Source organism: Eleutherodactylus coqui, chromosome 9, assembly GCF_035609145.1.
Source record: "Eleutherodactylus coqui strain aEleCoq1 chromosome 9, aEleCoq1.hap1, whole genome shotgun sequence".
In the NCBI taxonomy this organism is placed as follows: domain Eukaryota; kingdom Metazoa; phylum Chordata; class Amphibia; order Anura; family Eleutherodactylidae; genus Eleutherodactylus; species Eleutherodactylus coqui.
Window position 1 is genome coordinate 116506381 of NC_089845.1, and position 144179 is coordinate 116650559.

The 144179-nt window shown below is 44.6% G+C and overlaps 4 protein-coding genes and 1 non-coding gene across 5 annotated transcripts in view; 1 reads left to right on the forward strand and 4 right to left on the reverse strand.

Moving 5' to 3' along the window:
- Positions 1–4082: 4082 nt before the first annotated feature.
- Positions 4083–98522, forward strand: MATN2 (matrilin 2). Its single transcript, XM_066578381.1, has 17 exons — positions 4083–4313; positions 22737–22853; positions 33205–33774; positions 39091–39213; positions 41017–41139; positions 44234–44356; positions 44680–44802; positions 47432–47554; positions 65159–65281; positions 69749–69871; positions 74863–74985; positions 81253–81666; positions 85308–85460; positions 90598–90639; positions 91985–92068; positions 94743–94832; positions 97676–98522. Exons 2-17 carry the CDS (start codon positions 22739–22741, stop codon positions 97729–97731), a joined length of 2508 nt encoding a protein of 835 aa, XP_066434478.1. The 5' UTR covers positions 4083–4313; positions 22737–22738; the 3' UTR covers positions 97732–98522.
- Positions 98523–100464: 1942 nt separating this feature from the next.
- RPL30 (ribosomal protein L30) lies at positions 100465–106864 on the reverse strand. Its single transcript, XM_066578375.1, has 5 exons — positions 106773–106864; positions 106602–106646; positions 103910–104055; positions 102701–102831; positions 100465–100560 (listed from the first exon to the last, which is right to left on the reverse strand). The coding sequence occupies exons 2-5, from the start codon at positions 106620–106622 to the stop codon at positions 100508–100510; spliced, it is 351 nt and encodes a 116-aa protein (XP_066434472.1). The 5' UTR covers positions 106623–106646; positions 106773–106864; the 3' UTR covers positions 100465–100507.
- LOC136579390 (small nucleolar RNA SNORA72) lies at positions 102539–102671 on the reverse strand. The gene has a single exon (XR_010786862.1). It is a non-coding gene; the product is annotated as a small nucleolar RNA SNORA72 (small nucleolar RNA).
- A 4723-nt stretch (positions 106865–111587) lies between the features above and the next one.
- Positions 111588–124848, reverse strand: LOC136578837 (polyadenylate-binding protein 1-like). The gene is made up of 15 exons (XM_066579014.1): positions 124634–124848; positions 122783–122976; positions 122592–122707; positions 120024–120160; positions 119827–119921; positions 117207–117344; positions 117036–117131; positions 115216–115485; positions 114833–114929; positions 113757–113867; positions 113119–113273; positions 112957–112966; positions 111997–112053; positions 111784–111914; positions 111588–111680 (listed from the first exon to the last, which is right to left on the reverse strand). Exons 1-15 carry the CDS (start codon positions 124824–124826, stop codon positions 111588–111590), a joined length of 1893 nt encoding a protein of 630 aa, XP_066435111.1. The 5' UTR covers positions 124827–124848.
- A 17373-nt stretch (positions 124849–142221) lies between these two features.
- LOC136578361 (polyadenylate-binding protein 1) overlaps positions 142222–144179 on the reverse strand; it is a 20368-nt gene continuing 18410 nt past the window's right edge. Inside the window, exon 16 of the mRNA XM_066578376.1 lies at positions 142222–142636. The gene's annotated coding sequence lies outside the window, so the exon portion shown is untranslated. The remainder of the gene's footprint in view (positions 142637–144179) is intronic.

The following is a 144179-nucleotide window of genomic DNA, read 5'->3' on the forward strand; positions in this document are numbered from 1 at the left end:
TGGACCTGAGATCAAGAGATGGATTACACTTGGTAGGAATGCAATGGAAGGAATGGAAAAGATCTGAAAAACCAAGAATCTTAGCATTGCAACAAAAACCAGACTAGTCAATGCAATCGTCTTTCCCATAACGGCGTATGGTTGCCGAAGTTGGATGTTCAGGAAAACAGATAGAAGGAGAATTGATGGTGCTGTAGGAGAATGCTACGGATACCTTGGACTGCCATGACAATGAACCAGGTAGTGTTAGATCGCGTCCAACCTGAAAATATCACCTGAGGGCAAAATCACAAACAGCGGCTCTTTTTTTGGACATGTGATGCACGCTAACTCACTGAAAACAGTACTGATGCTTGGCAACGTCAGTGGAAAGAGAAGATCAGAACGCCAAAGAACAAGATGGCTAGATACAATCAAGGGCACCACCAACATGTCAATTTCCGAACTGAAAGAAGCTGTGAAAGACAGGAATGCATGGAGAACATTGATCCATAGATTGACCAAGGGTCGGATGCGACTGAACGGATAATTCTCACAGACCATAACGTAGTTGCATGTACCAGCTTTAAAAAAAAATCACTGGCTTTTTTACATGCATTTTTGAGGGTCAAAACCACAATCAAAAAAGTGTGTGAAGCCCTTATGAGTCACTTACTGGCTTTATTCCACAACTGCTGAGTCAGCATTATAATAAAGAACACCACATTGCAATGCACCAGTGAATGTGACTTCCTGATGATTTTTTTGTAAGTCTTCTCTTCCAAAGCAATGTGAATTTAAACTTTGTTCAGATGGATGTTTTCCTATAAAGTAGGAAGGTGGTAGAACATCACATGATCATACTTGACAAATCAGCAAGTGCAAATACAGAAACTGGAAATTATTTTTCTTAGCTTACAAATATTAATACCTTTGTGTTATGTAACACCAGCACAATTGCATTTGTAGTATCTACCACTAGATCGTGCTGTTGCAAGTGAAATCATTGCAGATGTATGTGACCTTCTGTAGAACATCTGAGGTGAAATTACTAGCAGATGATAAGCCATGATAAGGCCGTGTTTAGTGATGTGCTGAAACTGTCATTCTTTTGCGATGAAATCTTCTAACATCCTTTCCTGGCTCAATATTTCAGTGGTAGACTGTCCCTTTAAATGGGTTGTCCTTTTGCAGACCTTGCTTCCATAAAGGCTATTAGGCAATTCTGAGTTAATGGGAGTCCTACCTTCATGGCCCTCACCTATTAGCTAGAGCAGAGAGTGGCTACATAATACGTCTCTCGCACTGGGGGGCCGTGTGTTACAAGGATAATTCATTGATTTTAGTGGTGAAGCAGGTGGATGGTAGATGTATGGCACAACAGTGACAAGATGGAGACAGGGGCAGAACATACGTTTTTACAATATAACTTTACTTAAAGAATGTGAAATAGGGTTTTTACTCCATTGAACAGTACACAATAGTTAAATGTTGTATAATAAAATGTAAAACGTTGTATAATAGAACTTGTCTCGAAGCGGGCCTCAACGAGTCACCTGGAGAACATGTACTGGCTATTGGCCATCACTGATGCTGCTAACTCTTGCTTAGATCTACTTCCTCCCCCCGCACCGCCCCCTCCCCCTTCCGCCATAGGGGCTATGTCTCTGCTACTGAAAACCTAGACGTCACAGATGTCAATTATCTCAATTCTTGGCTTTATCGCACTTGCACAATTTGCTTACCGCCCCCGGTTACTCATTGCATCTTTACAAATAGCATTTAGTTTTTATCAACGGAATTCAAAGTGAATCAACAAAAGAGAAATCTAAATCAAATCAATATTTGGTGTCACTATTACTACTGGGGCAACTATTGGGGGTCACTATTACTACTGGGGCAACTATTGGGGGTCACTATTACTACTGGGGAAACTATCATGTGTGATACTGTCTGCTAAACTGATGTATCTAAGTCGATCCTGTGTGATACATCTGCTGAGCAGACGTATCTAAGCAAATCCTGTGTGATACGTCAGCTGAGCAGACGTATCACACAGGATCTGCTTAGATACAGCTGCTCATCTGCTGAGCTGACGTATCACACATGATCGGCTTGAAAACATCTGTTCAGCAAACGTATTCCACAGGATCTGCTTAGATACAGCAGCTTTGCAGACTTATCACAGACACACCAATATCAAACGTGTGTTTTTTATTTTAAAAAGAGCGGAAAGTGGACAAAAAAGAGTTTTTTTTAACATGCTTTTTATGTCCCTGCCGGGGACTTGAACCTGTCATTATATGATCTCTATGATAATACATTGCAGTATGCCTATACTGCAATGCATTATCACTATTGCTTGCGATCATTTACCATGGGAGATCCAGACGCTAGGCAATAGCATATGGTTGCCATGGCAACCCATCAGCCCTCTACAACAACGTGTTTGTGGCATGTACGCAGTTTACAGCAGGAGGTCAGTGTTCTCACCGATCCCCGCTGTTGCAGTGAGAGGTTGGCTGTCAGTCACAGCAGGCTCCCGCTGCAGATTGCATGGGCTCATCTTCTGAGCCGTGATTTGCATAGGACGTAAGTTTACATCCTGTTGCAGCAAGTACCCGCCACCCAGGACGTAAACTTACGTCATATAACGTTAAGCGGTTAAGGGTAATGTCACAAATCCACAAGGTTGTAAACCACTATTTAGACCATTATGGGTTAACTGTACAAAATGGCAGAACACTGGCAACATGTTTCAGAGAGCCAAGAATGTAGCCTATGTGACAGTTTTAGGCTACCTTCACACATCTGGTAAATGCTGCAGAATATCCATAGCGGAATTTGTGTTGGAATTTCTGCAGCGTTTTCGGTACAAGCCACGGAGAGATTTTAAAAATGTCTTTCACTAGCAGCAGAAAATTTCAACACTGCAGATTCTAAAACTGCAGCAAGATCGATTTATGCTGCATCTTTTAACCCTTTAAATACAAGGTTTAGGGCTCCTGTAGATGAGCGTATGCATACCGTAGATAGCACTCGCACCATGATCGAACCGGCTGGGCAGCCTAGGTAGTCCCCGATGTTATCGATTAACACCGCAAAATTGTGCATTTCAGTGTGCAATTTCGTGCGCACCCCCATAGACTCCTATGGTGCTATTCAATGTGATGGTTGTGCTTGGTTCATCAAGTGCTGCAGTGATTGGCTAAACCGTGACGCTTGAGAACTAATAAGAGCCCCCTGACCAGGCAGTGGCTGAAGACTACAATCAAGTGCCGTGAAACTGTAGGAGGAGAAGTGCGGTGGAGCGGACAGCACCCATTAGGTTTTTTTTTTTTAATGCCGCTAGGGCTTATTTTTGGGGTAGGAAAAATCCTGGCAAAAGAATGCTACAAAGTCGCGCAACTGTAGTTCCACAAAATTGCTATATTGCCGTGAGAAAATGCTGCAAACTCGCACAGAACACAGTTGCGATATCGCTGCAATTTTCTTGCGACAATATCGCTGTTGCCTGTGTGAAAGAAGCCTTAATGCGTGCGTTTTGTGCATGCATGAAAAACTAGGACCTGCTCTATCTTTCTGCATATTACGCAGCAGAGGCCCCCATGGCTTGCTGGCGGTCATGTGCAGTACAGTTTTTTGTCTCTTTGTTTGTATTTTCCGTGCGGTTGATTAGCGGTGATGCGGGTACCTGCATGCCATACGCAATGTTAATTGTGTATGGACTGCGAGTCGGAGGCCTACGCTGACTTCAATGGAGGCTGTGTGCTCGCAGAATACATAATTCGGATCTGCGAATGTGAAGGAAAAATTGACATTACATGCCTTTCAATGCCTGCATTTTGCAACGGATGCTCTGCGCGGATGGAAATCGCAGATTCCGCAATTAGAATCCATTTGTGTAGGAACCCTCTAACTCTTCTTCCTCCCTCCTCTTCATGCCACAAACAGCCACAATACTAATAATATTGTAACTAAACCTACAACAACACAAGTTACAATGTAACTCTTCCTTCTCCCTCTCCAGCAGATAGTGAGAAGGTGGAGACAATGTAGTGATCGGCTGTTCCTTCTCCTCCAGATGTTTGCTTTGACTTTCCACATCTCTGCTCCCGTCCTCACTGAGCCGCCCCCATGTATCTCCCCTCAGCCTTGGCATGCCCTGCGCGCTGTGTGCCCGGTTCCTGCCCTGGTGGAGAGGAGGGCGGGTCTTTCCATGCCTGATGTATGTTCTCCAGAGCGGCAATCTTCCTTCTTGTGGTCCTGGATGTGGACGGCTGTGTGTGTGAGCAGCCGCGGGGTGAGCTGAGCTTCCTTCTTCCGCACCGCAGGTAAGATCCGTGGATCGCTGCGCGCCGCACGTGCGGATTATGGAACGCGCAGCTGAGTTCTACACTGTGCGCCTCGCAAGATTTGCGCAGTTTGTCCTTGGAGCCATAACTTGGATTGTGTCATTGGACAAATCTCTGCAGTTTGATCAATGGGTGCAATAAACTGTGCAGATGGTACCAGAACTTATTTATTGCACAACTATTGTGTGTTACATAGAATACGTAGCAGTAGCTGGATATACTGTAGATAATGCAGGGGGGCTGCAGTTGTTACTAGTTCCACAACAGCTCCCTGCCTACCCTCATATCTCGGACTTGTAGGACTTGTCTGCTTACCCTCATGTCTGGGACTTGCAGGATCACAAGAACTACAGGCTGAAGAGAAGATGTGCCAGAAAGTTAATGGAAGAGAAGTTTTATATTGTCCCAGACCATTACAGATACAGCAGAGTTGAGTTTGTCATATGCACAGTCTACTACATATTCATTATAGTGGTTTTGCATATAGCAGTTAAACCTGCTGTATAAGAATAAAAATGTAAATTCAGCTCTGCTACATCTGTATTCCCAGATGCGATGCAGCGTTATATCACACAATACTAGTTATATCGGGCTATGCAGGTTGCAGCAAAAACATATAAAATGGCAAAAAGGGTCCTGTATAAATGGCGTTATTGGTGCAAAATGTCCTATTTCGTCTTTGAATATTGGGGCATATGCAATTTCAGTCCGAGAAAAACGGAACAATTTCATTGCATGTGTCTATATGTGTTGCTTGCATTTTTGTTGCGTATGTGTATTCTTTTTACATATGTGTGCCATCCGTGTATCATACGTCTTTTAGGGCGGCTTCAGACCGGCATATTTCAAAATACGCTCGCTTCGGCTCAACATTTTTGTGCAGAGAACAAGTGTTTTTTACACGCATGCCTGCGCAAATACTGTGCATTCACATGGGCAGGGGAATACCCCTACTCTGTTTTAAATAGCTATTTAGCGAAACGAGATGCCGCTGTGTGGGTAGGCACTGCATTTTACGAATACCTGCATGTTACATATGTGCGTATTTACACACCTCCCATAGAGCTCTATAGGCCTCTCTGCTGCACAAATACGCAAGAGATAGAGCAGGTCCTTTTTTTTTACGCCCACGAGAACACGCACTCAAAATAAAGAAAAAAAGAATAACCCCAAAAAGGTGCTAAAACACGCTCATCTGAAAGGAGTCCTAAAGCTGCCTTCACACGAGCGAGAAAAGCGCGCAAGATTTGTGCATTACAAAACACACAAATCTTGCATAAATGTGAACCACATTCTTTAGAATGGCGTCATACACATGAGCGATGTTTTCCTACCGTGATGTGAAACGGGAAACAAATAGCAGCATGTTCTATTTTTCAGCGTGCTTTTGCATCGCACCGACCATTGTTTTAAATGGGGCTGGCGACAGCAGCGCACCACGTGCGAGATGCACGCAATACAAGGTCTGCCATTGAAAACAATGGGAGAAACTCCACGATCCTCCACTGCCGCCGCGGGGAATTCACATGTTGGCGAGTGCGATATCGGGCCGTGATTCACAACCCAATATCGCACTCGCCTGTGGGAAGTTAGCCTTATGCGTTTAGATGTTTGCCCATACGCGCCTTATAATTGCATGGGTGAAGAATTGCTGCGATCGAGTCCCGATCGTAATTCACGTATTTTCAGCCATTCACAGGGGCCGCTGCTTTTTGGGCGATTTTTTTTTTTTCGCGGCAAAATACTTACGTAAATATGGTCATGTAAATAAGTCCTTACACACAAAAAAAAAAGCAAGACGGACCAATTGATGTCAATTTTTCTGTTTTCACTGTCTTCTGGCAACATGTGTAAAAAAACACAGCGCACATTCATGTAACAGCCGCGTTCGCTGCATTTTGGTTTCTTTGCGCCACCAAAGCCTTTGATGGACAATTTTGGTCTGTAAATACATAGAAAGTAGAACCGTCTGATTTCAATGGATTCATTCCCATTTCCTTTTTTTGCATGTGCATTTCTCGCTCACGCAAAAAAATAGGACCTGCTGTATTTTCCCACGTATTGGTGCACCAAGGGCCCCATAGAAGTCTGTGGGAGGTGTGCAAATGTGCAATATGTGCAAGTCCATGAAAAAACACATATGGACCTTATTAAGCTAAAAAAAACTTTTTAAATCAGGACGGGGGCATTTTGCGTGCGCATGTGACTGCAAGTTCAGTACTATGCGCCAATATACGCGCAAATCAAACTCCTTCACTGCGCAAATACGTTTACGCTGAAGCGTGTGCAATTGCACATATGCTCATCTGAAGCCGCCCTTAATGGGTCCGTGTGCTGTATGTATTTTTTGCTGAATGATTTACAGAACATGGACCCATTAAAATACGGCTATGTGAATAATGCCTTAGGCCACATTCACGTGGGCCGAAAATGCTGCATAATTTCCATAACATTTGCAGTGCAAGCCATGTGGAGAGGATTTTTAAAAAATGTCTATTTATGCTGCGGATTTCTGTTGTGGAATTTAACCCTTGAAATACAATTGTTTTGCATATCCACACCACTAGCTTGTGCTGAAATGGCCTGCATAATAGTATTGGCAGAAGCAGGTAAAGCAGGTGAAGTATATAAAACAGGGCCATGCTTACCCTTCTCAATTAAGGAGTGAGATAACATAATAAAAGTTCTACTAGAGGACGTAAGAATAGTTGTGGTCAACTCATGAGCATTTCCTATCAGGATTGCAGGAAGGGTTGAATGAGCAAACTCTGCTAACCTGTTTGCCGCTTTGTGAGATGTCTTGGCAAAGCAATCAGAACATTCCATGCATTACGCACGTTCACCCCACTCAATACTCAATGTTGCTCCCAGTGTACGACATGCAGCCTCTCAGTGCAGAGTATTTGCTTTAGCATTTCGCAGATGCCTGTGCGCCATCTTGAAGCACACATGCACCAGAGGCTTCGCTGATCGTCATCGCAACCTAAATTGAACATCAGACAGACTTCACAGCAACCAGCCTCAGCTATTACCACTCCTCCACTTCTCCACTCCTCTACTCCCCCATAGCAGGAACAATGATCCAGCACAACCAGTGGCCCAAAGACCAAGAAGACACTTGGCACAGCAGAGGTAGAAACATAGCTAGCATGATAGATGGGAGTTCTCCTTGGATGTCTCCACTGCTCACATCGCCACATCACGTTCTAGGCTACACCCCCTTGCAGTTGCAGAATAACAAGCTATGGTATAAGCAATGCACTCTAGCGATAGAACTGGAAGTACTCCAACAGCAATAAACTACTAATCGTGGATTACTACACACAGTCTGGGTATAACCAAAGAATTAGCTGTAACTAGCAGATTTGTTTTAAATTTTTAAGGCAGTAATCCCAAAAGTCTTAGACTAGTTTCCAATAAAGACTCAGTACACGTGAGTCGACTGCATACTTGAGCCATGAACTTACGAGTATCTCACAGATCAGTGTTATGTGACTAACAGGCCTGTATAGTCGCTAACAGTCACTATATGTGTGAACACATTTGGCTTTTTTTGGAGGCCAGCCTCACTTACGATATGTTGCTGAGGGAACCCTCAAATTCGCTGGTAACTCTGGATCTAAAGAACTGTTGGATGGCGCCAACTTGCTCTGTCGCAGGGCGTTGCTTCCTCTAGCAGTTTCTGTAATGGTCTCTCTAGCAGCTCCGGCTGCTGTACTGCACCCTATTGTAGATGGTAGCCCTCTGGGTCTGCAGCATGACCTCCTTCAGACTATCACTTCTAGCAGTGATTCCAGGGTCCAGCAGCAGCTCAAGAAGCAGCACCTTTGCTGTACAATGGACTCCCTGCACTCAGGGGAGTGGCTGGCTCCAATCCAGAAGCACCTGACACACAGTGTCTCTATGCTGCCCCTTCTCTTGCAGGCACCATCAGCCCCTCTGCCTGCTGAGTTCTCTCACAATCACAGTCCCTAGTAAGTTTTCAGGACCTTGCTGGTGGGAGAAACCTTCCTCTGCAGTGCCTAGTATGTTCCAGGACCTTTCTCTGCACTGTGTAGGGGGGACAGCACTACCCCCTACAAATACTGTGGATTATCTTCAACATTTATGGCCAGTGTAAAGACGGCCTTACACTTAATCATTTACAATTAAATCTGGGGTTCCAAATTATCAGACTGAGATAAGACCCCAAAATCAAATGTGATAAGTGCATTGCGATTTCATGCGATACCATGTGATGCAATTAAGGGTTCACGTGCACAGGTGTATGGAGCTGCGATTACACACATGTTTTTCTCGCCCATTGATTTACTTTAGGCCATTCAGACATGCGTTTTTTTCATGTGTGTAAAAAAAAACCAGCATGCTTTCTTTGAGTACATATTATGCACCTTATAGGCTATGGGGGGTTAAAATACGTAGTAAATATGTGTGTAATATGCAGCCCCCATACGCCCGCTGAGTGAGCCCTGGGGAGAAGAACCTTCTTTTCGAAGGTTTAAAAAATATGTCATTGCGTTGCAGTATTGCATGATATCATTGGGGATTTTTGCAATGTTTAGCCACAATGTTGCACTAGGATGTAACCTGATCGCATTAGTGACATAACAGCATTTAGTCAATGCTGGCCTTATGCATAAAGTGAAACATTTGTACAATTGGCCTCCCTTTAAATGAGACACAATTTGCCAACAAGCAGATGTACTGCATATAGATTTAGTCAAGAACAGCTCCTCCAGGCTGAGGTTACAGTTGGAAACCATTCTACATTAGCGCATAGTTTACATGCTGCACACAACTGTGTCAGATTCCTCATATATGTATTTTTTGGCTTGAGACGATCCTTGTAAGACCTACCGATATCCCCAAGTTACTTTCAGAGTCTGTGTTTCACTCCGAGCGAGTGGATAGGGGTGTATTGCGGAGGGATGGGACAAGCTTTGGCATTTCTCCACCTGAATCCGCCTACAGGAACAAAAATCTTTCCATTACTGTATAATGCGGCGAACGCTGGTTGTGCGCAGCATCGTGTAACCACAACGTCCCAGATAGGGTCATCGTGTAAGCAGTCACCACTGGAAGAATAAGTCCCCCTGGTCCGAACAATTGTTTAATTTGGACCTGCTTCTATGAAGGATTTACCATCTGGCTTGCAAGCAGAAATGATCTGGAGGTTTAGTTCACGCTCGTGTTGTAAGCGACGCTGCAGTAACGGATAGACTATATACTGAGTCCTATGGAGGATATATTCAGTCCGCTGCTCTCACACTGATTTTAGTACTAGACCAAGTTCACATCAGGTGTTTGCCTTGTTTTACCAGTGTGCCGTGTCCGGATGGAAGTAGGGATTTCTGCATTTAGAATACGCTTTGCCTTATTGAAATTGGAGCGTTCACTAGGTGCGCAGATTTTTCCCGTTGCCTTCTAAAATTTGTTTTAATGTGTGATGTAGCAAATATGTTTCTTTAGGAAAGATTTTCCAGAACTGTTTCTTACGGCCTCCAGCGCACTCCAGGTGGAGTCCGAATAAAAAGACTAGACACTGACAGCATATGGACCCATATTACCCAGTCTGGCAAAACATGCCCCAGTTCTTTCACGCCAACACAGACTGCGTAAAATAACTCATTGCTTGCACTATTGTAAAGCAGTTTTTTTCCAGTTGAGGCTCGCCCATTCAAATCTATGGGGATAGAAAAAAACGGACAGTACCCAGATGCCATCTGTCTGTCTGCCATCTTTTTCTTGCTTTCGAGAAATGCATTAAAAAAAACAGTGAGCCCGTTTGAGTTCTTTTTTGCAAATGTGAAAAACGGACACATGGACCAAATATGGAGGCCGTACAGAAATGCATATGGATGAAAAAATGTCCTGTGCATTTCAGTTGCACAAAAAAAGTGCAGCATACTCTAATTTCCTGCGGATTTTTGTACCAAAACTCCCCAGGTGTCAATGGGGATGCGCAAATGCACAAGGAGATGCATCATACACAGCATGATTGCACAGGAAAAGAAGACATCTTGAACTCATTAGACTAATTAGCTATTTCAATGGCGGGGAGCGTCTGTTGTTTTATTTTCACTTGCGCAAATGCACGTTTTGCATGTGCAAAAAAATAACTGATATGCCGATGTGTGTGCAAAAAAGGAATGTTTGTTCCACAAATACACGTACATTCATGCCTAGGGGCTCATTCACACAAGGGAATTGCGCAGCTAAGTTACACGTGCAGAAAAAGGAGACTATTAAAACCAATGGTTTCCAATGGAAACGTTCAGATAAAGGAATTTTGGCTGCGTGAATGGATGCGTGAAACACTGAACAAAACGCAGGAAAGAACACCTCTGGACCTCATAAGACTGTAATAGCCCAATAATTACACAGAAAGGGAGTGTCTTGTGTGAACTGTACCTGCATGCGCAAAAAATACTGTAACACGCGCAGAAACGTGCAAAAGAAGCTGCTTACCTGGCTCTTTAAACATTGTTCATGCGCATATACGTTCCGAAGTCGCCCTAACTCAGAAGCCACCCTTAGGCCTCGTTTACATGAGCGTTGTTTTGCAGGCACCTACATGCACACTAAACAGTGCGTCTATTAGAGCCATTGGTTCCCAATGGTGTGTTCACATGTCCGTCTTTTGCAGGCGTGCAAATTCGCGCACCTGCAAAAGATAGGACATCCACATGCTGGGAAGGTCTGTGCTGCACGTAAATATTCCCAGTGGGGAGTCCCCTCATCACTGAACACTTTGATAGCACTGTCACAGTGTTCAGTGATTAGGGGCCTGCCCGCGGGCAGTAAAGAATCCCCTGCCACAGCTGTGAGGATCACGATGTTCTCCCATTGCTTACAATGTATTTGATGAATGGCTGAGCGCTTCCTGTGATTGGCTAAGTGATCAGCCAATCAGACACAGCCCTTTCAGGAGGCGGGGAAAGAGCTTTAGTGCAGTGACAGGGAGCCAAGCTGCAAGATGCGCCGACCCCCGATAGCAGGGGAGAGATGAGTATATACAGTATTTTTTTTTTATTTTTTACACATGCTAGGGATGATTTTCAGGGAACGGCTTATATTTAAAGCCCTTCCCTGAAAATCACTGTAGTGGTTGCCTGCAGCCCATTGCTTTCAATGGGGCCACCGGCAGCAGCAGTGGCCCCATTGAAAGCAATGGGAGAACACTGCGATCCTCACAGCTGTGGCAGGGGATTCTTTAGGCTAACTTCACACAGAAGAGTGCGATATTGGGCCGTGAATTTCCCTGCGGATGTGAGGCGTTTTTATGTCAAAACCATGATTGTGGATTGTTTTCGATTGCTTTCAATGGTAAGACCTCGCACATGGTGCAATGCTGCCCCAGCACTACTGAGGACAATGGGCGGTGCGATACAAGGGCACGCCCAAAGATAGGACGTACTGCAATTTGTTGTATTAGCTTATGTGTATGACCCCATTAAAAAGAATGTTGTTCATATTTGTGTTAGATTGTCTCGGCTGTGTGAAAACAGCCTTAGGGCTCTTTCCCAGGAGCATATATCAGTTTGCCATTTCCACGGTCGGACGATATACGCTGTGATCTGAGGCATTGGATTCCAATGCATCAGATTACATGGCCGTATTCTCGCGATGTAAAAGCAGCTGGCCAGCCAATACAGCGCCAGGCATTTTTACGTTGGGCCCAAAAGATAGTCCTGGAACTATCGTTTGGGCCGGAATACGTCGGCCACTGCATGGGCTCCTATGGGAGCCAATGACAGCGGCCGGAGAAGGAAGGTGGGAGGGAGTTTAGCAGCGTAACTGCTAAACTCCCTCCCTCCCTCTCTCTCTCCTCCATTCCGGCTGATTCCAATGGGAGGGGGTGAAGCTAAGCTGTGGATTTTGCTCCAGATTTTGTTGCAGACTTGCTGCAGGTTTGCGTTTTTGCATTTCAAAGGTTGAAATCCAAAGTGAAAACCTGCAGAATTTATAGACATGCTGTGGATTTACAAAATTTTCATCTCCATGTGGACAACGCTTTTTGACATCACATCCACGTGGCTCGTACTGTAAGTGCTGTGGCAATTTTGTATTACTGTGGGAAGGCGGCTTTTAGGGTAAAAAAAAGCCCCTTGTGCAGGATTCTGTCTTTCTGCCCCCACCCAAGCACAAATGAATGCTTTTGCTGCAAAAATTCAGCAGCTTTTACTGTACAAGCCACGTAAAGAAGAATTCTAAAAATCCGCACATGGAGTAGAAATTTTGCGCAACGAATCCGTAGCATTTTAGAAAAACGTTGCAGATTCTAATTCCACATCATGCCTATTTATACTGCGGTTTTATGTTCTGGATTTCTAATACAAGGGTTAAAATCTGCAGCAGATTCGCAATGAAAATAGCAACCAAATCTGCACCATTTAGTGAAATCTATGAATTTCCAGCATATTGGCTGTGGGTTTTCTGCTTCTGATTGCCTGTAGCAGATACGCTGAGTGTGGAGCCGCCCTAAATGTGTAGCTCAAGCTAATGTCCTGATAATATTATTCAAATAAAGGAGATGGAACAATACCTCTGCAGCGCCACCTACTGGAAGGCAGCATTCCTGCAAGTCAATGTTAGACTCCTTATACAAGCCTTGTAACAATGACTGGGATGCATGTCTGATATCTGGAACTGATCTCTGTATGTGTACACATCTGTGTTCACGCCTATGTTGAAGTTCCATCACAATAAAGCAACACTGTTTTTTGTCCAGCAAAATTATAGACACCATGACAGAACCCAACAGATTACCCACTATAGGTCCGTAGGGTTCGTTGGACATTAGTTTCTATACCTTGAAAGATCCATCGTCGCTTCCATTTTCCAATTTCCTTCTCCCATGACAGAACGTCTAATGCAGATGTGAACTGCACCTAACCCCATATTTCCTGTTTATATGAACCAATTCGGGCAGTGCTCGAGGCTCATAAACCAGCAGAGGAAAACAGCCTGATAGATAAAGTCCAAGCAACCAAAATTTGTGTTATTGGCACTGTTGCTGGTATATTAGCTGCACTGTTACAGTAGCAATGTGGTTCTGCGATAGGCACTGTTATAGTCGGGACACTGGTGTGCAGAGGTGGCCATAGGCCTGAGAGGCCAGTCAGGTCATGGGCTAGTTTGGTCAAGCAGGGCTTGCGTCAGCACTTGGGCAAATGGCCGGACCAACTGCTTTCCAGTGGGCTCACTGTAGCTGAATTAGGGTTGATGCAAGATGAAGCATTTGCTACAGACCCAGAAGCGTAACTTGAAGCTGCTGGGCCCCAGTGCTAAATCTGGAACTGGGCCCCCAACTATAAAGCTTAATTCATAGTATTGGTTCGCTATATGGGGAAGAGAGACTTTATGGACCCCCTAGGGCTCCTGGGCCCAGATATAATCGCACCTCCTATACGTACACCCATGTATAGACCCCACTACTCCCGATGGCTTAAAGGGGTTGTCTCGCGGCAGCAAGTGGGGTTATGCACTTCTGTATGGCCATATTAATGCACTTTGTAATGTAGATCGTGCATTAAATATGAGCCATACAGAAGTTATTCACTTACCTGCTCCGTTGCTAGCGTCCCCGTCGCCATGGATTCGTCTAATTTTGCTTTCTTTCGGCGTTTTTAGACGCGCTTGCGCTGTGCGGTCTTCTTCCTGGTGAATGGGGCCGCTCGTGCCGGAGAGCAGGTCATCGTAGCTCCGCCCCGTCACATGTGCCGATTCCAGCCAATCAGGAGGCTGGAATCGGCAATGGACCGCACAGAGCCCACGGTGCACCATGGAAAAGGACCCGCGGTGCATCGTGGGTGAAGATCCCGGCGGCCATCTTGGTGAAGGAAGAAGTAGGAAGAAGGAAGACGTCGCAGAGCGGGGATTCGGGTAAGTAATATGTTTTGGTTTTTTTAACACATCCATTGGGGTTGTCCTGCGCCGAATGGGGGGCCTATGGAAAAAAAAAATCGTTTCGGCGCAAGACAACCCCTTTAAGGAGCAGCTGCAGAATTATTGCCTTGGGGGACCATTTATTACAGAAGGCTGTGTAGCGGGGAGGTGGTGCTTGCCCCTCTTCTTTCTTTTTGAAGCAATAAAGAACTGGTGCATTTGTGCACTGCACTGATCCAGGCCCGAGAAACAAGCAACAAACAGATGACATCTCAAAGGTCAGAACCAGCATCAATTAATACTTGTTTTGCCCCGTTCTGGGTAATTTGGACTCCACCTACAACATGAGGCTGTTAGATTTTTTTCATAAGGCCCATAGAGTTCGCAATCTACCCATGCTATTATAGGCACAATGTAAAGGCCCATTTAGATACAACGATTATCGCTCAAAATTCGCTCAAAAGCCATCTTTTGAGCGATAATTGTTGTGTCTAAATGTGCCCATCTTTCAGTTTTCTGCCAAACGATGGTTTTCAGTTCTGCTTGAAAATCATCATTCCACAGAACAGCTGATAAGCAGGACCACACACTGTGTCTGCTATCCATGATGCTGAATTCTCCTTGGGGAGCTAGAGATTACATTGTTTTCTCTTTAGCAGCTCCTGGCTGAACAATAGAGCTAATTCCAGAGCTCAGAAGCCTTGCTGAGTTCTGTAACAGCTCCCAGAAGCTCATTTGCATACAAATGAAGCTGATAAAGTACTAATAGCAATTAGTGCCTATGAGTACTGTATGTAAATGGGCCTTAAGCCCTTGACCTTTGGCCAAGACCACTCTCAGACCACCCTGCTATAACATATTTGTTTGACTTATTGACATAGTAAACACATATAATCAAACATCAACCAATCACCGCACCTTGCCTTTGCTCAGCTGAACACATGGACAGAATGCTAGTAATGACTGACGTGGGGTTCAAAAATTCTTCCTGTGATGTTTGAGTCTCATTTCTCTTCTCCAAATAGACACCCATTGAGTCAAGCTGAATTCATTTTTTATTTAGAGTGTCACTGCCCAAGAGATAAACTCTGCTGAATATGCTCATTTGGCCAGATACAGCCAAATGAGCATGTTCTGATATTTCCGATGCCACTATTCAAGTCTATTGAGAGGTATAGCACAAGCTCATCCTGGTCTCCAGATGAGAACGGAGACCAAGGGCCCATCATTCTCAGTAATGTTGGAGGTCCCAAAGGTCGGACAACACTTATCTTACTCTTATTATAACCTGCCAAAGTGATATATCGGAAAGTAAAAAAGGGGTTGTCATGGGACATGCCCTTGAAAGAGGACCTGTCAGGTACATAATGGACTGCATATCTTTACTGTCAGGTCCTTGCTGCTTCCTATGCTACTAACATATTCTTTTGATTTTAGTGATTTGGTCACTTGCAATGACTCCTATTACTTTAAGAGCTGATACTAGTCGATTGTCAAGTGGGTGCTCTCTGTCTTCATGTCCAATGTCAATCAAACATCACGTCAGCCATTTGATGATTGACTATTGTTAGACACCAAGATTAATGGAAATCATTGTAGACGAATGGGCAAGTGGAGCTAGAAGAAATGTAAAAACAGCGGCGGAATCAGTAAAGACTCATCTGTGAAAAGGTATGCAGCCGGTTCCACTTGTCAGAGGACGAGACAGGCCCTTTTGTAAAGTCAAAGTTGGCTGGGTCATAAATGGTAATACATAGCTCCAAATCAAATCTTCACTTTAGAGGGGTTGTTCAGGAGTTTTACTATTGATGACGAGGCAAGGGCAATGATTACGTCCCATTAAGACCCTAACGGTTGAGTTATAAAGACAGCTAAGTCATTGCTTCAGTTGAAGAACACATTGTCTAGGAAGGATGTATCATGGACAGCATGCCGGCTGTAATACTGTCATATATTTGTAGTGGCCCAGTACATCATCTTAGTCCCCTCCATAAATGTCATACAAGTTTGTCTTATATGGATGCACTGTGCAAAATCTGTCTTGTCATTTCCAGTGTGTATTGCACAGCTGCAGCGCTTGAGAGATTAACTTTAATAAAGCTCTCGCCTACGACCTGAAGGTTGCAAGTTCGATCCCTGCATGCGTCAGGTAGCCGGCTCAAGGTTGACTCAGCCCTCCATCCTTCCGAGGTCGGTAAAATGAGAACCCAGTTTGGTGGGGGGTAATAAGTAATAATTACCTGAAAGCGCTGCGGAATAAGTTGGCGCTATACAAATACCAAGATTTTTTTATTTTTTTTTTATAAATCCAAGTCTGCATGTGAATGTATCAAGTTTTTCATGTCATGTGGTATGAGAGAAGCTATAAATAGGAGTGATTGAGAGCGGGAAAGGAGTTCCATTTTCTAAAGTTGAGAGAATCTAAAGCACAGAGCCACATGGAGGCACCTTCAGCCTCCTTGTGGTGAAGATGGAAGCAGAGGAGAGATTTCCTGTGCTGATTGTGTTCTGGATGTGAGTGGAGTGAACCCCCAAGAGTAAGAGAGAGCAATGCATTGTAAGTAACTACTTCTTCTCAAGGCCAGAGCAGAGGTACTCTCAGATTGTCTAATTTTCCTACGCGACCGTCCAGAGCTACGACCACCGCATAGAGGTACACCTGGTAATTGTCACACCCACTGGTCTTCAAGTCGGGGAATAATTCTTACTACATTTTAAAATCCATTGCCTGTACTGTAAAGTCTCTGATTGAATTGCCTTGTATCAACTGTTTCAAGTTTACAAGTAAAAGTTTATGTCAGGCCCTAACCATTCCTAGGGACCCATAGTACTCAAAGACTGTCTTTGTCTGCATTTATTCTCCGCTGACGATCATTCCTGTGTGTTGGAACGGTGGTGTCACCTGTGACAACTACAATCCCCATTCTCCTGTTTATTGGCATTCCCTATCCCAGGGGTGTCTTTGGTGGCCTGCAGTGATACTCTGGCCTTGGCTGCGTATATACCTCTGGGAAAATGAGTTTGGTAAGTGCCGCCATGACAAGTCATCAGTTTACCCTCCCAGCCCCCTACGTATGTCAGGTGTTCGGGGTCTCTCTATGGGATGCTGCATATTTGCAGTAAGAAACTGGACGCAGAAAGATCACTTTCCAACTGGAAAAATGCTTAGCCTTGCGATCAGTTGAACGAAAGGGATCCTGAGCAATGGACCACTGTTGACTAACTATTGTTGACCTATCCTGAAAGTAGGTAAGGTTCCTAAACTAAAATTCCTAAACAACCCCTTTAAGTATTTAATCCTCAACCAAGTTTTTTTCCAGTTGGAAAATGATATTTCAGGTGTAATGTCCAGTTCTTCCTTACAAATATATGACAGCATTACATCCCGCATGCCCTCCATGATACATCCTTCCTAGACAATGTTTTCTTGGACTGAAGCAATGACTCAGCTGTCTGTGTAACTCAACCGTAAAAGTTTTAATAGGAAGTTATCATCGCCTCTGCCTGACGGAAACCTTACATCCTAACATGGGGTATATTAATTAGACATCCTCCAAATATCCAGGCCCCGCAGGTACAGAGGGTGCTGACTTGACTCTTTGAAGGCAGTCATAAATGGACATGTGTAGATCTCATTTTTCATTTATGAAACACAGAAGGAAATCGTATCCAGGTACCCGAGCCTAATGGAGAACCCAGCTGAGAAGTGAAGCGTTGTGCCAGTTTACTATATAGAAGGATTGGACGAGGCGTTGGAACTAACTTGGTGTTCATAATCCTCACAAACATCAGCCACACCTTCATCAGTGGCCTTGAAAGTTTAATGACTTCAGACACTGTACTGAAAGTGCAATTTTGTTCCCATTCCTTGTGAATTTATTGCAATGCTATGTACTTGGAAAAACGATCTTGCCAAATAATTTAGGAAAACTTCCACGTTCAAGTTAAAGTGTCCAAAATGCAGAGAACTTCTGTTTTAATGGGGCCATTAACATAGACAAATGCTGAACTCTTTATATGGCCTGTAATCTCAGAACGCTTTTACTTCAAGTCGTTCCAAGGCAAAACATTTATTTAAGTCATCAGAGTCTGGAAAGCCTTCTCGTAAATATTTTGACGTGTAAACTTAGTTAACCGTAAAATACAGGAAGATTTTTTTTATTTATACTATACCCGGGGCAAGTACTTCTGCTAACTTCTCATCATATCTTCAGTATACGGACGTCTGGTAGACTCTCCTAGAGGTAATAGCTCCAACAGCTGTTAGTACAGAGAGTCCTGTGTTGTAGAAGATTGTACAGAAGCTCCTTCTTCTGTTCTTCTTTCCACTAAGTCAGCATTCACATGTTGCAGTTTTCCTGCGAGCTATACAACAATAGTCTATTGGAGATTATGAATTCCTTTTGACACATTTGAGTCTATGCCTAGCTGCTATAGACCAATAAAGCGATCCTCAGGTCTTGGGACAAAATTTGTCCTGCCATCAGAGGAGGGAGTAATATTATCTGGCACCTTTTCTTTGTGCCATTGTCTCCTGGATATGCTGGTTCCCATGGACTCACTTCCATCTTCCAAGATGGTTGCTGGACTTCTTAGACTACCCAACACACACTGAGCTCTGGTGGTACATTGGTAGTCTAAAGCATTACATGCTACTCTGATTGGCCAACGTTGCTCACGTGAGCAGTGCTGACAAATCAAAAGGAGCATGGAGTGCACGAGTTACTGATACACAGTGTGCATCGGGTGGTGACATCAGCAGAAGAGGGGCCACTGGAACTTGGGGGACATTGGCGCAAAGGAAGAGTGCCAGGTAGTATTACTCAACCCCTCTGATCCTGAGACAATTTTTTTCCCAGGACTGGACAGTCACTTTAAGTGACTCTCTGATTTCAGGACAAATTCTGTCCTGATTCAAGATGGGGAGGGGGTTAGTTTAACTGCGATTGTTCTTCTCCACCACTCCTCCAGTCCGCTGATTCTGGGACCCATTTTTGACTTGCAGCCTTTTTCTAACTACCTAATGCACACTGTGCACTGCTATTGGCCAGTGCTGATCATATAAGTAGCAATGGTCAAATCAGAGGTCATATATATGGTAATCAAATGTTCCATTTAGACGGGACGAGAGTTGTCTAAATGACTGCACAAACACTAATGTCACCACTAAGTTCGTTAGCGCTCGTGCAGAGAATTTAGACAGGCAGAGTTCACCGCTGGATCGTGGGCTTCTCACTCAGCCTATGTGAAGCGTTGAGCAGGGAGCGTTTACATTAAGCGAAAAGCCAGCAATCCAGTGATCATTTTTATGCTGACTGAAAGGGATAACGAATAGTACACAATTTTTTGCATTTATACTGCACGATTATCGCTAATTTTCATTCGAATATATTATTTATGACCTTTTACAGTACTAGTGCTTAATGCAGATTAGGCAGCGTGAAGACTGTTTCAACCATCTTGAATGGTTGAATACGGGACACAGAACCAGTGGATCGGAGAGAGACGTCAGAAAGAACTGCAGGCAATATACAAGAATTGTGTTTCGAAACCAGAGGGTCACTTTAATAATTCCATGTTAATTAGTAAAACTTTAACCTTTGGATAAAAATTTGTTGGTGCAGCGTCCGAGGAGCAGGCCCACAGCCAAGAAGACAGCAGGGTAGAGAAAGACCTTGTCACGGGGCTCTACTATCTCCTCCCACTAAGGGTAGCTCCCGACCCAACCATGTTACTGCTGGGGGAGATAAAAGGGATAGTAACCAGGGGTTACCTGTAGTCCGACTGTCACTCGTGACGCCACCGTTCCTTCTTCAGGGATGGATCTTGCAGTTGAATAAAATAGTCCAACACCAGAAGAGTACATTTTGGAATTAAACTGGGAACAGTCGATCTTGTCCATTTACTTAAACATTTAAATAAAGTCAATAACATCTCGGCGGGGCTCACATGGTATTTGTACAATTCACAGTCCAAGTTATCTGCAGGTTCCTCAAATGCAGTCCACAAACAAGACATTGACAAGACATTGACACGAGACAGACATAGAACATTCTGGAGGGGCCCCACTAACTCTGGGCCACTACATTGGGACATGGTGAATGTCTGGATTGAAACTTAGCGCCTTTGAGATATTGTTCTACACCAAGTAAATATAAAGTTTTCAAAGGTATAGACTTTAATCTTTTATGCTAGTTGGGAACTGAAGGGGCATTCCTAACATAGACAGACCCAAAAGTAGCAGGAATTCATTTATTAAAAATCTATTTATTTGTACATTTTGAAACATCAGTCTCCTTCAGAGTTCTCTCCAGCTGAAGCAATACATTTGTCCTATTCTTTGTATCACCTCTTCAACATCAGTAAAACGTTTTCCTTTGAGGAAATTTAAAAAAACAAAAATCACACCGAGTGAGATCGGTGAGGCAAGGGTGTCATGCTAGGTTTTTTTTTAACAAAAATTGGTTGACAGTCATGCACTGTGCTGGCTGATGCGTTGTCAAGATGGAACAACCGGTCATCTGATTACCACAGCGGCTCTCTAAAGTTAGAAGCACGGTTTCTGGGGAAGGAGCCACTGGGCATTCTGATGCTGTAACTGGTAAGGCAAAATACTTCCATCTATAATTCCTTTAAAAATAGATGAAACTGCTGATAGGTATTCTTTACCTGTGCTACTTGTTTAAACAAATCCAACTCTATCTTCTGTAACGTTGAGTTTCCATTATGCTGTTTGGCATTTTATTGAGTAAAATAGCAAAGCAAGCGGCGCTATTCAGTCTGGATCTGCACTAGAGGCTACAATGCGCATGTGACACAGTCTTAAAGAGGTTCTGTCATTAAAAAAAAATCTATACTTACCTATCCCTCCCCAGACAGTCTTCTTACCGGATCTTCTCCTCACCGATCTTCTCCTGGCTCCTCCAATCCCCCAGGTTACCTCACCTCCAGCCGGCTGGATCCTCTTCTTCCTTTGACGAAGCGTACATTGCCAGGATTCTGCCTCCTGCAGGTCAGTGTACGCTATGTCACGAGTGATGTAGCGTTTACTGCCTAGCAGGGAATGCCGAATCCTCAGCAGCTTGCTTTAGCGAGCATGCACGATGATTTGCCGCAAGTGAACTGCAGCTAATGGATGCTCCAAAACAGGTAGAAGAGGATGTGGATGGCTGGAGGTGATGTGGGAGACTGGAGGCGCGAGGATAAGATCAGCGAGGTGAAGATGGAGTAAGAAGATTGCCTGGAGAGGAATAGGTAAGTATTGATTTTTTTTTTCTAATGACAAAACCCCTTTAACTCCTTGAGTGGCACGCCCGGAAAAGTTCCGTGACGAGCTCCACTGCTCATAGCAACATAGCCCGGAAGATTTCCGGGCTATGTATCACTATGGGAGCTGCAGAGCACAATGCCACAAGCTGTGACAGTGTGCTCTGCCTGCACAGACCCACACAGAGCAGTGCAAGGGCTTTGAAAAACCAGCAGAAGATATTGCCGACATGTCGGCAATGTCCTGCTTTGTTTACAGGTTGCCATAGAGACCATCGGCTTGTCAGAAGCAAGCCGATGGTCTCTGTGGCAGGGAGAGCTGGTTGTTAGCTGTCAGAGGACAGCTAGGTACTAGCTCTTACAGCAGAGATCAGAGAAAACCTCCGATCTCTGCTGTGTTAACCCTTTACATGCTGCAGTCTATGTGACTGCAGCATGTAAAGGGCTGTGACTGCAGCATGTAAAGGGCTGTCACCATCGGACCCCTGGAATGTGATCAGGGGTCCTGATGGGTCCCTGTGGAAGTCCCCTAAAGGGACAAAAAAAAATAAAAAATTTTTAAAAAATTTAAAAAAAAAAGTAAAAAAATTATTAAAAAAATAAAAAAAACACTTGTCTCCCTTTACTTTGTAAAAAATCAAAAATACAATCACACATGTGGTATCCATGTGCGTCGTAATGACCCAGAGAAGGAAGTTAATACATTATTTAACCCCTTAATGACATGGCCCCTTTTTTCTTTTTTCCCCATTTCTTTTTTTCCTCCCCCCTGTTTAAAAAATCACAACTTGTCCCGCAAAAAACAAGCCCTCATACGGCCATGTCATGGGAAAAATGAAAAAGTTATGGCTCTTGAGACGCAACTGCAAAACTAGTTGAAATTCAATGATTAGACCATTTTAAAAAACCTGCCCTGGTGGGCACGACAGGGTGGTAGGAAACCTGCCACTCAAGGGGTTAAGTGATATCCCACAATGCAGAAGGATACTGTAGTTAGTGTTTCCTGCTTCTCATTATTGCATCGGGTCTAGTGTAAAGACAAAAACTAAATCACAGGAACAAACTGTGTTTAGAACAGAGCCATAATGTAGCATGAGCTCTTGGGAGCTGATCATGATCATCCCACGCTGCAGCCCTTACATGGACGGATTCCATCCATACTGTATCTGGCGATGGTATAATAACATTTCTGGACATTGTGGTGTTTATATATTGCTGGAAATACTTTTTACTTTGTATCTGTTTTAGATATGGGCCTCCCAGGAGTATGCATCGTGCTCTCACTACTCTTCCTGGCTGCCGAAGCCATACAAAAACGACAGTCAAGCGGACAAACCGAAGCGGAAAGTTACGCTAACATGTTAAGTAAGTAATTGCATGGTATCTTAGCACTTATCACAGAAACATCTCTGCTATGATATCAGTAAACAGGCCTATTTTATGCAGGTGTCTAATGTGTAAGGTTGGGATTAAAATAAAGGAATTAAGAAATATGTTTCACTGCATTTTTTCCTCGGCTTGGGGGCAGCTTACTGACTCTGAGCTTTTTTTGAGGTCGTGCTCAATGGTTGTACAGATGTAAATGACAGAGTGACCATAAATTTCATTGAAGTAAAAAAAACAGTGATTCAAAGTGGCATCAGACGACCGAATGAAAGAGCAGGGATGACAGTAAAGACACGTGGGGGTGGTGGGACACAAGTGGCACAGTGTTAGAAAAAATATTTATATATATTAGAGTCCTCTTCATATACTATTGCTGTGCTATAGAGAACAGGTTTAGACACATCTGGATGCAGCGCTTTATTTTTCCGTTTTTGCAGGTCATCCTGTAGCTTCTATTGGAACCATTTGGGAGTTCATATAACGTTTTTATCACTTTTAGTAAAAAACATTTTGGGAGACAGAGTGACTAAAAAAGGCATAATTCCTGGCATTGTTTTTTTTAATGATGACGTTCACTATGGGGCATAAATAATGTATTACTTTGATAGATGGGTCTTTTATGGAGGCAGTGATATTAAATATGTATTTGGTTGTGATCGTTTAATGCCTCATACAGTAAAATGCAATAACATAGTATTGCATTTTACCATGTTCTGACAGGCAGGTCTTAATAGGCAATCAGTCACGGTAGCTCTGGGGACCTTCAGAATACTCCAGGTTGCCATGGCAACCAAACAACACTAGGACAGGTGTGTATGCATGCTACTCAGGTGGCTAGACACAGAAGCAGACAGAACCAAGGGGTAATGATCAGAGCTGAGTACTCTGAAACCCTCCGACAAGACCGGCCTCAAAGCGGAGCTACCGTCCCGAAAGGGACCTCCTCACTACTCGCACGAAGCCAGGTCCAGAGTCAGAGGAGAACCAGAGTACAGAAACCAAGGACAAACAGTAACTGACAACGAATTAAAGACAAGAATAACCAGAATACAAAACAAACAGGAACATAGGGAACTAACCAGAAGACAGAAGCCAGACAACAGACAGGTTAACTTGACCAAAAATACTGAAATATAACTGACTCTTCCAGCCAGAAAGAGCTGGATTATATAGGGAAATGGGAGGAGCTGATTGGCTGACAGAGCTGTCAATCACCAGCCACTACCTCAGCTAACAGCAGCGGGACTATTTAGCATTAAAGGGGTTGTCCCGCGGCAGCAAGTGGGTCTATACACTTCTGTATGGCCATATTAATGCACTTTGTAATGTACATTGTGCATTAATTATGAGCCATACAGAAGTTATAAAAAGTTTTATACTTACCTGCTCCGTTGCTGGCGTCCTCGTCTCCATGGTGCCGACTAATTTTCGCCCTCCGATGGCCAAATTAGCCGCGCTTGCGCAGTCCGGGTCTTCTGCAGTCTTCTATGGAGCCGCTCGTGCAGAATGCAGGCTCCGTGTAGCTCCGCCCCGTCACGTGCCGATTCCAGCCAATCAGGAGGCTGGAATCGGCAATGGACCGCACAGAAGAGCTGCGGTCCACGGAGACAGAGGATCCCGACGGCCATCTTCAGCGGTAAGTATTGAAGTCACCGGAGCGCGGGGATTAAGGTAAGCGCTCCGGTAAGCTTTCTTTACCTCCCTGCATCGGGGTTGTCTCGCGCCGACCGGGGGGGGGGGTTGAAAAAAAAAAAAACCCGTTTCGGCGCGGGACAACCCCTTTAACATATAATGGCCCATTTACACGGAACGATGATCGCTCCAAATTCGCTCAAACAATAGTTTGAGTGACAGTTTTGAGCGATCATCTTTGCATAACTCTAAGCAGCTAATTAGCTACTTATGCAGGCGGAGTCGGATACTGCTGCGATAGCTGAGAGAACAATGCAGCTGTTTTGTATATGCAAACAGCTGCTTCGCTCTTGTGGTGTCCCGCTGAGCTGCTAGCTCTGAGAAAGAGCAAGAGTGCTGACAGCTCCTTTGTTCTCGGAGCTTTCAGCTGGTATCCCGCTGGGAAGTCCCAGCTGGATACTAGCTGAAAGAATGCTATCAGTGCCGCTTGCTGAGAAAATCAGCCTGCGGCACTGATTAGGCTCATTGCTCATTTCTAGCTTGCTAGAAATGAGCAATGAAGAAATAGTGCACGGACAGTGCATGATGGCAGCGCATTTAGACAGAACGATTATCGCTCAAAAGATGGCTTTTGAGCAAATTTTGAGTGATAACCATTGTGTCTAAATGGGCCTTAACACAACATTAACTTTATCTGGTTAGTAGGTAATATTTAACCCGGTTTGGCTTGAAGGTTTTCAGGGGCTCAGGCTGATTGTGAGTCAAACTGTTTGAATAGCAACAACAAAAGGAGAGAAGCTCCTTAAAAACACTTCTTTATTCTTCAATTACCAAAAAATCATAAAATGATAAATGATGGGTACCGCGTGATACCATGTCAATGCACAGACGCGTTTCGAAAGCCACTGCTTTTTTATCACATCTAGGAGCGCGTCTGTGCGGTGACATGGCATCTTGCGGTACACATCATTTATAATTTTATGATTTATTATTAAAGAAGAATAAAGAAGTGTTTTTAAGGAGTAGGCTTTTCTCCTTTTGTAATAACCCTTAACTAGTTAGGACAGGCGATATTAACCCTAGCTAGTCAGGATGGACCCAATTGCAGTAAAGGTGTGCTGGCAGTGACGTGACAGTGCCCGAAAAGTCCTAGTGAGCTCCTTTGCCGGCTGAGCACCTGTGCACTCTGCTGCTTGTGCATATGGCATATCCAGTCCTGCTGGATATCTAGGAATATTTTTTTCTTGAATTGAACCCCCAAAGTTTATCTTCATATCTTTATAGGGGTTGGAATTCCAAATTCACTACATAAATGCAAAAGATAGTATACTGGCTGCCTGCTGTTACCACTAGAGGGAGGTCAGTGTATAACAATAGGCAGTAAGCTCCAGAGCTCCCTCTAGTGGTGATCGGAGGCTGACATCATGTTATGTTTATAAGGCCCAATGTACGCAGGCTGATCTTTGCTGTGGAATCGGGAGCGGGCGTCCGCCTCCGGATTCCGCACGATAACCCTCCATAAGCATGCAATGTAAAAGTGGGTTTTCATGCCCACAAGTGTAAATCAATTGCGATTTTCCACTCGTGGGGGGGAAATCGCAGCATGCTCTATTTTGAGCCGGTTTCCGTGTGGATGGCTTCCATTGAAGTCAATGGAAGCCATCCGACCAGCGGCCATTCCGCCATCATCATTGCAGAAAGGCCACGGGATCTGCATCATCGCCTAGCGACGGCGCAGCATTATCTGTACTGCGCATGTGCGCCGGCACAAATCCGGACAGGTACACAGGGGGCACCGGGTTGGATTTAGCCTAAATCTATGCCGAGGATTTCCAGCTTTGTTTCAGACAAATGGAGCTCGGATCCCCATAATGATATATGAAGAAATTAATTTGCATAGTATTCCAGGCTGGACGATTCACTTTAAGCTTCCCAAGTCATGTTACCTTGAGAAGATGCAGAGATCTTGTGCAGCTTTGGCAACTTGTTATGGATTCTTTCTGCAATACAAAACTTTTTCAGAAAAGAGAGATAAGGTTTATATGTCACATTCGTGAGGGATTACATGCGGGCCTGGAACAATTATCTTGCGGAAGTGTCTGTCCTGGATCAAGGCCTTTCCTTTCTTCTTGCTGAGGGATGACCACGTTCCAGCAATTCAATGAGAAAGGAAACGCACTGGACACATTGTGATAAGCAGCCCTGTACGATTCCAAAGGACTTGGCTGACGGTGAGCCCTTGTATCATTGTATCACTGAAACCTAAATACTGGGTTCTTTATTGGATCATGCAGCGGGCTAATTGCACATGTACTTTCCAAGAAAGGCTTGTTAAAAGACATCCCACAAATATGTACATTTTACTCTCAGAGAACTGCTAAGGGGCTTAGAATAATAGTGCGTTAGACTCACCGCCAATATATACCAAATAAAATGTAGCAAAACTGGCACAAAGGAAAAGTGGAGTAGTTAGGCATGAAAATCAGTGCTGTCATTAGGTCAGATGGCACCCTGTATGGATTTTTTTTGTGGCGATTCCCCCATCATCAGGAAAAAAATATATATATATATATGAGTATTTTCCTGATTGGCAGTCTGCCTGCATTCTGATTGTTCAGTAAGCAGCAAGATAGCAGCACAGCCACCTCAGAACAGCTTGGTGAATAAATATGGTACCAGAACCAAGCTTATTACGTAAATATGGTACCAGAACCAAGCTTGTAACACAAATATGGTACCAGAAGCAAGCTTGTAACATAATATGGTACCAGAACCCAGCTCATAACATAAATACAGCACCAAAATCAAACTCCTAGCAAAAACACAGCACAAACCAACCTCAGTACACAGATTCAATACCAGAACCAAGCTCATAACTAAACTTGAGCCCCAAGAACAAGCTTATAACATAAATGCAGTCACAGAACTAAGCAATCATGTTGCATGGGCGCTGATGGTCTGACAGCAGCGCCTCAAAACATCAGAAGGGATGAGACAGAATCTGGAGGAGGATAATTCATCTAGATCCATAAGATGCTGCTGCATGGAGCAGGATGATCATCTAGCCTGGTGGACTTAAAAGGGGCCTACATTCACCTAGTGCCCCTTCTACAGGGTGGCAGCCAGCGCCCTATACGACTGTGCAGGCTGCATGTAGTTAAGGCTGGCCATCATGGAAACCAATCAGGTTTCAAGCTGTCTCTGAAAAATGTTATGAGCAACTACCGTACCTTCTCCATTACCGTGCACTAGTTTTGCTAAATCTTCCCAATATCTTCACAGTTCAAACCCGCACCACCACCACATGGGCAGTTCATTATAGTGATGCCGTGTCTGAACATGTGACCATGGAAAATAATCATTGGCCACAGTGGAGACTCGTTGACCTCACTGACCACACTAATAGGGCTAGTAATTGGCTGATGTGGCTACACATCATGAAATATGTCATCATTGTAACAGAGTAATGCTATGGCGTACATTTATTACCTTTTTAGTTACTTTCTGTGTCTCGCTCATCAAGTGGGTGTGGTTTCAGAAGACTGCGTTATTCCATGCAAAGTTATCTAGTATGAAAAGGTATACCGTGCGGGAAACATATTCTGCAGTGGCATCTGCTAAATGCGTACAGTATCCATCAGAGATCACCAAACAGAAATCTCAGACACACAATACAGACACATTAGGCAAATGACATGCTTTAGCGCAATGTCTTTGCACTATGAACGAAGTTAATTTGTGCGCATATTGGCACATTTAAATGTACTTTTTACACATGCAGGGCATGTTCATTTACACACTGCGATAAACACACCCCGGTTTAACTCTTTCCAATCCACTGTCTGACCTCTGAAGACATTATGATTTAAGGCTGTACAGCTCCGATGTTGGAAGACATCCGTCAGGGTTCTCTTTCTGTATATTGCCAGCCTCTCTGCTGTCGAAGCCTATCCAACGTGTCACCTCATGCAGTACTGGCTTTAGCCATCAGATAGTGCTGTTGTATAACGGCAAAAAAAGAGTAAGCCCCCTAGGAAAACCAGGATACAAATTGGATTGGAAAGGGTTAAATGGCTACTTAGCCTAATGAGTTATAGGTGTGTTTTTTTTGTCATGGAATTACACTTCCGTTATGGGAGCAGGAAAATGGAACCCCCTGGATGAACGGATGCGTCTCATAACTGAACCAAACTGTGCCCAACGGACCCCATTGACTATAATGCGGTCCGTTCGGTTCCTGCACCTATCTGACTAAAAAGTGCTACATGCACAACTTTTTCATCCAGCATTTAATGCCGGATCTACGCCGAAGGCTCTGAATGGAGCCTCTGATGTAAATGTGAATAGAGAGCCTTATGCCGGTATATGTGTGCTTACATAGACAATAGGACGACCAGAGGTGAGTTTTGAAGCTCCTGAGCTCTAATGCAAAATTTGTAACAAGGGCGTGCGCCATTTATAACACTAGTGTCTTCCTATATGGTAGAGGAGCCATTAGAACCACTCAATACACCACCGCCCGAATGTGATAGCTGCCTCTACATCACCCACAGCCATGCCCCTGAGGACGGCACCTCTGCATTACCTCTAGATTCAGAAGCATAACCTGAAGCTCCTGGGCAACAGTTCAGAATTTGTAACACCCCACCACCACTATGTGCCATTTATAATACCATTCTCATGCCCTTGCTTCCATTACTGCATTGATACGGACCGTCCATGTAGCTTTGTTTTGATTACTATTCTGTTACTATGACATTTGGCTGATTTTATTTGCTGGCCCCTAGAATTTGGACTCGAGTCTTGTAAGCAACAACAGAGAGTTCACCCTTATATGATTTACTGTGTTGAGAAGCAGAGAGGGGCGTTGAGAGGTTGGATAAACTGAGCTGACTTGAAGAAGCCAAGAGAAGCCTCATCTATTTCCTGGCGATTCGGCGTACAGTTTCAATATTCTAAAAAACACTAATGATCTGCGTTTTACAGGAGGTTCTTATTACCCCGGTCGTCATAATAGTATTCCTTTTGCAGTGTCTAAATGCTCTGTTGTGACTTTCTATGGAGATATACAATATTAAAACTGCACAAATCCATGCAGAAAAGTTCTGCAGCCTACAACTTGTTGGGCTACTACAACTCCTAGCATGACCCGACAGCCTGGACACACACATATACTACGCAGGTGGCCTGGCTTTTGTGCAGCGCATTCATGTCTCTGTATAGCTCAGTCTTTTTCCCACAAGAACTTTTCATTTTATTTTACCCCAGAGACTCTGCTCCATAAAAGAAGCAAAATCTCCAGCCAAGCCTCCTTACAACTGGCGCCCACAATCCTTTAGAATTGGTCGTAATCACTTGTATACAAACAAATCATTTCTTTTAGAACTTATTAATGGCTAAATAGAAAGACTATCGTTTTGGGCAGGAGCGATCAGTCACAGCACAGCTTTCATTGCTTATATTGTCCTTCAGAAATGAAAGCTGCGCTGCCATTGCATGCTATGGGTCAAGCATTCACTTGTAGGGGGTTGAGCTGTAATAGAAGATTGGGGGCCACTGGATGAGAGTAGCGCTGGTTAGGAAAATATAAAGTCTAGTTTTTCCAATTTCACACAGTCCGTTCAAATGAGCTTGCATAGAACTCACATCACTGCATGACAAAACTCAGAATTGTGATTTCCCTCACTCAAAAAAGGGGCATGTAGTCAGACACCAGTTCTACACAGTGATAGTGATTACAGTACAGTTGTCTCCAGTGATCACAGTTAATGCCTTCTCTGGTGTCATCAGTTTTCATTTTTGTACTCAATCTGGTCCCAGACCGCCATGAATATTTCCTTCAGGCACAACTTGTCTCTGCACACTCTCCCCATCTTAAACCCTCTCAGTGCCACACTTTCATAGTACTAGTGCCCTCTCTGTGGCCTTTCAAAGTAATAGTGCAATCTCTGTGTCCTCACAAAATAATAGTGCACCTTCTGTGCCCCTACAAACTAATAGTGGCCCCAGTTAGTAATAATAGCCCCTCTGTTGCTCCAATTAGTAATAGTGCTGCCAATTAGTAATACTGCCCCGCTATATGCCCTAATTAGTAAAAGAACCCTCTAATCTACTTAGCAATAGTGCCCCCTCTTTTTCCTAATTAGTAATAGTGCCCTCTGAGCTCCATATAGTAATAGTGCCCTCTGTGTCACATAGAGGGCACTATTACTATAGAATGAAGAAAATGTCCATCTAGTAAAGCGTGTTTCAAGCTCCCACCTTGTTGGTCGAGAGGAAAGACAAAAAAGAAAACAACGAGCCAATTTAGCTCATTTGGAGGAAAAAAATTCCTTCTCAACTCCATATGGCAGTCAGATATTCACTGGATCTACCTAACTCCATGACGCGGATCAACAACCCCACTGGTCACCTAATGTCTATATCCTGTAATATGATAGCACTCTAAAAAAAAATGTAGTCTTCTCTTAAACTCTTCTATTGATTTTGCCATCGCCACGTCCTCAGGCATAGAGTTTCACAGTCTCACTGCTCTTACAGTAAAGAACCCCTTCTGTGTTGGTGATGAAATCTCCTTTCCTCTAGACGTAACGGATTCCATTTTGTTACCGTCACAGTCCTGGGTATAAACAAATCATGGGAGAGATCCTTGTATTGTCCCCTGATGTATTTATACGTAGTTATGTGGTCACCCCATAAACATCTTTTTTCCAGGGTGAATAATCCCAGTTTTGATAGCCTCTCTGGGTATTCCAGTCCCTTCATTCCATGTATTAGTTTAGTTGCCCTTCTTTGAACCCCCTCAAGAACTGTAACATCTTTCCTGAGCACCGGTGTCCAGAACTGTGCGCAGTATTCTATGTGAGGCCTGACAAGTGCCTTATATAGTGGGAGGATAATGTTCTCGTCCCTCGCCCCTATACCTCTTTTAATGCACCTCAACACTTTATTTGCTTGTGCAGCAGCTGATTGGCATTGATTGCCATTTAGTGTTTATTGGTGACATCCGTTTCTCCTACTCATGTGCATAACCCTATATGTATCAATATTCAACTTCATTTGCCATTTTTCTACCCAAGCCCCCAGCTTGTCCAGGTCCATTTGCTACAGTACATTATCTTCCTTTGTATTAATTATCTTGTATAATTTTGTATTGTCTGCAAATATTGATATTTTACTGTGCAGTCCCTCTATCAGGTCATTGATAAATATATTGAACAGAATGGGGCCCAATACTGAACCCTGTGGCACCCCACTAGCAACGGTGGCCCAACCAGAGTACAAACCATTGATCACCGGCCTCTTCTTTCTATCTCTGAGCCAGTTCCTTACCCAGATACACGTTTTCGCCCAGACCGAGCTGTCTCATTTTATATATCAGCCTATTATGCAGCACTGTGTCAAATGCTTTAGAGAATTCCAGATACACAAGATCAATAGACTCTCCCAGGTCCACCCTAGAACTTACTTCATTGTAGAAGCTGATCAAATTGGTCTGACATGATCACCCCCTCATGAACCCGTGCTGATGAGAAGTTATGCTTTGTTTTCGTTGAGGTATTCTAGGATGGTGTTTCTCAGAAACCCCTTGAATATTTTTCCAATTATTGAAGTGAGACTTACCAGCCTGTAGTTACCAGGCTCTCTTCTTGAAACCTTTTTGTATATTCGAACCTCATTGGCAATACGCCAATCCATTGGTATAACCCCGGTCTCAATATTGTCCACAAATATAAGAAATAATGGTCTGGCTATCATTTAACTTAGTTCCCTTAGAACCCTTGGGTGTATTCCATTTGGGGCTGGCGATTTATCGATTTTAATCCTCTTTAACTAGCTCTGCACTTCCTCCTGTGTTAGGCATGCAATATTTAGCGAGAGCTTAATTTTATTCCCCTGTATCTCAACATTTCTTTTTCATTCGTGAATACACTTGAAAAAAAACTATTTAATAGATTTGCTTTCCCCCCATCATTTTCTATGGCTTCTCCTGCATTATTTGTTAAAGAGCCAGTGCGTTCAGTGCAAATCATTTTACTGTTTATATAATTGAAGAATAGTTTAGGGTTATTTTAGCTCTCTTTGGCAATCAGTCTCTTTGCCTCCTCCTTATCAATGTGGCACCAAGAAGTAATATTGCCCCCTCTATGCCTTAATTACTAATAGTGCTCTCTGTGCCCTGGTTAATAATAGTGCTCCCTCTACGCCCTAATTAGTAAAAGTGCCCTCTGAGCTCTATTTTGTAATTGTGCCCCCTATGTGATCACATTTAGTAATAGTGCCACCTATGCTTCTTCTGTGGCCCCTAAACCCTGACCAGCAATAATTACTAACTCTTGCTGTTTGACATTGTGCTTCTTGTACAACTTAACAGCTATCCTTGGCTTCTGCTCTCATAATACATTGTGCAGGAGCTGGGGTAGGGGGTGTCAGGTTGTACACAGAGTGTGACATCAGACAACAGGAGTGAGTAATTATGATTCTCCTGCTGTCCAGGGTGCGTGAGCCAGGTCTGGCGACTGCGGTCATGATGGCGCCCCTGCCACCTAGTCCACCTTCAAAAATATATAACCAAAACTGAAAATCCCAGCCTTCTTGTGTCTCCGGTATAACTATTAAGCAAGTAGTTGTATTGAATAAATGTTCCTTATACCTGGATTATAACATCTTATTGTATTCCATTTATTTTGCTCTACAGGAGAAGCCTGCCACAACAAGCCACTGGATCTCGTCTTCATCATTGACAGTTCCAGAAGTGTTCGTCCATATGATTTTGAAAAAGTAAAAGAATTTCTCATCCATATGTTAAAATTTCTTGACATTGGCCAAGATACAACTAGGGTGGGCTTACTACAATATGGCAGCACAGTAAAGAACGAATTTTCTCTGAAAACATACAAGAAAAAGTCTGACATTGAACGCGCCGTTAAAAGAATAATGCACCTTTCCACGGGCACTATGACTGGGTTGGCGATTCAGTATGCCATGAACATTGCATTTTCTGAGTCTGAAGGTGCACGTCCTGCACACATGTATGTGCCAAGGATTGCCATGATAGTGACTGATGGCAGACCTCAGGATCCTGTAGCGGAAATTTCTGCAAAGGCCAGGAATTCTGGAATTTTGATATTTGCAATTGGAGTGGGCAAAGTGGACATGCAAACCTTGAAATCTATTGGAAGTGAACCTCACGATGAACATGTCTTCTTGGTGGCCAATTTCAGTCAGATTGAAACACTGACGTCTGTGTTCCAGAATAAACTTTGCGGTAAGAATATATCATATTTTTTTATGGTACAGATAAGTGTACATGGATCTAGAAGATGACGGGGCTTGTTTATTTATCAGAAAGGAAAGAAGGCTGATTTGAGTCTCAAATCAAAGTCCTTTCCTTTTTTTGCCCCTTATGTATTATGTCTTCTTCTGCAGTGCACCATATCCACTTTCCAAGTACTTGGTGCACTGTGTCTCAGACCCATGCATCAGGTAGACTGGGTTAACACAGGGCAGAAATGCTGCAGAATTTTCATGTGGACCCTCCTGCACAGAAATTCTGCATGCATTTTTAAAACTGAGACTAAGCAGCAAAGTGGACGAGATTTGCAAAAATTTAGTTCCCACGTTGCTGACAGGCTGGTGCGGACACAACATTTACAGTAGCAGCAAGGTAGACGAGATTTACGTAATCTTGACTACATGCTGCAGAAAAACTGCTAAATCAGTGTTTAAATGTTCTAAATCAGTGTGAAAATTGACCTGCGGAACAAGATGTAAATCCTTGGCATGTCAATTATAGCTGCGGATTTTGGTGCAGAAAACTTGCAGAGTTCTATCATAGACTTCAATGGAGAGTTTAAAATGCAGATGTAGCTGTGGATTTAAAGAGCAGGTTTCTGCACCAGATTTTCCACACGGAAAATACACTGATAATCTACAGTAAAATATGCAATCGATCCGCCACAGTAGCCTTGGGGTTGGTGAGATAATTAGCATCTCCCAAACTTTCATACAACCTTCTGTAATAAGGTTTCTCCCTCCAGACATATCACAGGCTTTTATCCTCCTTTATTACTTATAACTTGGAGTGACTGTAATAAACAATTACATATAAGCTTTCCATAGACTGCACTTACTAGTGTAAGAGACTCACATGAATTTGCAAATGACTAACTTGTTGATTTCTTCCTGTTACTGCAGAAAGCCTGTGAGTGGTCATGTCTCTCAAATCCCTTGCTGTGTAAAATATCTCTCATCACAGCTGCTCCTGCTCGCTCAGGCTGTGTTTACACTTGATGTTTTTGTTGCGGTTTTAAATTGCGTTTTTCATTAAACATTTTTGCATTAAACAGGGTTTCCATACTTTTACAAAACATATATATCCGTATATCAAGCATGTTTATCAAAACATATATCTGTGTAGAAACATGTATATCCTTAACTGCTAGGAAAACATTTCCTCTATCCTTGTCAATAGAATTTAGACATTAATACTGGTATGTACTTTTCCTGCATTTTTACTTCGTATGGAGGGTAGAGGGAAAAGGAGAAAAAAAGGGGGGGGGGAATATTGGGTCACATTATGGGTCAAAAAAAAACCACAAACCTTCAACATATTTTAACATCCTAACCAACAATGGACCAAGTTGATGCCATTATTATTTTTTTTATTTCATTTATCTTCTGCATCTCTCCTCCTCTATATAATTCCGAACACGGACCCCCAGTGCACCCCCCGTGTCAGTTACACTCCACCAATTGGGGGTCTTCAGTCATAGACCTAGTCATGTACCATGCAGTCGTTCTTGAAAAACCCCTCTACCTGTGTCTACTTTTGGAAAGTGGCTTCCACCCAATCCGTACGCATAATAAAGGAGAGCTTCTCCAAGAAGAGTTTGAAGGGGGCAGGGGCCTCACGTCAATCCAATCTAAATTGCGTTTTTTTAAAAAACCACATTTATTAGTAAAAACGGCATGCGTTTTTTTGATGCAGCTTTTAATTATGGTAGAAGCACAATTACAAACCGCAACAAATACGCTATACATGAATGCAGTCTCTAGAGGAAGGGCTGAGAAGCAGCTGTCAATTGACTCTCACTGATGGATTTTGCAAATCAGTCAGTCCTCCAGTCCGCAGTGCCTTTGGAGAGAATGCAAGCATAAAAACCAAACAACCAGAAATTTTTAATGAAAACCAATTACAAAAATTCGTCCTTTCCAAAGGTACATTGATTAAAGAAAAAAAGGCGTGCTAAGGTATACATAGCCTTATTAGGTGCTTCATTTTTTATTTTTAGATGTAATGGTTTTCCTATTTGTTAACAAGGCCTCGAGACCCTCATATGGTTTCATTCATGCCAGATGACCAATAAATAGGCTTATTTGATTTTGCCTACAGCGATCTTGCTATTTTAGTTTTCTTCTTATATTAAAATGATATTTTTGATTTTAAGACCAATATCAGCGCTGTAGCCAGTATCGGTGTGTTGGAGTATTGTACAGGAATGTGTGAATGTTCTAACCACAATAACAGCTCTACTAAATGAAATTGCCAGATGATTCCAGTAAAATCTATCGTGTATAGTGTACACTTGTGACCCTGCTCATAGGAATGTAGAGTCTGCCATGCGAAATCCTGTGCCTTAAGAAATGTCACCACGTCTCTAGCTCCTAGTAAAATACTGTAAGTTCGTGAAGCCTGCTTCTGCTCTGTTGCATAATCAATGCATTATATTGGTGTTTCAATAAATATGAAGCGGAGTGTTCTTTCATCCTCATCATATTCTACAATCCAATCCAACTTGCTTGGTTCTTAGTTAGAAACATCTGCTCAACCATTTAAACTTCCTTTTGCTGGTTGATTGTTAGGAAAAAATGTCTCTTGGCCCAACTAGCAATACTCCAATTGTTTCATAATGCTTATTGTGCCTCTTCAATAGTAACGTTTCAGCTAAATGTTATGAGTCCATGACATTGACTAACCTCTAACGGAGTATGGGAGGTCTACCAGAAACCTGTGGTTCAGTACACACCCCAGGGACCATACCGTAATAAGAGACCGGTCTTTTGAAAGGCATTCATAACAGAAGAAAACCACAAGAATCCCCTTTGTGTTGCTGCAAATACAGCTGTTTAAATCAATAGATGAGAATTGGGCCCGAGGGATTTGTGGTTGATTTGCACAATGATTTACAGTGAACTCCTCTCTTGGCAATGATCCAAACACTCAAGTGAAGATATGGACATCAACAAAAATAAGCAGCAAATGTAGAAGTGCGGCTACTGTAACATACAGTGATAAACACCCTAAACACAGACATTCAGGGAACCGGCACAGTACTGAGAAGCCTTTCAAGACATTTAGCGCTTCCAAAATAATCTGAAGGTGTTTTTCTTGGTTGGATGTTTAGCGGGTGAAGCTGGCCATAGATCAGGATCATGGCTTTAGGAGGTGCAGAGGTCACAGTTGCTCCCAAATCCTGCTGTGTGAGGAGACCCAAAGTCCCTTTGCTACATAAGATGATACCAGTAGTATGAAAGGCGGATTTTGCATTGTGCTAAGGCAGCAGAAATGCAAAACTCACGAAGGTTGCAAGTTCAATCCCCACATGGTTCAGGTAGCCAGCTCAAGGTCAACTCATCCTTCTGAGGTTGGTAAAATGAGTACCCTGCTTGGTGGAGGGTAATAAATGCGGAATAAATAGGTGTGATACAAATAACAAGATTTATTTATATAAGATATTTATTGCCTGATTTTGCCAGTGTTAATAGAATCTACCTGCAGTCTGTGGTCTGCCATACAGGTAAGGGTCTTTTACATAGGTTGATTATCAGGCACAAATCAACCCATCTCAATGTGCCACTAATCACCCGGCAAATAAGCAAATATTCATCTGTTGTTTGATCGCATTAATTTTGCAGCACAAAAAATCATTGTTGCCGACAAATGTAAATGGGGTATGTGCAGCTGACAATGACGATACTCTATGGGGTCAATTGGTTGTATGAATGATCATTAATTACTTATTAGAGTCTGAATATACCCATGTAAAGTCCAGGTAGACAAGTGCCAGTTTCATTGATTGGCACTCATCATTGGTGCTACATCTTATAATGTAAAATTGTAAGAGGAGTACTGTTGTTCTGCTGTTGCCAATTATTCACTTATTTCTTGTTTTGTTAAGTTTAACAATTAGGCTGATTTGTTAATGTCTCTTGACTAGAGATGAGCGAGCGTACTCGCTAAGGCAAACTACTTGAGCGAGTAGTGCCTTATGCGAGTACCTGCCCGCTCGTCTCTAAAGACACCCGAATCTTTAGAGACGAGCGGGCAGGTAATCGCATAAGGCACTACTCGCTCGAGTAGTTTGCCTTAGCGAGTACGCTCGCTCATCTCTACTCTTGACTTAAAAGGAGGAGGGTGCACAGTAAGCTGGTCTCACAGCATGAACCAGAAATGAGGCAGAGTGTGTGTGGGCATAGAGGAGGAAGGACAGCAACGCTGTTGATCCTGGAGCAGGGGATACTTCCCAGAGCACTCCTATGTGGAAGGCTGCAGCCCTACGGGCATAGAGCTCCTACAAAAGAAAGCTAAGCCTTCAGTGATCACAGCAGAAGGCATCAAAGAAAGTACAACCGTGCAAAGACCTGTTTTGCAGTGCTCTCCTCTCTCAAGCAAGCCTATCAGATATTTACCTCAGTGGAGGAAACTGCAGTGATACCAACCGCAGAAACAGGTAGCAAGAAAAAGACTTACTAACGAATAACCCCTGGCAAACGGGATATCCACAGACTTTATGTTTACGCAACAGGCGTAAATGGGAAAGACTTTGTTCTACACGTTTCGAGACTCTAATTTTTTGCTTGATAACCCCCCCGGAAACGGGGACTGTAAAACAAACTCTTTGAGAATCTTGATATACTGGAGTTTGAAAGACATGTACTGGCCCGATTCGGTCTTCTCTGTTTATACCATTATCTGGTTAATAAATGCATACAAGCAGCAGTGATGAGTCTTCCTAGATGACTGCGGTGGGCTTGATCATCTTCAGGGGACAGGGTAATACCCCAGCCTTCACCCCAGTCCATCCCTTCAAAAGGACCCTCAGATTTTCTGCAGATCCGACCAAAAATGGCTGGATTTCCCAATAAATATTTCGTATTTATTTAAGACATTTATTAGAGCTGACTACCCTCTGGAGATCAATGTTATGCTGGTGGCACAGGCGTAACTATAGAGGATGCAGGGGATGCGGTTGCACCCAGGCCCAGGAGCCTTAGGGGGCCCATAAAGCCTCTCTTCTCCATATAGGGAGCCCAGTACTATGAATAAAGCATTATAGTTGGGGCCCTGTTGCAAGTTTTGCATTGGGGCCCAGGAGCATCAAGCTACACCTCTGGCTGGTGCCTTTATATGAACTATGCAACCATTAATATGCCAAAAGTGGGAGATCAGGGAAATTGGTAATCAATTAACATTCGAAGACAATAAACACTCAACATGATGGAAATCCTATATTACATCTGTCATTACGTGTATTACATCCATAATGCTTATAATGATATGAAGTGTATTTTTTTCTTACAGCTCCTCATCTCTGTTCTAGTGCCCCACATGGCTGTGATCACTTCTGTATCAATACCCCAGGCTCCTACTTATGTATGTGTAAGCAAGGATATGTCTTAAATCCAGATGAGAAGACCTGTAGAAGTAAGTCAGGTTTATTTAGTATATTATACATGCTATAACTTGAAAAACGCCACGCAGAATTAATACTCTAGTCTAGACCAAGGATCAGGTCATCAGCTTTGGAAGTCTTCTGCTCCACTTTCTCAGTAACTTTTTATCTACTTGGTTCAGAAGATGTCTGTGAATTCTATTTCAGTTTGGGTGGAAAAAGGTAAAAAACCCAAAACAGATCCTTGACTTCATCCATCACATTCATGAAAGTATTGAAAATTTACAAAATGATGGAAGCCCTGAGTAATATAAGGTCAAGAATCTACATCAACTTCGGCCATGACAGGGGTCTCACGACTACAGATACCGTAGCTGTGTAGGCCTGATACCTCACAATCACACTAAGACTTGCAACTGTGGGTCAGAAGTCTCAAAAATTCAACCCTAATGAATTTTTGCAATCTGTGACCGGCTGTTGTGACATTGCACTGCAAACCTATCCACCTCAATGTGGATGCAGGGTTGACCAACTTTTGGCCACAACCCCCATTGTGGCCAAAAGTTGATGGTAACCCTGGTCTAAAACGTTATCATTTATTGGATATGCTTTTTATCTTCCAGTGATACCAGTCTCTCACCCCAAACGCTGTCTTGTTTTTTGGAAGACCATTGTCATTGGTCTTGTCTAATGTATGGCCTTCTTAAAGGGAATGTCCAGGTTTTGATAGAATTCTTCTTCCGTCCCCCACCGCTGATATCCCTCTGTCTAATGGTGATTCATCCTTCATAGTGTTGCAACGTTGCATGTCTAAGCCCTGGACTGGTTGTAGGTGGAGTTTTTTTTCTTCCAAAGTACGCAGTGTATTGCAGTAGCCATTAGACAATGCAGTCACATAATATAACACACAAAGACACTGCTGCAGCATCTGAATCAAGTGTACCTGTATCTCACAGCAAAGAGCGCTAGTCAAGACTGTCAGGGAAGTAGTTTCAGCCCGTATACGAAAAGGAAGTAGAGTGTTATGGAATTGGGTTTACCGACATAAAGGAACATGACGGGCACATATACATTTATTTATACATGGAACTTTTAACCATTTATATAAAGGAAAATGTGATACTTTCTACTGGAAAAAGAAGAAATTACGGTACATGAAATAAAGATGAAGAAAAGTTACAAGATTAAATCTTGCACGGATTCTTTGCTATAAGTGGTGTCAAATTGAGTAAAAGTCACCATATGTAGCCTTAGCCTTATGAAACTTAAGGGGGTTGTCCAGTTGTAAACTGTTGGTGGCCTATGTTCAGCATAGGCCAGGGTTTGCCACCAGGAACCCCCGATGATCAGCTATTTTCCAGGCTGGTGTGCTCAAGCGTCGAGCTGATTTCTACAGAAAGTAGACAGCACTGTTTCCACTGCAGTGGCCAGGTTTGGTATTGCGGACCAAGCTCCTATTGAACATCGCCTGTAATACAAGCTTAGCCACTGCAGTGGGAATGGAGATGTCTGCTTCCTGTAGAAATCAGCTCAGTGCATGAACGCACTGGCCCGACAAACAGCTGATTGGCAGGGGTCTTTTGCTGCAGACCCTGATTATCTACTATTGATGGCTTATCCATAGGACAGACCATAAGTAGTTTACAACTGGACAACCCCTTTAATGAACTGTCTGAAACCTTTTCATTTGTAAGTGTTAATTAACCCTCTTATTTGATGTGGGAATTTGAAGAAGACAAAAAAAAATCAAAGTTTAACAATCACTTGTTTGTTGTTGTTATTGTGTTCGTCATTGAATAATGCAAATTCTAATATTATACATTTGTGTTGTGCAGCCGAGGACTTGTGTGCTACAGAGAAACATGGATGTGAACAGATCTGCGTGAATACTCTAGGATCGTACCTGTGCCAGTGCCATGATGCCTATGAGCTGGCAAGAGATGGCAAGTCTTGCACCAGTAAGTATTAGTATAAGCATCACCATTAGCAATTTAACTGGAAATTGTGTCAGACACAGAAAACGTGTTAGTGGTATAACAGTTATAGGTAAACCAACTACAATGGTTATACACAGCACTTGTTTCACATTTTTGAGCCAAATAATACATTATAGGTCATTGTGGTAATCTACCGTGTAATTGGCAATGCAATCATGTAGTGGTTCAAACGGACAATATAAGGGAAAGCTACACTGAATGACCACTGCATTAGAGACATCCATCCAGTAACACAATGGACCTCATTCGGCCCTAGAACTCCAGTAATTTGTCATCAGAGGACTTAAGGGTGTGCCAAGAAAACATACCGGACACCATTACTCCTCCACCAGCCTGAAGTAATGACACCTAACATGAAGGTTTTATTGACTCATACTGATTGTGCCAAGTTCTTACCCTTCCATCAGCACGGTGCAACAGAAATTTGAAGTCATCTGACCGGGTGATGTTTTTCCACTGCTCAGTGATCCAATTTTTAGTCTTTTTTTCACCATGGAACTTTTTCTTTTGTGTTTCTTGTAGACCACAGTAATACTTGAACTGGTCAACTGCTCTTATAGGAACGATGAGTTTTGCATTCGGATATGTTAGTTGGAGCAGCAGCATTGTATTTGGCTGTAGGTCAGAATGATTCTTGACATCCTACTCTGATCCCTTTCAATGATGAGTTGTATACATTCACAAGATCTCCATTCAGTGAATGTTTTTCCTTGATCACACCATTCTTGATATACTCTCCACATCGTTGCGTGAGAAAACCCCACAAAGTTGACATTTTTTGAAATTCTGCCCCCTAACACCGATGACCAGGCCTGCTCATATTGTTGGGTCTTCCCATTTTATGTGAATTCATACTGAAGATGATTCAAGTAAAACTTGTCACTTGAGTTTATGCTGTGCATGCACATTTAATTTCCATAGAAGGAATCTCCAATCGGTAAATTAACAGTATCTGTAATAAATTGGCCATTAAGTGTACATTCCTTGTCCTAAAAGATATCCAGAAAAATTCCCCTAAAGTCTACGTACTCAAATGAAATAATGGCTATGAAGTGTACTGGAAGGATTGAAGTAATATAACCAGATATTACATTCTGCTGCTCTAAATCCTCCCTTTTGATGATTTCCAATAATAGGATCCAAAAAATAGAGGTACCGCTTAGGGGTGTTATTCGTAAAACCAGATCTCCGTCTTTTAACATAAAACTTCATGTCCACTAGGACACCGCATTAAACTATAGTTTTGGTAATTTGACGGAACCAATTTTACCTGTTTTTAAATAGATATTCCGATTTCATCAAATAAATGTTATCCTTTATATAGTGGAGAGTTACACAATTCTCAAACACTTTAGTTTTCAAGATTTCTGTAATTCAACTCAACCAGCAGTGTTACTCACAGTGCAGATTTGTTACATTTACAGTTATCTCTCTAATGAGCTATGCACCTATATGTCCATCACATGACCAATGAAGCAGGGATCTTGAAGGTAATGATACAAAAAGGATATTGGAAAAATGTATAACTTTTCACCAAGCAAAAAAATAATATATTTGCAGAAACCGGAATATCCCTTTACAGGCTATGGACACCTTTTGGAGGGCAATTTTTTTTTTCACTTAAAGGGGTTGTCCATTTGTAACCCCAATAAGGTTTAATAAAAAAATTTTGCACCGCTTGTTTTCTGCAGCTTCTGCATATCACTGTATATAGACACTGCAGTCCCAATAGGAGATTCGTCAGTGAGGCTGGACTGACAGCTTAATTTTAAAGGGGTTGTCCCGCGAAAGCAAGTGGGGTTATACACTTCTATATGGCCATATTAATGCACTTTGTAATGTACATTGTGCATTAATTATGAGCCATACAGAAGTTATCAGAAGTTATTCACTTACCTGTTCCGTTGCTAGCGTCCTCGTCTCCATGGTGCCGTCTAATTTTCAGCGTCTAATCGCCGGATTAGACGCGCTTGCGCAGTCCTGTCTTCTTCTTTTCTGAATGGGGCCGCTCGTGCCGGAGAGCGGCTCCTTGTAGCTCCGCCCAGTCACGTGCCGATTCCAGCCAATAGGGAGGCTGGAATCGGCAATGGACCGCACAGAAGACCTGCGGTCCACCGAGGGAGAAGATCCCGGCGGCCATCTTCACCAGGTAAGTAAGAAGTCACCAGAGCGCGGGGATTCAGGTAAGCACTATCCTGTTTTCTTTTTTAACCCCTGCATCGGGTTTGTCTCGCGCCGAACGGGGGGGGCTATTGAAAAAAAAAAAAAAACGTTTCGGTGCGGGACAACCCCTTAACTTAACCCCTTAGTTAAACCCCTTAACTTTACTCTCCTGCACAAAAGTGCTATCAGCTGTTTTATGATCCCAATAGATATAAACTTTATTGTGGTCATAAATTAGCTGATAAGAATGTTTAGGAGAGGAGAGCAGACGGAAACTGAGCCATAGGTCCAGCCTCACTGACGGATCTCATACTTAGACTGCAGTGTCTATATACTGTGATATGTAGAAGCTGCAGAAGTCAAACAGTGCAAAATTTTTAATTAAATCTTATTGCAAAAATGATTATCAGCCCAAAATACATGCATTTAAGTAAAAAAAATGTGTCACCCCAAAGTGTCCATAGCCTTTAGGTGCTACATTCACAGGCTCTTATAGATCAGACACTATATTTATCTGAGTGTAACCCTGAACAGAAAGAGAATGGATGAGAGAGCAGAGACTATGCACTGCTATGATGCCTGGGTGACACTGCAGCATAATGGATTACTCACTAATTGTTAAAAATGGCTGTTAGCTACTTCTTGGACCCAGAAACAAGAAGAAGAAGAGATAAAGAGCAGAAGTAGCTGATATAGGAAAAACACTGGACACAGTGATAGTTCAGATGATAACAGACAAGAGTTTTCAGCTAAGCTAATAGACATGATGTAGTGTAGGATGACTATTAGTAGGAACCCTCTGTGATACTCACATATACTGATTAGATTGTTATCTGTTTGCCCAAATCATATATTTGCTACTAGATGCTTATTTTGTTTTATTTTCTTCTAGTTGTGGATTATTGTGCCTTGGGTACCCACGGCTGTCAGCACGAGTGTCTTAACGTTAACAGCTCCTACGTCTGTCAGTGTCGGCCTGGCTTTATTCTGAATCCTGATAAGAAAACGTGTCGGAGTAAGCAAACTCTTTGTCCTTCTTCTGTGGATATCAATGTCAAGTTAGATTAGAAGCAGAAATGACAATCACTCTGTGATTTTGCTGACTCTGCCATATTTTAATGAAAGTCACCCAGTCTCAGGCACGACTTTTGATTTGTTTGGCCAAACTTTACTCTATAAACAAGAGTATTGATAGTCGACATCAGGAACGTTTCATGAATTAGGGTTTAGAGAAATAAATGCTTCACCTGCAAGACATTTCTATTGTCCATGTCATTACTAATATGTATATCTATATATGTACAATTCACTATTGATGCTTGCTTTTTTCCCCCCTAGGGCCAGATTACTGTTCATTGTCTAATCATGGCTGTCAACATGAATGCGTTAATACTGATGATTCCTATAACTGTAAATGTCGGTCAGGATATTCACTTAATGCGGACAAAAAAACTTGCACAAGTAAGTATCTGCTATGTTTTTCCCACTTATGAACTAGCAAAACTCCAACAGGACACTGAAACAGCAGACATAACTCACGGACAGACATAGCACACTGCCTAACGCCCAAAGTACGAACAAGCATACCCGCACGCATAAACAGATTCAAGTAGATACGATGCAAGATATTGGTTCGTATTTTGGCCAAGATACTTAAGCCTGCAAGCCCACTTCACGGATCCTCGTTGTCTCGCGGGTCCCTACTTTAACAAAACAACTATCAAATGAAACCTTCCTGCATGTGGGGCGATTGGAACCTACCTAGACCTAGATGACAAACCACTGACAAGGACTGAACACAGCTCACACCAACATGCCAGGGATTTATATACAACACCGAACATGCACCCTGAACAGGACTGTCAACACCTCATGTCCGGCACCTTGCACAAAAACGCAGGAACATGACACTGTTTACACTGAACAAACAGAGGAAAGCCCAGCAGCCTCTAGCAGAGGAGCTGGTATATATGAGCAGCAGACCGGTGGCAATTGGCTAGCTGGAGAAATCCACACCCAGCCAGCTCAATCAACCCCACCTGTGGGGCTGCGCTGCTAGAAACCCATGTAGAACAACAGATCTGAGTAGCACTCCCTAACAGTATCTTTCCTGACTTCTATATGCTAGAATTGCATTTCATAGCTATGCCGCTTAGACCTACCCCTATTTGTCTGTCTCAGTTTGCTGCTTGCAGTGATGAAGCACATTGTACATAAAGAGTTTTCAATGTGTCCTCACTTCCATGCATTGCATGCATATATAAAATAGGGAGCTGTGCTCAAAAAAGGTAAAGTGGATAATGGGTTAAAAGCAAGAAACAATGAATCTTTAGACAATGTTATGTTATGTGCATAACTCACCTACATGCTCTTTAGTCATAGCCTTAATAACCTAATACCATCTAGGTCTGAACTGGATCAGCGGGCTTGCACTTGTCAAAGGCTAATTGACATTTTCCGAATTTTCTGTTATACCAGTCATTTGACTTTTATTGTGGATATACTTTAAAATTAAGACTTTTACTAATGCTGGTTTTTGATTATGCTGCTCTTCACCGTGCCACTTGGTTAGCCACCAGCCACCTCACCTGGATGAAGAGTGATTGGAGAGGTGGCAATTGAACAATTAAATCCAATGACTCATATTCTCCATCCTTCTAAGTGCAGCATACAGTAATAGTGCCCTCCTTAGTGCCCCACACAGTGATAGTGCACCACAAAGTAATATTGGTTCCTTAGTGCTCCACATAGGATTAGTGCCCCCTTTGTGTCCCCTGCAGTAATCATATCTCCGCACAATAATGGTGCCCACTGTGTGCCCCCATATAGTAATAGTGCTCCCAGTATTTACTGATATAAAACGGTCAGCAGGAAAAAAAGCTGCCATGTGTGAATTGAGCCTAATTACAGCGTGAAGCTCTAGTCTACCCTGATTTTTCTCTGAAGGATTTATGTTTCATTCACAATTGGCATTTTGTGGCATTTTCAGCACGTTTCTGAATTGTAAGAAAAACGAATGCAGCAAAAAGAAAGCGCATGCAAATTTTGGAAACAGCTTGTGTATTTTTAATACCTTTTTTTGCTGCATTTCAGAAACACTTCTAAAAAACGCACAAAAAAATGTCAAATATGAATCACTATTACTGCTTATTATGGAGTTTGACTTCTGGGATTGGACTATGACTATGGATTTGTGTGCACTGCAATACTCTGTCCTCTCTGATTAAGTGTATTAGCGCATGAACCGTTTTTTTTTTGACTATTCAAACTTTGCGCTTATGCGCGCAGGTTTGAAAAAAAATGTGGGAAGATAGGTCCTGCCCTATCTTTCTCGCACGTAGTTTTAACCCTGTGCAAGAAAGATAGGGCAAGTCCTATCTTTTCTTGCGCATACTATTAACGCACAATCGATAGTTTTGTTTTGTCCCATTATGCAGCTGTGATTTTCACATCCGCATAATGGGACTAAAACAAGCCCATTTGTTTAAGCTCCCATCAGTACATCAGAGTTGGCTATTTATGCTCACTTACGCCCATGGCCGTGTCTGCACGTTGTGCTGAAGGGACTCGGGCGCAACTCACTTCGGAGAGCATACAGACACCCGACCATGTGCTGTCCGATATAAGTGGATGAAGCACATTCTGGGGCATTGCATGTCTTATTTCTCATACACAAAACACACAGGAGTATGACACGCCACGTAGATATCCTCTTAGCCTCGTGTGGCACAGAGTGCTGAGGTAGCAGTATTGCAGTTCTAAGCTCTCGCTCATGACCTGAAGGTTGCAAGTTCTATCGTGCATGGTTAAGGTAGCCGGCTTAAAGTTGACTTCCATCCTTCCGAGGTCGGTAAAATGAGTACCCAGCTGGGTGGGGGGTAATAAATAAATTACCTGAAAGCGTTGTGGAATAAGTTGGCGCTATACAAAAAACAAGATTTATTTCTTAATTAATGGGGCCGTGTGCTGTCTGGGGAATTGCAAAGACAGGACACGGCCCGGAAATATGGCGTGTGCCTTGAGCCTCAAATCGTGTACGTTTCCTTCTCACACTTAATTTACTAGTTCTCCTTTTTTAATCCTTTTTCAGAGATTAACTACTGCTCGCAGGGCAATCATGGATGTGAACATGAATGTGTCAGCACCGAAACCTCATTTGTATGTAAATGTCATAAAGGCTTTGCTCTGAATCGCAATGGGAAAACCTGCAGAAGTAAGTTGCTATAGAGATGTCATATTTCCTGAAACAGGCAATGCGGGCCAACAAAACTGATTACTGCAATTATACAAAGCAGGAAAACACAGATGAAGTCAGTACACTTCGGCTCCAACATATATGTAAACATTGTGATACTGATATGTTGCAGCTGCCTCTGCAATGTGATAGCCGGAGGGTGAGGCACAAGCGATGGAGCACAGCGACCCTCGTAGATAATCTCTTCATTTCTACTAAATGGTTATTGCTGTTACATAAATTACTTCTCCATAAGTGAAATTGTAGCCCTATTTACTGCATGGCCAAAAATATGTGAACCCCCTTCTAATGAGTAGGTTCATTGCTAATGTACAATACAGCAAAGAAAATCATTAGCGTAGGTAGGTCATACGGGAGAGAAATGGCGCGGAAACTTTCACTTTGACCTCTGTGTTATTGCGGCGCTGACAGCACGCGCCTGCTCAGCTGATTGGTCAGGGTCACGAGCGACGGACCCCTGCCAATCAACTATTGATGACCTATCCTGAGAATAGGTCATCAATAATATTTCCCTGGAAAACCCCTTTAACCCAATTAGGGTAAGTGACCTTGAGCAGGCGACGAAGGCATCGTTGTCGGAAAACATCAAGTCATCGGGTAATTTGTGTGGTTCCTTTCCATGCATGTCATGCAGTCAGAATCACAATACTGTTCAGAAGTTGTATCTTCGTTTGTAATGGGAGTGAGATGGTAGCCCATATAGGGAGTAGATGTTGTAAAGTTGCCCATGCCTTCCGAGACATAATGGACATCATGTTCAGCATCCCTGTCATTGCTGATTGTACTACCCAAGTAGACAAACCGATCGACCTCTCACAACCGCTAATGTTGGTTGACTGTTATTGAGGCATTTATGGATATGGCGTATCCAACTCGCATGATCTATGTCTTCTGGTAGTTAATCCGTAAAGCAACCATTGTCGCTTCTTGTTCCAAAGCTGATGTTATTTCTTGGAGCTCGAGGAGAGAGCCATATCATCTGCAGCTAACCGAAGATACGGTTTGATTCTTGGTGACAATCCTAAACATAACCAGGCCTCTCATAACTTATGGCACTCAATAAAATGACGTTACCCTGGCCGTGTTTGCCTTTAGTTGTTTAATCCCCAGTCAGCTTCATGAGACCAGACATTATTCCGAGCCAACGCTGAAGAAAAATCCTAAAACCTTCTACCAAGATAAACAGATGTGGAGTTTTCTTGCAAAAAGTTCTGCACCGAGTGACAGCTGTTGGGTCTGGTGTTACGCCTCGTAGCACACTTCCCAGCAATCCTAGCACGAGACTGTACCTGCAGGCACTTAGTATTGAAGGATACGTGATTCATTGTTTAATGTGGTCCCACAACTACCGCACGATTCATATGCAAAAAGGAGAAACCTTGTTAAGAGCATTGTAAGTGAGCCAGTGCACATTTTCTACAAAGTCAGCTCTAATTGTAAGCATCTGCCAACACGACCGGGTCCCTCGTCTGCATGGATCATATTACTTTCACTATATTTAAGGGCCTTGAATGTGACAAGGACTCCAGTCCACTTTAAAATACCACTACAGTTTTTCATACCATGAGGTTTTAACCCCTTAAGGACTTGGCCTATTTTGGCCAAAAGGACAAGACAATTTTTGGGGGGGATTTTCATCTTCACTTTTCAAAAGTCATAACTTTTTGTATTTTTCCGTTGACATGGCCGTATGAGGGCTTGTTTTTTGCGTGACGAATTGTAGTTTTTATTGTATCCAATTTCTGGATGCATATAATTAGAGATGAGCGAGTATACTCGCTAAGGCACATTACTCAAGCGAGTAGTGTCTTAGCCGAGTATCTCCCCGCTTGTCTCTAAAGATTCGGGGGCCGGCGCTGGTGACAGGTGAGTTGCGGCGGGGAGCGGGGGAGAGAGAGGGAGAGAGAGATCTCCCCTCCGTTCCTCCCCACTCTCCCCCGTCGCTCCCCGCTGGCCCCCGAATCTTTAGAGACTAGCGATACTCTGCTAAGGCACTACTCGCTTGAGTAATGTGCCTTAGCGAGTATACTCGCTCATCTCTACATATAATGTATTGGAAAACTTTTATTAGTTTGTTTGGAGGGCATGGAGAAAAATGCCTTAATTGTGCCATCGTCTGTTTTTTTTCAGAGTTAAATTATGCAGCATAAATGACATGGTACATTTTTTTCTGCAGGCTGGAACAATTACGACGATGCCAAAATTGGTATTTCTTCTTTTTAGGTTTTTCCATTTTTTTAGAAATGATTAATTTTTTTTACATCGTTGCATTCAAAGTCCCATAACTTTTTTATTTTTCCATTGACAGAGGTCTGTGAGGGTTTGTTTTTTGCATGATGAACTGTAGGTTTTAGTGGTTTGGGGTACATAAGCTTTTTGATCACTTTTATTCTGTTTTTTTGGGAGGCAAAATGAACAAAATAAGCGTTTTCGCCTCTGTTTTTTAGGGATTTATTTTACAGTTTTTGCCGTGCAGGATAAATTTTGTGTTCAATTAGTTCATTAAGAATACGATGAAACCAAATATGTGTTTTGGTTTTTTTAAATATTTTTTTTATACAAATGGGAAAGCACGCAAGAAGGTTTATTCAACATTATGGTACTTTTATTTAATTCATTTTTTGCATTTTTTTGCATTTTTTATGTCCATGTAGTGGACTTGAACCATAAAAGCTCTGAGTGTTATGATAATGCATTGCAGTACTTCTGTTCTGCAATGCATTATCGCTCACAATATTGATCATAGGCCATGGCAGAACTGGACACCAGTGTTTGGCGTCCAAGCACCATGGCAACCGATCGGCCATCCGTAATTAAATCGGAGAGGGTTGATGACGTCACAGAGGGAGTGCATCCCCTCTGTGAATACTTTACATGCTGGGATGTACATTGATCGCAGCATGTAAGGTATTCAGAGCAGGAATCATTGTTCTCATCGAACCCCGCTGTTGCAGCGGGAGGCCAGCTGTAAGTCTTTTCTAAGCCCATGCCATGCACAGGACATAAGTTTACGTTCTGTTGTGTTAGCTACCGTCCTGCCAGCGTGTAACCCTATGTCATGTGGCGTTAAGGGGTTAGGGAACAAAATTCTGCTTCATTCAACCCCTTCCTGGTGCAGCCCAGATCTTTTTTGTTTTATTTTTCCTCCCCACTTGCAAAAAAATCACACCTTTTTGATTTTTCTGATGACACAACCACATGAGAGCTTGTGTTTTGTGGGTTTAGTTCTATTTTTAACTGGTACAATTTAACATACCATAAAACATATTGAAAAACTGTTTTCATTTACTTATACAATATTTTTTTTAGTCCCTGATTGCTTATACACTATAATACAATAATATAGTATTGCATTAAACTGTGTGCTCACCAGAATGTCTCGTCTTAATAGGCACTCATGAATGGTAGCAAGAGGGCCTTCAGAAGGCTCTGGGCAGCCATAACGCCTGGACTGCACCTCGCAATCTCAAGACAGAGTGGGGAGCATTTAAATGTTCACCTCTCCTGGGGCTAACAACTGTCCCTGGCATCAGCGGTGACTTCCGGATAGACGTAGTGGGCAGAAACATGTGACCGCTGCGGCAAATGAGAGGCTGCAGCATCAATGTCACACTCCCAACATAAGCTTCATATCCCGGGCGTAATGATGCCAGAAGCTTGGGGATGTGATGCTGAGGCCCCAGGAAAGGGAAGTAAAACCTTATTTATTATTTTAGGCAGGACCCAGATGGGAAACAAAACTCCTTAAATCTAAGAAACCTGCTGGGAGGTTCTGGTAGACTCTGTGGGAAGATATAAAAGAGGTCTGGTTGTGGTTCTAGAGAATTCTGTGTGCTGCTGACTTGTAGGACAAGTTGAGGTGCTGTTCTGGGACTTCTGCCCAATGCTGTGAAATAGTACCTACTCAAGGACTGCGGCTGGAAACTTTATTGCCTCTACATACAGGAGGCGTCTTCTACAAATCTGAGAGCTTCCAGTGACCACCTTGAAGGGTAGGAAATGGGACGTACTCTCCAACCAGCTTGAGTTCACAGGGGCTTTGTGCAAATGTCCCTTTGCCAATGATGCCAGCTTTTGTAGCCAAGGGAGACCGGTCTTCAGCAATTTTTGTGTGCACACAAACTATAAGAGGAGCAGCAGAATTGTGGACTATGCAAGGGCATCAGGTTTAATCTATCCATGTGGGGACTATTCAAATGGTGTGTGAAGGGTAGTAGTATACCTTGTGTGATTTTGTAATTACCTTGTGACGCATAATACTGAAAATCTGATAATTATTGTTTCTGAAGAATGTATTTGAGAAATACTATAGCTCTCTGCTGTTAGCATAGAGTGGTGGCAGGATTGCAGTCAGTATAGCGCTACAACATGTTGTAGCCGATAGCTGGCTATTAAATGGGTTGTCCAGTTATAAATCATTGATGATTTATCTGTGGGGTAGATCATCAGTAGTAGATTGGTGGGGGTCTGCCACCCAGGATCACTGCTGATCAGCTGTTCACTGGGTGGTGCGTTCATGCAAACATGTCTGCTCCCTCTGCAGTGGTGAGGCTTGGTATTACACATAAAGTTACTATTGGAGTGAGTGGCATCTTTGTGTCTAATACCAAGTGTGACCACTGCAGTGGTAACAGAGTTCTCTGCTTCCTGCAAAAATCCGCTTAGTGCTTGAGCGTCCCTTTTCGGAGAACAGCTGATCAGTGGCGATCAGACTCTTGCTGATCTACTATTGGTGGCCTACCCTAAGGATTGGCCATCAGTATATAAAACATCAGGTTTTTTAAACATCAGTTTATAAGTGGATAACTCCTTTAATAATATTGTTTTTTTCTGGTGTTATGGGGTTTTCTTTCTTACCGCTAGCCCCAAACCCTATAATACAGTAAAATCGTATTTTTGTAAACACATCTCCTTACTTGGCATTGTATCCAATGTTCCTGCCCACATGGCATCAAATAGTGACAAGAGCGCTGTGGGCATTATAGAAGAATATAGGGATGGGCTCCAAACTGGGAAAAGGATGGCAGCAGGTAAACTACTTCCCCCCTCCAACACCCGGAGTACTCTTGTCCCGGGACCAGAGGGCTACATTCAAAATTGAAATTTTGAAAGAAATAGTCAAAAATCTCTATTTTTTGGAATGTATATTTTTAAAACTAAAAAAAACTAAAGAAAAAAGCTCAATCTTACGAACAACTTTTGGAATCTGAAAATGAGTTAAACTTTTGGACTCCCCCAAGTATCCACCCTTTCCCTATATGATAGTCTTGTATAATCTCAGCATATGTTGGATCACATTTTTAGTTTAAGTCGGGATACGTTTTCATTCTTGGTGGAAAACCTGCCAGATACGTTACTGACTAGTTATTTGCTGTTTGAAACATGGGGTGTTTCCAAACTTTTGCAGGAGATCAACTTATTTTACTTTATATACTTTCAGATGTTTTTCTGTATTCGAAAGGACACATTCTTTCTGTATCATTGGAGGAAATCAAGCTGTGAATAGGAGTTCATCCTAGCTATGCTTCTGCCACTTTAGCCATTTGATCTTGCCTGCTCACTGAGGCCCGATGACCAGACCCTTATAGCATTGTGTGCATCCTATCAAGTGCTGTGATTATTAGACACCATCCTTTAGGCAGGCCAAAATAAACTGAGAAGCCACAGCTGATTTCGAGTCAAAACCACACCAGTGATGTAAATGTTGACTCTTTTCTTGATGCGGAAATGTTGTAGATTTTCAGCTGTGGAAAATTCGCAGCATTTCTGCTACATGTGAACATATCCTTAAGGGCCCATTTACACGGCCATAAGCCTTTTACATGCACCCACCGGGTGCCGTAAAAATGCCTGAACAGCAAAGGGCCCGTCGCATATACGCCAAGGCCGGAATGCCATGGGCTCTTCTCTCCCCTTCGCCAGCTCACCTCCTCCCCTCCGGCCGTTTTCAATACGAGGGGGCGGGGTGGGGGCAAAGCTAAGCTACCGCTCCTTGTCCGCAGCCAGCAATGGCTGGGGGTGGAGTGGGTGAGCTTAGCTCCGCCCCTCCCATTGAAAACAGCAGCAAGGGACGGAGAGGAGAAGAGAAGGGGAAGGGAGTTTAGCAGTCACGCTGCTAAACTCCCTCCCACCTCCCTTCTCCGGCAGCTAGCATAGGCTCCCATAGGAACCTATGCAACTGCCGCCACCGGCGGGCGCTTTAACGCTGCAGAAATATGACAGACATCAAACTCAAGGGAAATTCCTGTAAAAATGCTCAGATTTTTACTGACCAACATCACCTACGCCCCTGTAAGTACGGCCCAAGGCGCAGGGACATGAGTTGTCTTACAGGAACAGTTGCTTTCCTTTTGTCCCATTTAATTTGATAAAAAAATTTGAACAAATGAAGGCAACCCAATCGCTGTTAGCTCCTCTATATGGTTATATAGCAGATTTATCTTCTATATGGGACTATTGCAGGCGGCCCCGTGGGGTTCGTGCAGCATGCCGAAATATTGGGATGTTCACAGAGCTGGGTCTCTGCTGCACTCAGGAGCCCCGCTGCATGCTCCAGCTCCTCCTACAGATCTGTACTATATGTACTATATTACTCTCTACCTGCACTACATGTAGAGTACCGCTCTCTACCTGTACTACATGTACTATATTACTCTCTACCTGCACTACATGTAGAGTATCGCTCTCTACCTGTACTAGATGTACTATATTACTCTCTACCTGTACTGCATGTAGAGTACCGATCTCTACCTCTACTACATGTATTATATTACTCTCTACCTGTACTACATGTAGTGTACTGCTCTCTCCCTGTACTGCATGTACTATATTACTCTCTACCTGTACTACATGTAGAGTACCGCTCTCTAGCTGTACTACATGTAACATATTACTCTCTACCTGTACTACATGTACAGTACCACTCTCTCCCTGTACTGCATGTACTATATTACTCTCTACCTGTACTACATGTAGAGTACCACTCTCTATCTGTACTATATGTAACATATTACTCTCTACCTGTACTACATGTACTGCACCGCTCTTTCCCTATACTACATGTACTATATTACTCTCCACCTGTACTACATGTAGAGTACCGCTCTCTACCTGTACTACATGTCTTATATTACTCTCTACCTGTACTACATGTAATAATAATAAACTTTATTTGTATAGCGCCAACATATTCCGCAGCACTTACATAGACAGGGGATACAGAAAGACAAAATACAAACATTACAGAACCATGGTTACATATAGTAATCAATTGATGGAATCAGTAGGGGTGAGGGTCCTGCTCCAACGAGCTTACATACTACAAGTAATGGGGTGATACAGAGGGTAAAGGGGCTGGAGATCTGCACGGTATGGCGAAGTGGAAGAGTGAGCGATGTTATACACACAGACAATGGTCAGACATTTAGCCATGTGACCGCAGAATGGTTATGACTGCAGGAGCGGTTTATGATGGCTAGCAGGGATTGCAGTCAGTAGGTCAGGGAGCATGTTATCAGGCGGAGTACAGAGGGGTTTGTTTAGGGAATGCGGTATGCCTCCCTGAAGAGGTGCGTTTTTAGAGCATGCCTGAAGTTCTGCGAGTCCTGGATTGTACTATCCTCTACCTGTACTGTTTATTACCTTTATACATGTGCTGTACTGCTCTCTACTGTACTACATGTACTGCCCTCTATCTTTGTACATGTTCTGTACTGCTCTCTACCACTATATATGTACTGTACCGCTCTCTACCTCTATACATGTACTGTACTGCTCTCTACTGTACTACATGTACTGTACCGCCCTCTACCTCTATACATGTACTGTACTTCTCTCTACCACTATACATGTACTGTAATGCTCTCTACCCACCCTACGTGTACTGCTCTCTACTTCTATACATGTACTGTACTGCTTTCTACCTGAACTACATATACTGTACTTCTCTTTACCACTATACATGTACTGTAATGCTCTCTACCCACCCTACGTGTACTGCTCTCTACCTCTATTCATGTACTGTACTGCTCTCCACCTGTACTACATGTAATGTACTGCTCTCTACCTGCGCTACCTGTACTGTACTGCTCTCTACCTGTACTACATGTAATGTACTGCTCTCTACCTGCACTACCTGTACTGTACTGCTGTCTACTTGTACGACACGTACTGTACTGCTATCTATCTCTATTCATGTACTGTACTGCTCTCTACCTGTTCTGTACTACTCTCTACCTCTACTACATGTATTGTACAGCTATCTACCTGCACTACCTGTACTGCTGTCTACCTGTACGACACGTACTGTACTGCTATCTACCTCTATTCATGTACTGTACTGCTCTCTACCTGTTCTACATGTACTGTACTGCTCTCTACCTCTATTCATGTACTGTACTGCTCTCCACCTGTACTACATGTATTGCACAGCTATCTACCTGCACTACCTGTACTGCTGTCTACCTGTACGACACGTACTGTACTGCTATCTACCTCTATTCATGTACTGTACTGCTCTCTACCTGTTCTACATGTACTGTACTGCTATCTACCTCTATTCATGTACTGTACTGCTCTCTGCCTGTTCTGTACTACTCTCTACCTCTACTACATGTATTGTACAGCTATCTACCTGTACTACATGCAACGCACTAAAATAGAACAGGCAGCATAATAGAAACGCTGTGCTAAAACACTTGCCTGAGAAACCACATTGAAATCAATGGCGGCTCAGTAAAACGTTGTATAAAATGCCTGTGTGAGAGGGGCCTCACCTGTATATGAGAACTTGCTTTATTTGTATCAGTTACTCACTTACTTATCTTTCATGATTTTTCTATGTTGAGTTGACATTTTGGGGTTTTCTGGAACCAATCAGCAGCTTTCCACAGAGTTTATGGTCTCAGATTATAATATTTTCAATTTATAGTGTTTATCTCTGAAGGAAGGAATTTTTTTTAACTTGAGGGATCATCAAAAAGTTATCAAAACCAGAGGAAAAAATAAGGCCACCCGCACTGCAACAAATGAAAGAATATTGTTTTTCACTAAGAGCAATCCACAGGTAGTAAAGTGCATATAGCGGTTGTGTAGGAAGCACTTGAAGAGCTGTTCCAGAAAGCTGTCATATATTGCAGCAAGAGGAGCACATTGTATTGTAAGAAATGTACTGCTTTCATGTCATAGGCAGTTGTCATTGTCCCTACATAATTGTATGCACCTGGGACCCCCACTGATCAGCTGATCGAGGGAGCCACGGTACTCATGTGAGCGCTGCGGCCTCTTCATTGTCATATGTAAGTCCAATCCTGTTCGTACTCAGAAAGCTGTACTTATTGTACTATTTGTACAATGCAGCACTGTCCCAATGAAATGACACGTTGCTTGTTATGGAGACAATCTCTTCTTGTTAAGAACAATATTTTTAGGGGTTTATTCACAAAAAATCCATTAAATGATGTGTCATGGGGATGTAAGAGGGGAGAGCGGTACCCGCTCCCCTCTGAAAGCTGAAAACGTTCTGCAGCCATTCTGATGAGCACCTCCTATCAGACAGAAAGGGAAAGAAAGATGAAAGACATATTCAGGCACTGAATAGGGTAAACCCCATGCTGCTTAGAGGGCGAGCTCTTAATGTTCTTGGCAGAACAGGTGCCATATAAATGCATTTGTTATTGTGCCACAGCGGTGCAGAGCGCAGGAACTGTAATAATGTGCCTTAAGTACTGTTGGAGCACCAGGAGAAAGTGGCTGCAGACTGAGGAGCATATAGAACCCGAGAGGAGAGCAGAGATTCTACTAGGGAGGTGCTACAGTCTGTTGAGGTGCCGCTACTGCGAGAGAAAGACCATGGGTCAGCTGAACTGGGAAATCGAAGGCTGGATGGGACAAGCATTTGGGACAGAGATAAGGATTTACAGAAACTGTGGTAGAGGAGTGTTTCCGGCCCTGGACTAGCCTGGCTCTGTGTAAGTGATTACTCCCACACAAGTTACTGTAAGTGAGGTCAGCCTCAAACTGAAAATAGTTGTGCACACCATTAGGGACTCAAAACAGTTAAACAACAGACCTGTTGTGTGGGATTTGAACTGTACTAGGGCTCGTGGGTGCTAAGTAAGATAGGGCTATATGATCCTAAGCAATAGGGATATATCAGCTGGGGGTTTGAATGCTGTGCCTCAAGTGCACTGTGTTGCTGGTAGTAAAATAATAACTCCTTAAAGTATGGACTGTGTGATTTATATTTCTGTTTAACAGGACTAATCTATCTACAGCATTAGGCCGCTGGTAGACTCGTGTATTTGGGCCTGTGTGCTATCCTTGTTAATCATGGGTAGCACACGGCCCCATTATAGCCTATGATGCTAAGCACACTGCCAGTCTGGTTCATATTATGGACAAGAATTAGGATATGCAAACGCATGTCAATGTGCGGGTTGTGCGATGTGAAGCTCAGGCACAACTCATGCACACAACAAGTGTGTCAGAGGCCTTACTGATACTGTTTTCTGCATTACTGTTATTTTGTATTGTGCATGTATTGTGATCCTAGGATTTAGTTAGCCATAGTTAGCTTCAGGTAAATCTATGGTAAAAGGTAAACTGTTTGCTTGTTATTATAACTTTACTCACTTACTTCCTTTGTTCATAAATATAGCATATTTTTGTAACTCCTTCTGCTGCATCATATCCTGAATCTGTGTTTCGATACCACCACCCATCACAGAGACAACCCCTTGTTAAACAGCAGATCTAGACTGGGGACGATCTCCCTCCTTAGGTCCACCAGGTCAAATGGTCTTGTGAAGCTACATCAATCATCTTCCTCCTGGCTCTGTCTCCTCCGATCTGTTGCTCTGAGCCACTGCTGTCAGCCCATCTGCACCCCCACAAGACAATCATTTAGTTCTGCTACTGTATTTATGTAATAATTTTTGGCTCTGGTTCTAAATTTATGTACTATGCTTGGTTTTGGTGCTGTATTTGTTATGAGCTTGGCTCTGGTGCTGTATTTATGTACTTATGTATGTACTGAGTTTTGGCGCATTATTAAGCATGGTGCTGTATTTACGCTATGAGCTTGGTTCTGGTGCAGTATTTATTCACTGAACTGTTCTTGTGTGGTTACGCTACTGTCTTGCTACTTTTTGCACAAGCAGAATACAGGGTGCCTGCCTATCAGTGCTATAAAAATTGTGTCATCTATCCTCAGGCAGACGCGGGGAAATCACGAACCCCGTAAAGATTTCGTCTAGGGTTCATCCACATCTGTTGCTGATTTCCGCTGTAAAACAGGACAAAATAGCGCTTCAAACAGCATTATTTCGTCCTGTATATTCCGGCAAAATACCAGACTGCTGGACAGAAATTAGATAGACCCCCATTATGGTCCATGGGGGCCGTTTGGCGCCATTCGGTTCCCCTAAAGCTGATGTGAATGAGCCCTTACACAACAGTGATGGACAGGCCGCACTGCACTAAGGGCAGAGTCACGCGGGTGTATGCGCAAAAACACATGCCACAGAGTATTTGCACATGAACGAGGTTTGAGGAGGTGAATAATCTGCACATTGCATGCATGTCTCTGCATATTACTGTACTTTTTGTGCACGTGCAGTCACACGCATGCATGACACATGATTTCCGTGAATTTCTTGGCTATTTAAAGCCTAATAAGGTCCAAACGTGTTCTTTTTTCTGTGTTTTGTACAGTGTCACACCCTTCCCCTTGCGTATTTTCGCACCTACCATATGCAAAACGCAGGAAAGTGACCAATTTTTTTTTGTGCGCACAAGAAATGCTTGCACAAAATGCGCTTTTCAGAACGAACCAGTTTAAAACAATGGGTTCTATTCTCTGTTTAGCATGCGCATAGTTACCTGCACAGACACCTGCACAAACAGACATGTGAGGAAGCCTGAAGGACGCTTCACACGATCGTATGTGCAAATACGCACACTTCAGCGCAACGTATTTGCACTATGAACAAGGTAGATTTCTGTGTGTATTAGCGCATTTTAATGTACATTTTGCGCATGCAGGGCATGTATATTTGCGCACGGCAGATGAATATGCCCTGATTTAAAAGGCTATTTAGCTAAATGAGGTCCAGATGTGTTATCTTTTCAATGGAATTGCGCATTTGTGCGCACATTGAGCACGCATTTGTGCATCTCCCATAGATTTTCATAGGGACACTCGGTGTGCAAATGCGCTGAAAAATAGAGCAGGTCCTATTTTTTTGCGCATGCAAAAGAGAAAATAAGAAGGAACCATCAATGGGTTCTATTCTTTGAATAGTGTATGTGTAAGCCGCCCTAATAATGTCCTATACAAGTAACTTGCCTTCTTTGTAGCAGCTTGTTCCCAGTGTACTAGATGCAACCTTTGCAGTCACGTCCCACAGAGAGTTCGCGCTCGCTACTATTTATGTGGAAAAGCATACGGTTGGGTTTGATGTTCCACTTGGAATAGGAACAAAGGAAGCCTGCATGGAAAAAGGTTGTTATTCCACGGGTACTTGACGTTATGCAGACCAAGGGCGGATATTTTACTATATACATATCCGCAGAGGTGAAGCAAAGGTGGTGGTGGGGCAGCGGGTGTAGAAGTTGTATCTCCGCTTTGCTACATGGTGAATAGTAAGCGGTGTGATAGTAGTTTATGATAACTTCACAATAATATAATGGACAAAGCTAAATACTATAGAAGTGGATATAAATGGCCTCTCTTCTATATACACTGACCAGTCATAACATTATAACCACATGACCTCTGAAGGTGGCCTGTAGTATCTGAGGCTGAAAACACACTGCCGTATGCGCAAATACGCTCAGCAGTACGGAGCGTAGTTGTATCTTAATGAGGAAGATTTTTTCTCCCTCGTCAGTGTCAGGGAGAGAGAGGGGGGACCCTGACCGATCCCGCCTCTATGGCTGATTTGTCACAGTTTGAGTACTCCGAGCACCCTTGCCGCTTTGACCGCTTGTCACGGCGGAGTTTCGATCAATCACTCTAGCAGGGTTGCAAGCGTAGAGTCATTAGAATACAGGTGGATTTGTACCCAGCTTTCCCAGGCTTCTGCACGCATGCAGAATGAAAGCTCAAATCACCCCTTATCCGGTCTAAACACATCCAGCACTCTACAATACCCGCACACACTTGCTGCCACCACCAGCTTTTATATCACAGGTAAGCTGGAACCCAAACTATGAATTATGAACACAATTTTCGGAGTTATGGTTGGTTTTAAAACAGACGAGGCTTGACTAATAAATTGCGTATTTATTCTAAAAAAGACTAGCAGTGCTAAATATTGATATGTACAAATATATGCAGATGTTACAGTGGAGATAAGGTTTACGAATATACACAACAGTCAATACTTAAAATATACAAGGAAGAAAATAACAGAAAGATGTTTGGCCCAAGGTACTGAATTGTGCGGAGTCATGGGAAGAAACAGGAAAGTCCTTACACCATAGTGTATCTCCAAAGGTCTGACAATTGGGTCTGTCTGACCCCCATTTTTTAAGGTTTCCCCAGAACACACCTCTCCCCATCCCCCTCTGAGGTCATTCCAAGAGGGATGGGGTGAATGTGTTCATACCTGTGGAAAAAACATAATTCCCCATCTTGGTTATATCTCCGCAGGAGATCCTCTGATCAGGAATATATACCTGGCATATTTTTAGTCATGATTTTATCTACTCAGTGATACCAAGATTATACCCAGGTATGTGGATACGCCATTTGAGTATTTTCTGTGACCCGCAACTCCATAGGTTTGGATGTGTTTTAATCAGCTGCCCGCCCAATTCCAAAAGTATAACTTATATTAGGCTAGGACCGTCACATGACCAATAATCTTTATTAAGAGATTTTCCTATTAATTTGACTCTCGGAGTCAGGGTGTCCGTGAGAAATACCAGAGGTGCCAATCCTTGCTCGCAGGGGGGTAATTAGCATTCCCCTGTCACTAGCTAATTTTATTGCCATCTAGACAAAGGAGATCCAGAGGCCAAATGCAAATCAGAGACCTCTGCAGATGTGAGGAAGGAAGGGGGAATTAACAAATATCAAGGAACCCTACTTTCTCAGTATCCAGAGCAGGAAGTTGTTATGGACAGTTGGGTGACACTTTATCAATATCATTATACCACAGCCGGCAGTTCAAACTCTGCCAAGAGGAGTTTGAAAAAAGAGGCAGGAAGATAGTGGCGGTATTATTGTTTCTTGACGCCACTAGGAAGTACTGGTGGAGTGAAGACTGACAGGAGGGGTGACGCCCCCTGTATCTGATTGGCTGCAGACATGTCTTCCCTGCAGGTCCTGCCAGATCATGAGAATGCTGTCGTCCCAGATCTAAGCTCCCTGCTCGTGGTCCTAGGAGTGGATAGCGTAGCTGCGTTCCTCTGCTCCCAGCAGCATGCTGCATTTCAGGGTGCTGCTCACATTCACCCACCCAGCAATCGGCCATCTCCTGCAGCATTCCCCCACTCTGTGTGCAGCACTCCTCCTGTCCTAGGAGGATGCTGAAGTTCCAGACGCTGACCTCCGCTGCTCAGAGTAAGCATCTCCCGGCAACCCCCCTTCTAGTCCCAGCAGCATGCTGCAGTTCACACTGCTGATCACAATCACCCACCCAGCAATCGGCCACCTGTTGCAGTGTTCCTCTGGTCCTAGGAGCATGCTGATGTTCCTGACACCGACCTCCGCTGCTCACAGTAAGCGCCGATGGCCCTGCCTATCTCCCTCTCTCCCTTCCTCCGGTCCCAGCAGGCTGCTGCACTTCACCCTGCTGCTCACAGTCATCCACTCAGCAATAGGCGATGTGTTGTAGCGGTCCTCCGGTCCAAGGTTCCGAGCAGCTCATCTTCACCCCGCTGAAGAGCTCAGCATCTCCGCTTCCATCAGTCATCCAGCGCTCATTATCAGCAGTATACAATGTGGGAGGACACCGTCAGTACTGACTGTAGGTTACCCAGGAGGGCTATGCTGGGTTATGCTACTTTTTCCTGTGACGCTTTTATGATTTACATCACTACCGACACTATTACCACCTTCCAGGACCTTTAATATTTCTGCCAATCGGGAGCTAGGGGTGTGAGAGGGGCGTTCCTCCTGTCAAACCCCTAGCTTTCTGTGGCGTCAACATATAATAATACCGATAGTGGCTGCCTGTTTTTTCCCGCAGCATGTGTTCATGGCTGAGAAATCCCAGTTGTGAAAACGAAACCTGTGAACTCCTACTGAGATCAGTGGTTTTGTCCCCTTATACGGCCATGATTATCCCAGCTGTATAAGGGAAGAAAAACGCGCTCATGTGTTTAAGCGCTGACACTAAGGGCTCTGTCACACATATTTTTTGCGCACATTATACGGAGCACTAAAACCATATTGATTTGCACTAGAGCATTCGGACCTGTATTTTTTAGTGCATATTTACATGCATATAAGAACACGCTACATGTCTGAAATAGCCCAATAAAAGTAATGGGACTGCACAAATGCGCAGTCAATATGCATATTACATAAGTGAACTTCATGTCACAGTGAGCATCAGGAGCTGGCACCTCTGTTTTCACATCCCCCTGAGTACACATTGTCTATGGAGGACGGACCACGCGAACTGACCCACCCTCAAGAAGACCTACTCGGAGGAAAAAATGGTTGGGCAGCAGTGTGTTTAATGTCTTCCCCATCTGGTTGTTTGGACTGTCCCATTGAGATCTATGACACGGAATGATCAAACAGCTCCTCAGACTGATCCATGTGGACTGCTTTGGAGGGTGTGGGGGATTTAGCATGGGGTGAAGTAGAGGAGGAATGCTCATGGCCGACTGGTGCAGACTGACTACTATGTGCCTGTGACTGCGAGGAACAGGAGGTGGCGGTACTTGAAGCATGCTATGTCATCCTCTCTATGACCTGTTCTGCAGATGTAATACACAGATAGAACCACATATAAGGACTACTTGGGCTTCTGCAGAATACGAAGCTGTTGCTTCAGTGGGAGCCACTTGAAGTGCCAACTTGGCTTGTCCCCTACCCCTTGCTTTCTTCAGGTTTCCTTTTTTATTTATTTAATTTTATGGTTTTTTTGTTTACTTTTTAGTGTAGTTTTATGCAACTTATCAGCTAACTTTGTAATTTGAAGAAAACCACTGCTAGCTGCGTAAGACTGCAAATAATTTGTAGTGGTCGGTTTTGAAGGACATCTGAGTTCACTGACATGCACTGTGTGTATTTGCTGTTTCCCTGTTTGGGTTTCTTTTTGTATTACATTTAGAGATGAGCGAACGTGCTTGGCCCCGCCCCTTTTTCACCCGAGTACCGCGATTTTCGAGTACTTTCGGACTCGGGCGAAAAAATTCGGGGGGCGCCGTGGCGGCGCGGGGGGTTGCGGCGGGGAGTGGGGGGGAGAGGGAGAGAGAGAGGGCTCCCCCCTGTTCCCCGCTGCTACCCCCCTGCACCGCCGCGCCTCTCCCTGCCCCCCGGCGCCCCCCGAATCTTTACGCGCGAGTACTGAAGTACTCGAAAATGGCGGTACTCGGGTGCGTAAGTACTCATTACGAGTACGTTCGCTCATCTCTAATTACATTAACAAAAAAGCACCATAAATTAAATAGGCTGTAATCCCTGGAAAGCACGGTATTTGAGAACAGAAAGCCACAGAGAATAGCTTGTATATTTGTGCACACTCCCTGTCTGGCACAGTGTGAAGGAATCCCCTCACCTCACTGATAGCTGCTTAAGGCCTGCAAATAATTTGTAATGGCTGGACTGGCGACTTTGAACAACATCTGAGGCTGTTATTTCCGCAGGGAGTCGGCAGATAACATTGTAGCCTACTGGTAGCCACAAGGAGAACAATGCAGCTGTGTGCACAACTGGGCATGTGATTAATCACAGGCTGGGCTCTGCAAGCAGCTCCTAGAGACCCTTTTCTATGCAAATGAAGATGATAAAGTGTTAATGGCCATTAACACTTTATCCAAAAAAAGTCACTAAATCATTCAATCTTTCAGTCGTTTGAAAGATTATCTTTGCGTATAAAAGGGCCTTTGGTTTTTTGTGCCTTAGACAGGGCACAGGTTCCTTTTAAAGGTGTTTTTCCGTTTTTTTTTTCATTTTTTTTATCTAGTCTAAATATTCCCTCCCTCCATGTGGAGCCTACTGTCCTGAGCTCCATTACCAGTAAACATTGCAGTGGCTCTCAGGTCTTTCCATGGCCCACTATTCTGGCTGTCTATACAATTGCAATGAAGGGGTGTCACAGCTGCGGTGATGTCACATATTGACATAGTCGCTGCACGGACACATTCTCCCTGCAATGTATATGGGTGTTCTATAGTCTGCACACAGTGAGGGGGCATGTACAGCCCTGATAGTATGCTTGTAAGTGATTAGGGTTTTATTTCTATAGCCTCACAGGAGCTGTTTTCGCCATTTGTGTTTTTTATCAATTGATCATTTGGTCAAAGTAATGATGATAATTATTTCTGAGTATCAAACTGTGAAAATGCTATAATACAGCCGATCCTTTCATGTATTTATAGAAGTGGATCATTGCTCTGAATCTAACCACGGCTGCCAGCATGTCTGCACCAACACAGACGAGTCCTATACGTGCCAGTGCTATGAAGGGTTTGTCTTGAGTGAAGATAAGAAGACTTGTAGACGTAAGAAAATCTCCTATTATACTCCAAGCATATTATCCTGTTACTTTTGTGACACAATGACACTTACTGCAGAAAATCCAAGCTGACTGCAAGGAGACATTCGGGTAGCATTTATGCACCATCCAGAGGCGTAACTTGAAGCTCCTGGGCCCCAATGCAAAACCTGTAGCAGGGCCCCAAACTATAATGCTTTATTCATAGTACAGGGCTCCCTATATGGAGAAGAGAGGCCTTATGGGCCCCCTAAGGCTCCTGGGCCCGGGTGCAACTGCATCCCCTGCATCCTCTATAGTTACGCCCCTGGCACCATCCATTCCAGGAGTCCGGGAAGAGGCGTACCAAAAGGCTCATGGGGCCTAGCGCCAAAAATACAGTTTGACACCCTATAACTGCACTAATATTGTTTTTTAAGTTTTTTTTAGATGAGCCGATTTATCGTTTGAATGAGTAAATGACATCAGAGTTCGCTTGTGCGCTCGAAGACGTTTAAACGAGAAATCGCCCAGAATCATTCATTCTTTCACCTTCACTGTATTAGTAAATGATAGGGACTGAACGGACGATGTTTAAGCGAAACGATAACTAAACGAGCCAATGATGATTTTTACGCCTGCTTAAACTGAGCGACGAGAAAGAGCGAATGATTCTCATTCGCCATTCAGTCGTTGCTTCACATGTAGACTGAAGTTTATCGTTCACTTTCGTTTGTTTGAACGAATATGCAGCATATTCACGAGCCGAAATATGCAGTTGCCTTGCGTATTTCTGCCATGGGCAGTTCTTTTGCTCGTATAAATACAAACACATGAAATCGCTTTGATTTTATACGTAAATACGCAGAGAATATGTAGGTTTCCTGCATATTTCGTGCGGATTTGCGCATATCTATTAATTTCTATGGGCTTCTACTGTGTGCTATTCGCATCAAGATGGGACACGCTGTGTATTGTTTCATGAGATGGCACATCACGTGAAAATATACGCTCAAGTGAACGAACCCCTTGACATCAATGAGTCCTATTCACTGTGTGTTATGCGCACAAAAATTGCACACGTATTTACGCTTGTGTGAACGAGCCCAATATGGTGGCTTTACACAGCAAGTATTGGATGAAAAATCACTCAAACAAGCGGTTTTCAGCAATAAATGTCCTGTGTAAACATGCGACCCGACAGGATATTGAGCGAGAAATCACTCATTAGTCACTTTGTTTGAACTCATTGAGACAAAGTGACTAGCGGGCGACTTCTTGCTCCGTGTAAACAGGCAGTTACTCACCTATGAGCCACTGCCTGCTCATAGTGAATGGAGGCGGCTGGAAGAGATCTCTAACGCGCTCCGCCTGCAGTCACTGAACAACAGGAGGGATAGTTGTTGGGACAACTGCTTCTGCGCCCTACAGTCATCCCACCAGTAGTAAACCTTGGAGCTCACTCATAAAGGCACATAGCGGCTGCGTATTATGCGCTTATACGCAGTATAGGGGCTTAAACAGATGAGCGTGATACGCCGTGATTACGCGCACAGTAAATTCGCAATGCGCATAATGAAGAGAATAGAAGGATTGGATGTGAGTACCACCATCCTCTTTTACTTGCACCTCAGTTGCTGCTCTACACCACGTATGTATTTGGGACTGTTACGTTACACACTTGTCTGTCGAAGCCCTAAGTTTATATATGCATGTATCATGCGCATTTGCTGCGTATTTATACCCCCATAGCCCATAATTGGGGTATTACGCATGTAATATGCACCAAAATAGGACATGCTGCATTTAATTTCTCTCACATAGGAGCGGTTTTACAAAGGCGTATTTTTGTGTATATTTGCAATGCCCGGGGAATAGAACCATTCTACTCAATGTGTCATCAATAGCTAGAAGTGGGAGAACCCATATAAATCCAGTCACAAAACGGGGTGCGCCTCAAGCTTTATGTTGGTCAGTGGAGCCCGTCTCCACAGTTCCAAACAATATCACAATGTGATTGTTCTCAGTAAGAGAAACCAAGTCATCTTGTAGATAGGATACCTTTTAATAGCTAACAAAAATACATGATGTCATAGCGTAGGTTCGGAAGCTTGCTGTAACATCATGTATTTTTGTTAGCCATTAAAAGGTATCATATCTACAAGATTACTTGGTTTCTCTTACTGACAACAATCACACTTTGCTCTACTGGCCAACGGGATGCGCCATTGTCTTTAGTCTTCAGAAACAAATGTTTTAACCTCGTAGGTGCACAACAAGTTCATTCGCTCCCTTTACGGTATATATCTCCTTAGAGCAGTGATGGCGAACCTTTTAGAGACCGAGTGCCCAAACTGCAACCCAAAACCCAATTATATATCACAAAGTGATGTCAGGGGGCGGGGCTTATCACGACATATGATTTTACCCACATCCTTCTAAAAAGGACAGGGCCGCTTCAAAATAGACAGCTTGCAGATTTTGACTGCTGTTTGGATGTGGAAATACTGCAGAATGTCTTCAGCGGAAATTTATGTGGAAAATTCTGTAGCATTTCCGCATCCAAAAAGCAGTCAGAATCTGCACCCTGTCAATTTTGAAACAGCCCTGCCCATTTCCCCACATGTAAACATACCCTAGCGATAATAGTGACCCCCCCCCCACCCCAGCGATAGTAGAGTAAACCCCCCCTACAGCGGCCCCCAGTTTATTAGTGAGACCCCACAGCGGCCCCCAGTTTATTAGTGAGACCCCACAGTGGCCCTCAGTATATTAGTGAGACCCCACAGCGGCCCCCAGTATAATAGTGAGACCCACAGCAGCCCCAGTATAATAGTGAGACCCCACAGCGGCCGCCAGTGTAATAGTGAGACCCACAGCAGCCCCCAATGTAATAGTGAGACCCCACAGCGGCCCCCAATGTAATAGTGAGACCCCACAGCGGCCCCCAGTGTAATAGTGAGAACCCACAGCGGCCCCCAATGTAATAGTGACACCCCACAGCGGCCCCCAAGTGTAATAGTGAGACCCCAAAGTGGCCCCCAGTATGTTAGTGACATCCCACAGCGCCCCCCCCCCCCCCCCAAGACCGACATACTTATCCCCTCCTCCTCCTCCTCCTGGAAGCTCAGCTCCTCTGCTGCTCGGCGATGATCCCGGGACACACTGTGACGTCAGTGTGCTGCCGGACGCTTCCTCCCCCTGCTCTCATGGAACCTAAGAGGAGACATCGGGGGAGGGGGAGGAGGATCCCGGCTGCACACTGACATCACAGTGTGCGCCGGGATCAGCACAGCTAGCTGCGCAGTGAGTGAATACCAGCAGGGGAGCCGCGGCCCTTGCCAGTATTCACTAGTGGTGAGTGGCAATGGCGAAGCATGCCAGTAGGGAGGGCTCTGCGTGCCGCCTCTGGCACGCCTGCCATAGGTTCGCCACCACTGCCTTAGAGTGTAACTGTCATTTACATTTTTATTAATGTACAGAATAGGTGAATTAAGCATTTTTTCTGTACGTTTTATTAGCCTTTTCTGTACATTTTTTTTGTTCAAAGCCTTTCTTGTGCTATGCAGCTAGGAGAATACGTTGCTAAGGAAAACTATACTTACCTACCGGCTTGGTAGTAGAGGCAGTAGAGGGCGCTCCAGCTGTGCCTGCACTGTTCCCTATAGTGCAGCTGCAGACACAGCTGTTCTCATTATAACACTTTATTAATAAGTTTTTGTCTTCTATTTTATTCATTTTTAACTCTTTGACCTCCCATGCCCCCTGCTTTGTCCCCTCGCACTGGTGTTATTCTTCTCTGCCAGTTTCGGCGGCTCTGTCCCCGGCGCTATTAAGGAGAAGCTGTTTTATGTTGCAGACAGCTTTTCCCCTTCACAAATGTTTACTCTCCACAGGACCCAATGCACTCAGTTGTGTTCGTTGGATGGTAACATACACACCCAGCTTCTCCTTCACTACATGCCGCTGGGGACAGAGCAGCCGAGACCAGTGGAGAAGTAGAACACTAGTGCGGGGGACAGGGGACACCAAAGAGTTAAAAATTAATGAAATAGAAAAGAACCATTTATTAATAAATTCCAGTCCTCAAGGCACCCCAACAGGTCATGTTTTCTGGATTTCTTCAGTATTACACAGGTGATGTAATTATTGCCAGTGCCTCAGACATTGCCATAGGTAGGGGTGTAACTATAGGGAATGCAGAGGATTGCACCCGAGCCCAGGAGTCCTATAGGGCTTATTAGTCCTGTCTTCTCCATATAGGGAGCCCAGTACTATTAATAAAGCATTATAGTTGGGGTCCCTGTTACAGGTTTTCCATTGGAGCCCAGAAGCTTTAAGTTACACCTCTGAGTCACAGGTGTTGTTATTATAGGATATCCTGAAAACATGACCTGTTGGGGTGCCTTGGAGTTGGGAACACTGCCTTATGTTATATAGTAAACTGTGTTCTGCCTTGGTTTGTCTAATCTATCCTTGTTCTTTCTCATTGCAGCTGTGGACCACTGTGCTTTGAATCAGCATGGCTGTGAGCACTTGTGTGTTAATGCGGAAGGGTCTTACATGTGTCAGTGCTTCGAAGGATATTTTCTTCGGGATGACAAGACATCCTGCCAGAGTAAGAGTCTGCTATTCTTGACATACTGTAGTACATAGACCGATAAATAATTACTAAGTGTTTGCTCTTCGTTGAGTCTTTACACGCACGGACCCTCGTAGCAGATGAGCTGTTAACATCATTATTTGTAGGCTCTTGGCAGGAGGCTCTGAAGTGTAAAACTGGACCACAAGTATTCACGTAGACGGAGGCAAGTTGTGGCGTAATCCTAGATGGTAGAACTCATACGCTCCTTTGTCCGTGTTCTTCATGGTGGTTAGTATAGAATTCCTGGTGTTGCGGCTGTAGTAGGCGTGCATACCATAGAGCTAGACCATGTGGGCGCAGGCCTGGGTGGTCCCATTGCCTTTGCTACTGTTATTTGGACATTGTACAGGACCCCCCATCCACAGGAACTGTATACAGGGCTACTTGTGTTAGGGGCTGTTCACATTCGGATTTTCATGTACATTTAATATATATGTTAAACGTATATGAAAAAATGTATACAAAGATATGGCATTTTATAAACACCGGTAGGTTTTTAAAATGTATTTACTGGTTACTGATAGCCATACATTTCCATACGTTTGTGTCTATTTCTACATTTAAAAAAACTATGTTTTTTACTGTAAACTTTTTTCTTAATAAAGTTTTGTAGTTTAACATTCTTTTTTTCCTGAAGGCATTTGATATCAAAAAAACATATTCGTTAAACATATGGAAACATACTGCCATGAGTTTCCATACGTTTTCCGTTGACTGTAATATTAAAAAAAAGTATATATTTCCACACACATTTGTGTTTACAGGAAAGTGTAGTAGACTATGCTTTTCCATCCCACAGAAAAGTTGGCAAATATATAGGAGGTTAAGCACAGTCAACAGTATGTATTTTTGAACTAGCCTGTGGGTACACGAAGTTATGCATTTTTCCACTTTTTTGTATAAAAACGTATACAATTCACAGATGCTTAAGGCGTATTTACGTGCACAAAATTTGCGCACACAATACAGAGGAAATAAAAGCCATTGATTTCAATGAGTTCGTTCCTTTTTTGCATGCAGCATCTACTTCTGTGCACATTTGCGCAGACGTCTATGGGGGTGCGCAGATGTATGCACAATATGCACTATTCTACAGGAAGAAGAACACATCTGGAACTCATTAGGCTAAATAGCCATTTAAATCGAGGCATGATTGTGCAAAAAACCTGCCCTGCGAGCAGAAAAAGTACCGTAAAACGTAAAAAAAAAACTCATTCATAGCACAAATATGTTGAGCTAAGGGGTGTGCAAAAACGCATACGCTCGTGAGTAGGAGCCCTAAATCCTAGTGTGAACAGCCCCTAGATTATAACAGTACTTAGTTATGTTGCATCATAGACTTTATGGGTAATGACACAATTTACGGCCATGTTAATGGTGGTGGTGGCATGCCACCTCAAAGGGGCGCAGCATTGGGTGTTAGTGCTAAAAAGGGCATTCAGAGATGGATATAAAAACTCCACATAGGAGCGGAAGTGTAGAGTGCGACGTAGGAAGTGAGAGAGTGGCATATCACAGATTGAGAGTCATTGTGTAGGGTGGCCACAGTTTGGCATTGGAGAACCCGCGGAGATACGGAAAGTCTCAAGAAACCGTCTTTGTGAGAGTTGGTCGCCACCACCGGTTGCTAACTGCCATGTATCATGTGACCTGCAAAATCTGTGACCACCAGACGGCTGTCGAGTTGATTAAAGTTTCCTGCAAACATGTGGCTGTCCTCCGCTCATTTGCCAGCACATTGGTTATTGCCTTATTGCCTAAGCACTTGTGTAACCGGGAATTCTTAAGATGCTTTTACCAGATGATGGAGATGATGAGCACCTCAGACACTTCAGTCATCTCTCTTCAGGTAGGCCCATCCCAGAAGACTGAGTTTCCAAACTGGTGCTTTTTTTCCCTCCCCGCCCCACCCCACCCCATTGCCCCAAGTGTCAGAGAAGGGTAAACGAGCACCAGACCCTTCTGGGTGGCAAAATATGGCAGCATAATCGTGGACCTGCCTTTGCTCCGGCGTCCCTCACTTCTTCATTCGCCACTGATCATTAAATTTTAGTATTACTGTTGATTAAATACAGAGTTAAACTATAGAAATGTAGAAAGCCCATTACAATCTGCAGAGAGCGAGCCTAGGAGATCACTTCTGTTTCAGACACACAAAGCAGATTTCAAGGTCCATTACATTTTCTTTCTAGTTTGATGTGCAACTTAATTTGCAGAACTTTCAACGCCCATTCATTAGTATGTTTTTTTTTCCATTTTTCAGCTCCGTTCAACATTACTGGTATCTTAGAGTGTGCATGGTAATGAGGGGACTTCAGTGCAGGCAGTGGCATTTTGATGTGTATAAAGCCCATTAAAAGTGTACAAGGAGCTTAGTCATCCGGTAGAACAAAGAAACACTAAAGAAAAGCTCATCAGGCATTGGTCGTACGTGTAGCAGAAGTGTATTTTGGAAAAGCTGTGTTCACTGTTAAGGGTACTTTACACTAGGTGATTATTGGCCGAATTCTCGCTAGAAACAGCAAATTCGGGCGATAGTTGTCCAATGTACAAGCGCCCGCCAACAGGGCACTGAGTGAGAAATCGCTCACTTGTCGGAGTTGCTTAGTTTTTAGCAAAGTTAAAGACCAAGCAACTGTAGGGACTAGATATGAGCGAGTATACTCGCTAAGGCACATTATTCAAGCAAGTAGTGCCTTAGCCAAGTATCTCCCCGCTCGTCTCTAAAGATTCGGGGGCCGGCGCGGGTGACAGGTGAGTTGTGGCAGGGAGTGGGGAGGAGCGGGGGGGGGGGAGAGAGGGAGAGAGAGATCTCCCCTCCGTTCCTCCCCCCTGCCGCTCCCCGCCCCCCGCCGGCCCCCGAATCTTTAGAGACGAGCGGGGAGATACTCGGCTAAGGCACTACTCGCTCGAGTAATGTGCTTAGCGAGTATACTCGCTCATCTCTAGTCAGAACGTAATGTTTGAGCAACTACCGTTTACTGTGAATGGAGGCGGGCAACCAAGCGGAATGATCCCCAGCCGCTCTGCTTCTATTCACTTAAACAACTATCGCTGCTGCGTAAGCACAGAAGCAATTATCAGGCGGCGGTCCGTGGGATGGCTGTCGGGCACTGATGTGCCTGACAGTCATCCCGTGTAAAGGGACTTTTACAGTTTGTCTTAATTACCTCTCTCTGCATAGGTGTCAATTGGTAGATGCACTCAATCAAGTGTCAACCAAGCCCTGCTCGGGGTTAAGGACATAAATAAGTTTCAAAGAATCTGGGAACAGTGAGTTCCAATGTGCCTCCAGCTGCAATCAATGCTCCGTCTATTCATTATTTGCTTTCAGTTTCAACATTTTAACTGAATAGAGCAGATTTACCAGCAACATTCAATGGTTTTCTGGCACAAATTGTGCCACAAACCTGCCTAAAGGCCCATTTACACGCAAAGCTAATCTTTCAAACGGATGAAAGTTTTAGCGATCTTTTTGCATAAAGTGTTAATGGCCACTGATGACCATTGCCACTTCATGCTCTTCATTTGCATGTAAATGGGCCTCAACATGCTGTTTGCAGAGCCCAGCTTGTGAGTAATCACACACCAAACTATGCGCACAGCTGCATTGTTCTCGGCGCAGGTGCGGTGGAATATAATGTTAACTGCCAACTCCCCGCGGAGAAAACAGCCTGTAAACTGCTTTATCTCCAGTAGCTGAACAATGGATTTAAAGTTTACCTTAAAATCATCGTTCAAATGAAAAGTGCCCGGTCGTTTGAACGAATTTTGAGCAATAATCATGGTTTCCTGGCTTGGTTTCCTATTCCCAATCACTGTTAAGACTTGTTAGAAAGTCACATTGATTCAAAGGAATTCTGCCATCCAATAGGTGATGCTGCAGAGGTTTTTTTCCATCTTCCTTATTTGCATAAATTACCCAGAGAAGCTAGCATGGGCTTATAAGTCTCCTCACTCACTTTCTAGGTGTCCCCACACCCCTTTTGGGTGCTCTCCTTGGGAAGAAACTATACCATCCCCTGACCCACTCCCCCCCTGCATGTCTCCACACACTTTTTGGGTGCTCTCCTTAGGGAGACATGACACCTTTCTTGACTAAGGGGTTAAATACCTATAGTAACATGACAAACAGTCCAGGTATTTTACATAACTGTAGTAGCTTCACTTTATTAGTTACAATGTGCTTGGAGTGTCACTTGAGATGCTCTCCACTTTGTACAATCCTTGTTTGTTGGAAGGTCATTAAAGGGGTTGTCCCGCGAAACAAAGTTGGGGTATACACTTCTGTATGGCCATATTAATGCACTTTGTAATGTACATTGTGCATTAATTATGAGCCATACAGAAGTTATTCACTTACCTGCTCCGTTGCTAGCGTCCCCGTCTCCATGGTGCCGTCTAATTTTCAGCGTCTAATCGCCGGATAGACGCGCTTGCGCAGTCCGGCCTTCTCCATGTTGAATGGGGCTGCTCGTGCTGGAGAGCTGCTCCTCGTAGCTCCGCCCCGTCACGTGTGCCGATTCCAGCCAATCAGGAGGCTGGAATCGGCAATGGACCGCACAGAAGACCTGCGGTCCACCGAGGGTGAAGATCCCGGCGGCCATCTTCGCAAGGTAAGTAAGAAGTCACCGGAGCGCGGGGATTCGGGTAAGTACTATCCGGTTTTTTTTTTAAACCCCTGCATCGGGTTTGTCTCGCGCCGAACGGGGGAGCTGTTGAAAAAAAAAAAACCCGTTTCGGCGCGGGACAACCCCTTTAATGATAGGCTGATGGCGGGTTGCTCCACTGCTGTGAGCCCCAGTAAGTAGCTGGAATTTGTGGAGTAACCTGACAGCAGCTGTTCGATTTTCCTACAGCGCCACCACAGGAGAAATGAAGCATGCACAGTCCTCACTAAAATAATACCTCTAGTACTATTTACCGCTGCCTATTTAGGTAACCACATATCCTTTCATTCCCAGGTAAAGACGTCTGCAAATCCACTGAGCACGGATGTGAGCATCTGTGTGTAAATAATGAGGAGTCCTATATTTGCAAATGCTTTGAAGGCTACATCTTAGCAGATGATGGGAAGAGATGCAAAAGTAAGTAATAGTAGTGGTGTTTTAGGTTTTTACAGACTGCAAAAATGCTTTTAAAAGGACCTATTACTGATCATGACATGTCTGCTTAACCCTTTCAGTGGCAGGTTTATTATTACCATGTCATGCCAGGGAAATCTCCAGGGCTTGCTGCGCTGAGTATGCAGTAAGATTTCAGAGGACAGCTCAGTGCTCTGCACATTTCAGCAGCAGAGCTGTCCACAGAAATCTTCCGGAGTTTAATTGCATGGTCAGAGGAGCAAGTCCTGGAGATTTTCCAGGCGTGCCACTAAAGGAGTTAAAGGTGGTTTCACACGGGAAATAAAATCGCACGATATTTTTTCACTTGTTGCACAAACTCAGTGTGGGAAAAGATAGCATATAGGCTACGGATTCCGACCGGCTGCTTTTACGTGCGGCTGGTATAGATAGGTCCTGCCCTATCTTTTGGCCGCGATCAGCCGGCAGCCCCCCTAGAAGCCTACGGGAACTGCCAGCAAGGGGAGTGGGACGGAGGGGGGAGGAAGGACTTTAGCAGCACCTCGTGCTGCTAAACTCCCTCCCACCTCCTTCCCCCTCCCTTTGCCAGCAGCTCCCATAGGCTTCTAGGGGAGCTGGCGGCCGATAGGTCTTGCCCTATCTTTTGTCCTCTATCTATGGGAGCTTCTATTGCTGCCGTCAGCCGGCAAAAGGAGGGGGGTGATGGGGAGGGAGTTAAGCATTGCTACACTCTTTCCCCCAGGCGGACTGAATGGGCGAGAAAACACAAGATTTATCCGTGACTTGGTCGCAGCTTTCTCTCGTTTGTGCATTTTTCGTCCGTGATGCGAGCAGGCCGATAATCGCCACCCCCGTGTGAAAGAGGCCTAAATTAGTTTGAGTGAAACCAGAAGTTCACTGAAACCCCTGAAACTAGTATATAACACTATGGCTGCTTTCACACGGCCGAGAAAATCGCGGTAGATTTCTGCTTTGCGAGTCGCACAAATCTCGCACAGATATGAATCCTATCCTTTTGAATGGGGTCAAATACATGAGCAATGTCGGAAAAATCGTAACATGACCTATCTTTGGCGTTCCCTTGGAATGCATCACCCATTGTTTTCAATGGGGCTGGAACACAGTGCATGCGAGTGCAATGCGAGGTTTCCCATTGAAAACAATGGGAAACACTTGCCGATGCAACTGTACTGAATGGTTGGGAGGCGTTTTTGACATCGCACGTGTACGAGTCCAATGTCAGGCCAAGTTTCACGCCCAATATCGTGCTTGGCTGTGTGAAACTAGCCTCAGAGCCATAAACACCCTTTCAGAGTTATACGGGACTTTTCTAGGTCTTAGACAGTGTTATACGCCAGTGATCAGTGAGTCAATAGAACCCTGTTTTGGGTCGAACTTTGCTAAAAGAACCTAAACTGAACTTTTACAAAAGTTCGACCCCAAACCGGGTTCTACTGTTTCAGTGTGCTCAACACTAGTCCTGAATATATAGTGCTGTTGTCAGCTCTGATTGGACCATGTCAGACTGTGTAAGGACACACCCCAAACTGGTCACACCCAGCTGTCAACTTATTCTTAACTTTCCAGGAGGAATAGCGGAGGAACATCACAACACTGAGCTCTAGGAAAAGATGCTTTAGCATCGTAAGTTCATGAAGAATAGAAGTATTTACCATGTCAGCAGAGGGGACAGCTCCACTTTAGATTTTTGGCCCCTATGAAAGATGGAATGCCCCTTTAAATCTATGACAGGACTGTGTAAGAAGGGATACTATTGTGTAGGTGAGATAGTCTGCAGATAGAAGACGCCATAGGGGGGTAACAAATAGTCTCCTGCTTTTAAGGTTCCTGCTATATTGTGTCATCGGCGTCTCTCCCCATAAAACAGAAGGAGTTAAATCAGGAAAACTGATTAACCACAAATTGCACAATAGGATTTGTCTGTACAAGCAAATCTGCTGCAGCGAAGAATACAAATCAGACGGGAACAGTTGGTGAGAAATGTTAGATGCATAATCTGTCTTTGTGTCCAGCTTAACGCTCTGCAGCATCAAGGCATCGAAATGATTAAATAAAACTGCATCGGCATTGCCAGTATAGACATCGCCGATGAGCATGACTTGTAAGGAGATCGGCCTACAGAGCCCACTGGACAAATACTCCGGAAAGGCAACGCTCCTTCTCAGAATCCCAAGACACAATGTGCTTATCTGTTCTGCTTTGCTCATTAATACAAAAATATAGTTTCAAGGCTTTATTAAAGGCGCCTGCAGTTAAAGGGCCGTGGTCACTTCCACACAACTTCACTCCACAGTTGCAACCACGGGCATCAGTGACACAAACCTCAAGACATATATATGCCCCATTTTGTTCCACCCCTCCAAAAAAGAAGAAAAACTTCAGAGCATACATATCTATAAAGACAACACTTATAACATGGCAGCTTAGATACAGCGGCGGCTCATCTGTATGTTAACAAATAATCGTCAGATACCGGTTCTACACAGTGAAAAGTGACTACAGTGCAGTAACAAACACTAATCACAGGTGAGGTCTTCACTGATTAGAGTCATTCATTTACCCTTTACTTCTCGATCTGGGCCCAGATCACCATGGCAACTTCTTCCAGACTGCATTTGTCTCAGCACACAAATTTCCCACCCTGCTGCAAACACTAATATACCTCTCAGTACCCACTGCACAGTAAGTGTTCCCTTTTGTACCTCACACAGTTCTAGTCCGCCTTTTTGTGCCCCATTAAGTTACAGACACAGTAATAAGTGTCCCATTGTGCCCACGACAATATAATGTCTAGCAATAGTGCCCTCCGTTGTGCAACCACACAGTATTAATACTCCCTTTATGCCACCTGAGCCCCAAATAGTAACAACAGGGGTCTGCAGCCTGACTAAACCTTTTCTTCTTTAATGTGCTGCAACACGTATCCTGAATCCTCCTTCCTGTCTCCTGAGTAGAGCAAACCAGGAAAGTAGGATTCAGAATGCACACGCTGCTGTAATAGCACCACCATATGTGTACTGAAACCAACAAGCTTATTGTGCTTCTTCAGCAACCAAAACACATTGAAGGCTCTTATACTTGCAGTTCTGTTTAGTAAACGTGACTGTTGGATTATATTTGGCCTGCAATTGCCTTGTTTGTTAAGGGCAGCCTTACAACGTTGGTTACCAAATCCATGCAATGCAAATGGCCCTCTGGCAATCACCCAATCAGATGGTATATAGAGGGTACATGATTGCGATTGTGCAATATGAGTTTTTTTCACACTAATGGAGATATCTCACTGTTTTTATTGTATAATGAGTAATATTCAACATGAGGATGGCTGTCTAGCACTTTTTGACTACTTATAGCACTTATGTTGTCTAAAAATTAATCTTAATTTAAACTAAACTAAAGTAACCCCAAACACTACAATATTCGATCAGTTCTAGTTGCATGGATTCTTTCTATTTTAGGGTTTCCTAGTGCAGAATTGTGGAATATTCTATACAAATCCAAATGTATTAGAAAATACAGGAAATGTTGTGTTTTGGTGTCATAGCAGCGCTATCTGGTGGTAATAGCTGGTACTACAGTATATAAACTGTAAGCACTGGACTACTGCACTCCTCAGCAAGGATGAGATTTAGAAAACATTTCATAACATATTGAAAAGGAAAAAAAACTTTACCTGGCGATTCAGTGTTAAACCACTATAAAAAAAACATGTAGGACAAACTAGGGAAAATGTCTGTAACCTCATTAGCTGCTCAGGTCACATGAGTTTATGAAGAGGCCAGTTAGCATCCAAAATGTGTTGCTATTGAATAAAAGTATAACCCCTTGGGGATGACACTTTTTTTGCCATTTTTGTTTTCTCCTCCTCACTTTCAAAAAATCATAACCTTTTATTTTTCTGTTAACTTAGCTCTCTGAGGGCTTGTTTTTTGAGGGACAAGTTGTACTTTTCAATGATCCTACTTCTTATACCATGTAATGTATTGAAAAACTTTTAAAAATTTGAGTGAAATTCAGAAATAATGCAATTTCACCATCTAGTTTTTGCCGTGTACACGGTGTAGCAAAAATGACATGTGTACTTTATTGTGTGAGTCAGTACAATTACGACAATACCAAATTCATACAGCTTTTTCTTGCTGTACTACTTTTAAAAAATAAAATATCTTTAAAGAAAAAACTTTCTGACAGCATCATCTGACTGCCATAACTGCCATTATCTTTCTCTCAATTGGGTTATGTGAAAGCTCTTTTTTTTTTTTAAGGACAACCGGTGGTTTCTATTGGTACCATTTTGGAGTACATACAACTTTTTAAAAACATTTAATATTCTTAAATTTAGCTTTTTTTTTAGTTCCCATAGGGGACATGAACTTGCGATTATTTAATCGCTTATACCATATACTGCAATATTTCAGTATTGCAGTATAGGGTATTTCTGAATGCACAGGCCAATTTTAATAGGCAGAAATACATGGCAGCACTGGAGGCCTTCAGAAGGCACTGGGCTACCATAACACCTGGACGGCAACGTGCTATCTTATTGCAGGGGGCTGTTCGGGACCTCCGAATGCGGATCAAAGCATTTAACAGTGGATGCAGCCGTTACAGCCAGGTGTCAGCTGTGAGAGATAGCTGACCATGTATAGAGTCGACTTCGCTCCTGATTCCATGCCATACAAACCCCTTGCACCCAAGATGTACATATACATCTCAGGATACTAAGGGGTTAAAGGGGTATTCTGGGCACAGACTGAAATTTAAAATCTAATGTACATGATCACAATAAGTCATTGTGTAATAGGCTCACTGTACCCGGTCTGGCTACTTTCTCCATTTTCTATCTGTCATGTCACCCTCCACCTGAAAAATATCTCCACTTCCTCTGACATCTTGTCCACATTTGCTACTTCCTCCCCGTCCATATTTTCCAACTTCCTGTGAGCAGTGCATGATGGGAGGACAGAAGCGGAAGCACTGCTCTGTATTGCTCATATGTAGTTCAGTGCCGGAAGGTCCGGTCTGTCTGCTTCAGCAGCTTTCTCTGGCACTCTGAGTAAGAGGGAGGTTGGTGCTGGTAAGTTTTAGGACCGGTGAGCTGTGGGCGGAGCTACAGCGCTGGCCAAGAGACAAGCTGTATGCATTCGCCTGGTCATGTATTCCGCGCACCGTGCGCCTGTGAAAATTATGCAACCCCCATTGCAGAAAATGCATAGTATATATTCCCCATAGTGTTCTTATTTTCTGCCCCTACACCACTAGTATACTTTCCATGTTTGCTGCCATCCCCGCTCATCAGACATCCCTCTCATTGTCTTCCCTTCACCCACACCATAGTGTCCTCTCATGTCCCCCTACCCTACACATCACAGGCAGCGTTCTCTCATGCTCACCTGCACTCATCCCTGTCCTCATGCCATGTTATCCCCTGCCCCTCGCAGTGTTCTCCTCAAGTCCTCTTCATGTTCCCTCTCTCCTAACTGTGAGAACTTACGAGAGCCACTCGCAGACAGCGTGTGCTCCAGTCAAGATGTTCTGCTGCTCTTCATAGTTTCCTCTGTTCTGCACTGCTCTCTCCATAGGGACACTGGAAGGGTATGCTGCTGAAATAAGTCGCTGCTCAGGTGGGAGGCAGGGAACCATACTGAATCCATAAATTTGAAAATAAAATTGTGTTAGCAGGTGCTGCGTCCGCCCCTGTCAATGAGCCGCCCTAGGCATTGGCCCCCTAGTTCCTAGTGACAAATATAGGTCTGCATACACAACGTGACACTGTCCAATCTGTGCTCACAGTACTAGACTCTGTAAAAACACATCCCCTTTGACATGGGTAACACCCATTTGTCAATTTATTCATAAACACTCAAAAGGAATAACAGAAGAACGGCACCACACAGAGTAATGGGAAAAGATGCTCCAGTATTATTCCATGGGAAATACTCATATGAAACCAACATGTCAAGAGTGGTGACAGGTTTTCTTTAAGGTGACCCTCTGATCCTGGACAAGCAAGATGGCTGCACCACTTCTCTGACTACCTGATGTACATGTGGACAGCACTGGTCAATCAAAGCAGGTGTAATATCTTAGACTAATGATGCGTACTACTGTACCGTGTGCATCAGGTAGTCAGAGAAGCAGTGTGGCCATCTTGTTTGTCTGGGCCTGGAGGGTCGCTTTAATGATTGTACCAACCAAATAACCTTAGAATCTACCTAAATGATCATTAATGCATGTGCTTGTTTTCAGAGTGTGAGGAAGGACCGGTGGACTTGGTGTTTGTCATTGATGGATCCAAAAGTCTTGGAGAAGAGAATTTTGAGCTTGTAAAGCAGTTTGTAAATGGGATCATAGACTCATTAGAGATCTCACAGAAAGCTGCACGAGTCGGACTGCTACAGTACTCCACTCACATCCGCACAGAGTTCACCATGGCTCAGCACAGCTCCGCCAAAGACATGAAGAAAGCAGTATCCCAAATGAAATATATGGGCAGAGGCTCCATGACTGGGCTTGCCCTGAAGCTCATGTATGAAAAGAGCTTTTCCGAGTCTCAGGGTGCAAGAAGACGATCCCTGGGTGTGCCGAGAGTGGCCATTGTGTTTACCGATGGACGGGCGCAAGATGAAGTCTCAGACTGGGCGAGCCGGGCAAAGCAAAGTGGTATTTTAGATCTCTTCTTTTTCAGCTCAGCTAATTTGAGGATTTCCCAGAGAGAAACCACCTGTGCCAATTACCAGTACTAGGTGCTTATTTAACCACCTATGCAATGCCAGCGGAATCCGCCTGCAGACGAGCGGGTCGGATCCGGCAGCGGTAATTCTCGCCACGGGACCCGACCCGAGAGCCTGCAGGGACGAGCGCGTACTCACCCGCGCCTGGCGGCCCCGGCTCTTTCATGTGCCGACTGCGGCGCAGCCGGCGCATGCGCAGACTGGAGCCGGCGGCCAGGTGAGTGCGTGCCCCGCACAAAAATAGGACATGCCGCGGTTTGTTTGCCGCGCGAGACTTCGCGCGGCCAAACCGCGGCCGTCTGCATAGGAGTGCGTATTGTAATGCACTCCTATGCAAACTTTCAGCGGCGGAAATCCCGCGGGAAATACCGCCGCGGGATTTCCGCCCGTGTGCAGGGGGCCTTACAGTAGTGTTCAAAACATAGCAGTGAGTTTGGAAAGGCAAATATCAAGTACAAAATCATAATAACTTTTATTTCCATAAATACCTGTAAATACTACACATTCAATCCGAAATCAAAATAATAACAAAATGTATCCACTCTGAGTGTTAGTCCTTTACAGGAACTTAAAAAAAGGACTTTTCAGGCTGATCAAAAAAAAATACCACTGCAGCATTTTTCTATAAAAACTCATAAATGCATAAACGAAAAAAAGTTTAAGATTTCACTTTCCTTAGAGCTTATTCGCACGAGCTCATGTATGAAAAGAGCTTTTCTGAGTCTCAGGGTGCAAGAAGACAATCCCTGGGTGTGTTGAGAGTTTTCACGACCTTCCAATATACGCTACCATGTGATGCACGGGCTTAGCGTGTATGCCGTCGGGTGTATGCTCTACTAAGCTATCTACTCGTCGCCGGCTCACCTCCTCTGTCCTCCCCTCTGGCTGTTTGCAATGGGAAGGGGGCGGAGCTGATCAACTTTTTAATCAAAGTACGCCCTTCATCAGAACAATATCTGGAACGACCCATTTTCACCAGTATTTCAGAAGGAAATGCACTATAACCCACCTGTGCAGCATTTGCCAACCTCCTACATTAATTAATGGCCCAAATTAACACCTGTTATTCTGCAGAATTAATGACTTCACCGATTTAACTCCTCGCTGCTCTTATTTTAAAAACTGCCGTTTCAATGAATGACTCAATTATTCAGAATGAGCGGCATGAACATCCTAATTGTTGGGCTGGTATTTTTTTTTCTATTACTCTACTACACCTACAAGTAAATTACTTGCAATGTAGAAATATCACTTCTGCCAAAAACAGCTATTTATCAGGTTAATGATGTTGGCCTGCTATTTTCTGAACACTGCTGTCACATATGGGGGTTCCCTGAGGGCTCAGTTTAAGACGTTCTGATCTATAAGCTCTGACAGGATGCGGCATCACATCTAGTCCAGCGCAGCCCCGCAGACTTCTGCTCTACAACCCGCATATATACATGCAGATTTTGGTGCAGAATTATCTGCGTCTTTAGGTGCGTCTTGCAGAATAATTCTGTACTGTGTGAAAGCACCCTTGTCAAGGAGGAGGCCCAGGAGGCAATGGAGATTTACAGAAACTAGACAATGTATCATGATTTTCTTACAGCACAATTTTGCTCACTGCAAGCGGTCGGAGGAGACAATGAAGTGTATGAGTCACTGCGCGCCGCGTCTCTGGGATAATGAAACAGCTGTCACACTATACAGAAAGACACCAAAGCATAAAAGTGAGAGGTGTATTATAAAAATGAAAAATAATTCCCCACTATTATTATAAGGCTTATCATCGCTTTACCCAGATATTCAGAAGGATGGAGTCAGAGAAATCCACCAGTGCTGACCGAGCCTGCAGTTCACTTTGGTGCTCCTCCCCATACAGTACCCAAATATTCAATACCCATACCATACACAAGCAGCACCACAAATCAGCATGGTGACGGATAGAAAATGTGAAGTATCTAAAAAAAAAAAACACCTAACTTTTCACTACACAGCCATTAAAGATGTCCGGGATTAGAAAAACATCGCCACTGTCTTCCAAAAACAGCACCTTTTATGGGATGTCTGGTATCGCATTGAAGCGAATGGGAATGGGCTGCAATACCACAGACAGCCTGTTGACAAGTGTGGCACTATTTTTGGAAGAAGTCAGCCATGTTTTTCTAATCATGCACAACCCTTTTTTTAAGGTTTATTTATTTAAAACCAAGAAAACCCCTTTATTTTATCGAGGACTTGTTATGGGGTGAAATCAGGCTGGTTGCAGCCGGAGCCTTCCTGACTCTATTACAGTTTTTTTCATACTCGCCTTTTGCTTGGAGGGGCTCTTCTTAGGTTCAGCTTATGGCATTGTTAATGTGGCAAGTGGGCAGTCCCCACTGCTGGCTGTTAATACGGAATGCTGGATTTGATTGACAATGAGCAGTAGGGACCTTCCAATTGATAATGCTATGGGCCAGACCTACGAATGGCCAGACCTATGAAGGGCCCGTCCAGATGAAGGGAGGTGAGTATGAATAAAAGGAGTCTGCAGGGCTGCAGCTGCAGAGCCAAGCATACAGCCCCACTGACTTTACCCCATAACAGATCCTCTTTAAATGCTCAAACTTACATCTAACCACAGTAGAACATGTAAATCACAAGAACACAACACATCACTCCTTTCTTACCAAAAGACTTGAAACAAAACACTGCCTTTTTTAGACTAGGTTGACCTTCGGGCATTTTGTATCACAAGACCATTTGAAATATTCTGCCCAAACTTATGCAACTGTATGCCCTCACAATTGCATATATCTACTATTGACACCCACTACAAAATACACTTTCCTATTTCTCTCCATTCATCCTGGAATTGCCTAGCAAGTTCTCTCAAAGAAGATGCAATGGCCTGTCTACAGCGGTGCAAGGAGCTTCATCATTGGACAGTTGAGCAATGGAAGAATGTTCTATGGAGCGATGAATCACGTTATTCTATTTTCAAATCAGATGGACGTACCCGGGCACGGAGGATGCCCAGGGAATGCCTTTTGCCTGAGTGTGTCATGCCAACATTTAAGTACAGCAGAGGTTCCTTTTGCTCTGGAGATGTCTTACGTGGCATGATCTCGGTCTGTTGGTTGTAGTGGCAAGAACCATGGACACGGAGGTGTACCCTGACCTTCTAGACAATAATGTGCTGCTGACAATGTTTCAATACTCGGGGAATGGTCAGCCGTATTTCCAACAAGACAACGCACCTTGTCACAAACCCAACGCTGTTTTACATTGGTTTGAGGATATGAAAGTTCGACCATTGGCCTGCAGTTGATTTGCTATAACATAGGTTTCATAAATGACACACGGCCGGTGGGACCCAATTCTATGTTGCATCCTATTGTTGCTACAGTGAATGTATTGTTACTTGTACTCTACAGCAGTTGCACATTATCCAGCTCTCACACTACAGCGTAGACGTAGGCGTTTCTCAACCTTGTAGGTCTCTTCCGTTATTGACAGTTGTGGTCAGCTCAGGTCACTTGGAGGTTGTTGTAGATTTAATTGGCATGATGTCATTTTGCAGTATTCCTTCTGTCTCCTTCTCAGGCATCACCATCTATGCTGTTGGAGTTGGCAAGGCCATTGATGAAGAGTTACAAGAAATTGCTTCAGCGCCACAAGAGAAACACGTTATTCATGCTGATGACTTCAGTTCCATGGGATACATCACTGAAAAATTAAAATCCAGCATCTGCGACGGTACGGAGTCTAAAATTCTGTAGATTTATTGCTCAACTATTACAAAGCTCTATCATACGCTCTACCAAACACGCCTATTTCATTGTTTGATTCTAGTTCCATTAGCTTATTAAACCAAGTAATATATGAATAATGTATAATCTCACAATCGATTGGGGGGCCCATCAGTTACGTCACCATTAGAGATGAGCGAGCACCAAAATGCTCGGGTGCTCGTTACTCGGGACGAAATTATCGCGATGCTCGAGGGTTCGTTTCGAGTAACGAACCCCATTGAAGTCAATGGGCGACCCGAGCATTTTTGTATATCGCCGATGCTCGCTAAGGTTTTAATTTGTGAAAATCTGGGCAATTCAAGAAAGTGATGGGAACGACACAGCAACGGATAGGACAGGCGAGGGGCTACATGTTGGGCTGCATCTCAAGTTCCCAGGTCCCACTATTAAGCCACAATAGCGGCAAGAGTGAGCCCCCCCCCCTCCCAACAACTTTTACTTCTGAAAAGCCCTCATTAGCAATACATACCTTAGCTAAGCACCACACTACCTCCAACAAAGCACAATCACTGCCTGCATGACACTCCGCTGCCACTTCTCCTGGGTTACATGCTGCCCAACCCTCCCCCGCACGACACTGTGACCACAGCGCACACCAAAGTGTCCCTGCGCAGCCTTCAGCTGCACTCATGCCATACCACCCTCATGTCTATTTATAAGTGCGTCTGCCATGAGGAGGAACCGCAGGCACACACTGCAGAGGGTTGGCACGGCTAGGCAGCGACCCTCTTTAAAAGGGGCGGGGCAATAGCCCACAATGCTGTACAGAAGCAATGAGAAATATAATCCTGTGCCACCGCCATCAGGAGCTGCACACGTGGGCATAGCAATGGGGAACCTATGTGCCACACACTATTCATTCTGTCAAGGTGTCTGCATGCCCCAGTCAGACCGCGTTTTTTTATAAATAGTCACAGGCAGGTACAACTCCGCAATAGGAATTCCGTGTGCACCCACAGCATGGGTGGCTCCCTGGAACCCACCGGCTGTACATAAATGTATCCCATTGCAGTGCCCTGGACAGCAGAGCTAACGTCAGATTAAATGCAGGTGGGCTTTGGCCCACACTGCATGCCCCAACCTGACCGGTGTTTTTAATTCATAGACACAGGCAGGTACAACTCTCTGTGGACCCACAGCATGGGTGGGTGCCAGGAAGCCACCGGCGGTACATAAATATATCCCATTGCATTGCCCATCACACCTGAGGTAATGTCATGTTTAATGCAGGTGGGCTTCGGCCCACACTGCATGCCCCAGTCAGACTGGGGTTCTTTAGAAGTAGACACATGCAGTTACAACTCCCTGTGGACTCACAGCATGGGTGGCTCCCTGGAACCCACCGGCGGTACATAAATATATCCCATTGCAGTGCCCAGCACAGCTGATGTAACGTCAGCTGTAATGCAGGTGGGCAAAAAATGTATTGGATTACACTGTAGGCGAGGGCCCCAAAAAATTGGTGTACCAACAGTACTAATGTACGTCAGAAAAATTGCCCATGCCCAACCAAGAGGGCAGGTGAAACCCATTAATCGCTTTGGTTAATGTGGCTTAATTTGTTAAAATAAAAATTGGTTCAGGTGAAAGTTTCAACACTTTAATGAGCATTGAAACGTATAAAAATTGTTTACAAAAATTATATGACTGAGCCTTGTGGACCTAAGAAAAATTGCCCGTTCGGCGTGATTACGTCAGGTTTCAGGAGGAGGAGCAGGAGGAGGAGGATGAATATTATACACAGATTGATGAAGCTAAAAGGTCCAGGTTTTTGATGCTGATAGAGAACAATGCTTCCATCCGCGGGTGCAGCCTACGTATTGTTTAGGTATCGCTGCTGTCCGCTGGTGGAGAAGAGAAGTCTGGGGAAATCCAGGCTTTGTTCATCTTGATGAGTGTAAGCCTGTCGGCACTGTCGGTTGACAGGCAGGTACGCTTATCCGTGATGATTCCCCCAGCCGCACTAAACACCCTCTCTGACAAGACGCTAGCCGCAGGACAAGCAAGCACCTCCAGGGCATACAGCGCGAGTTCAGGCCACATGTCCAGCTTCGACACCCAGTAGTTGTAGGGGGCAAAGGCGTCACGGAGGACGGTCATGTGATCGGCTACGTACTCCCTCACCATCCTTTTACAGTGCTCCCGCCGACTCAGCCTTGACTGGGGAGCGGTGACACAGTCTTGCTGGGGAGCCATAAAGCTGTCAAAGGCCTTAGAGAGTGTTCCCCTGCCTGTGCTGTACATGCTGCCTGATCTCTGCGCCTCCCCTGCTATCTGGCCCTCGGAACTGCGCCTTCGGCCACTAGCGCTGTCGGATGGGAATTTTACCATCAGCTTGTCCGCCAGGGTCCTGTGGTATAGCATCACTCTCGAACCCCTTTCCTCTTCGGGTATGAGAGTGGAAAGATTCTCCTTATACCGTGGGTCGAGCAGTGTGTACACCCAGTAATCCGTAGTGGCCAGAATGCGTGTAACGCGAGGGTCACGAGAAAGGCATCCTAACATGAAGTCAGCCATGTGTGCCAGGGTACCTGTACGCAACACATGGCTGTCCGCACTAGGAAGATCACTTTCAGGATCCTCCTCCTCCTCCTCAGGCCATACACGCTGAAAGGATGACAGGCAAGCAGCATGGGTACCCTCAGCATTGGGCCAAGCTGTCTCTTCCCCCTCCTCCTCATCCTCCTCATGCTCCTCCTCCTCCTCAACGCGCTGAGATATAGACAGGAGGGTGCTCTGACTATCCAGCGACATACTGTCTTCCCCTGCTTGTGTTTCCGAGCGCAAAGCGTCTGCCTTTATGCTTTGCAGGGAACTTCTCAAGAGGCAAGAGGCTAATGATTGCAGCATCGACGCTCACCATCTGGGTAGACTCCTCAAAGTTTCCAAGGACCTGGCAGATGTCTGCCAACCAGGCCCACTCTTCTGTAAAGAATTGAGGAGGCTGACTCCCACTGCGCCGCCCATGTTGGAGTTGGTATTCCACTATAACTCTACGCTGCTCATAGAGCCTGGCCAACATGTGGAGCGTAGAGTTCCACCGTGTGGGCACGTCGCACAGCAGTCAGTGCACTGGCAGATGAAACCAATGTTGCAGGGTGGCAGCATCCGTGTGGGACTTGCGGAAATGTGCGCAGAGCCGGTGGACAGGAATACAGCGGTGATGTAAGAGGCAACACAGAGGCAGGAAAGAATTTTGCGCAAGCCTGCTGTAACACTTAGCTGGCTGCATATGAAATAGGACAACTACCCCCAGCAGAGACCCAGTACACTTCTGGACAGGAATACAGCGGTGATGTAAGAGGCAACACAGAGGCAGGAAAGAATTTTGCGCAAGCCTGCTGTAACACTTAGCTGGCTGCGTATGAATTAGGACAACTACCCTCAGCAGAGACCCAGTACACTTGTGGACAGGAATACAGCGGTGATGTAAGAGGCAACACAGAGGCAGGAAAGAATTTTGCGCAAGCCTGCTGTAACACTTAGCTGGCTGCGTATGAATTAGGACAACTACCCTCAGCAGAGACCCAGTACACTTGTGGACAGGAATACAGCGGTGATGTAAGAGGCAACACAGAGGCAGGAAAGAATTTTGCGCAAGCCTGCTGTAACACTTAGCTGGCTGCGTATGAATTAGGACAACTACCCCCAGCAGAGACCCAGTACACTTCTGGACAGGAATACAGCGGTGATGTAGGAGGCAACACAGAGGCAGGAAAGAATTTTGCGCAAGCCTGCTGTAACACTTAGCTGGCTGCGTATGAATTAGGACAACTACCCCCAGCAGAGACCCAGTACACTTGTGGACAGGAATACAGCGGTGATGTAAGAGGCAACACAGAGGCAGGAAAGAATTTTGCGCAAGCCTGCTGTAACACTTAGCTGGCTGCGTATGAATTAGGACAACTACCCCCAGCAGAGACCCAGTACACTGAGGACGGTCACAGACAGCCCAAATAGATTTTTTTTCCCAAATGTTTTTGGAAAGGCCCACTGCCTATATACACTAAATATGTCTTCTGTCCCTGCCTCACCACTACTGGCCCTGGACAATGTAAAATTACTGCAGGATGCAATGCTCTGCACGGCCGATATACAAAAAAAAAAAAAATGTGCAACACTGCAAAAAGCAGCCTCCACACTACTGCACACGGTCAGATGTGGCCCTAAGAAGGACTGTTGGGGTTCTTGAAGCCTAAAATACTCCTAACCCTCTCCCTATAGCAGCTCCAGCATCAGCAGCACTTTCCCTGATCTTTGTCAGAACGCATCTGTGGCGAGCCGCGGGAGGGGCCGATTTATATACTCGGGTGACACTTGATCTCGCCAGCCACTCACTGCAGGGGGGTGGTATAGGGCTTGAACGTCGCAGGGGGAAGTTGTAATGCCTTCCCTGTCTTTCTATTGGCCAGAAAAGTGCGCTAACGTCTCAGAGATGAAAGTGAAAGTAACTTGAACATCGCGTGGTGCTCGCCTCTAGTAACGAGCATCTCGAACACGCTAATACTCGAACGAGTATCAAGCTCGGACGAGTACGTTCGCTCATCTCTAGTCACCATCGATCAGACACTTACCCCTTATCCGGTGGATAGGGGATATGTTTATAACTTGGGACAAGCCCTTAAAGACTGGAAGCGGGAGAAGTAGTTCACTGCCAGACAGTCCGCTATGGGTCGGAATAGGAATTGCATCGCCTGCCTTTGTGTTCGATAACTCACAGGATCAATGATATCACAGGACAAGAAACATTTTCTGATATTGTTAACCTGTGACAATACAGACACTGCACTACTTACACATATTCACGAATGCTCAGTATGTTACTTGTTTGAGCAGCAGCTAATGCTTCAGAGCTGCTTCCTACTGTAAATCGGAACGGCCTGTTTTGAGGTTCTGAAGCTTTCTGTGTCTGCTTGCACTAGGGATAGGCACTGCTATACTGAGGTAGGAAGACCCACATGATAGTCCATATGCTTCCTTTCAACAAGCAATGCCAACTTATCATTTCTATCCATCTTAATGGATGCCACCGTCTGAGATAAAAGCATATAGAGTTTTAAAAAAAATCTCTTTTTTTTTAGGTTGGAGCAATTGGAAAACCACTACTGACCTCTCCAATCAAGGTAAGAAGTAGACAATAGCTTACTGCACTTTTATATTGTTGGAAATAAGACTACTAGTAATAAAGGTTGATGCATAGATTTGTTCTCTTTGGCATGAGTCTGTACCTAAAGCCCTTTTACATGAACGATTAATCACTCAGTGTAAATGCCGTCAACGATTGAACGATTAACAATAGTTTCTTCGCTTATCGTTTGTCCTTCATTTTATGTAGGTATAAAAGCCTGGCAATAGTCACCCTGTGTAAACAGGCAGTAACTCCTCTATGAACGACTGCCTGTTTACTGTGAATGTAGGCGGACGGAAGAGACCTTCGATACACTCTCCTACATTCAATGAACAATTATCGTTCCTGTGTGAACGCGCCAGAGTAGTAGTCTTTGGAACGACTGTGGGGCGTTTATGCGCACAACAGTCGTCCCATGCTGGCATAATATATGAGCATTTAGCAGTGGAGCGGTCAGCTCTCTTATTAGCCAAAATGGCACCAAAAACAATCTTGTGCCACTTGGCTAATAGGAGCCGTGGGAAAATATATCTAGGTTATAAATCCAGTGTATTTTTAAGGAAAGCACCCGTGCCTCCTCACCATGATTGATGGCTGGCTGCTTTGTATTCAGATACAGCCGTCAATCACCGCTAAGAGGTGTGGGGGTGTTCTGCTCATGAATACACCGGATTCATATACTAGGTGTGCAGTATTTTCTCTGATCATTGCTATTGGCCAAAAACACATTTTTTATGCTGTTTTAGCTAGTGGGAGAGCGGAGCTGTTCTCATACTTCATTGCCCTTACATAGGACAATGTGGTTTCACATCTGCGTTGGGGATTCCGCATTCCTGCTCCATTTGAATGGCTCCGTCTCTGGATGGAACCAAACAGCGCTGCACAGAGCCCACTGACTATAGTGCAGTTCATCCCGGCCTTTGGATTGCAGAAAAAGTGCTGCATACTTTTTCCGACGCAGATGTGAAAGCGGCCTAATATATGAGTCTAATGACAGACCTGGTTTTCATTCACTATACACCCTAAAGTCCTGAATGTGGGGTTGCAAGATGGTAAGTAAAACAGACCAAGCCTCTGTGCAAATTGGCTTAGTTGTTACCGGATCCACTTCACAAGTACAAAAATGCAGGTACTTCTAACTTTGTGACAAATTTGTGGAGGCCCGTACAACATCACAACCTTTGGACACGTTGATACAATGGTTTGCCAAGTTTGGTGTTCTGCCCAGAGCCCTAGCTCTTCAAACCTATAAATTGCCAGTACAGATCCACATCAGTACCCAACCTCAGTAATGCCTTCATTCTAGTAGTTAACTTTACTTGAAACTTTGTGTCTTTCAGAATTTTCCTCTGAACTTAGAGAGAACAGTGAAATCACAGTATCTTGTTCAATGTCTGCTATCAAATTCACAACTCAAGCAGAAGGTGAGATTTGAAATGTAGTATTAGATGCAGGCCAACCATGTAATGCATGCACAAGCGGCCCACCAGAGTGAGCTCCTCGTTCTGGCTCATACAAGACCACCCTATGATGTCCATGTGCTCCCCTCTTACATTGTGTAGTAGTGAAACAACTATACCTCAATCAACTCTATGCAGTTTTTGCTGGGACTGGCCTAATTACAATGGGTCCAGAAATTCTTCAGACCCTTTCACTTTTATTTTATATTTTGTTGTGTTGTAGCCTTGTGGAAATAAAAAAAATCAAGCTTTTTCCCCATCATTCTGCACTCAATACCCCATAATAACAAGCGAAAACAAAATGTTTGAAATCTTTTTAAATAAAAAAAAAAATGAAAAACATTGAATTGACATAAGTATTCAGACCCTTTGTATGACACTTGGAATTTAGCTCTGGGGGCCTCCCATTTCTCTTGATCATCTTGGAGATGTTTCTACGCCTTCATTGGAGGCACCTGTGAGCACCCCAACAGTTGATTGGACTGTTGGAGTACTCCTTTAAATTTAGAATCGGCAATAAGGCTACCAGGATCTGAGTCCTCTCATGTGTCAAAATTAGTTAGCAATGAGCATCGGAGAAAGAAAAAAAAGACAACGGTGTGAAATCACTATTGTCCTCTTTCTGTGGGACCAGCTCAGCGATATCTTTAGTAATAGTGCAAAGTAGAATAAAGAAAAGTATAGTTACAGTAGAACAATAGCCAATCATTCCAAAAGTTTATCTCGAGTGGTCTCGGAAAGGAGTTGCGAATTGTTGCATATACGTGTTTTCTGCTTATGGACAGCCTATCGTTTGCACGGAAGAAAGCTCTCTCTCCTTCTCTCTCTTCTTCCTTCCCCAGCCTTAATTCTAGCTTTTCTATCTGGTCTCCTGGCAACTTGCGATTCCTGTCCCATGCACAATATTAATCTGGAGAAAACTACAAAAAAATTCTGCTTCATTGGAAGTTCTTAACAGCACAGTGGCTGACGTAATTCTTAAATGGAAGATGTTTGGAACAACCAGGACTCTTCCTAGAGCTGTCGACCCACCAAACTAAGTCATTGGGGGAGAAGGGCCTTGGCAATAGAGGTGACCGAGAATCCAATGGTCACTCTGGCTTCTGGCTGAGCTCTAAAGACCCTGTGTGCTGATGGGAGAAACTCCAGAAGGTCAGCCATCACTGCAGGATTCCACTAATCTGGGCTTTATAGCAAAGTGGTCATAAAGAAGCCTCCTCTGTAAATGACACATAAAATCCCACCTGGAATTTGCTAAACAAAGCATCTAAAGGACCCTCAAAAACAAGATTCTCTGGTCTGATGAAACCAAGATTAAACTTTTCAGCCTCAATTCTAGGAGTTATGTCTGGAGGAAACCAGGTACTACTCATCCTGTGCCCAATACCATCCCTACAAGGAAGCATGGTGGAGGCAGTATCGTGCTGAGGGGGGGGGGGGTCAGTGGCTAGGATAGGGTGACTGGTCAGGGAGATGAAAAGTTGAATGGAGCAAAGTACAGAGATGTTCTTAATAAAAACCTGATCCAGAGGCCAAGGGACATCAGACTGGGCAGAAGGTTTACTTTCCAACAAGGCAATGACCCCAAGCACACAGCCAAAAGCACATAGGAGTGGCTTAAGGCCCATTTAGATGCGATGAGTGTTGGGCAAGCGATGCCCGACACTCGTCCCCGCACATACTCACTCTCATGCTGCTGCACAGGAGGTAATGTCGCTCATTCACAGCGGGGCGGCAGGAGGTTTCTCTCCTCGTGCTCCCCCGCCCCTCTCCATTGACATAACATAGCGGCTGTTCAGCACTGAACAGCTGCTATTTACACTGAACGATGAGCTCATCGTCCATCATTTAAGCTGCATAAACGATGGACGATGAGCTGATCGCTCGGTGTAAATAGCAGCCGTTCAGCACTGAACAGCAGTTATGTTATGTCAATGGAGAGGGGCGGGGGAGCGAGAGGAGAGAAATCTCCTGCCGCCCTGCTGTGAGCAGTAGTACGGGAGTCAGCATGTGCAGAGATGAGCGTCGGGCATAGTTTGCCCAACACTCATTCCGTGTAAATGTGCCTTAATATGACTGTAGGCTGTAATCGCTACCAAAGGTGGCTCAACTAAGTACTGAGTACAGGGTCTGAAGACTTATGTCAGTGCAAAAAGTTAGTTTATTATTTTTTTAAACTTTACAAAGATTTCTAATCTATTTTCAGTTTGTCATTAATGAGTGCAGAATGATAGGGAAAAACTTGCCACATGACTAAATGTAAAAAAAAAACCCTAATGGGGTCTGAAGTCTTTCTGGAACCACTGTACTGTTCCCAAATGCGGTGCCCATGGCAGGCTATTCTATTGTATTCATACTGTGGCCTACAGATCTACCCCCATCTTCTTCCTGAAGTGTTGCTTTTAGGAAAGAATACAGATCTGTAGGTGCATCATATAGCAGTACATGGCATAGCAGCCAGGCTCTCTGCATCCAGCATGCCCTGTGCCCGATCTGTTAGGGTCCCCATACAGCGCCTCGCCTAAGGTACCATATTGTCCCCAAATAGGTCACACTATTACTTTATTTCATGCAATTACCTGCCAACAGTAAGGGAAACAGCGGTCCTAACACTTGTAATGTGTCTTCAATATTCCAGAAAGAATCAAAGAGGAGCAATGCGAGTGTAAGAATATTATGGAGTTTCAAAATAATGCCAATGAAGAAGTCAAACGCCTAACTCATCAATATATCCTTTACAGTAAATATTTCAACCTTTTCATCTATTTCATTAAAAGGGGTTTCCCAGGAAGAATACTATTGATGACCTCAGGATAGGTCAATAGTTGGCTGGCTCGTATCCGGCGCTTGGAACCCCGACCGATTAGCTGATTGTGGCGCTGTCAGCGGACGCACAATTACCCAGGTCAGAGCGGAAGTCTCTGCTCCGACCTCTGTGTAGTGGCTGGCGCTTATAACTGCAGTTACGACTCGTGTTGATTTCAATGACGTGCTTGCAGTTACATGCGCCGGCCACTTCATGGAGGTCAGAGCCGAGACTGCCGCTGCTTCCTCTTCGACCTGTATAATTGTGGTGCTGTCAGCAACCATGCGATCAGCTACTCACGTGGCGTCCTGAGTTACGGACCCCAGCCGATCAACTATTCATTACCTAGCCTGATGATAGGTCATCAAGCTGGGTCATAAATGAGTTGTGCAGCCTTTATCAGTCTTGTTCCTGTCATTACATCTATAGAAACTAAGAAGCACAGTTGCACGAAAAAGTCAGTGGAATTACCTGGATTATGACATTGATTACTAATAAAATGTGGTCTGATTTGTTATCTTTGTCACAAACATAGACAAACACAAGCTAACTAAACCATGTCTCTCATTGAGTACAAGGAGTAAAAGTAAGTGAACCCTTGAAATTAATAAACTATAGTTTCCCCTTTAGCAGAAATCACCTCCACTAATTGTTTCTTGTGGCCGCAAATAAAATTTGCACATTGGGAAGGAATTTTAGACCATTCTCAATCCAAATATGATTCAGTTCATCATTATTTCTGGAATGCCTTGTCATGCCACACTTTTTTTTTTTGTTGATTTAAGGCCTCTTGTCTACGGGCGGATCGGATTCCCCATGTGGGAGCCGCGGCTGAGGACCCTGCTTACCCTGTCCAGGTGTTTTATTTTCTTCACTGCGGATGTGTGCGGAAGCGCTGGCCGGCGCTCCGCTGCACATGTGCAGTAGAGTTTGCCCCCCTTTTGTTTTTTCTTTTTAAATAAAACTCCTGCTTCCCGTGGAATCCATGGCCCATCCACAATTCAATTGGTTATGGATCGAACGGCTTCCATTGACTTCACTCAAAGCCGTCCTTGTGGGAACCGCATTGAAATGGAGCATGCTGTGACTTGTTTTACGGACCCAAAATGTCCGCAAAACAAATCAGTATTTTTTAATTCATGTCCGCCGACCATGCTTCCCTATTGGCAGCTTCATTTGCCGGTGAGCCATGCGGATTCCACATGTCAGATCCCCCTGTGGGCATTGGGCTTTCCTTAAAGCTTTGAGACTGCTGCCCTTACGCTCTCCCAGTAAATGTCTTGATCCAACTCAGAATTCATTACTCCCTCAATGAATGCACGGTGTCCAGACCTTGAAGGAGCAAATCAAGACTCAAATCATAAAGCTCCCTCTACCATGCTTCACAGTTTGGATGAGATTCTAATATTTGTTTTCTCTTACAAACACAGCTTTCTGCTAAAATAAGATCCACTTTTGTTCCATCTGTCCATAGAATATTTTCCCAGCAGTATTGTGGAAGACATAGGTGCTCTCAGGCAGATGTGAAATGGGCCACAATATACAGTTTTAAGGGGGCAGCACCAGCTTTCATCATGGTAACCTTCCATGATCACGTTGGCACTATATAAAGATTACTACTACATGCGCACACACACGTTAATTTTGCACAAACTCCATTCCCTTCAATGGAGTGATACACATGAGCAGTTTTTTTTTCTTTCCCTTACAGTGATGCTGCAAGGTTATAAATCGCCGCATGCACAATTTTTTTTTTTACGTCCTTCTGATTGCATCGCCATGCAATGTTTCCCATTAAAATCAATTTTATTAATCCAGAAATTGATAGCCAAGTAGATTAAGATACACAATGAACTATGGAGTTATATGGAAAGCTGTGTCATCATCCAATGCTCTATCCGGTATGGAGTTTTCCTCCCCTAAGAACGGGGCTGTATGCACACAATCTAATGGAGTATGTCATACTTTATTTTTGGTTGGATACATACAGAATCTGACAGGAGGGGGCTGGGAACGCATGTATGTGAAGCCCATGCTTTCCTAAGGGTTACTTCACACATGCAATGTTTTATAGCATGCAACAACCCGACACAAAAATCTTTTGGGTCCCGCGACACATGAGGTTTTGTAGCCCACGTTTCCCTATGGAGCCTCTCTCTGTTGTATCACATGAAAACGCGACTTTCGTGCGATGCACCTATGATAGTAGGAAATCCTACTGTCAAAGTCCTAAATTAAGTCCAGGCTGCAAGAAAAAATATTAAACAACCATAAAACAAAACCCATACATCACCTCTCTGAAGTGGTCAGCCCAGCCGCATCTTCTCCCTGAGTCCTCAGCACTATTCTCCTTCATCTCTTCTGGCTGGGGATTGAAAAGTCCCCACCTCTTGGAAGCGCCTTCTTTGATTGGCTGATGCTTAGCCAATCACAGCCAGAACTCGATGAACCAATCACAGCCATTAATCGAGCGCTGGCTGTGATTGGCCAAGCATCAGCTAATCACAGCCAGCGCTTCCAAAAGGAGGGGGTTCTTTAATCCACAGCCACAAGAGATGAAGAAATCAAGTGGCGGGGACCAGGAAGTAGCTGCACTTCTAGGTGATGTATGCTTTTATTTCTATCTGCAGTTAGGGTATATTTTCAGGGTAGGGCTTGTATTTCAAGCCGTGGTATCATTCCAAATGAGAAGTTTCTACCCCTTTTACAATTTTAAGATACTAGCGATAACAAGTGTAAGCATTGTTTCCTTGACAAAGACCCACTGGAGCAGATTACACGACGGATGGAAGAACTGGAGAATCGAGTGGGACAACGATAGCAAACCAGATCTGAACTGTACAAAGTGGATATAGCATTAGTTCTTTTTCAGAAAGCCGCAAACTATTCCAAGCGATCAACCATCTGGCCATCAGCAAAATGTATAAAAGTGCAGAAAAGGGTTTTATTTATATTGTTCTAGAATTGCATGTTTGAACACAGTATATAGAGTACTTGTGTCAGTTATCTTCTTACTTTAAGGTGCTTTTACATGGGACGACCTGCAGGGCACAAGATGCCCAACAAGTAGTCCCTGTGATATCGCATCAGTAGTGATTGGAGCGGGACGGGGAGCGTTTTGCCTCCATTTACAGTAAGCAGGCAGTTAAGTGAACGATTACCTGTTTACATGGGCCATTTCATAGTTTGGTTTTCTGCATGCAAAAACTGAATGACTAATGAGAAGCAAACAGCTTCTCATTTGTTGTTCAGCTGATACATGCTTTTTACACTGAACCATAAACATCCAGATTCGCAGTGGAATCTGAACAATTAGCAGCCCGTTTAAAGAGGACCTCTAGGCTCCAATTACCTATGCATTTCAGCAGATCTGTATAGTGTCATGGAGTCTAGCGCTTCAGCAGCAGAACAGCGCTGCATGCTGCATCTGGATGGAGACTCCTATTGGATCCTCTGATAGATGTCAGAGCCGTAAGAGTGACCCTCTATTGGAAACAAAACCAAAAAGGAAACAGACACAGAGGACCAACCAAGTCTAACTTTGTAATTTTAGGATTTTGAACTCATGACGTCATTGTTTTATGCAATATAAATATTAAATTGTAAACTATTTGTTACAAGTGTCTATTTACATCTGTCCATCTTCAGGTCCACTACTTTGTTGGCAAAGTATACAGGGAAAAAGCTACTTCATTTTATTCATGAGAGCGTACCCCTCCACTCTCAGAATGGTGAATGACCGGCGGATACGTATGCATGCACATTCGGTGTACACAACAGCCAGTCACTGCAGTAGAGGGCGTATTAACAAGCTGCCATTACACCGGACAACATACAGATATAGCAAATGTTACTTCATATTTAAAGCTTCAACTCTGCTACAATGCTGAAAAGTGTTATGACAATGTAGCAGTCTTGTGAGTAATTGCTACATCTATACATGGCTGACAAGACTGGTTAAAGCATAACCTCAGCGTTCTTAGATCTTCACCTACAGGACCTTTGCTGAGCCTTTCCCTTTAAAGGCCTCATGTTCAAGGGGAAAATCAGGCCCGCTACGGATTCTCCATGGAGAATCCGTAGCGGGTCCCTCGGGCCCCGCGGACATGAGCGCTGAAAATAAGAATAAGCTTACCCGCAGCGGACCGGACAGGTCTTTTCTTTACGGCTGGATCTTCTTTCTTTGGCTGGCGGATGTACTCAGTACGCCGGCAGTGTGCCGCACGCATGCGCCGAGCACATCTGCCAGGCCGAAGAAAGAAGATCTGGCCGTGAAGAAGAGAAGACCTGTCCGGTCCGCTGCGGGTAAGTTATTCATATTTTAGGTCTCCCGCAGATCCAGACGGCTTCCATAGAAGCCTACGGGAGCCGTCCCCGCGGTAGAACCGCACGAAAATGGAGCATGTCCCTTTTTTTTCATGCTCCATTTTTTTTTTATTCACTTTTATTGACCATCCGCGGGTATTTATCTACCCGCGGGTGGTCAATGCATCCCTCTGGAGTGCGGATCCGCACACGGGTGATCCGCTGCAGATTTAAAATCATATTTTGCCCGTGGACATGAGGCCTAAGGCTCAACCCTCTGTACCGCAGATGTCTCCTTCCACATTCAACAGCAGGTGGTTATAACTCTGCCAGCTAAAGGTGGCCATACATACCAGGGTTCATTTACTTCGACCAGCATGTGAACCGCCAGCCAAAGTAAAGCCCATGTCTAGCAACAAGTGACAAATGGATTAAGAAGAGCAAGCCCCGTAATAGATTTGCTTCATCTCACAGCATCCCATAGGCCAGATGAAAACCTGCATCAGCTCTAGTAGGTTGGTTGTTAGAACCTATGCCAGTTTCAGACGTAGATTATAGTAAATAAGAGGCGCTGCACATGGCACTGCCCCCTAACATTGGGCTCCGTCCAGTTTTACAAAAAGCCCCTCAAGCCACAATTTTGGCATGTGTGCAACAGGAGTCTGATAAATGCTCATTAAAAAGTGAGCGATATCCAACTCAGATAATAGAGCCCTGCACACGTGTATGGCAGGCTCTCCCCTCTTTCATTGCAGAGTTCTCTTATGTCCCATTTACACAGGCTGACTGTTGGCTAAACGACTGCACGAGCGGGTGACGCCACCTAGTTGCTCGCGCAGAGCGTTCAGAAATGCAGATTAGCACTGAGTATCTCTCACATCTTGTTCTGCACTTCTTTCTATGTGAAACACGGAGGGGGGGAGCGTTTACACGCAGCGAGAAGTCAGCGAACCAGCAACGATTTGTATGTTAGTTGAAAGTGAGCAACAACAAACAAGTAAACAACTATTGCAGGACGGTTTTGTCTTTAGATGCAACGATTATCGCGCATTCTCATTTATTTAAACAAGTTTTAAGCGACAATGGTTATGTGTAAATGGCCCTTTAGTCTCAAAAGCACAAGGGGCAACACATGATCCCCATGAGTACAAGTGGTGGTCTCTACACTGGGACCCCACCCATCAGACGTCTAAACATCTTAGAGAATTGTAAAGTGTGTAATGCTGCGTGAATCAGAAGACAGGAGACGTTCCTGGGAAACCAGTTATTTATTAACAATGCGGTGCAGTAAGTTACTTCTCACTGGGCTGCTGTTCTGGCATACTCCTAATGATATCAGAGTCACCTGCAAGAGAGAAGTACAACTTATCATAAATCTTACCAAGCCACATATAATCAAGACACATTAACCAGAAATTAGTAGAAGTGAGAAGTCAGATTATATATATTTTTTTTTTTTTAAATCAACCCCCCCATCACACAATCTATACTGTAACATCTCCATGCCATAGAAACCTTTATGTATGAAGCTTTGATACAAAAAGGTATAATTTTTACAATTTTTGTACTTTTCTCAGAAAGCAAACATGTTGGGCCAAGAGCCCACAACTAAAATAATTTCCATCCAGCAGTTCCTAACTGCAAGACAAAGATTTACAGTTACACTTAAGACGTTTTGCACCAAGACCTGTGATGGCTGGTATGACACGTGCAGTTAGGGATCCCAACACAGGGATGGATACAAAAAACATCACTTTGCCTTATACTACATCTTTCTTTTGGTTCCAATTATACCATTAAAAAAATAAAGAAATAAAATGAAACACAACAACTTGTGCCACAAGAAAAAAAAAAAAGCAGCCTCATGCGTATGGGCGATGGAAAGTTGAAATTATGTTTCTAGGAATGAGATGATGGGAGGAAAAAATAAATCACTTGGTCATTAAAGTGTAAATGGGCTTTAGCATTAGTGTTTCCCCGCCCCCAAAATAAGACACTGTATTATATTAATTTTTGCCACAAATAGGAAGTGTCTTATTTTTGTGGATTGGGGGCACAGGAGGTCATACTTACCTAGCAGGCGCTGTCCCAGTCCCTCTCACTGCTCTGCAGGCGCTCCAGCAGTCTCCTGTGTCAGCCATTAAGTGAATGACATTGAATGGCTGTGGTTGGTTCATCGAGGGCCGGCTGTGATTGGCTCAGGCTGCATTCCTAAGCCAATCATAGCATTCTCTTGCTGAAGGCGGGGTATTCAACTCACGTTATCAGGAAGAGAATGCTCTTTCAGCGCTGAGGATGACAAGGAAGAATGCCGTTGCGCATGGAGCAGTGAGAGGGACGGCACCCGTGATGTGAGTATTTTTTTACATTTTTTTCCTCTTTAATGTAGTGTAGCTAGGGCTTATTTTCAGAGGATGGCTTACATTTAAAACCCTCACAAAAATGGCAAAACAGATAGTGGTCATTCGTCTATCTGGGAAACTCAGATGAGACAAATGTATTAGGTGGCTTGGGTCTCATAATATTTGTTACTCATAGCGGGTCACATTGTTTACGTCGACCAGCGTTTCATATGGCAATCTAAGTATATATGCCCCAATGTGCTTAGGACCGTTAACCCTTTCCAATCCACTGTCTGATGTCTGAAGACATTATGATTTAAGGCTGTACAGCTCCGATGTTGGGGGACGTCCGTCGGGGTTCTTTCTGTATATTGCCAGCCTCTCTGCTGTCGGAGCCTATCCAACGTGTCACCTCATGCAGTACTGGCTTTGGCCAGCATATAGCACCGTTGTATAACAGCAGAAAGAGTAAACCCCCTAGGAAAACCAGGATACAAATTGGATTGGAAAGGGTTAAGACTGGAACATCCATTTTGCAGCAAATGGGGCTCCAGTACAAAAGAGTGACAGCAGTGGCTTACAAAGGCAGGGCACCAGTTATGTGTACTGCACACTGGCGATGGGCACATTTTTCTTCACTTTGGACTGGTACGTCACTGTTAAAGTTTTTACATTTTGGCACTTTGGTCACATGGAGGAATTTCCTTAGATTAATCCTAATATTCAAAACATTTGATTTGCAGTCTTTAAAACTACCAAGCTCAGTAGTGGGAGACCTACTCTTCTGTGTGACGGCAGAGAACCGGCCCGCCTCTCTGAATATCCACACAAAAGCTTTATAAAGAGGATTTCGGCTTGCCCAATTTCTCGCCTTATTCACTGTCAGTATTGACAGGGAGATCACTAGAGAAAAAGCTAGGTACAACCTGATAGTGAGAACCTCCGGCATCCCCACTGCTTCTACTGTGTGCACAGAGCAAGAAGTGTGACTGGCCTTTAATAATCAGTACTGCATAATGCGCTCGTACCAATCACACGGACCAGCGTTGATCTAGCGAACGTCTAGCCCGGAACTGATCATTAATACATCAATCCGGCGAGAATATATTCGCACGCAGAGCGAGGTAAAATCAGAGTACTTACCGGGATCAATAATAGCCAGCGTGCAGACCCTGTAGTATTTACCGCAGGCTGTGCCCAGCTCGATGTTGTTGCCGCTGTAGTGATGGACCCCAGTCTTGGCCAACATTGCATAGTATTCAATCTCTGATTTCCTGTAGAACAGATATGACATGATTAAACCAGGATGTCTTGCTGTATGCCCGACACCTTCAGAAAACGGAGAGTTTACAATTAGTGGTTAGCAACAATTGTTATTGGACCTCAATCTCCAAAGGGGACTTGTTTCTGCATCAGTTTTCATTGTGAGGTCACAGAATACAGACTCTCCTACTTGCGAATGTTTGACTTCGCTAGATACGAACAAGCCTGTCCTGTAGTATGATGTGATGCCATAGCCTTGCATCATACTGTGCAGCAATTGGACAGGCTTCATAGGCACTCTGCATAGGCAGCCTTGGGGCCTTTCAGAAGGCCCCCAGCTGTCATGGCAACCACACAGCATCCTGCGATCTTATTGCGGGAGACTGTATGGGACCCCTGAACTTTGGGTGCCGGCTGTTAACGCTTCAAATGCCGTTAATTCTGACAGCAGCATTAAAAAGCATTAACAGCACTGATGAGCGGCGCAGCTTGTTGGAGCTGATGCAGCGGGGTGCCGGCAGGCATCCAGCTGATGGACATTGCCAACTGCTTCATCAGTTAGATATTTAGATGTTGGGAGTCAAAGCTGACCATACGTCTGGTCAGCCAACCATAGGGGAAAGGCATCCTCCAGGTCACAGGCTGCCAATGGGTTCACATGACAGCCTGGAGCCTAGTGAAGGCTCCCAGGCCTGCGATGAATGGGTGTCTGTTAAATCCTGTCTGCAGCAGGGCTTAGCAGGCAACTTTGAAAATTACTTTTTTTTTATGCTGTGAAACAGCTTCGCTGACTGAGCGGCTGGAGGAGAGTTCTCTCCCCGCTCCTCTCCATCCAGTGTAAGCAGCGGCTGCTCAGTACTGAATGGCTCCCGTTTACACCGATGTGTCGCTTGGATTTTAAGCGGCTTAAAAGGGAACGAATGGCCGATTCCCGTTCAGTTTCTGCAGGCTGTTAGACGGGACGATTACCGTTCAAAACCCAGCCGGAGAACAACAAACGTCATGTGTAAAAAGGCATTGAGTGAAGATCTCTGGTCTTGAAGGGGTTAAGATGAATTTTAAGAAGAGTGCGCACACTTGTCCCCTCACCTCAGAGCTGGGCAGTTGTTGGCAAGAATGACAAGTTTGGCCTTGCCCTCGCGGATCCTCTTCAGCGTCTGCTTGTACCCGAGGACGTACTTGCCACTTTTCATCACAAGTTGCAGCCTGGAGTTGATGGACTCCAGGGACTTTTTCTAGAAGAGAAATAGAAGATGTGAGACTAAAGTCACCGCAAGCAGAGAACTGGCGCCAAATCCTCGTTCTGAAACTGTTCCATTCTTTCTGACTCCATGTAGCAGAGCCGAGTGTGTTACTAGTAAAATAAGGAACGTCTTGGGGAGGGGCTCTTTACACAGCACAATTATGGAGCAAACCGCTCATCAGATCCATCAGTTTGTTGGATGTGTTAAGGCCCTTTTACATGGATAGAGTGTCAGGCAAACGAGGCCGGACACTAGTCTGTGTGTGCTCGCTCCCATGCTGATACACAGGAGCCAGTATCGCCGGATCGCTCACAGCGCGGCCAGCAGGGAGGCAGGTAGCTGGAGGAGCTTTCTCTCCCCCGCCCTTCTCCATTCTCTTTAAGTAGCGGCCGTTCAGTACTGAACAGCTGCTGTTTACACCAAAGGATCATCATTTAGGATTCTCATCTAGTTTCTGCAGGCTTTTACACGGGACGATTATCGTTTAAAACCCTGCAGAAGCGCGAGAGCCTGAACAACCAGAGCCATAATCATCCCGTGTAAAAGGGCCTTAAGATGTAACCACATGTAGCCAGGGAACAATCTTCCATGCAGACCCGATTATCGTTGGTCAGTCTATACAGGCAGTCGCTCTTCTACGAGCCTCGGCCTACCTGCAGAGCATGGAGGCGATCTCCAGGGCGCTCCACCGCCATTCACAGAGCGATGATCACTCCTGCAACAGTAAGGCTCCTGTCTACAGGCGTTTTTGCATTGAGTTTCCTGCAGCGATAATCCGGCCGCGGGGAACGCGGTGAACGCTTCCCATAGAGTTGCTATGGAAAGCGCAGCCCCCCCGTCCACACGTGGAGAATCGTAGCGATTCTCCGCTCGCGGTCAGCAAACCGCAGCATGCCACGATTCTCCATGGTGAGCTTATCTGTCGGTAGGCTCACCGCGGAGATCTGTCTGCCGGCACCTGCTCCCAGGCGGCGGCTCCCACCGCGGGATTACGCAATGCCCGTGGACAGGCAGCTGAAAGCGATCATCGCTGGGACAGCTAGGGGGCACTCTAACGCCCGACAGTCTGTTGTATGCCGATGGTAGCAGTTTATGCGAACAGATCTTTAAAAGGCGGTTTCCAGGCTATTATTGATGACCTACCCTAAGACAAGTCCTTCATAGTTCATCAGCAGGGGCCCGCCGCTCAGCACCCCGACTGATCAGCTGTTCAACTGCCTGTTGTCACCGGCAAAACACAGCAAGTACGTAGCGATAGCAGACAGCTCCGACCCCTGGGCAGTGCACAGCGCTGGGAATTGTAGGGACAGCCACCATTAAAGTCAATCAGCGCCTGCAGTTACCAGCGACGGCCACTACACAGGGGTGGCAGATGTCTGCTTCTGTACCGTTTGTTTTGCCAGTGACAGTGGGCACTGGAGTAGCGTATTGGTCCGTGTGCTGAGCGACGGACCCAGTGATCAACTATGCATGACCCAAGAGAAAAGTAAGAAAAAAATGGCGTGGAAAACGCTCACATCCCGCCTTTTAACCACGATTAGGGCGGCATTTCAAACGCTGCGCTAAACACCTCCAGTGATTTCAATAGGGCTTCGCAGACCTGCGCTTGAACGCTATGATTTTACGAGCGCTTTCTGCCCCATTTTGGCGAATCTTATGATGGGCGCATTTACACCGTACAAGGCGTTCAAAAGCTATTCTGAACACAGCATTTTGTGAATGAGAGCGACCGAAGGGCGGATTTACACAGGTGAGGGCGAAGCGGGGGGGGGGGGGGGGGGGGGGGGGGGGGGGGGAGTCATATTGTTCCCATACTAATACTTGGATAAACGGCACGCAAGTGTGACGAGAGTAAAAATCCACTGCGGTTTCCAGGAAATACAGCGCCCCCTCACTGCTGAAGTCTTAGTGCGGTAAGCGCACCCAGTGCCGCTGGTCAGCTGATCCCACTTCCGTTGGTCAGGTGACGGCAGAGTGAAGCCCTCTGAAGTGAGCGCCGGATCTTCTGTAATCAGCACCGATGGCGCGGATAGCGACTCCCTTGGATGCAGGCTCTGCCGCCGGCCGCTTCTGCTGCGTGTAAACAGACTCCTACGGCCGCGGATGGAGAAACGTAGCGTTTCCCTGGCGTGTGGATCCGCTATTAGCAGAACTGTGTAAGTCTGCTCACGGCAGCGGATTTTGATGTTGTCTCCTAGCAACATGCGCATAAACTCCACACAATGGAATTGCGTATGTACAGCGGGTTAGTACACAGCTGGGAGCGTCACCCGTAGCGATCACACGCACTGACGGCCTTTATACATCTCCCAATGAGCCACAACTGTCAATGGGTAGCAACCACTCCATTACTCTGCACGTGTGTCCAGTAGCTGCTGCCTCCCCAGCAGTGTGCCCCCTCGCGGTGACGCCCCAGCACTGCGGCTTGCGCCACACACGCCTGTCGTCTCCGCCACCCCGTCTGTCACCCCTCCCCGGCCTGTGCTGCTGCCGGGAAGCCGGCCGCCGCTCCACGTGAGACATGAGGCCGCACTCACCGTCTTCTTGGCGGCCACCATGATTGCTGTGCGGGGATCCCGGACCTGTAGAGGAGAGGAAAACACACAGTGAGGCGGCGGGCAGCATGCGCCACAGTCCCCGGAGGAGGCCGAGCTCCCCCGGAGCCCGAAAGGAGAGAAAAACCCCCAAATATCCGGAGCCCCACTCACCAGAGATCTCACTCCAAGATGGCCGGGGACCGAGAAAGGAAGGAGCTCCCACAATGCATCGCTTTTGGTGAGAGGACCGCCCGTGGAACACGCGAGGGGGGCGGGGCCTGATGGGACTCAGAGGCAGATGGAACGCAACGCTACGGGACGGAGGAGAGGACAAAAAGGCAACGAACGGGACGCGTTTTATAAGTTTATGTCTCTGCTTACAATAACTGTTTAGTTTGTGCATCTACATATATATATAATTGAAGCAATTGGGTTTTTTATTGCACATCAATAAAAGTGCTATTTTAGGGCAGTGTCACGTGACGATGCATATGTCTGCGTGCCTTAGCACGATTTATTTGTACACTGAAGGAGTCTTTACTGGAGTTTTTCTGCCCACAGGGTACGTTTATTTGTACGCAGCAGATAAAGACGCCTAATTTGTCTAACGAGCTACAGACGTGTTCTTTTCCGGCGGAATTACGCAGCGTATTACGCATCTCTTGCATATTGCACGCACATTTGCGCACGCCCCGTTGACTTCTATGGAGACCTTTGATGTTAGATGTGCAGAAAAGTAGAGCATGCTGTGTTTTTTTTCTGCGACAGGAATGCGCACATAAAATACGGAAGTGGGAGTGAACCCATTGAAATCGATGGATTTTATTCTCTGCATATTGCATGTGTGAATCCGCCCGTGTGACGCCGGCCTTAATGCTTCACCTGTGGGCAGTGATCTTGTGAGAATTACAAAGCTAAAAGACAACATTTGGGTCCGCAGATCCGAATGCTTCATATTTTTGCTGCTTTCACTTTCTGCTGCTCTGATTTGTATTCTGAGAAATGTCATTTTTGGACCAGAAGCTATGCAGTAATTTCATGTCTGAGGGCCCTTTTACATGGAATGATTATCATCCAGTTTATTGCTGGGTCGTGCAAAACTGACCAATAATCGGTAGGTGTAAACGCTGCCGGCCACTGACCAATAATCGGTAGGTGTAAACGCTGCCGGCCACTGACCGACGAACAAAAATGTGTTCTCTTATCATTTATCGTTCACTTTATGCAGGCATAAAAATCAAACGCCAATCGATCCGTGTAAACAGCCGTTCACCTATGTCTGTAGTGCAGCGGCCCCGCTTGGTATTGCAGGCATTGAATTCAATGAGAGCTGTGGCGGCCTGAGAGCGGGGTTAAGCTTCACCCTCTCCCAGCCCAAGATGCTACAGGAAGAGGGAGCATGGGGAGCAATAGAAGGCGCTTGTCTGAATTGCAAGCGATGTGTGATGCTTGTCTCCGCTGGTCAGAGACATGGCCGGGCAGGGGAGGCAGAGAGACACGTCGGGTGCCATGTTTAAAGTGCTGGGAACACTATTGAAGTGGGCCTCCACCCATAGGTGTTGTGGGTAGTAGTTTGGTCAGCACGTCACTGCCCAGAGGACTCGGCCCTGTGATAGAGGAACATGGAGGGCCTAAGCCCCTGTTCCCAGCCCGGGAACAAGCCCAAAGGCTGTAGATAGATTTTGGCATCTAAGGTGCAATATAAAAAGCTCTGATCTGCATGATAGCCACCATGTAGAATGCAGCATGTGCAGCTCTGTCCCCATACTGGGCAGCAGGGCAAATGTGGAGAGATTGCCAGTGGGCCCAATGGCATGCAACAAAAGGGCCTGATTTCCAGGGACTGAAGGAACGACGAGCATCTCTGTGGACCCAATGGCAGGATGTTCGCCCGCACCTTTGTGAGCCGGTGGGGAAAACCCCACTCTACAGGAGGACTCGTAAGTGAGGTCCGGCCTCAATGAGGTGTGCACACCATTAGGACTTTAGTATTCGCAGGTCTGCGATAATTCGAGAGGGACACAGGTTCATTAGTAATAGTTAGGGCAAGTGTTGCATAGCGTGTTTAGGCACTGTCGATTAATGGGATTTAAGTATATTTCTATTTGTGTCGAATGGCGCAGCAAACTACCAGACGCAGAACGAGAGAGAATTAGAGAGCAGGTTGCATAGCGAGTTGGAGTTTGGGGGAAGAGTGAGGTCTACGACATTGTGCATTCCAGGTGTAAGGCCGAGGTGGCGGAAGGCCAGGCTACCAATAGTGAAGTTCAGTTAGCACCAGTATCGGGCCCTTTGAGTGAAGATTCGCAGCTGGTCAGGTGACTTCCTGCTGCCGAGGGTAGAATGCTATGTACCCAAATATTATTGGTTAACACGTACCCTCCTATGCAGAGAAAAGGCTGACCATACTTAGTAAAGTTTGGTTAAAAAAAAAGGAAAACTGCCCCCGTCTGTCACCGCCTTGCCATACACACTGCCACCATCTGCAACAATAGATCCTCAATAGAAAAAAATGCCCAAAGTCCCATGCAACTATAATGGGGTCTCTCTGGTTTTCGGCATGTTGCTTGGAAATTTCCTGGACAAAGTTGTGCATCATGTTGTGCTATTTGGTCCTAGAGTTCTTGCTAGATCTGCAAACTGAGCCTCGAGCGCAGATATGAAGATAGTGTAAGGCCTAGGGGCTGTCAGAGCAACCAGCAGAATTGTCCATGTATTGTAGGTTGGGATGAGTACAAGATACGTTAGGCCTCATGCACACAGCCATTCTTTCAGTGCCATAGTAGGGCACATGTAAATGTAGATGGACGCTTTACTGTATTGTACCGCCACACGTCTCGTTTGTTTTACATTCTGTACAAATCATACAGAGAATAGACTGTAGCATGCTCCATCAGATGCAGTATGTACAGGACTCTTGCATCACTTCTAGTCGAGAACATACAGCGCCCAACAGCATCGTATGACGGCACATGGCTCTATAGTATGTTGTATCACTACATGCTGATCTGACTGCCCATGGCCAATGGCCAATCAAAGCAGTGTGTAGTCTTAAACTAATCATGCATATTTATACACAGTGTGCATCAGGTAGTCAGAGAAGCAGTTTGGCCATTTTTTTTGTCCAGGGCCAGAGGGTTGCTTTAAAGAGGTCATTGTATCAGTCAGGCCAGTTGTATTGCATTGCAGCTGTGTCATCATTTACTCTGTTGTAGCATTACTTTTTTTTGTTCACACTTACGCCCAATGTCCATGGGCAAATTTGATTTGCTGAATCCGCACACGGCACCCGCGCGGGAAATCCACAAATCGAGCTGCCCATGGAGATGCATGCAGATTTGATTTGCGGACCTTTTGGTCCGGAAAACAAATTGCAGCATTCTCCATTTTTTTGCGTTCAGTACTGAGCGACTGCTGCGTAGAGTAAATGGAGGCGGGCGTGGGGGTTAGCACTCTCCGACCGCCCCGCCTCCATACTGGCCACGCTCTGAGCGTTCCAACAATACTCGCTCCTGTGTAACAGCACGGGAGCGAGTATACACGGGGACTAGTGTCAGGCATCGTTTACGCAATACTCGTCCCATGTAAATGGGCCCATAGGATAGGCAACCTATATTAAACGCCAAAAAAACTTTAAATTTTCAACTAGATTACATGTAAAATGGTGTTCAACATTGGGCACGCCCTGTAAAATAATCGAAGCATATCAACTGGGTTCATATATAAAAGAAGAATAGTAAATGTTTATTTCTAGTAAATACCTACAAATGGACACATCCTTTTTTTTGCAGTATACTTTTTTAATACCTGCACTATATGGCATAAACATGATGCGAACAAACCCAAAGAGATGTCAGTAGCTGAAGGAGTTTATAGACAGGTGATCACAATGAAAATAGAGGTGTTCAGGGGTCTCCAGTGAAAAAACTATGGGGCAAAACCCAAGAAAACATCTCTGAACACCTCTAATTTAATTATCATCACTCTGTAGATTTTTTTAAACTTATTGAAATCGAAGTCCCCGTTCTACTCTTCCTTAAAGTTGGCACTATCATGAGACAGTGGCGCTTTTTTTAGACACGGGCATATATAAGATCCCCAAGAGGAGTTAAAATAACAGGTGCAAAGTGTCCGCTGTACGGCCCACCTGAACCAAAGTTGGGTGTAGTAAGCTACTTGCTCAACCCCCTGAAAAGACTGTCAGGGATTTGACGTTGGAGGAGAGCCCTGTATATCAGCATCTCTCTTCCAATCAATGGCACAGAGTTTTTTAGCAGATATATATTGAGTTCATAGCCCTTTCGCCTGAGTTTAGAATGGATGCACTGAGAAAATCCACTCTAATATCTGACATTTCTCTTTGTGGATCACAGAGGAAGAACGAAGATTAAAGGGGTTATCCCAAGGTAGACTTTTATCAACTATACATATGATAGGTGATTAAAAAAAAAGGGGGAATACCACCGCTGAGGCCACCAGCGATCCTGGGAACGGGGCTCCCACGTCCCCCTCTACTTGTCACTAGGGGCTCACTGCAGCCACCCACACTGACGTCATACTCTATGGAGGGACAGTCTTGCATTTGCAGCACTGCACCATTTATTTCAATGGGGCTAACGGATAAAGCTAAGTACAAGCTCTCGACTGCTATATCTCCATCCGCTCAATTAAAGCTGAATGGAACGGCATCACTCTATTCAATCTCCTCCTCAGTGTGCAGTATCAATGCTGAGGCTTGTGACTGGCCACAGAAGTCACGTGCTTGTGGTCACATGCTTTAATAGCCCATGATCAAGCTGCCTGGATGTAGATTGGGACTGAAGGGGACCGGAGTGGCGGGGAAATGGAGCACCAAGGACATTTATTAGATAAATATAGCTCATTGTTAGTTTAAAACAGTAAAAGTAGTCCTTGTTTTTAGAATTTTTTTCCCACTGCACAAGCCCTTTAAGTCGCGAAAGAATCGTGCTACATCTCAGATGCATATCACATGGCCGCCACTACAACAGCATTGTTTACGACTTGGTGCACCACTTGCTGAGCCTGATGGACTTGCAGCACAGCAAAAGCTTCATCAACCTGAAATAAGAGATCACATGTTAACACCAGACGTTTACGCCACGGTTGTGATAGCCTGTATAAGAAACTATACATTACACTGCACACGGGAGTATGGTTGTACCTTGGAGCGGAGAAATTCTGGTGACTCAAGCATGTGGAGAACTACAGAATTATCAAGTTCCAACAACATCCCTGTAATTTTAGCGGCCAGCATTGGGTGCATGGCTTGAATAAGAGAGAAGAGATGCTCACCTAAAATTAAAAAACCATGACGTCATGTCTTATGTTCTTACACAGTACACATGGTATGGAAGTACTATACAGCTTTACATACCCAGTATCTGCTTCTGGTCGATTGGTGGAAGAGGAGGGGTAGAAGTAGACGATGGTTCTTCTGGAAGGACAATGGGTTGCTGGCAAAAAATACAGAAAATGCATAAGGCAGGGACTTGCTACGCACATCGTCCCTTGAGGACCAACCAGCTCTGATGAATGGAAACACACCACTGCATTACTTGGAAGAACAAGGACCGAGGTCAGAACCACATTTTTATTTATTTACAACCAATTACAATTGGAGAGCCCAGTCATCTTAAGGTTAATCGAGTCAAGCCTTGGCTTGCCGCCTGACTTAATATGCACTGTCATAAAGGGACTGCCCTCACCAGTTGTTAGCTGGCTTACCTACGGGCTGCTGGGACTGTCCTATATCCTGCCCTAGCCCTTACCAAATGGGCAGAGCCCTCGGCTACCTAGCCTGCTTCTACCAACCTCAACCGCAGCCTTCCACAGCCGCATTGCCAGTTTGACCTGGCTTAACATTGGCTCCTCCAAGGCCTGCCTAAATATCTTCGCAGCCTCCCCCATTGACGCCAGGCTCTGCTGCTGACAGCAGTATTGCCCTGCCTAGTGGGGACCTTTTGGTAGCTTCACCAGAGAACAGTGCCGTGATTTGTTGCACAATCGACAATGTATTATACATTACATTTGCGAGAAAGACAATCTTTCCTTCAAAATGCCCTTTGTGCAGCTCCTCAAGAGGGCAGGGTGGGTTTCTTGGCTCTGCTCCATTGTACCCCTTCCTGCCTAGCCCATACTTTTATCTGCCTCTGGTGGGCTGTGCCCTCTTTTGCACCTTCTACCTTTTATTTCCTTGGGCCCTACCCGGCCTCCAGGTTATATAATTTGGCCCCCACCATGTGAGCTCATCTTCTACGCCATCTTGGTTATCTCTGTGTCCCTGCAAAAAGGGGAAACAGACAGCCCAGGGGCAGAAGGGAAAGCAGGTAACTACCTCTGCCTGACTCCACTCTCCCAAACTCTACTACCTAGCTCCTTGTGCCCGCTTTCGCCCCTCCTTGTGTCTTCTCGTCCCTTGTGTCTTCTCGTCATTCTAAAAAGCAGTAGGACCTTAGTTGAGAAGGAACCTGTAGATATAATTTACATAGGGTAGCACTAGTAAAATGCTTACCTGCTGTACGGCAACTTGAGGCTGAATAATGAGCTGTTGCTGGTTGAGAACTGGACCCGAGTACTGATACTGAGGAACGGAGCACACAGAGGGGGCTAAGCCGGCTGCCGCAGCAACATTGGTGCTATGGGATTCAATTGCTGGTTGTGCAATATTTGCTGCATAGAAAAATTACAACACATCAAAAAATGCAAACAATGGCACTGATTATACCACAGTAGAGAAAATGATGCCGTAAATCCACAGCATTGTACAGTACAATGTAAGTCAATGGCTTTTAACAAACCCTGTTCACTTAGTGGAAAAAATCCACAGCAGAAGATGGAAATTTGCAGATTTTCACAGCAGAATTCATTCATTGCTTAAAAAGCTGCAACAAGATCCACATGCAGATTTTATCACAGACTTTCTCCTTGATGTGGGACCTTGGTACAATAAAGCACAAGGTCCATGAATCCAGGTGAAATCTTTAGATATGTCATAAAGAGAAGTACAAAATGAAATTAGGATGAGTCGATGCGGCTCTTCAGATATACAGTAGTGTCATTCATTTCAGTTTTACTATATAGACCCTGGCATCAGAAAAGTACAAAAGTGCTAGACTATTATCTGCAATCACTTACTGAAACGTTGAACTGGTGCAATTTGTGGGGCCAAAGCCGCTGGCTTCATTGGGCTGTAGGTTGCTAGTCTGGGAGCAGCAAGTCTAATGGTTCTTGGCATATTCTGGAATGCTGTAGAAAAGCAACTGGATAATTCAGCTTATTAAACAAGATTTAAAAACTAAAGACCTATCCACAGAATAGATCATCAATAACTAACAGGTGGGGTTGTGCTGCCGCCTACAATCCTGGCTGATCAGCTGTTTGTTGGGTTGTTGTCACCACATACGGAATTGGAAGCAGACAGCTCCATACATTGTGCAGTGGCCAAGCATGGTATGGCAGGCACTGCTGCCACTGAAATAAATAAGATCTTGGCCTGAAATACCAAGCTGGGCCACTGCAGTAAGAACGGAGCTGTCTGCTACCGATAGAGCCCAGCCAAAAGTTGAATAGCAGAAAGGCCATCAGTAGCAGATCAGTGGCTATCTGAGAATAGGCCATTAATAGTTTATCACCAGAAAACTCCTTTAACTCTTCAAAGTTTCAGCATTAAAAAAAAATCAATCAGATGGCTATATTTACACAGCCGATATTCTCATGCAGGTTTTGTGCGTTGCGAGACAAAGAAAACTCACACGAAAAAAAACCCTATTATTTGCTATGGGTCAAGTTACATGGGTGATGCTGCGAGATGGAAAAGTCGTAGCATGTCCTATTTCCGAGTGAGTTTTGCACGGATGTGACTTGCTATCGGCCGTGTAAATACAGCCATATTGAGGATTTGTAAACTTTTCTTGTTATGTTTCTTATTCCCTTACCCCCACGCACCCCCCATTCCCTCCCAATCAACCTGACTGCACTTTTTAGTGCAAGGGGATTCCTGATTGGGAGTCAGTGACAGACGCATGCAATAATACAGGCATTCTACTTGCATATGTCTGCGGTATGTTGTAGCAAGCAGCCATGGAAAGCATTATCTCTGAAGGGCTTTTAGCTGTGTATTCCTTCAGCAAGGCCAGATCTTGAAGAATGCCAAGGAACATAGTAGACCATCTATGCACAATAGCGATGAAAACTGTAATGCGTACTCTAACCCCATGATGCAGTGAGCCCACCTTGTGTTGTCCAACTAGGATTTGGCATGGCTTGTGGTATCTGTCCAGCAGGGTAGTATATAGCTTGGTTCGGGGCCTAACAATAAAAACAAGGATTTAAAGGGGTTGTATAGAATTAGAAAAACACGTCTGCTTTCTTCCAGAAACAGCACCACACCTGTCTACAGGTGTTGTGTGGTATTGCAATCCAGCCCTATTCTCTTCAATAGATCTGAGCTGCAATACCAGGTACAACCTGTGGACTGGTGTGGTGCTATTTCTGGAAGACAGCAGACATGTTTATCTAATTTTAGGCAACCTATTTAACAAAATAATCTTTCCATGCATGTAAAGTTTCTGCAGATTATGATCTGGGGGCATACCTGGGGAGCAGGTGTCATTAAATAGCTGGGTGGTGATGGCTGGTAAGTATTGATGACTGGGTCCCGTACCATTTGGGTATGATTCCTCCTCTGCGTGAATTGGTTGGCTAGAAGAGCTAGACGTTGCTTCTTGCGCTGTGCCAAAGCCACATACAAGGGTTTGGAGGCTACAATCCTACCATTCATTTCTGTGACGGCCTTGGCTGCTTCATCAGGGGAGGAGAAGCAGACGAAGCCAAAGCCTTTGCTGTGTTTTCCATTCATCATGACCTGAAATATTAGTTCACAGTAAACATTCTGCCATCCTTACAAAGTATAGGCAAATAAAAAATATCCCCTCAGCCTAAGGGCATTCACATTGGGTTATGTAGATGACATTAAAGGGAATCTGGCAGAACATTTATGCCTACTACCCACAGCAGCTTGTAGGTGACTTAGAAACACATGGACATATACCCTTGTGGTCGTTCATAGTCATACCTCTAATTTTGTTGCCTTCTTCTTTTGCCGGTTTCCAGTTTCGCCGATTTTTCCAGGCAGAATTTTTCCTCTACTTTAGTCGGCCGCTACTAGTTTCGCCAGTGGCCGCCGGCCCACGTGATCTCGCTGTGCAATCACAGCCATTCATGGATTGCTCCAATCACAGCCATTCATGGATGAATGGCTGTGATTGAGCATCCAGCGCTGGCTGTGATTGGCTGAGCGGCTGATCAGATGGACGTATTCCCAGGGCGTAAAAGCTCCCAGCCGGCCAATATAGCGCCGGGCGCTTTTATGCCAGCCAGAAAAACTAGTCCTGGCCGGAATACATCAGCGACTGCATAGACTCCTATGGGAGCCTATGACAGCTGCTGGAGAGGGGAGGTGGGAGGGACTGCTACACTTCCTTCCCCTTCTCTTCTCCTCTCCACCCCTTGCCGGTTGTTTTCAATGGGAGGGGGAGGGATGGGGGCGTAGCTAATTGCTAAGCTCCCGCCTCGTCCAATCCCCTCCTATTGCTGGCTGCAGACAAGGGGCGGAGAGGTGCCTCCTCCCTTTGCTCAGAGCTGGCGAGGGGCAGGGAAGGGGAACACAGTTCTCCCCCCGCCTGGCATTGCATGCTCGGCATATATGCACTGGGCTCAGGCCTTCTGAACAGGCGCATAAATGTTAGAGTTGTGCGCTTGCTCACACATTTTTACATTGGCAGCGGGCGAACGTAAAGACGCTGACGCCCGTCTGAATCCAACCTTACAAATATGTGGATTCTCATTTCTTGACTTGTCAGTTTTGTGGTTTGTATGCCATTTTTAGGGGTTTGTTGGAGGTGCTCAGATCGCTTATTTGGGACTTTTCACATGGGATGGATAGGCTGCACCACAGTATATTCTGCACCGAAATCCACAGTTAGACCTGCAGATTTTGGAGTGGAGTTCCACAGCTGCAGATTTGGCGTGTCCGGTGGCATGATTCCGTCCCGTGTGAAAGGTTCCTTATAATGGCTGTGTTGAAGTTTGATCAGTGTTGTCTGAACACGTTTTTAATTGTTTTTGAATTTGTGTTTCTATATATTATTTGCTTAATAATGTTCGGTATATAAATCCCCCTTTTGGCTACCCGTTGGTGCGCGGAGGTTTTTATATACAAACTTGCTACTCTCTTTTTTTGCTGACACAATGACATAACAAACCGCCATTGCTGTCAATCAGCACCAAGGGGGAGGCCTTTGGGGAAGGTCCCTTACCAAGCATCATATGTAATTTGGTAGGCGTAAATCATCTAACAGACTCCTTTTTTATGTGACTTTGGAAAGAATTGGAGCAGACACCACCTAAGCTCACCTTTGCACTGGTGATGGTGCCATAGGGGGAAAATGCTTGTTTCAGTTGTTTGTCATCAATGCAATCTGCGAGGTTTTTAATGTAGAGATTGATGCCCTAAAACAACGAAATGCTCATTATAAAATTGGACATTTTCTCAAATACTTACACAAGTGAAGTGAAGCTGCTCACCTGACATCTGGCGATCCGTGCTTGCTTTAATTGTTCAAACTTCCTCCTAAGTTCAGCTTGTCTTTCCGACTTCTTCTGGGCTCTTCCAACATAAAGGGGCTTACCATTCACCTCCTTACCGTTCATTTCATCTGTAGCCTTATGGAATTAGGAGAATAGTTATTTTACTCCCAAGGACAGGATCTCTTACCAAGGAGACCAGCCTTTGTTAGAGCCTGCATCAGGAGAGGATCTAATCCCATACTTGGCACTAAATATATGGTTCATGCATAGAGCTTTTAAAAGGGCCATGTGCATAAAGTCAATTTGCACTAGAAATGAATGAAAGATGAACAACTCCTGAAGTGAAGTAGGCAAAAGGTATGGACAGTATCCAAGCCTGGAACTACGACTGATTTCAATGATTATTTAGGTCTGTCGGATTTAAACTGCTCTAACTCTTGTATTCTTTCTTATACCTGTATACCTATTCTGGCCTATATTATTCCACAATGTATTTTATAGGGTTTAGGTTATTTTATATGAAAACGAATTATAAAGAATCTATAAATTTGGGCTAGAGCTACACGGCGACTTTGGCTGTGACATGTAGCCCCTGCAACCTCGCACCCACATTGAGATCAATGGAGTCATGCAGAAAGTCGCTGATTACAAAAAAAAATCCAACCTTGGTGGACTTTTTGCAACCTGAGGATTGTGGTCACCTGCAAATTTAACTATGTTCCCATTGACCTCAATGTGAGTGTGAAATTGCGGGACTACACAACGATCCTTAGTTGCGTGACCTTTGTTGTGGCCAAAAGTCGCGTAGCCTTAAAGGGGCATTCTGGGCATTTACTATTGATTTCCATGCTAGCAAAGCCTTTCTATTAAAGTTCCATATTCGACCTCCAATGCAGACACCTGGCTCCTCTGCACTGATAGTGAGCAAGAGGATCAACTGATTGGAGGGGATCCCGAGCAGTGGGCCCCCATCGATCATCTATTGATGACCTATCATGAGGATACATGACTGTATACATAGAGCATGTTAAAAAGGCAGAGTCTCTCTGAAGCAAAGAAGGCCAGAGGTTCACCAGTCTATGAAAAACTGCATCTCAGAATTATGGAACAATTTCAGAAAAATGTTCTTCAATGTAAAATTATGAAGACTTTTAATATACCACCTTTTACAATACATAATATCAAAAGATTCAGAGAATCGGGAGAAATTCATGTGCACAAGTGACAAGGCCGTCGATCAATACTGGATGCTTGAGATCTATGAGTGCTCAGGAGTCAATACATTAAACACAATAATGATTCTGTAATGTAAATCACTATATGGGCTCAGGAATACTTCCAAACATCATTGTCTGTGAGCACAGTTAACAATGCAATCCACAAATACAAGTAAGGCTGCCTGCAGACGGCCAGGTCAGATCCCGCTGCAAGAATTCTCGCACTCACCTCTCCCGCGGCTCCGGCTCTTTTTTTTTACATTTCTTTACATTTTACACGGAGTCTCAACTTTTTTTGGAATTGGGGTTGTAGAATGTAAATACTCCATTTAAAGGGGTTGTACCTAAATCAACTTTTATCATCTGTCCATAGATTGTCCATAAATGACTCTGCTCACATGCATGGTCACCTCTCCTTCTGGTTATCTACTCTAGATGGACACTGCCAACCATCTCAGCTTGCTGAATAAAGAATTGCAACCCTTATTCTTCATATAGGCGAGAGTTCCAGTGGTGATACCCCTACTTATCAGATATTTCTGAAGATATTCCAAATAGGAAGACTCCTTTAAAGGGGTATTCCTGTAACGAAAAGTAGTCATTGGCCGATCGGTGGGTATTCCAAGCACTGATACCCCCACCAATCACGAGAATGGGGGAGTTCCATTTGCCCCACTCCCAGCTGCATTGCAGTGCTGACATGAGTGACTGAACTTAGAATGGTGAGCTGTCCGCGGATGCGCATTGCTCCTCCATCCATTTGAATGGGGCTGATAAAAATAAGCTATTTCTGCCAGCCCCATTGAAATGAATAAGTTGGCACTACACATGCGCAGCCAGCTCACCATTTACTATGCTCAGAGCAGTGATACTGTTGTGACCAAATGTGGGGCAAATGGGACTCTCATTCTTGAGATTGAAAAGGGTGCCAGCAGCCAGAGCCCTACTAATCTAGCAGTTTTCACTCATCCAGTGGATGGGTGCCTAGTAGAGATGAGCGAATGTACTCGTTTAGGGCGATTTTGCAATCGAGCACCACTTTTTTCGAGTAACTGACTACTCGGGCGAAAAGATGCGGGGGGCGCCGGGGGTGAGCGGAGGGTAGAGGTGGGGAACAGGGAGGAGCTCTCTCCCCTCCCACTCCCCTCTGCAACCCCCCGCTCACCCCCGGCGCCCCCCGAATCTTTTCGGCCGAGTAGTCAGTTACTCGAAAAAAAGCGGTGCTCAATTGCGAAATCGCCCTAAACGAGTACGTTCGCTCATCTCTAGTGCCTACCCATGCCCCATTAAATCCAAAAAAATGGAGGAATATAACCGAACTTTAAATGTTTTACAACTGGGCAACCTGCAACAGAAAAGATAACAGTTCTGACAGATAAGTTTGTAAGTCTCTATCTCACTCTTAATGCATCCTCATGTTTCTCAAAGTTGACAAAGCCGAATCCCTTGGACTTCCCGATTGCATCAGTCATAACTTTAACACTGAGTGTAGGCCCTGAAGTGAGATCATGGCAGACATTTAGAACGAGTCAGTTCAGTACATACCGCATAACTATGTCAGACTAATAATGATGGCGGCTACACACAGAGTCTTTACCGTATTTGCTGAACAATTCCTTGAGCTGTTCATCATCCATATTTTTCCCAAAGTTCTTGATGTAAAGATTAGTGAACAAAGCTCTGGCAACACGTTCAGGTTCTCGTTCCGTGCGGGACTTGAAATGTCCGATGAACCTTTACAGAAAATACAAAAAATAGTCTATCTATCTATTAAGGACAGGAAGACTAAGGCCTCATGTCCATGGGCGGATCAGATTCCGCATGCGGTAGCCCGCAGCGGAATCTGACAATGCTGACGGCCGAGGACCGTCCTTACCTGTCGGGGTCTTCACTGCGTATGTGTGCGAAAGTGACGGCCAGCGCACATGCGCAGTAAAGATCTTTTCTTTTTTAACCTTCTGCTTTCCTGCGGAATCCGCAATTGAATTGCGGATGTGCCGTAGGTCGGACGGCTTCCCTTGACCTCAAGGGAAGACGTCCATGCGGGAACCGCAGCAAAATGAAGCATACTGCGATTTGTTTTTCTGACCAAAAGATCCGCAAAACAAATCCACACGCTTTAATTCAGCTGCGGACGCCCATGTCTTCCTATGGGAAGCTTGAACTGCGCATCGCCCGCGCGGGTGCCCCACCCAGATTCCGGAATTCAAATTTGCCCCTGGACAATAGGCCCAAGAAGAAAAAAAAATGTATTGGACCATGGATGTTGGAGTGGCATCATACACATCAACAGAGTACTGCATTTGGGATTTCAGCCTAAGGGCTCCTGCACACGTGCATTTTTCTTGCACATTTTTTCACGCGATATCGCTGCGTTTTTTCACGCAATTGTCAATGGGACTTTCTAATGTAAAAAAAAAACACATAACAAATTGGTGCTTTACGATGCGTTTTTAACATTAGAAAGTCCCAATGACAATTGAGTGAAAAAAATGCAGCGATATCGCGTGGAAAAAAAAAACGCGCAAGAAAAACGCAAGTGGGCAGGAGACCTTAGGGCAAAAACGCATGCAGCGTGTGCTAACACACTTGCTGTTACGGAGTGTATTAGCGCATAAATTGGGTTTTGCGTTTTGGGTTTTTTTGACTATTCAAGCTCCGCTTTACTGTGTGTGAGTTTAACCCTTTGCAATCCAATTTTGAATTCAGGGTTTCCTAGGGGGTTTTCTCTTTCTGTATTTATACAATGGCACCATCTGCTGGCTAGAGCCAGTACTGAGATATGGGACATGCTGGAGAGGCCCCCTGACAACAGAGCGGCCAGTAATATATAGTAAGAATATCCTGCCGGACGTTTTCTGACTTTGGAGCTGTACAGCCTTCAATCAGAATGTCTTCAGACGTCAGACAGTGGATTGGAAAGGGTTAAAATAAAAAGTGTGAAGATAGGTTCTGCGTTATCTTTACTCGTGCGTAGTAATAACGTGCGAGAATCCCAATAGTGGAAACTAAACCATTGAAATCAATGGCTTTCTTTCAGGTATCATGGCCGCATAACTGGAATAAAACACGCCCATCTGTTTAAGCCCCCAGGGTGGTCTTACACATAACGTTATGCGGGGAAGGGGGGGGGGAACAGTATTTCCTGGCATTTTTACCATGTTTTCTGTTTGGCAAAAAGCGCCGCAGCCAGATGTTAGCTGTAGGTTAGTGGGGAGTTACGGAATGCACTACAAAGAGTGCATTTTCTTGTGGCGTCTTTCCTCAATTTTGGTGCATTTATTTATATAGGAAAAAAATGCATGACAAGAAATAAAAGCTCCCAAAAAGCTTGTAAAAAGTGCATGAAACTCTTTCAAACGGGCTACAAAATAATGGCTACAGAACGACGCTCATGTGAAAGAACCCATTGGAAACCATGGGTTTCACATCGTAGCGATGATGTTATAGCGCGTGCGGATGCAGCCTAAGGATACGGCCATACAAGACAAAAAATCTGCAAAAAGATGGAAGGGCTTAAACAAATGGGTGTATTTTTGTCCCATTTTGCGTCCAAGAACATCACAGTCACAAAACGGGACGAAGCGCAAGCACTGATTTCAACGGTTTTGTTTTCACTATCGGGATTCTCACACGTTAATACTACATGCAAGAAAAGATGGGAGTTGCCCTATCTTTCTCGCCTATAGTATCTCTACATACAAGAAAGAGAGGGCAGGTCTATCTTCCCGTTTTTTTTTTTAAACTCACGGGCGCAATATCACTGAGTTTGAATTGTCAAAAAAAATAAAAGATTTTTGACAGGGTCATGCACTAATACGCTCCGTAGCGGCGAGCATATTAGCGCATGTGCCCATCTGTTTAAGTGTTTAAGCCCTCAGTCAGTATTGGTAAAAACGTGTTTTTGTTGTAGATTTTGGTTAAAAAATGCTGCAGATACACAAAATGATTTAATTTTGGCCCGTTATATGGCTGAGATTATCACTGGATATGTCACAAATGTCTGATAGCCGGAGCCCTAGAGGTGTTGGTCAAAACGGGGCTCAGAGGACCCATGTTATCCCGATAGGTGGGGGTCGCAGATGGCATATCCTGTGACTGAGTAACTAGTTGTGTAGCTATATTGTTGACATCAAGGGGAATTCTTAGATGAAATTATACTTACACCTTCTGGTTATTTAGGATCATACCATTCAACGAATCAATGGCCTTCTGGGCAGACTCTTGGGTCTCAAAGTGTACAAACCCATATCCCTTCGATCCATTATCATCGCAAGCGACCTGTAAGACCTCATATTAATACATTGCCTTATCACCATACAGACTGCGTAGATGTGTACATTTAGGTGGCCTCACCTTACAAGACAGGATATTGCCGAAGGCTGAGAATGTGTCATACAGCAATTTACTATCAATACATTTATCCAGGTTTTTGATAAATATATTTCCAACCCCGCTCTTTCGTAAGGATGGGTCGCGCTGACACCACATAATGCGCATCTGCTTGCCATTCATGTCTTCAAAGTTCATTGTATCCAGAGCACGTTCAGCTGGTGGAAAAGGAAAAGTGTGGTTTTTAAAGAGTTGGTAAGATGTAATAGAAGGGTCTGTCTGGAGGAAACTAGAGTACCCAGAAGAAACTCATACAAACACAGGGAGAACATACAAACTCCTTACAGATGTTGTCCTTGGTGGGACTTGAACCCAGGACCCCAGCACTGCAAGACAATGGAACTAAGCACTGATCCAATGTACTGCCCCATCCATTGACAAGTCCAAATCTTTTGCAGCCAAGCTCCGGCGCACGCGCAAAGGAATCAGTTGAGTCTATGAACAATTGCCTGTTTGCAGTGAATGAAGGCGGAAGGCGATGTACATGAGCAATAGTCATCGGGACAACTGTTAGGCGTTTATGCATCTAACAGTTGTCCCATGTAAGGGTACCTTTAGCAATTAGCTGCATTTAACTTCTTTTCAGCGCACCCAGCTAAAACCTAATGTACTAGGTCTCAAGGAGCGGGCTCACTGTGAAGGAACGCTACATGCTATGGTGGATGAATTCGCTACTGAAACAAAGGCAAAACGTAGTATCTCCAGATGCGTGCCAGTAATAGTGTTGGAATCTAAGAACACTCGAAGCCAAGGGTCTGCCATAGCAAGCTGCTGTAATTAACGTCTATGCAGCTGAAGCCGGATTTCACGTAGCAATGTTCAGCAGTTGTATTACTCAGGAGGATAGAGGTGGCCTTCAAGAGGGAATTTCAAATAAAAGCATCCTAAATCTGGTAATGAAATATTTGGAAAAGGTCTTAAAAATGCCTAAATTGCATTAAAAAAATAATAATAAATGACAATAGCACTTTACGTGACAGAGCTAGATATATTATAAAAAGCAACATAATATTCAAGGGTGAACACCCACTTTAGTGCCTGTTATTTTTGGGCCGTGACCCCTATGTGGAATGGACATGCAGCACCCGGCCCCAAAATATGGGGTCCACATGAAAAAAAAATGACTGCATTTCCTATTTTCATTCATTTTCACAGGTGAAAATAAGACATGTGCATGGAAGGTCCATGGAGATCAGACCATATGATGAGTGTCCGTAAGCTGTGAGATGCAATGCATGAATCTGGCCTAAAAGATGGCATTCTCCTTGGAACCCTATTCATTAGATAAAGCCAAGATCCATGTCCTTGCCCTAGAGGACTAGAAGATTTCAGTGGCGGCGTTGGATACATATTTATTTTAATGGCTGCTCCTTATGCAGCAGTGCCTGGAGATGCATGTGCTCTGCTAACATGTAAGGAGGACCTGATGGGGAATGGGGGCCAGTCGCCATTGCCCCTCAGTGTAAACGGCTGCCTGCAGCAACAGTGGTGATCATTTTGAACGTGATACAACTTGTGTGCCCATTGAAAACATGAAACAGAAAACTAGCAGAAAACACAAATTATATACAATGTATCACAAGTAACCGAGGGGGACGCAATAGGAATGACATGCTGGTAATTCTGCTTCCATCTATAGTAATTTAGCAAATGTCATTATTCATTTAGAATTCGTTATGATTTATATAGATATATTTAATGGTAAAGTAAAACTAATTTATTATATATTATGAATTCTAACTAGTGTATTAAAAGAAAGTGCGCCATACGATTTCCTATTCACCTGGTCTTAAACATACATGTAGCTGCTCTTACCATCCACCAGCTCCTGGAAGTTAATGTATCCATAGCCAAGGGATTGATGGGTGATCCTATCTCTGCATACTCTGATGGACAATATGCTACCGACAGGGTTGAACTTTTCGTACAGCATTGCCTCAGTGACGTCATACTGAAGGTCGCCGATGTATAGAGACGCTGTTTTGCAGCCGAGAGTGCTTTCAGGCATTATTGATGTCGCTAAAATAAAGGAGGCTGTAGAGAAAACACATTGAAAAGTACATCTTCCCAACATTTTAAACACTGTGGGACTCACACTCTAAGATCTGGTAGATTGTAGCAATGGGGGCTTTTTATCACCTCCACAAAAGTACTGAGTGAGAAGTAAAATGAGATTAGAAAAACATGGCTGCCTTCTTCTAGAAACAGCACCACTGTTGTACAGTATTGCAGTGCACTTGGATGGGACTAAGCTGCAATACCGTACATAGTCCAGGGAGTGGCGCTGGTTGTAGAAGAAAGAAATGTCATTATTTTGTTTGTAGTTACCTTGTCTCTGTGTTGCTGGGGGAGTCTATTGAAGACCACGTCTGGTAACTCTGGTAAACTGTCAGTTGCCACAGGCCTGTGTGAGTCTGCCAACTGATGCCCATGCGACGCAATGGCAGTTACTACTGGTCTGAGCACATGAAACATGGCTGTTGCTTTTCTGGGGCACACGGCTATTACCCTATGAAATACAACAGATTGTCACCTACACGTCTGCACCTGTGAAAGAAGAGTTGTACTTTAATCAATATACTTACATTTGTAGCCGATAAATGAAGCCTGTCATTATTGTTTGGGGAAATGAATGTAATTGGCACCTTTGTCCGTGGCATTGACTGTATGCAATGTGAAGAATCTCCAGTGCCAGTTACATCTATGCTACAGAATTACAGAAGTTTAGGTGGTGCACCAAAGTACCACAGTATATGCAAAAAAGTTTTCTCACCTGAGTCCTGGCATTGTGGAGAACCTTCACTGTCCTCAGCCTACTAGATAACAACAGGAAGCTCTATAGGAATAATGACTAGATATGAGCGAGCGCCAAAATGCTCGGGTGCTCGTTACTCGGGACGAAATTTTCGCGATGCTCGAGGGTTCGTTTCGAATAACGAACCCCATTGAAGTCAATGGGCGACCCGAGCATTTTTGTATATCGCCGATGCTCGCTAAGGTTTCCATTTGTGAAAATCTGGGCAATTCAAGAAAGTGATGGGAACGACACAGCAACGGATAGGGCAGGCGAGGGGCTACATGTTGGGCTGCATCTCAAGTTCCCAGGTCCCACTATTAAGCCACAATAGCGGCAAGAGTGAGACCCCCCTCCCAACAATTTTTACTTCTGAAAAGCCCTCATTAGCAATGCATACCTTAGCTAAGCACCACACTACCTCCAACAAAGCACAATCACTGCCTGCATGACACTCCACTGACACTTCTCCTGGGTTACATGCTGCAATGGGAATTCCGTGTGCACCCACAGCATGGGTGGCTCCCTGGAACCCACCGGCGGTACATAAATATATCCCATTGCAGTGCCCAGCACAGCAGAGGTAATGTCATGCGTAATGCAGGTGGGCTTCGGCCCACACTGCATGCCCCAGTCAGACTGGGGTTCTTTAGAAATGGACACATGCAGTTACAACTCCGTGTGGACCGACAGCATGGGTGGCTCCCTGGAACCCACCGGCGGTACATAAATATATCCCATTGCAGTGCCCAGCACAGCTGAGGTAATGTCATGTTTAATGCAGGTGGGCTTCGGCCCACACTGCATGCCCCAGTCAGACTGGGGTTCTTTAGAAGTGGACACATGCAGTTACAACTCCGTGTGGACCGACAGCATGGGTGGCTCCCTGGAACCCACCGACGGTACATAAATATATCCCATTGCATTGCCCATCACAGCTGAGGTAATGTCATGTTAAATGCAGGTGGGCTTCGGCCCACACTGCATGCCCCAGTCAGACTGGGGTTCTTTAGAGGTGGACACATGCAGTTACAACTCCATGTGGACCGACAGCATGGGTGGCTCCCTGGAACCCACCGGCGGTACATAAATATATCCCATTGCAGTGCCCAACACAGCTGATGTAACGTCAGTTTAATGCAGGTGGGCAAAAAATTTATTGGATTACACTGTAGGCGAGGGCCCCAAAAAATTGGTGTACCAACAGTACTAATGTACCTCAGAAAAATTGCCCATGCCCAACCAAGATGGCAGGTGAAATCCATTAATCGCTTTGGTTAATGTGGCTTAATTTGTAACTAGGCCTGGAGGCAGCCCAGTTAAATTAAAAATTGGTTCAGGTGCAAGTTTCAACGCTTTAATGAGCATTGAAACATATAAAAATTGTTTACAAAAATTATATGACTGAGCCTTGTGGGCCTAAGAAAAATTGCCCGTTCGGCGTGATTACGTGAGGTTTCAGGAGGAGGATGAATATAATACACAGATTGATGAAGCTAAAAGGTCCCCGTTTTTGATGGTGATAGAGAACGATGCTTCCATCCGTGGGTGCAGCCTACGTATTGCTTAGGTATCGCTGCTGTCCGCTGGTGGAGAAGAGAAGTCTGGGGAAATCCAGGCTTTGTTCATCTTTATGAGTGTAAGCCTGTCGGCACTGTCGGTTGACAGGCAGGTACGCTTATCCGTGATGATTCCCCCAGCCGCACTAAACACCCTCTCTGACAAGACGCTAGCCGCAGGACAAGCAAGCACCTCCAGGGCATAGAGCGCGAGTTCAGGCCACGTGTCCAACTTCGACACCCAGTAGTTGTAGGGGGCAGAGGCGTCACGGAGGACGGTCGTGCGATCGGCTACGTACTCCCTCACCATCCTTTTACAGTGCTCCCGCCGACTCAGCCTTGACTGGGGAGCGGTGACACAGTCTTGCTGGGGAGCCATAAAGCTGTCAAAGGCCTTAGAGAGTGTTCCCCTGCCTGTGCTGTACATGCTGCCTGATCTCTGCGCCTCCCCTGCCACCTGGCCCTCGGAACTGCGCCTTCTGCCACTAGCGCTGTCGGATGGGAATTTTACCATCAGCTTGTCTGCCAGGGTCCTGTGGTATAGCATCACTCTCGAACCCCTTTCCTCTTCGGGTATGAGAGTGGAAAGGTTCTCCTTATACCGTGGGTTGAGCAGTGTGTACACCCAGTAATCCGTAGTGGCCAGAATGCGTGTAACGCGAGGGTCACGAGAAAGGCATCCTAACATGAAGTCAGCCATGTGTGCCAGGGTACCTGTACGCAACACATGGCTGTCCTCACTAGGAAGATCACTTTCAGGATCCTCCTCCTCCTCCTCAGGCCATACATGCTGAAAGGATGACAGGCAAGCAGCATGGGTACCCTCAGCAGTGGGCCAAGCTGTCTCTTCCCCCTCCTCCTCATGCTCCTCTCCCTCCTCCTCCTCCTCCTCAACGCGCTGAGATATAGACAGGAGGGTGCTCTGACTATCCAGCGACATACTGTCTTCCCCCACCTCCGTTTCCGAGCGCAAAGCGTCTGCACGTCGCACAGCAGTCGGTGCACTGGCAGATTAAACCGATGTTGCAGGGTGCGCAGGGTGGCAGCGTCCGTGTGGGACTTGCGGAAATGTGCGCAGAGCCGGCGCACCTTTCCGAGCAGGTCTGACAAGCATGGGTAGCTTTTCAGAAAGCGCTGAACCACCAAATTAAAGACGTGGGCCAGGCATGGCACGTGCGTGAGGCTGCCGAGCTGCATAGCCGCCACCAGGTTACGGCCGTTGTCACACACGACCATGCCCGGTTGGAGGCTCAGCGGCGCAAGCCAGCGGTCGGTCTGCTCTGTCAGACCCTGCAGCAGTTCGTGGGCCGTGTGCCTCTTCTCTCCTAAGCTGAGTAGTTTCAGCACGGCCTGCTGATGCTTGCCCACCGCTGTGCTGCCACGCCGCGTGACACCGACTGCTGGCGACGTGCTGCTGCTGACACATCTTGATTGCGAGACAGAGGAGGAGGAGGAGGAGGGTGCTTTAGTGGAGGAAGCATACACCGCCGCAGATACCGCCACCGAGCTGGGGCCCGCAATTCTGGGGGTGGGTAGGACGTGAGCGGTCCCAGGCTCTGACTCTGTCCCAGCCTCCACTAAATTCACCCAATGTGCCGTCAGGGAGATATAGTGGCCCTGCCCGCCTGCGCTTGTCCACGTGTCCGTTGTTAAGTGGACCTTGGCAGTAACCGCGTTGGTGAGGGCGCGTACAATGTTGCGGGAGACGTGGTCGTGCAGGGCTAGGACGGCACATCGGGAAAAGTAGTGGCGACTGGGAACCGAGTAGCGCGGGGCCGCCGCCACCATCATGCTTTTGAAAGCCTCCGTTTCCACAAGCCTATACGGCAGCATCTCCAGGCTGATCAATTTGGCTATGTGCACGTTTAACGCTTGAGCGTGCGGGTGCGTGGCGGCGTACTTGCGCTTGCGCTCAAACACTTGCGCTAGCGACAGCTGGACGGTGTGCTGAGAGACATTGGTGGATGGGGCCGAGGACAGCGGAGGTGAGGGTGTGGGTGCAGGCCAGGAGACGGTAGTGCCTGTGTCCTGAGAGGGGGGTTGGATCTCAGTGGCAGGTTGGGGCACAGGGGGAGAGGCAGTGGTGCAAACCGGAGGCGGTGAACGGCCTTCGTCCCACCTTGTGGGGTGCTTGGCCATCATATGTCTGCGCATACTGGTGGTGGTGAGGCTGGTGGTGGTGGCTTCCCGGCTGATCTTGGCGCGACAAAGGTTGCACACCACTGTTCGTCGGTCGTCTGCACTCTCAGTGAAAAACTGCCAGACCTTTGAGCACCTCGGCCTCTGCAGGGTGGCATGGAGCGAGGGGGCGCTTTGGGAAACAGTTGGTGGATTATTCGGTCTGACCCTGCCTCTACCCCTGGCCACCGCACTGGCTCTTCCAACCTGCCCTGCTGCTGCACTTGCCTCCCCCTCTGAAGAACTGTCCTCAGTAGGCTTAGCAAACCAGGTGGGGTCAGTCACCTCATCGTCCTGCTGCTCTTCCTCCGAATCCTCTGTGCGCTCCTCCCTCAGACTTACTCCAATTACTACTACCTGAGTGATAGACAACTGTGTCTCATCGTCATAGTCCTCCTCACCCACTGAAAGCTCTTGAGACAGTTGCCGGAAGTCCCCAGCCTCATCCCCCGGACCCCGGGAACTTTCCAAAGGTTGGGCATCGGTCACAACAAACTCCTCCGGTGGGAGAGGAACCATTGCTGCCCATTCTGGGCAGGGGCTCGAGAACAGTTCCTGGGAGTCTGCCTGCTCCTCAGAATGTGTTATTGTAATGGAGTGAGGAGGCTGGGAGGAAGGAGGAGCAGCAGCCAGAGGATTTAGAGTTGCTGCAGTGGACGGCGCAGAACTCTGGGTGGTCGATAGATTGCTGGATGCACTTTCTGCCATCCACGACAGGACCTGCTCACACTGCTCATTTTCTAATAAAGGTCTACCGCGTGGACCCATTAATTGTGAGATTAATCTTGGGACGCCAGAAACGTGCCTCTCTCCTAATCCCGCAGCAGTCGGCTGCGATACACCTGGATCAGGAGCTCGGCCTGTGCCCACACCCTGACTTGGGCCTCCGCGTCCTCGCCTGCATCCACGTCCTCTAGGCCTACCCCTCAGCATGGTGTATTACCAGTAGTGCAGAAACAGAACGCTGTAATTAAATGTGCCGCTTATTGGTCTGTGGTTGGAGGCTGACTTCGCTTACGGAACGCACAGCAGAGGCAGGAAAGAATTTTGCGCAAGCCTGCTGTAACACTTAGCTGGCTGCGTATGAATTAGGACAACTACCCCCAGCAGAGACCCAGTACACAGAGGACGGTCACAGGCAGCCCAAATTTTTTTCCCAAATGTTTTTGGAAAGGCCCACTGCCTATATAGACAGTATATGTCTTTCACCTTTTTCACTGTCCCTGCCTCAGCACTACTGGCCCTATACTATGTAAAATTACTGCAGACTGTTTCCCTCTGGACAGGATGACAGCGGTGATGTAACGGGCAACGCAGAGCCAGGAAAGAATTTTGCGCAAGCCTGCTGTAACACTTAGCTGGCTGCGTATTAATTAGGACTACTACCCCCAGCAGAGACACAGTACACTCAGGACGGTCACAGGCAGCCCAAATAGATTTTTTTGTCTCAAATTTTTTTGGAAAAGCCCACTGCCTATATAGGCAGTATATGTCTTTCACCTTTTTTACTGTCCCTGCCTCAGCACTACTGGCCCTATACTATGTAAAATTACTGCAGACTGTTTCCCTCTGGACAGAATGACAGCGGTGATGTAAGAGGCAACGTAGAGCCAGGAAAGAATTTTGCGCAAGCCTGCTGTAACACTTAGCTGGCTGCGTATTAATTAGGACTACTACCCCCAGCAGAGACGCAGTACACTCAGGACGGTCACAGGCAGCCCAAATAGATTTTTTTGTGCCAAATTTTTTTGGAAAAGCCCACTGCCTATATAGACAGTATATGTCTTTCACGTTTTTCACTGTCCCTGCCTCAGCACTACTGGCCCTATACTATGTAAAATTACTGCAGACTGTTTCCCTCTGGACAGGATGACAGCGGTGATGTAACAGGCAACGCAGAGCCAGGAAAGAATTTTGCGCAAGCCTGCTGTAACACTTAGCTGGCTGCGTATTAATTAGGACTACTACCCCCAGCAGAGACGCAGTACACTCAGGACGGTCACAGGCAGCCCAAATAGATTTTTTTGTATTGTCCCAAATTTTTTTGGAAAAGCCCACTGCCTATATAGACAGTATATGTCTTTCACCTTTTTCACTGTCCCTGCCTCAGCACTACTGGCCCTATACTATGTAAAATTACTGCAGACTGAGGACGCAATGCTCTGCACGGCCGATATACAAAAAAAAAAAAAAATGTGCAACACTGCAAAAAGCAGCCTCAACAGTACTGCACACGGTCAGATGTGGCCCTTAGAAGGACCGTTGGGGTTCTTGAAGCCTAAAATCACTCCTAACACTCTCCCTATAGCAGCTCCAGCATCAGCAGCACTTCCCCTGAGCTATGTCAGAATGCATCTGTGGCGAGCCGCGGGAGGGGCCGATTTATATACTCGGGTGACACCTGATCTCGCCAGCCACTCACTGCAGGGGGGTGGTATAGGGCTGGAACATCACAGGAGAAAGTTGTAATGCCTTCCCTGTCTTTCTATTGGCCAGAAAAGCGCGCTAACGTCTCAGAGATGAAAGTGAAAGTAACTCGAACATCACGTGGTACTCGCCTCTAGTAACGAGCATCTCGAACACGCTAATACTCGAACGAGTATCAAGCTCGGATGAGTACGCTCGCTCATGTCTAATAATGACATATGAGCCACATTTTGTAAACTCTTCACCGTCAAAGTTTGATTGTACCCATTTACACACTTTCATACATTTTACAGCTTACCCCCCTTATATCATCATATGGAGGAATATAGTGATGCACCAACTTTTAAGATCAGTAATTCATCTATCCAGATATTAAATATTTTTGGAAAACTTTTCCGGACTTTGCTGAGTTTTCTTCCGCTGTGGATTTTGCAGTAGATCCATGCCGGCAAAATGTTGACACATTTTGGTGAGGATTTCATGCAAAGCATTGCAAGGGTGAACGCTGCTGTGACAATGTACTATAAATCTGCGGCAGGATTAACATGCTGCCAGTCTGAAGATCCACAGCGTGCCTTCAGTTTTATGGGTGTTTACTTCACCCCTTGAATTGTGCTATAAATTGCTAGGGATTTTTGGTGTGCAAATCCACCAATTCCACAGCATCTGAATTAACCCTTAGGGTTCTTTCACGCAGAATGGAATTACGCCACAGGACGCAGCCAAATCTGCAGCTGTGGAATCCCATATCAAAATCCGCAGGATTGATTTTAATGAGGGCTGCGCCTGCAATTACGAGCGCCGGCCACTACACAGTGGTCAAAGCAGCAGCTTCCACTCTGACCCTGGTGTATCCTGGCACTGACAGCCGGCGCTGCCTGGAAAACCCCTTTAACTTATTGCGCCTAAAAGTGTATTTACACTGCAAACATGATCTCTCAAAAGATGGCTTTTGAACAATCATTTTGTATAAACTACTACTTGGCACTAATGGTTATTAGTACCAAGTAGCAGCGTGTGAGCCACTGGTAGCTGTAATCGGGGAACAGACTACCAGCTGTTTCCTGATTACATTCCCTTTCTTCTGCATGCGGGGCTGACAGCTGAGAACAGCTGAAAAAATGCAATCAGCTGTTGTCAGCCGTCTCCAGGCAGAACACAGCATGCGGTCCTGTTTATCAGCTGTTCTGCTGAATGACGGTTTTCAAGCCAAATTGATAATCGTTGTTCCGCAGAAAACGGAAATATGGGTACATTTAGACACAACGATTATCGCTCAAAATTAGCTCAAAAGCCGTCTTTTGAGCAAATTTTGAGCGATAATCGTTGTGTCTAAATGGGCCTTTAGTGGTTGCAGCATTTCACATCACCTTACAGAATGCCAGCTTTTTCTGCAGTTTAGGTTATGACCATCAGATGGCACTGTTTGCGAACTAACTAAGAGCTATAATGTGTTTCGCTATATTCTTAGAGTGTGATTGTTCTCAGTGAGAGAAACTAAGTAATCTTGTAGATATGATACCTTTTAATGGCTCACAGAAAAACGCACGATGTTACAGCAAGCAAGCTTTCGGGGGTATCTCGCCCCCTTCGTCAGGCTAATGAATGAAACTAGTTTGGATGGCACACAATTATAACATACAGATGCAGAGGGGAGGGGGGACACCCCTCTTGGTCTAAATAAATGATCACACACAGAAATCTGAGACTTGAAAAAACAATACAGCATAATTAGAACTAAACAACCACAAAGCCAATGTTAACAATTAACAATAAGGATGAAATTTTGATTTCATTCAAGGGTAGCAATATCTGATGAAAGTCTAAAGGCCCATTTACACCAGACGATTATCGCTAAAAAATCGCTAATCGGCGATCGTTTTAGTGATAATCGGTGCGTGTAAATGTGCGAGCATTGTCTGCGGCTGATCATTAAATTCAGTGCAACATAAAAATGATCACTTACTTTTATCAGTAGTTCTCCACTGGGAGTGCTGATAGCATTGTTTCCCCATGGAGAACAAAGTATCTGAGCACAGATAATAACCTCTGGCTATTAGGCTGCATTCACACGAATGTATATCGGCTCGGTTTTCACGCCGTGCCGATATACGTTGTCCTCATCTGCAGGGGGGGAGGGATGGAAGAGTCAGGAGCAGGAACTGAGCTCCCGCCCCCTCTTCACCCCCACTCCACTATTTGTAATGAAAGGAGGCGGGGCTAAGTGCCATGATTTAGTCCCGCCCCTGTCCCACCCCCATTGCAAATAGTGCAGAGGGGTGGAGAGGAGGCAGAGAGGGGGCGGGAGCTCAGTTCCAGCTCCTGGCTCTTCCAGGCTCCCCCCCTGCAGAGAGAGACGAGGTATATCGGCTCGGCGTGAAAACCCAGCCGATACACGTTCGTGTGAATCCAGCCTTAGCTGCACGTAGTGAAGACTTCATTTGCATACCTAATTGGTACTTAAGTAGCTGAGTAGCTACTAAAATACCAATTAATTTTTATGCAAAATGATCGCACAAAGTTGTCACTCAAACTGTCCTTTGAGCGATCTTTGAGTGATCATCGGCCCGTGTAAATGGGCCTTTAGGCTGCTCTCACACTCACCACTTTTTGCCACACTAACTTCTGTACAACGCTGCCATTGATTTCAATGGGGCTTCGTAGATCTGTGCGCTTAAACACAGCATTTCTAACACTGCGATTTTCGAGTGCTGTTTGCTCTATTTTCACACATTTTTGCACGCAGCTCATCACTCATCACAATGATGGTGTGCATTAAAAAGTGCTGTCAAACACTGTACAGTACATTAAAAAATTCAGCATGAAATCACCCTAAAATGCCGTGATTTCGAGCGGTGTTTTCTAAACGCATGTGTGAAAGTTAGTTTAACCCCTTAAGGACATGGCCTATTTTGGGCTTAAGGATGCAACGATTTTTGGCGGATTTTCATCTCCATTTTTTCCAAAGCCATAACTTTTTTATTTTTCCGTCGACGCGGACGTATAAGGGCTTGTTTTTTGCATGGTGAACTGTAGTTTTATTGGTGCCACTTTTGGGTACATAAGACTATATTGTAAAACTTTTATTACATTTTGTATGATCGCAGGGAGAGAAAACACAATTCTGCCAAAGATTTTTTTTTTACAGCGTAATCATGCAGCATAAATGACATAATACGTTGTTTTGCGGGTCGGTACGATTACAACGATACAAAAGTTCTTATATTTCTTTATCGTTTTTCCACTTTTCTGCAATAAAAAACCCTTTTTTTTGGAAAAAAAATTTTCTAAATAGCTGCATTCAAAGTCCTGTAATGTTTTATTTTTCCATGGACGGAGCTCTGTGAGGGCTTATTTTTGTGAAATGAGCTATAGTTTTTATTGGTACCATTCTGGGCTACATACGGCTTTTTTAATCACTTTTATTGCGTTTTTTGGGAAGCAAAATGAAAAAAATTTGCATTTTGCCTTAGTTTTTTTTAATGCTTTTTATCGTTCAATTTATTTCACGCCTCGTTACGGATACGCTGATACCAAATATGTGGGATTTTAATTTAAAAAAATGTTATGCTAATATGGGAAAAGGCACAATTTTTTTATTTTTTTTTAATACTTCTTTTTCACATTATTTTTATACAGTTCTTTACACTTTTATGTCCTTGTGGGAGACTTGTACAATAGCAGCTATGATCGCTATGATAAAGCATTGCAGGACTTCTGTCCTACAATGCCTTATCGCTTGTTATAGCGATTATAGGCACTGGCAATGCAGGAGGCCTGTATCTGGTGTCCTGTTGTCATGACAACCCGTCGGACTCTCCACGATTATATTGCGAGAATCCGATGATGTACATGGATCGCGGCAGGGAAGAGGTTAATAGCAGTGATCGCTGTCCCGATGCACCCCCGCTATTGCAGGGGGAGGCCGGCTATCAGTGACAGATGACTCCCGCTGCCGGATAGCGAGGGATTTCTTCTCGTGCTATCCATAGGGCATAACTTTATGTCCTGTTGCGCTAAGTGCCTCCCTCCCAGGATATACAGTTACGCCCTGTGGCAGGAAGGGGTTAAAGTAGGTTGCTTCCTTGATGAAGCTACCCATGGTGTAGCGATACCAGTACATTTTCCTTTCTCTTGACCCAGTGCCGTGGATGGGTATATATTTTTTGGAGTGTCTATGTTCCATTATGGTGTCTCCAGATTTCTCTCATGTCTTACTGCTCAGTATGTCACATTGCTCTTTATCTTGGTTGCTGCACATTGGATGCTTATAAAGTCGGATGATTTACTTCCGGAGAACCTGATGACAGGCCTGTTGCACCATCCTATTTGTATTTGAGTGGGTAATTGTGGTCTTCTGCTCCCCATATTTGAGGGGATTCAGATTTTTTCCCTGTTCTTGTTTACATCTTTTGGGTCTTTTCTATATGAATAAAGTTTTCTTACATTTACGTATTTCTGATATTCGGATGTGCTCCACATTTATATGTGATCTCCACATATTAGCTTAAGGGCTAATGCCCACGGACGGATTATCGCTGCAGAATTCACAGCCAGACGACCGCAGTGAATTCTGCAGCAATGTCCGTCCATAGACATGCTGTGTTAAAAGATTCTTCCCTGCCCACAAGCAGAAATCAACTGCGATTTTCCGCTCGTGGAGGAGAACCGCAGTTATGTTCTATTCTGTGCGGAAAATCGCAAGGACGGCTTCCATTGAACAGAAGCCATCCTTCCCATGATATTCCGCGTAGTGGGCACTGTGGAAGTATCGCGGGAATCTGCGTCACAGCCCGGTGCATCATGCCCTTCACAGCACATGTGCGTCGGCTCGCCGGGTGAGATATTCGCCGCGGATACGGACCGGTGAGTATGGGGTCTTTGGGGGGCGCCAGGTCTGATTCCGCTGCGATATTTCGCAGTCGGAATCCGATCCGGCCTTGGGCATGATGCCTAAAGTAGTTGTAAAAAAATGAATGGGTTTATTTAATAACCCCAAATATATAACAAAATGTGATTAATTCGTCCCCACAATATCAGGATCGTATTCTAACATCATATGTATTCATGAGGCTGCTTTCACACCGGTGTTAGGGTCAGCTTAGCGTTCCATTTCTCTGCTCCGTTTTTGGAGGAAAGAGACAGAAATAAAACTGAAAAATTGATGTTTTTTTCTCCCATTGATTTAAATCAGGGTTTCCAAAAAAAAAAAGAGAGCTAACTGAAAGGCTTTTGTTTGCTTCCATTCCATTATATTTCCATTTTTTTTGTACAGAAAAATAGCGCAGCCAGCAGATATTTTCGGTTCCATTTTTATTTTTTTTATTTTTAATTTGTTTTTCTATCAATCAATGAAATACAAGAACATTTGCATAGTAATAAGGAATTGCATCATTTTCCATATTGATCACGCAGGATCATTTGCATGGAAAGTAGCATCTTACTTGAACAAACACCAATGATGATAATAATTCTTACAGAATTTTCCTGCCATCAACTCTTTGTTTCTTTACTTTCTGCATTCTTTTTTTTTGGGGGGGGGGGGGGGGGGGGGGGGGGGGACTGGAACAGTAGCATCTTGTCCTCTTTATCATGAGATCGTTTCAGAACATTCTTGACTCAGACTGACCTTGACTCACTCTTGGGGTCTAATGATAGCGGAGGGGGGCTATGGATAAGGGAAGGTTGGGGAGAGGGTAAGTGAGGTAAATACATCTACTAGATGAGACAGACCAGGGGTCGTTTTGCCTTATGGTTGGGGTTCCGTCTCTTGTTTGCTCTTCACTCACCGCTAGCCTGCCCAGAGTTCCCCTCAATTCCTCCACTAGGTACCACTTTGTATATCTGAAGGGGGTCACTATAGCAGATATTTCCGCTTCTGAGAAGTAGTAGGCGAGAAATCCCTTCCATTTTTTTGAGTTTTTTTGTACCCCTCTCCTCGTGCCTCTCTACTTCTATTCTTTTCATGGTCATTATGTGAGTTGGGCCGCCACTTCTGCCACCTCGGAGAGCGTCTGAGAGAGCCAGTGTTTTAGGATTGTATGTTTCGCAGCTAGGAGGAATACATGCAGAAAGGGTGGTCTGGCTTGTTGTTCCGTCATGTCTGTTGCGGCCCGACATGGAAAAGTAGTGAGAACCTATTTACACCTATTTTTATCTTCCATTTAGTTTGGATGTATTATGCTGTAGATCCCTCGAATAGGTTTATTTGTGTACATGACCATATGCCATACTCAACGTCTGTGGCAGGAAGGCCACATTTTGGGCCCTTTACCAGTCGGTCAGGGTTTGTTGCCGTGGCTGGGATGTTAAAACCATAAATGGCATAGTGCATTATTTTAAAGAAGGACACTCTGCACATCTCGCTCTGTACATGTTGGCGTATCATGCTCCGGTGTTGGAGAAGCTTGGTCACCAAGTCGTCGTTTTGTATGGCTTTTTTGCAATGTGTAAAGAGTATGTGTATTTGGCTCATTGAATTTGCCTCTAATGGTTTTCTGTATTCTTGATAGCGATGGTGTCATATGCAACTGCTCAATGAAGGTGTCCAAGTCGGCAACATTGGATTCTCTTGCTAGATTTGTCAACCTGTTTTTACGGAAAGGGCGGGCCTGTTTAATTTGCAAGACGTGAGCGAGGTAGATGGAATTTATGTTGCAGTTCTAGTTGGGTGAGCCATCTTTGGTCTGTGTCATGCATGAAGTGAGCGGCTAGATTTGGGTTTCCATTTTGTGGTCTACCCATAACTTATATGAATTCTGGCTGTGGACTTCCACTTGTTGGTGTAATCACATGTCCTTGAATGGCCAATAGATATGTATTGTTGCTTAATTGAGAAGCAATCAAAACGGCCAAGGCATTCATGCCAAAGTGAGGGAGACCACGAGGTTTGGGAGAAGGGTAGTCACGGGTGGCTCTATGGTCTTGCCCGCCAGTGGCACCAAAAGTGTTTGGCTTGTGCAGTGACCCAAAGCACGTACCATGGTACGCTTTATAGGAAGGCCTGTTTTGTCACACGTGCCGCCAGTACTCCAACTGGAGCCTCGGGATAGAATCCCGATGAAATAACTGGGACAAGTCCAGTAGCTTGATAGTAATCTGGGAGTACGCAGATTTACTAGGCTGATTTTTGTAACAGTAGAAAATACAATCTCCACAACAGTACTTTAAAATGGTACTGTTGATACAGAAGTATGCAGTGAATTGAACACTGTAGAATGCAGCAATATTGATTTGATTAAGAACGGACTTCAATGCTCTCTCCTTTCCTTTCTCTGAGTTGATTTGCAAGACAATTTCCCCACTAGTTGTAATTGAAGGGTTGATTCAGGTTTAGTAAAGTGTAGTGTAGAAGCAGCAGGGCGCTCCGTGCAGAAAACAGCTGGACACCCCGCTTGTCTTCTGCATCCTCCGCTCGGAGCGCTTGACTGTATAACAGACGGGTGCTCAGAGTGAGGAACAGCTGGATGCAGAAGGCAAGCAGCCCCGCTTGTCTACTGCATCCTACACTCAGAGCGCAAGGTGATTGCTCAACATTTGAGCGATCACCTTGCGCTGTAAATGACAATGATTATCGCTGAAAAGTCGCTCAAAAGACATCATTTGAGCAATAATCGTGTCAAAGAGGCATCTAGTGGTCAACAAACTACACAAAAGGAAAAATAGGTCCACTACACAATGGACTTGGGGGACACCAGTGCTTTGGGAGCCTACATGGTGGATACTGAGGTTCATTAGGGGTAGCAGCAAGATGATATGAGTTCACATTGACAAGACATGACTGGAAGAAGCCTTTATGATTATCTAAGCCCAGATAAGGAACAAAAATGGACTTCAACCAGATAAGACACCACCTGTGATCACAGGAGGTAACTGCACTGTAATTACCATCACTGTGTAGAGCTGGTATTTCACTATTATATATTGACATTATTTAAAGGTATCCTTGAACTGAACCACTGTATCTAAACCATGTTATAATGTAAATATGCTGCTTCTAATATAATTTTTTTTAATGGAGAGGCCCAATTCTAAATTTCTCTATGGGGCTCCATGATTTCTATGTACACCCCTGGGCACTTATATATGTCACCTATATCTGGATGCCCAGGAGTGTTTCAGAAATGGCATGTAATAAGACAACTTTGAATATGGATGCATCCTGCCTTCAAAGTGATAAAACACTCACTGGTCTGTATTGTGCCTTTTTCCTTATAGTAGTAAAATTTATGGTGGACAACGGCCGGTTCCACACAGTCGATAGAATTGCGCAATTTTCGTGCGATGCGTGAGAGAAAGCAGGATTATGAAAACAATGATTTTCAATGGTTTCCTTCACGTTTGCGATGTTTTCACTCATGCGATATTGTGTGAAAAACAATCGTAGCATATCCTATCTTCCTGTGTTTTGTGATTTTTTTTTATCTCCCATGTCTCCCTATGGAGCCTCCTTTTTATCGAATCTCAAAGCACAAATTTGCTATTTTCGTGTAATGCGTTTTTAACATTAGAAACTCCAATTGACTTTCATGTGAGAAAATGGCAAGCAGCAGTGATATTTTTGCGAGAAAAATCAGCACTAACGCTCTGACATCTCATGAGCAAAATTGTGATATTGCCGCGATTTTCTCGCCTGCGTGAACTCGACCTTAAGTGACTTTCCTCCTCCACATCAGATGCCAACTTGTGAAAAGGAACCTCCAGTAAATTCAGTTATATGACTACCATGGTTGTGATAAAGGTGAACAGATGAGAAAGGTGTTATTGGCGCCTGAGGTTTGCCATTTTTAAAAACCAATTCAATTTTTTTGTGGGGAAAAAAAATATGAGTTATCAAGGAAATCCAATGTAAAAAGGGTGCAGTTGTTACTGTCAATACAGTCAGTACTTAGACCATCGCTTATTAGTACCATGCCTCCCTGAAAATAAGACCTACCCTTAAAACCACTTACCCTGATTTTTTTTTGGGGGGGGGGGGTTTGCTTGAAAATAAGCCCTAGCTACACTAAGAAAAAAAACTCCCCTTGCAGGCACCATCCCGTTCCCTCTTGCTGCTCTCCAGGTGCTCCGTTGAATGGCTATGGTTGGCTCATTAAGCGGCGCTTTGATTGGCTAAGGCCACGGTCTCGCTATGGACTTGATGTTTAGTTAGTTCCATGCTGAAGTTACCCATGCAGTAGCGATACTCATGGGGTCTGGGCTCTCTAGCAGCACACAATGCATGGATATTGACCTTTTCTGGCCTAATGTCATTTTTGTACTATTAGCATATCACATTGCTTTTATACCAGACTAGTCTTGGACTATTATATATTTTTCCTCTCTCATAAACCACATTGGTAGCTAACTCCTTAAGGATGTGAACCTTTATTTTTTTTTAATTCCCCCCCCCCCCCCCAAAGTGACGGAAGCAGGACTGCATTTCCATCAAGTGCGTAGAGCTTTCGTGTCAATGCACAAAGTAGGTGTTCATTTGTATTTGGGTGACATCTAGTGGTCAATTTGTATTACAACTAGTGTGCTTGAAATCTGTTGTGTGTCACAAGAGAGAACAAAGCTGGAGGGATCTGGAGGGGTAGAGTTGCATATGAATAGAAGATTAAAACTGCATTAAGCCCTTACCAACGACACCCCCACTGATCAAAACTTTTCTTTGATGTGTCAGAAGTGGGATAAAAGCAGTTTCTCTCAAGCGGTTTCTTAATATTTCAGCAGTGTATATGACTTGACAAATGGGTTAACTTTTTCAACTTGTTGATTAGCTGTGCTCCTACAGTGACATCAGCAACAATTTGATTGATTTAAGTGTCATTGAATGTCTTGATTACTTTTCTTCAGGATAGGTCAACAGATCAGCAGGGGGTACGCCGCTGGTAATCCCCAACAATCAGCTGATTTCACAGGGCTGTCACTATGAGCAGCACAGAAAACAGATTGTGCAGATCATAGCGTAGCAACCCAGGTTGGTATTGCAGACAACTATAGTTAGTGTACCTACATCCCACTTTGTTCAATGACGGCAGCACCAGGAATCAGCTGACTGGTGGAGAAGCCAAGCAATGGACACGTGTTAATCATTTATTGATGCCCTTTCCTGAGGACAGGTCATTAATAGAAACAAAGCCAGAAAGTCCACACAACCCCTTTAGGCCCAATATCCACCCCCGCTGGCTCACAAATCTTTTGGCACAAGCGGGCATGCACTCGAAAATGGCAATACTCGCTGAAGTAATTTGCCTTAGCGAGTACGCTCGCTCATCACCATTTAACACATTTCAAGAAGTAACAGGAAAAAGATGCTCCAGAATTGATACTTGGGGAACACTAGTTACTGACAGACATGTCAGGACAATTCCTTTAGAAGTAACCTCTCAGTCATTCTGAACGGAGTAGTTTATACTTGGAGAAACTTGTAGAGTTTATACCAAAATGACCAGAAATTCATGTAAGGTTTTAAGTAATTTTATTAAAGCAAGAAATTTTATAATCCAAATTATGTTTTCGCCCAGCTATCTTTCCCACAAAAACCAACTGTGGCGAAATTCTGGGCTTTTCAACAATAAAGAATTACAAAATCAAAGAAAGGAATGCTTAACTTCTCGTACTGTTTTTCAAAATGCCTTTCCCCGGGTCTTAAAAAACAATTCCATTTGTGTTTTATATTTTACTATTTTTTTGATTTTTTTTTTTATTTAATATCTAGGACTAGCACTGATAGGCCAGACCTGGCATTTGTCTGTACGTAAGCATTGTCGTTTCCTTTCCTTTTTTATTTGATTTTATGTTTTGCAGTGTTTTTCAGAGATTTAAGGTTTTTCCATGTTTTGATATTTTTCTCAGATGAAGTGAAGTCCCATTTGCCTAGAAGAGAAAAAACAAGCAAGCAATTAATACACTATATTCTATGTTCTGTGATACGTTTAAGGAATATGCCTGTCCGATCACAGTATGATGTAATGCTATGGTATTACATCAAACTGCAGGAGTGATCAAGGCATCGAATTGCCACAATTCTCCGCAGTCAGCCTGTCAGATAGTCTTGACCATGGAGATCTGTCTGCCGGCTCCTGCCCCGGGCGGCAGCTCCCACGGCTGAGAACCGCCGCGGAATACCGCAACACTCATGGACAGGGGGCCTATTGCATTATTTACACCAGACAATGAAACTCCGAAAAGAAAAAGAAAAAAAAAAAAAGGGCTTTGATCACCCTGTCTCCAGGAAAAAAATGTAATAAAAAGTGATCAAAAAGTCGTATGCATTCTAAAATGGTACCAAAGCAAACTACAGGACGTCCCGCAAAAAATTCAATATATCTTTGGAAAAAAGCACAAGTAGTACAGCAAGATACAAAGCTACACAAGTTTAGTATTGGAATCGTACTGACCAAAATAAAGTTATGTCATTTTTGTTGCAGTTACTGCGCCATAGAAAAAGGTTGTCCCTTTCTCTCCACTTAATTTTTTTGAAGTTTCTCAGTACATTATATGGTACATTAAATGGTTCCATTGAAAAATACAACTCGTCCTGCAAAAAACAAGCCCTCATACAGCGACGTCAATGGATACATTTTTTAAGAGGGAGGAACTACTGAAAATTTGAAGGAAAAAAAACACTCCGTCATTAAGTGGTTAAAGGGGTTCTGTCATTAGGGGGAAAAAATCCAATTCTTACCTATTCCTCCCCAGGTAGTATTCTTGGCACATATTCTCTGGGCTCCTGCACTCCCCTGGGTCACCTCGTCCCGAGCCAAACAATTCCTTTTTTCTGTGATGTATCATTCATTCGCAGGCATTCTGCTTTCTGCAGGTCAGTGTACGCTACGTCACTAGCAGGAAATGACAGATCCTATGCCAGACTATTACCGCAACTGCACGAGCGGGGTCTAGCGGCAATAGCATATGAACACCCGCGGTCAGACACTGCATGCACAGTTGCGGCAGTAGCCCGGCATGGGATTCAGCAGTTGCTGCTAGTTAGTGAACACTTAGTCACTAGTGACAGGGTACACTGACCTGCAGGAAGCAAAATGCCTGTGAATATACGATACATAACAGGAAGATGATCCGGCCGACTGGTGGTGAGGTGACCCATGGACTGGAGAAGCCAAGAGAAGATAGTCGATAAGAATACGTGACAAGGCTGCCAGGGGAGGAATAGGCAAGTATTTATTTTTCTTCTTCTAGTAAGAGAACCCTTTTAAGTAAAATACTTGCAGTGACTACAAAGTATCCTAGTCTGCAACAATGTTTTGATTGGCAAGGTGAAAATCATGCTCATTATATAGAAATAAAAAACTGAAAATAGACTTTAATCACTACAAGATAAATGTAGAGACTGAAATGCCATTTAGAATTGTTTCAGGCACCAGCTTGTAAACCCTAAAAAAAGGAAAGCACAACTTAC

Bases quoted from the DNA above. Each gene is read 5' to 3' on its own strand.
- MATN2 (XM_066578381.1), top strand. From the start codon at position 22,739: ATGGGCCTCCCAGGAGTATGCATCGTGCTCTCACTACTCTTCCTGGCT. The intron at 39,214-41,016 runs GTAAGTCAGGTT...TGTGTTGTGCAG, and splicing joins AGATGAGAAGACCTGTAGAA to CCGAGGACTTGTGTGCTACA. The intron at 74,986-81,252 runs GTAAGTAATAGT...GCTTGTTTTCAG, and splicing joins TGATGGGAAGAGATGCAAAA to AGTGTGAGGAAGGACCGGTG.
- RPL30 (XM_066578375.1), bottom strand. From the start codon at position 106,622: ATGGTGGCCGCCAAGAAGACG. The intron at 104,056-106,601 runs GTGAGTGCGGCC...TTTCTCTTCTAG, and splicing joins TGGTGGCCGCCAAGAAGACG to AAAAAGTCCCTGGAGTCCAT. The intron at 100,561-102,700 runs GTAAGTACTCTG...TCTCTCTTGCAG, and splicing joins GCTGGCTATTATTGATCCCG to GTGACTCTGATATCATTAGG.
- LOC136578837 (XM_066579014.1), bottom strand. From the start codon at position 124,826: ATGCCTGAAAGCACTCTCGGCTGCAAAACAGCGTCTCTATACATCGGC. The intron at 114,930-115,215 runs GTATGCCCCCAG...TTTTATTGTTAG, and splicing joins TAATGACACCTGCTCCCCAG to GCCCCGAACCAAGCTATATA. The intron at 111,915-111,996 runs GTATGTAAAGCT...TTTTAATTTTAG, and splicing joins CGACCAGAAGCAGATACTGG to GTGAGCATCTCTTCTCTCTT.